Source organism: Crocodylus siamensis, chromosome 3 (assembly GCF_052110815.1).
Source record: "Crocodylus siamensis isolate JL-2025a chromosome 3, ASM5211081v1, whole genome shotgun sequence".
Lineage (NCBI taxonomy): Eukaryota > Metazoa > Chordata > Crocodylia > Crocodylidae > Crocodylus > Crocodylus siamensis.
Window position 1 is genome coordinate 180,613,425 of NC_143397.1, and position 144,179 is coordinate 180,757,603.

The 144,179-nt window shown below is 43.0% G+C and overlaps 2 protein-coding genes across 2 annotated transcripts; one reads left to right on the plus strand and one right to left on the minus strand.

Moving 5' to 3' along the window:
* Window positions 1-15,390: 15,390 nt before the first annotated feature.
* TTR (transthyretin) lies at window positions 15,391-27,034 on the plus strand. Its single transcript, XM_090037314.1, has 4 exons — window positions 15,391-15,482; window positions 16,272-16,411; window positions 25,540-25,675; window positions 26,807-27,034. The coding sequence occupies exons 1-4, from the start codon at window positions 15,414-15,416 to the stop codon at window positions 26,912-26,914; spliced, it is 453 nt and encodes a 150-aa protein (XP_089893440.1). The 5' UTR covers window positions 15,391-15,413; the 3' UTR covers window positions 26,915-27,034.
* A 20,959-nt stretch (window positions 27,035-47,993) lies between these two features.
* B4GALT6 (beta-1,4-galactosyltransferase 6) lies at window positions 47,994-94,902 on the minus strand. The gene is made up of 9 exons (XM_090039875.1): window positions 94,539-94,902; window positions 70,959-71,075; window positions 70,432-70,545; window positions 59,478-59,602; window positions 58,292-58,408; window positions 56,618-56,805; window positions 55,600-55,722; window positions 54,520-54,621; window positions 47,994-51,830 (listed from the first exon to the last, which is right to left on the minus strand). The coding sequence occupies exons 1-9, from the start codon at window positions 94,651-94,653 to the stop codon at window positions 51,683-51,685; spliced, it is 1,149 nt and encodes a 382-aa protein (XP_089896001.1). The 5' UTR covers window positions 94,654-94,902; the 3' UTR covers window positions 47,994-51,682.
* Window positions 94,903-144,179: the final 49,277 nt, after the last annotated feature.

Consider the following 144,179-nt stretch of genomic DNA (forward strand, 5'->3'; position numbering starts at 1 on the left):
ATAAGGCAGAAGCACAGTTTCCTCCATTTCATTTTGTTTGGAGTACTCATCAACTGACTGTTCACTTGGCATTTTCCTAAAACTGGAGCGCCAATTGATATTCTGACAGTGTTTTATTTTCCCTCTAGGATCTGAGCAACATGGGATGAAGGGAAGCGCTGGTTCTAATCAGAATTGTTTACCCACTTCTAATCATAGCAAACATATGAGGAAATGAATGCAATTATGTGGTCAGGGTCACATAAGTTACACAGTCATAGCTGTGATATTTTCCCAATAGCCATGTTTCCATGACCCTAACACCTAGCTTTAATAAAGTTAGCATATTGAGACTTCTGGCTGCTCCAGCAAAAGATAGAACTTAGTCCTCATGGTGCAATTATATGTAGGAGTGTAAGAAAGGCAAAGGGAAGTAGTTAGTTTTCAAAGACTCCATTTCTTCTCTGGTGGATAATGCTGCACCAGACTGCCAAAGACAGCACCATAATGTAAGCAGACAAATGGCTGTATCAGAAGTGAGGCAGCAATCATCAGGCAGTGACACTAAATAGCACCAGTTAAAGGGAGAAACGGAGCTCTTTACAGCTCTCAGTGTTTCAGACCCTCAAGGAGCCATCTGATTTTTGCAACACCTGATTCTGCTCTTCTGCAGGATTCTCTGGGAGATTTGTCTTATTGCCATGATATCTGCTCAGACCAAAGGTCCAGAAGGATATGTTCTCAAAGCCAGATGCTATGGGAGATGGAAAAGGAGCCTCCTCTTCGGGCTCCATTGTGGGGCATGGTGGCAGCAATGGACAAGCAAGGAGTCACTGCAGGGTAAGAGTCTCAGTGAGTTTGCTTGCCAGTGTTTAGTCAGGTGTGTACTAGGTGTACTATCTCCTTAGCGCCTGTTTTCACTAGTCTCATCTAAGTTGTTCTAGACAATAGCTGTTGCAACTATCTGAAGCCATAGTGATTCAGTGTGTTGAAACAGTATCTTCAACCCCACTTAAGTGTCTGATCATGTCTAAACTACTTCTACAGCACCCTCAAGACTGTCACAAAATCTTCACTGAGGCTATGAGGATGCTACAGGAATGTAGCTGCACCGCTAAGACAGACATCTCAACAGCAGCAGCAGGGTAGGGTGCAGTGACTTCATCTTATCTTCATCATCTCAGTCCCAGGTTTGGAGCAGAAGTGAACAGGTAGGCCTTAGACTTCAGGAGAAGATTTGAGAGCACTGTAAAGTCAATTTAGACATACTGTTTCACTAGGATCATAGAGCTAGAAGGAAGCTTAAGGCCTACCTAGTCCAACACCCTGCATAGAGGCAGGAGATGCTATTTCAAACCATCCCACATATATTTCTCTTATCTAGCATCTGTTGATAAACCTCCAATAAAAGAGATCCCAAAACTTCCCTTGGTAGTTTGTTCCACTGTCCTCCTACTCCCTGTGAAGTTTAGAATTTTTTTCCTGGAATTTGATGTAAAACTATTTTATCTTGCCCTCTCTAGCCAGGGGAAAACAGTGTTTCTCCATCTTTTTTATGGCTACCCTTTTATTGCTATCTTCCTCTGCCTGCTCATTTGTTTCACACTGATGCTATACTTCACCTGAGTTACAGCCAGTTTGAATGACCTGAGCACAATCTCACAGTTCCTCTACTTTCCTTCTACCATCACTTTTGCTATTCCCTCTCTTTCATACATCCTACTGCTTCTCTCACTGCTCCCCTCCCTTCTCCTGCAGCTCTTTCTTTCCCACAATCCATCGCCCTGTTCCATTCACACAAATTTATTCTGCTCTTCCTTTCCCTGCCCTTACTAAGTCATCTGCTCAATTCTTCCTCCTTCCCTTCCACCTGGTGATACATTCCCCAAAGTAGTCCTGCTTTTTTTCTGATTTATTATCCACCTGGATGCTGCATGTCTTCCCTGAACCTACTAACCTCATTTCTACCTGCTGTTATATGCTATCCTCCCTTGCCCTCTGCTTTTTGAAGCTTGGACTACCTAGCCAACAAAGAGTGTATATGAGCTATCACTGTCATACTCCATGCTCATGCTTGTCATGCTTAGACCTCTAAGATAACCCTTTCTTTACATAGTTAACTATATGCACCTGAATATTCCTTAGGCTATTGCGTTGCTGTGCTGTTTCTCCCCTACCTTTCCATACCATTCACCTGTTCCTGTTTTTTTCCAGAGAATCATAGAAAATTAGGGCTGAAAGAGACCTCAGAGGTCATCTAGTCCAGCCCCATGCTCAAAGTAGAAACATCCCCAACTATATCATCCCAGCCAAGGCTTTGTCTAACTGGGTCCTAAACTCCTCCAAGGATGGCAAGTCCATCACCTCTCTGGGTAAACTGCTCCAGGGTTTTACTACCTCACCTAATGAGAGAGTTTTTCCTTATGTCTAACCTAAACTTTCCTTGCTGCAACTTGAAATTATTGTTCCTTGGTCTGTTATATGCCACCACTGAGAACAGTCTAGTTTCATCCTCTTTGGAACCATCCTTTGGGTAGGTAAAGGCTGCTATTAAATACCTCCTCAGTCTCCTTTTCTCCAAACTAAATAAGCCCAGTTCCTTCAGCCTCTCCTCAGAAGGGGGAAGCAGCCCCCTGCTCCCTATCCATTTTCATTTCCAATTTGTCCACATCCTTTCTGTAGTGGGGGGGCCACATCTGGACACAGTAGTCCAGATGTGGCCTCACCGGTGCCTAATAGAGAAGAAGAACCACTTCCCTTGATCTGCTGGCAATGCTTCCACTAAAGCAGCCCATTTGCTGTTAGCCTTCTTTACAAGGGCACACTGTCAGCTCATATTCAGCTTAGCGTCCACTGTAACCCCCAGGTCCTTTTCTACAGAGCTGCTGCTTAGCCAGTTGGTCCCTAGCCTGTAGCAGTGCATGGCATTGTTCTGCGCTAAGCACAGGAATTTGTACTTCTTATTGAACCTCATAAGACTTCTTTTGGGATAGTCCTTCAATTTCTTGAGATCTTTCTGAAACCTACCCACCAGTGTACCTACTATTCACCCCAGCTTGGTGTCACCTGCAAACTTGCTGAGGGCGCACTCCATCCCATCTTCCAGGCTCCTGATGAAGATACTGAACAAAACCAGCCCCAAGACCAACCCCTGGGGCATTATACTTGATACCAGCTGCCAGCTAGACATCAAGTCATTGATTACAACCCTTTAAGCCCCATGATCCAGCCAATTTTCTATCCACCTTATGGACCACTCATCTAACCCATACATCCTTAGTGTGCTTGCAGAAATGTTGTGGCAGACTGTATCAAAAGCTTTGCTAAAGTCAAGGTATATCATGTCCATTGCTCTTCTTGCATCTGCAGAGCCAGTCATCTCATCATAGAAGACAATCAGTTTGGTCAGGCATGGCTTGCCCCGGTGAATCCATGCTGACTGTTTCTAATCAACTTCTCTTCCAAGTGCTTAAATATACATTCCGTGAGGACCTGCCCCATGATTTTTCCAGGGACTGAGTAAGACTGACCAGTCTGTAGTTCCCTGAATACTCCTTTTTCCCTTTCTTAAAAATGGGCACTAGATTTGCCCTTTTCCAATCATCCAGGACCTATCCCATCCTCCACAAGTTTTCAAAAATGATAGCCAGTGGCTCTGCAATCACATTGGCCAACTCCTTCATCACCCTTGGGTGCATTGCATCTGGCCCCATGGACTTGAGCATGTCCAGGTTTTCTAAGTAGTCCCTAACCTCCTCTTTTGCCACTGTTAGCTGCTCACCCTCCTCCCCAAACTGTACAGCCTGGTATAGTAGTCTGGGAGCTGACTTTGCTTGTGAAGACTGAGATAAACGGGGCATTATTTCAGCCTATTCTGCCGCATCTGTAATTAGGTTGCCTCTCTCATTCAGTAAGGGACCCACACTTTCCCTGATCTTCCTCTTGTTGCTGACATACTTGTAGGAACCCTTCATGTTTCTTGCTAGCCGTAACTCCATTTGCACTTTGGTCTTCCTGATTTCATCCCTACATGCCCAAGCAATATACTCCTCCCTAGTCATTTGTACAATATTCCATTTCTTGTAAATTTTCTTTTTATGTTTTAGCTCACTGAAGAGTTCCCTGCTAAGCCCTGGTAAGCCAAGGTGACCTTCTGCCATACTTGCTAGTCTTCTTCCACACTGGGATGATTCATTCCTGCACCCTCAGTAAGATTTCTTTAAAATTCAACCAGTCCTCTGGGACTCCTTTCCCTCTCAGATTGTCCTCCCAGAGGATCCTGTCCATCAGTTTCCTGAGTGAGGTGAAGTCTGCTTTTCTGAAGTCCAGGGTCCTTAATCTGCTACTATTCTTCCTTCCTTTCCTCAAGATCCTGAACTCTATTATCTTGTGGTCACTGCTGACCATGTTGCCATCCACTACTACATTCCCCACTAACTCTCCCCAGCTTGTGAGCAGCAAGTGAAGCACAGCCTGGGCCCTAGTTGGCTTCTCCAACACTTGTACCAGAAAGTTGTCCCCAACACTCTCCAAAAACTTCCTAGATTTCCTATGTGCTGCTGTATTACCCTCTCACCGGATGTGAGGGTAATTGATGGCCCCCTTGAAAACCAGGGAAGTTTCTTGATCACAGGCCACTAGCTGTTTGAAGAAAGCCTCATCCTTCTGGTCTGGTGGTCTATAGAAAATATCCACCATGACATCATCCTTGTTGCTCTGACCCTAACCCAGAGACTTTCAACAGGCCTATCTTTCATACTGGGGCTCTGAGTAAACATACAACTCTTTTATTACATAAAGTGCAACTCCTCCTGCTCTTCTTTTCCCTGACTGTCCTTCCTGAACAGTTTATACCCATCCATGACAGAAATCCAGTCATGCCAGCTATCACACCAAATATCTGTTATTCCAATCATGTAACCATCTCGTCCACATGACCCTCATATATTTTGAAATCTACTCTAACCAACTGTTGTCTAGGACTTGACAATTTGACCTTTAATGTTCCCTGGTTTTCCTAGAAATCATAATTGGTTTCTTCATCCATTTCCTGAGTCTATCCTTGCACTGTTGCTTGAGGCAACTTGACTTGCACCTCTGGAGACAGAGAACACCGAGGAGGAGAGAAGCCCTTTAGAACCTCAGAAGAACTGAACGTGCCATTTCATTTTCTCCAAGGTGTTATCATTCTCATGAAATAAACCTCACAAGAGACCTATAGCTGACCAAACATTGAGCTCCAGAGCCCACTGTATTTAGGCTTTCATAAAAAAGAATTGTAGTTGGAGTTCAGGGGTGACAGTGAGCAGGAAAGGTTGTAAGAGTGTAAAGTGGTTAGGAACACTAATCAATTCTAATAGATGACAGATATTTAAACTGGGGTTGGAGGGTACTGCAAGCAGAAATCATTTTCCAAACAAAGTAAATGAAATTTTTAATTACATAAAAGCACTGAATGGAGTTTTCCATTAATCTGTGACCTGTTAATCTTCTTTGGGTGCTGCATAGCAACAGAATTACAGATTGAGGACAACAAGACAGAATAACTTAAAATGTCCTTGTATGGGGGAGAAAGAAGGCATTCAATTTGTGGTTTTATTTGATTGCTGAATTGGCATTGGCATTGTCTTTGGCAGTCCCTTGATATGAGGATGATGTCTTCCATTAGACAAAGTCTTTCAGTGACAAAGTAGTCATTGGTGTGGCTGGAGATGACTGAAGAGACCAATCTGAGATATCCATGATCAACTGCAAACATGGTAAACAGTTAGTTATAGGAGGAAGAAATGGATTCTGGTCATGTCAGGTCACAACTCTATCCCCAAACTGTAGCCAACCAGTCTGCTGAATGCCTGTTGATGGTAGGGCAGACTTGAAAAACACTGCAACTAAAGAGCAATTTCATGAAAAAAAATCTCTGTAGTTAATACAGTACACTATACTCTGGCTATAGAAATCCATGTTAAAAATTGACACCAATTTAAACAAATATAATTGTATTACTTAGACCAGGTAGTAAAACATTCTCATTATAGGCCACTATTGTGTCAACTTCAGCTGTTACATAAAATTGTTTGTAAAAGTCTGTAAAAGTTAAAACTTATTTAGACCAAAGAAGAATGCCTACTAATAGCATTCAACAACTGTACTAGGATCATGTCTAGGAATGTAAGACCAGAAATCTGGGGTGAGGCCAGAAATCAATGGATCAAAAAACTTATACTGGAAATCAGATCTAATTGATGGGAAAAAAATAAAAGTTTCTATTCAAAACCCTTCATTTGATAATGATGTGAAGAGAATAGGTTGGTTGCAAGGAATGAATTTTTCCATTTGCCTGCCAATCCATGACTTCCCAGGGCCCCCCCAGGATGCCATGACACTATGGAACCTTCTTCACCCTGTTTCTAACATTTCTTTTTTCTCTTCAGCAATACTTCGCAGTCAAGGATGATTGTCTTCTGTGACTGTCTTATCTGTGTGTCCAGATGGCTGATGAGACCTGCCCAGGATTGACAAACTCTACTGCAGCTCAGACCTGTGTTTCCATGTGGAGTGGGTAGCGCTGGATTCTTGATTTGGTCCATGACACACGGTTTCTAGTGTTCCCACTTCTCCATCTCCTGTTGATGTTGTGAGGTTCCAAAGTACTGAGATCCCTGCAGCAGACTCTTCCTCCATTTGGGGTGGTCCTGGGCAATAGTCTTCAATGAGTTGACATCAATGTTGCATTTTTTTAAGTTGGGCTTGAGGATATTCCTAAAGCACTTTCTCTGCCCTCCTCTTGAGCATACACCTTGACTGAGCTGGGAGAAATAAACTTGCTTTGGGAGTCCGGAGTTAGACATATGGATGACATGGCTGGTCCAACAAAATTGATGTCTTTATGGTTATCACCTCAGTACTCATGGTGCTTGTTTGCAAAAGGATGCTAACATTGGTGCATCTATCTGTCTTCTCACTGGATTCGAAGGATCTTTTGCAGGCAGCATTGATGGTACTTCAACAATTTTAGATGTTTTCTGTATGTTATCCATGCCTCAGCTCCATACAGCAAGGTGGGGATCATGACTACTTGATAATCATAAGCTTAGTTTCAGATCTGATATCACGATCTTTGAACACCTGTTTATTCAAGCATCCAAAAGCTGCACTTGCACATTTGAGGTGATGTTGGATTTCTTTATCGATGTTAGTCTTCTGTGAGAGATGACTTTCGAGGTATGGTGAATGCTGAACATTCTCCAGAATCTCACCATGGATCTGGATTACTGGAGCTGGGAACTGTTCATTAGGAGCTTGTTAACGAAGGACCTTAGTCTTCTGAATGTTACGCGTCAGTCCCATTTTCCTGTATTCCTTGGTATAGATGTTGGTGATTGCTTGAAGACCTGCTTCCAAATAAGCACACAGCATACTGGAGCTCAATGATTGAGTTTGGGGTAGTCTTTGTTTTGGCTTTGAGTTGGCTGAGACCAACAGTTTACCATCCATTCAGTAGCTTAGTTCCACTCTGGCTGGAAGTTTGTTGGTGGTCAGATGTAACATCACATTGGGCATGATAAAATATGTCCTGAATGCAGGGAAGTGCTAATCCTTTAATATTTATTTTGCAGGATCACTCAGAGACCCATAAGGTTGGGGAAGGCATATATGCTTAGTGCTGTACTATAGTGTATCCACACTTAGAAGAGAGCAAGAAGGAAATGAATAATCGCTAGCACAAAAACACATTGTGCATACAGTGACATTGGTATCTGTATTGTACAGATCTATTACAGAAGCATAAGCCCCCACATTTAAGGCAAAGCTGAACTTTTCATTTAAAACAGGGTTTATATATTTTTCTACAGAGTAAGCTAGCTAGTAATGAAAATGCTATTTTTATCCCTGGAAAATGCCACACTGCACTCTTTAGCAAATCTGCACTCACAAACCTTGAAAGTGCCTCTGTCACATGCATTAGAATCCAGTCTCCTAATCTTAGCGGGGGTAAAAGTATTATAAGCAAAGGGGATTAATTAAAAAAATAGCCCTTGTTTGGCTACTTAGAGCAGCAATTTTTGTTTGTAATTACGTGCATTGCTGTAGGCAGAGAGTGTATTAGCAAAGATTTTTCATGTGTGTGCAAACAATATATTTGACTTTACTCTCACAGTCACAACAGTACTTGAAGCCATGATTGCCAATTAAGCTCCCTGCTAGCTCAGTTCATTTTGCTCTGGGCATTTCAAATTGTACAAATGACATTTGCCCCAGTTGGCTTCCCTGTGAAACAAGGAGCTTCCATTTCCCCACTGACAGAAAATCCAATCTGAGTTTCAAAGCTTTGGACTCTGACACCCAGCCATGTAATATTGCAAGTGAGGGGGTTCCTTGTTCCTTGACCATGTATTTTCTACCTTTAGTTACAGAATTGGGAATATTGCTGGCCGAAATGTTTCATGACAGGTTCTCTGGAATCTATTACAGACTGATGAAACCATTGGTTTTCACATCTGCTTTGGCAGGCCTGATGGCGCTCTAGTAAGGATCGTTCAATTCACTCAGCTGACCTAAGCAAAGAAACATGACTGATCTATATTGATCTATATTTTCCCTTCCTTTTCATCCATTTCTTGCTCTGTAGCCTATTATATTCATCTTTAAACTTCTCAATTGTACGTACAAGCTGAGCAGAGTGAAAATACAGGACAGGAAAAATCTTGAAGGTTTCTATTAATTTATTATCCCTTTGTTTACTTATACAAGCAAGGAAGATTTTGTTAAGACTCATAACACTTGTTGCGGTGAATTAATGTATTTGGGGCCTGATCCAAAGTCCAGTGAAATCAAGGAAACGTTGCACATGAGATAGGATGGGGTTAGCACAGCATTTCATCAGCATCATTGGCCAGAAGCCGGCAGGAGGTTAATTAATAAAACTAGAGGAAAATGTGAATGTAGTGCTCCCAGATGGTACCACCATGTATACAAATTACCATGCTGTGTGACAGTGCCCATGATGATTGGAAGTGGGTGAAGGAAAGTGAGGATCACTTAATTCAAACTCTGCACTTAGACAGCCTCAGGACATATTCCTATATAGAGAGGGCCCCTCTACTTATTAACACAGCAGTAGGAGTGTTCCAGAAAAAAATCCTTAGCCAAAATCAATGAGGCAAACAACAGTCTAAAGTGCAGCATTGCAACTTAGAGCAAGTTATATACAACTTGTACACAATTACTGCACAGCTGGTATTGACTGATATATGACTGGCAAAAAGGCCACTAAACATCCTCAGAGAGGTGAAGTTCCTGAGCACAGTGATCCTTTACATTCATGAAAATCATTTCCCTCTTGGAGTGATAGGCTATTAAAAAAGGTTCACCACCATGCCAGAATGGGAAATTGTGGTTCCTGCATCATCTTTCAGGAAGTATAAATCTGACCAAATGTAAAGAGTCATCTTCATTCATCCACTCACAATTCCCACTTGGTAGGTGAGACTCAGAGTATGATTATATATACTGTGTTGAACCAAAAACACCTGCAATATTTTAAGCACGTGATTCTGATACAGGCTATAAATCCCAAGAACAGGTGCAAGAATTATCATTGACTGAAAAAGCAACTGAAAATACTGAGGACTTCAGCACTATGCCCACCAACGAGACAAAAATCTAATACAGTAGCATGGGATGGAGATGACTGAAGTTCCCAAACTAAACTTTACTCCAGGACTCACAGGTCAAAAGTGAATGTTCAGATGAACCCAAATACTGACAATACAATGCAATGAACCCCATTAAACCGAGAGTTGTAAATATCATTATGTGACAATTATTCAACAACTTTAACTATGTGCAAGATTAAAAGACTTCCAAAGAAAATACAGAAGTTGGACTTGAGTACTAAGAAAAGATAGGAACACCTCCATATGTCTATTTGCCTTACATACCAGAATGAAGCACTTGGGGGTAGATGCTTTGACTAAGCATTTTGCAAGCTTAAACAGCAAGGTACTGAGCAAAGTACACCTCTCTGTTAGCTGACACAGGTTTCACACAGCAAACAGATGAATTACTTGCAAATTCATGATTTGGACCTACTGATAATACTGCTTAGGAGTCAGTATTCAGTGACACCGGTATCAGTAAATGTCATCCTAATACTATATTTAGTCAAACATGGAAATAAACACTTTCCCATGAAAACAGACTACAATGTATACAAACTATGGCACATTCAGGTATCTTTTTAATAAAATGGTTCATTGTCTCTAAAGAGTATAACTGAATCTCCACAGCTTGTGAGGTCTGCATTTTTTTTGCTCCCTAATGCAAATCTTTGTTTTGTGCTGAAGAATACATGGAGCCTTCAGCCACAGGAAGAAAACACAACTTCATAGCTCGAACCCTCTATTCATCTCCCTAAGAAAAAATAATCTTTAGAAACACTAATCGTGGCAACTCGCAAGCTGTTCTCAGCAACATGGAAAGGTTAAGATGTCAGCTCTGGTTCTGTGGGATTCAATTAACATTGTGTATAAATTGATTTTTGTTTTTTTGCCATCATTTGTTGAGACTGATGGATTAGTCTATTGGCTTGAATATGTATTAAAGTAAAAGAACAGACAGTTTGTTCTAAGGGGACTGCAAAGACGGTACAGGCAGCTAATGAAATATTACCTCTCAGAAACAATCAGTGCTCATTTGCCCAGTGACCTTGGAGTTTAAACTTTTCAAAGTGAGAACTTACTCAGATGAATGGGCACCGAGTGGATTCATAAATTACAAAAGCACCAAAGCAACAATTTCACATCTGAATGTTCCTTTTTTGGTGTTGGTCTTGGATACAATGCCACAGTGTAGACCAAACTCCACAATGAACAAATAATGCATGTTTGCTGACAGAAAAACAATGTGGATCTTTTTATTGTTGTAAATCCTTCCATTAATACTTTTTAACCCTCTGGCTTTTTCAAGTTGACTTCATTAGATATACTACTCAAGATAGATAGCTATTTGTTATTACCATATTGACACACAAGAAATCCTTCAAATAATCAAAGTGTTAGTTAAAGAGATGATACAATTCCTGAAAGATCATTAAAAGGCTCAATAGAGTTGTGCTCATTACTTTGGATCTAAATGGCCTGTCGTTAGATACACACTTATACACATAGGATCGTGGATGCACATTGAACGAATGAAAATGATGCCCTACATTTGGTCAGCTTATTACTTCCTGAAAGGTGAGGCAGGGACCACAATTATCAATAAGACCTTATAAGGTCATATAGCCCAGCCTGCCCTGCTCAAGGCAAGATCATCCCTGACAAAACCATCCCAGACAAGTGTCTAACTTGCTTTTGAAAACTTCTGGAGATGGAGTTTCCACGATCTTTCTAGGTAGCCTGTTCTAATACTCATGTACTAGGATCTTAATATCCTACCTAAATTTCCTCTGTTGCAATTTGATGTCATTGCTCCTAGTCCAGTCTCCTACTACCACAGAGAATAGTCTATCTCCATCCTCTCTATAATCACCCTTTGAAGACTGTTAACAAATTTCCCCTTGGTCTCCTCTTCTCCAACGTCACTCAACAGTACTAATTACCCCACTCATCGCACCACACAGACACAGCCATATTATTTCTAATTCGGAAGTAACAAATGAGCAGTACAGTATGTCTGAGAGCACAAAAAGTGTGCAGTGCCAATATAGCAACCTGGCACCCCAGAGACAGTACTGTACTTAGAACTCCAGAGGTCTTGTCTCCCAATGCACTCTCCAGGCTCATTTATCTAGATATCAAATGAAATAAAACATTGCCCTCCTCGGGCCAGGGGCTGAACGTGATGATCTTCCAAGGTCCTTTCCAGCCCTAATGTCTATGAAGTCTATGAGATCTATGAAATTTATTCCTGAAGGTTCAAGTACAATTCTCTGGGAAATACACCCCAGATTATTTCCCGACAGGCCACTAGATGTTACTCCAGAACAACAAAAACCGAATGTTTTCACCCAAGATGATTTTCAAGACACACAAATGATCTGCATGTTCAGAAGAATGTAATTCTTTGGGAAACTCATTGAGTAAAGTTATTACTGCATGACAACCTCTAACAGCCATTTTCCTTCTGCTGATGAACCCCACTACCGGTAGTTTACAATTTTGTGATGGTATTCCCACCTTTTTCGGGGCATATCGACAAAGTTTTCATGAAAAGGATTTGGCTTCTTCATTCAAGACTGAGAAACGGGAATAAAACAGAAAACAAGGAAGCTATGGGGAAAGATGAATGTCAGGAGGCATGAGTGAAAAAGCAAAACATATAGGCTGTGAGGCTGGAAAACAGCTCTGATGCAAACAAGAACAGGACATGTTTGTTCTTGACTTAAACCCTACAAAGCTTCAAAATAGGTAACATACTTTCATTAATGACATGTATTAATTCTAACTAGTAACTGGCAAACTTCAAATGATTTGGAATTTAGCTAAGCCCTGAAAAGCTTGCATATTTGAGGATTATCCAACGGTTTCCACAACTAGGGGGTTGTGTACCTCATAGTTCTGCAAGACTGAGCTTATTACACTCACCAGGGGCTTCTTGCACTCCTCCCCTCAAGCTTGCTGTGTGCCACTCTCTTAGTTCCCTCCTTTTCACAGACTCCCAAAAGCCTCCTCAGTCTCACACCTGCTATTGTGTTTGTGCACCTCATCCCTCCTTCTCCCAAGCCTTACAGTCTCCTCCCACGTCAGGAGCTCTATTTACTCCCCACTCCCCGTTATGCCTCCCCCCAGCACCAGGATCCCTGACTCTCCCTCCCTCCATGAGCGATGTATGCTCCCCTTTGCTGTAAAACGGTCCCCATTCACCCCCAGGCAAGGGGGATCCATGTGTACCCCTTTCCTCAAGCCACATATCATCATCTGCCCCTCCTAGAGGTTCTGTGTTCTCCATTCTCACCCCATGTACCCCATTTTCTTGCTATGCCAGAGGCTGTCTACCCAATTTCTCCTTTTCCTTAGGTTTCCTTTCCTACCCATATAATTTCTTTGTGTAGGAAATAAATCATTTCGGGCACCAGAAGGTCATCGTGTTAAACTCTGCTGGGAGGAGGAGTAGGGGGTATGGCTGTGCAGGATGGTGTTAATGGGTGCCAACCACCCACTGTTTGATTTATATTCTCATAGAAGATCTTGAAGCAGCAGACAGGGAAACTCAGGTTTCTATTTTGCTGCCATTTTCCCCCTGTAATTTTCTTGTCCTACAAATCAATAGATTTCTGCCCACCAATGCCTAAAATATTCCCCAAAATTTTGGAATTGATGAGATAGCACATTCAAAGGCTCTTGTGTTCCACACATAATACAGACAAATACAAATGCCAAAGTACTGAACATACTGACTTAGCACATTTAACCAACTTTCTATATATGGCACATCCTTATCTCTTTCTGATCTACCACATCTCCCTCTCTTATCTTAATTTCCTCAGATCTTCTGACTCCAAGATGTACTTTTTTTAAAGCTGCCTTGTTCTCCAATTCTAGCAATCCCCCTAAATCACTTACTCTTCTTTCCTTGATCCATACCATAATTTTTACTTTTGGTGGTATCAGATTGGAAGAGGTAGGTGACTCTCCCCTGGTAATGTCCTTAGAAGCATATGGCTGGCTGTTCTATTTAAATTCCCCAGGTTTTTCTGATCAAAGGAACTCAGAATCTATCGTCTATCCACTGGCTCCAGAGATGTTGTAGGCTGCAGAGATTTGAAGTAGCAATCTAGTCTGTCTACAAAATATATCAATACCCTCCAACATGTTGGGCCACTTGGTAGTCAGGAGATGAATACTGGTTCAGATTGTGCAGCACAGTGAGAGACAAGACAGAGAAAAATATTTGACATTTTAAATGAGATAGAATATTTTCATAACTTTTTGTCCATTTCTAGTTCAAAAAGGTTAATGTTAAGGGAAAAAGGAAAACATAATGCAGATGAAATCTGATATTCATATAGAGAGGTTTCCTGAAGACAGGAATAGGCATCTTTCAAATACAGTATCCCTCCAGGGAGACGTTTCATGTGGAGATAAAAGAAATATATTCCAGCAGTTGCCAGTGTGAGCCAATGCTAAATCCAGATTGGTATTTTGGTAAAAATGAGAACATTTCCTGTTTTACCCACTAACATCCTTATAAAGAGCCTGGTAAGAATAAGGTGTCCATATTTCTGTAGTCTCAAAACAGGAAAAATGTTTTACAAGCCCCCTTCCCCATGTACCATTTCAGGAGTGGAGTTTTTTGGAAATAGGATAAAAGCATTCCTTTGATCACACTGACAGGTTTTTAAAACAGGACATGCGGTCATCCTAGCATAGAGAAACCAGCAGCATTCTGCCTGCCCATGAGTCTGGCAGCTCACAGATATTCTACTTCCCTACCACGAGCAGGAACTCCATGGATGGGCAAGGAACCTGCATGTGCGGGGAGAAGAAAATATCAAAGCAAAGACTGGCCACATTGATCTGAGAGTAGACTTTTTACCTGACAAGATCCATCACTCCACGTAAACTAAACCTGACTCCCAGCTGGCTAATGCCTTATGCAGTCCTGTTGCACAGGAGAAAAGTGAATAGAGAATGCAACCATTTCACATTTCATGAGCAGAGCCCTTTCTGTACCTCAGTGCTTGACCAGCACTTAATATAAAAGGGACTTGATCCTGATTTTTATTACCATAAAAACCACTCATATATTGAGATGAAAAATAAAGAGTGACAGATACAAAAACTGAAACAAAAAAGAAGCCATTATTTTGATTTAGGTCACACCAACTTGCCATCAAATAAACTGTGAGTTAAACCACCATGAAGTTTGTGAAAGCTTTGCCATTGTTTTAATTGGACTAGGGTTTCACCCACACTATTTTTTGTGCAACAGTGTATCATATTTTATCTAAATTGTGTCAAAAAAGAAAATGTCAGTTTTACTTGCAACCAGTCATCAAGAACATCAGTATGGAAAGGGAATGTAAAAGCAAATATATGAGAAATTCTCTTGCACACATGAAGGCAATGAAAATAGATTCTTGTATAACCAGCAACATAGCTAGACAGGCAGAGGTTGCTTTTATGATTTCATGAAGGGTATGCTAACAGCCTAATTTCCCCAGGCAAGGTTCATGTTTGTGTGGGTTACTTATTCTCTTAACTCTAATGATCCTAGTTTTACATGCAAACCCCCCATTGACTTGAATGGCAACCCTATGCATAGAACAACTATAGGATTGGATTGTTGACTAAGCAAATAATCAGAATCAGCAGATTTGGAGTCATATGGGCACCTGACAAGCAGCCTGTTTTGTTGTAGGATTGGGTATAAAATCCCAAATCTCATTAGCTTCTAGCTGCTGGCACCAAGGCAAATTAAAAGCAAGAAGAATGGCTTTTCATTCTTTGCTTCTCGTTTTCTTAGCTGGACTGGTATTTCTGACTGAAGCTGCCCCACTGGTAAGTGTTTCTGCATTTAGGGGGTAGAATTTGAAGGACTGTAAAATATAATAAAAGTAAGTATAAATTGATGCACAGACATTATATATTTTATTATATGAATATTATATTACTAAACTAAAACTCAAAACAAATTCCTTCATCCATAACAATGCTACAATGCTTTTTGCTACTGCCATTTTCTCATGTAATTTCTTTACAATCTTTATTTAAAATGATGAAGTCCCTTTTAAGATTATCCGAAGTCATCCGCTTAAGGCAAGGGGATGGGATCTAGGTGACTGTTGTCCATTTTGGTATTGTCTTGAGACAAGTCACTTAATTTTGACTCAGTTTCCATATCTGTCTAATGGGGATAATTTTTACTTGCCTCTCCAGGACACCTGTGCTACTTATGAAGCATGTGCTCCTCAGATCAGACATTTTATTAAAGAATTACTGATAATTAATCACAGAATAACAAAGCTGGAGAAGCCAATATTTTCCCAGAATGTTAATTAACATAACATTTTCCAGAACTATATATCGTCTTAAGCACATTTGTGTATTTATTATGCAAAACTTCCATGAAGTGGCAGAATGCACCTATTCTTAGGTTATCCAGGTATAAGAAACACCTATTCATGAACTCCATGGAGCATAAAATATAATTAGGCTTAGAATATGCCCTGCTATGGATGCTATTTTGCAATAAGAACTCTTTTGCTCTTTGGAGGAGGAATTTTAGTAGATGTGGTGAATAACCCCAACACGTTTACTGCATTAGACATATTTTTTCTGCTTTCCAAGGTTTCCCATGGTTCTATTGATTCCAAATGCCCACTTATGGTGAAGGTTCTGGATGCGGTTAGAGGAAGTCCAGCTGCCAATGTAGCAATTAAAGTGTTTAAAAAGACTTCAGATGGAGACTGGCAAGAATTTGCTGCTGGGTAAGTGATGATGTACCCTGAAACAGTTTTCAGTGTCTTAAAGAATAGGATGGGATACAAAGAGAAGACTCTGTTTGAAGAGCAACTTCTTTTTTGGCATTAATTCAAAGATTATCATAATTTCATTAATCCCTTTTCTACCATTAATATTTAGCATATTGGGCCTAATCCAAAGCACACTGAATAAGTGGGATCAGGCCTATGTTGGGAGACAGTTCACATCACTGAGATTTTCATTTTACTTTAGTAGGGGTATATTTAATACTGTTCTTCTTGATTCCACAACTTATTGCTCTACCTGTGTTTAAAAAGGTAGCAACCTGTTTGCCGGTATTTATATATACTCCAGACGAACCGTATTATTATACGGAGGGACCACGGCTTTATTGTAAAGGAAAAGCAAGGGAAATGCCCTCTTGTAAATTTTGTTACCAGGCCCTAAACATCCTGACACTCAGTGTACCTGCCATCTCCACCACTGCTGTCACTTAGGAAAGGGTCAGACAGGAGCAACTCCTTAATTAGTGTGTTCAGGGTTACACTGAGCCAAGAATAGAATCAGGTCCACAGTATTTCCTTGTGGCTCTGTTCACAGCACTCTCATGGCTCCTATTTTTGTGATTACTGAGAACTTTACCATCTTGCAATATATGCATTGTCACAAACAAAATTGGGAACAGAAGTGAATGAGTGAATTAGGTCTGAGATCCACAAAGGTCATTCCCAAGGAAATGCCTTTGTGGATCTGACCCAAAATGATTTGTCCAAGAGGTCATGTAAAAATATGGAGTGGAGCAGGAAACTGAACCACAGGAATCCAAAATCCCAAGTATGTACCCAAATCATGAAGCCATCCTGCTGAGAGAGGGTTTTAGTTATTTGTTTGTTTGTTTTGCCGGACTCTAGGTATCTTACAAACTTCCTTCGCTCCCCTATTCAAGCAATACAACATAGCTGGCAGACCTGGAAAAACAAAACATTTGGTAGTAATATGGGAGAAGCAGAATTCAGACTTGATTTAAATATTTTAAAGACGACAAATCCCATGTCAAATTTAATATTCCTGCCAATTTCCTTATGAGGGAAATGGAATGGTTCAAATGGTCTCTAAAACCACAGCATCCTTTCCCATCATCACTAGAAAATCTATATTATTTTATAGAATATAAGAAGCAGCTTTAAAAGTATACATAAAATGTCGCTCGGTACAATCTGCCTAGGGAAAAGATGCAGCAGTGTCACTGTTAAACAGGCTTATCTTTGTGATATAACAATACAGTTTACTTAGCAACATTGTTCCTAATTAGCATTTGCCTTGTGTTTATGAAATCAATGGGAGCTGCAGGAATCCTTTTTTCCTTTAGGAACCTAAATATGAGTTTAGAAGACCAGGATATAAAAAAAGAAAATAAATAAATAAATACTGTTAGGCTACCAGGATTGGGCATTTTTCCCTGAGGAAATAAGAGGAAGGAATATAATCTAGTATTTTTATAAATAGACTATTCTGTTATATTCCTTCTTGTGTGGCTGCATATTCATTCTTCCCTAGGTGTACATCTCATGCCATGCTTTCATACATGCTGTTGACTTCAGGTGCAAACAAGCTTTCACAGGACCCAGTTTACTTTACTGTGCGGGCAACCCAAAGTAACTCGGGGAAGGGGGCAGAGGGACTGGTGGGTCCATGAGGAGTGGGTAGTTTGGGGGCTAAAAGTAGTTCAGTCAGGGTTGGGGATTTGGGATTAGGAAAAGTGTAGCCCTGGGGCCGTGGCAAATGGGCTTCTCATCCTTGGAGCTGTTCACCCAAAGAACCTTGTCTACGAACATGTTCAGGCATCCACAAGGCTGGGATAACCCATTTCAGATCAGGTTAGCCCCATGAGGTGAACTAACTTTAGATAGGGCATGCCATTTTTCAGTGACCTAAACTCTAAAAACACCTGCATGCCTGGCCATTTAAATCAACCCAACCTTGGTTAGGCTGATCTAGATGTAATGCTTGTACATAACCTTAGAAGATGACAAAAATTGTGGACCTAGACATTTACAAAAAAACCCAGGCTTTCAGTAATGTTTGGTCATTTTCTACTTTAAAAAGGTAGAACAACGCAGAATGATAAAGTTACAGGTCTTACCTGGGCTACAAGACCTGATAAATAGCAGTTTTAGACCCAAACATTTTGTGCAATACAGAGAGTACAATAATAACTTGAGCCAAACCTAAATCAGGGAATTTGGTATTATTCTCTGTCACCTACATTGATTCAAAATCAGTTTGGGGATTTTAAGTATTTTTGTTTGCTTGCAATTACCCATTGGCCCAGTGATTACAAGTGGGAATTGAGCATTGACAGAAGGAGAAAAACTACTAATAGATTTTTCTTTTGCTTTATTTGGTAGATGAAACAGGAACATCTAGAGAAAACTAGGCAGTGAGAAACTGAAGGGAATAGCTGATTTGTCTGACAATTATACTTTCCCCCTAGGAGTCCAATCCTGAAAACACTTAAGCTCAGGTGTATGGCCTGAATCACAGCCCTTTCCAATCAAAAAAAAAGACCCCCATTGACTTCAATAAGCTTTAGAGCAGTCCCTTTGTGCTTACGGCAGCAGGTGGGTCCATTTATTTCAATGTAACTACTTATGCTAGTAAGCATTAGTCCCTGCAGTAGGCATTTCCCACATGTCTTATATTTGATATATTTCAGAGACTAAGTTATTACAAATTGCCAGGCTGGGCACAACAGTTCCAGTAAATAACATTTTCCTCAGAAATGAGTAAAACAAAAAAACATGAAAAATTTGGACAGCAAAACCTGGTGGAGGTTTTTTATTGAGGGAGATGGGGAGTCTTTTCTATTTCAACATATATGAACAATAATCCAACAAAGTCTGCTCATCCCTGATGCCATTTACTTCTTGGCAAAGAGATATTCAAAGTTAGTCCATGCCATGAAATTTTGGAGGTCTGTCTGCCTAGGAGCTCATGGATGAATCAGCTGGACCTGAATGAAGGCTTTTGCTTGCATGCTGGGAAGTTTGGCTCCATGCCATGTTTGAATAGGCAAGTACAGAACAAAGACCGAGAGGCGGTTGAGGAAGGAAATCACCAAATCTGCTCTCACAGAAATCTAGCAGCTGAAAAAACACTAGGTAAAGAGTATAGAGGGACACCAGTTGCTATTCAGGACCCCAGGATACAGCAATATATCTAAGGCCTGCCTTCAAGTGGTGGGTCCACGTATTCGATTCCTCCAGAAACCCATTTACTCCAGCTTCCTCAGGAAAGACTTTCATTGTGTTTTCCTGCCTAATAATTTAAAATCAGGTTAATGCTTGGATCCCTTCTCCCTTATTACGGTGTATGTAAGAAATATTCATATAATCATAGGAAAGCAGAGCTGGAAAAGACTTCTGGAGGTCATCTAGTGCAACCCCCTGCCTGAGGCAGCCTTATCCCTATCAATGCCACCCCAAGCACATTTTTTCCTAATCTATTACTCAAACTACACAGGCAATCCTGCCACACAACCACAAAGCATAGCACCCTAATTTGCCACAAGTAAAGTAGGGGAACAATGATTCTGCTGCAAGTGCTGTCAAGATATGCTTGAGAGAGCTACGGAAGAGGTCCACACATCCGGCTACAGAAGAAAGCAACCCCCACCCTGGTCTGTGCCGGTATGACCATGGGATAAAATTCCTTCCTGATCCCAAATGTGGTGATGAGTCTGACCCTAAATAGAGAGACAAGATCCTCTAGTCAGGAACCTCTAGGTTTTAGTCCCAGCAGAAGCACTGGCATAGGCTAATTAAAATCCCCAGGTTTGGCTACAGCTAACACCCCGTGCTTTGGAGGAAGATGAAAAAATTGCCCTGATGTGTAGGAACAGGAGAGGGGAAAAATTTCTTCCTGGCCCATGTGGCAACAGCAAATCTCAGAAGCATGGGAAAGACCCATAGTATAGCATAGGCATAACTACTTCTAGATCAGTCCTGGCCAACACTCACCCAACCTCTTCTTGCTCATCACCTCCAGTGATTCCATAGGCAGTATAGGGGTGAAATCACTGCTTCACTGTAGTAACAGTGAAAAAGGGGGTTTTTTTTCCCCCTGATAATGAATCCAAACCTACTTTGCTTCAATCTCAAACCTACTCCCTGCAGCAAGAGAGAAAAGATGTTCTCTCTCATCTTTGTGGCAGCCCTTCGGATATTTGAAGACTGTTATCATGTCCCATCTTAAGCACCTTTTCCATAAGCTGAACATGCCTAGTTCCTCATGTGGCTTCTGTTTCAAGCCTTTTATCATTTTTGCCACCTGCCTTTCAACTCTATCTTGTCCATGTCTCTCTTAAAATGTGGAGCCCGAAACTGTACCCAATACTCTATATGAGGCCTACCTAGTGCTATTACCTTTTGTGTCTTGTACTTAATGATTCTATCAATGCAGACCAAAATCATACTTGCCCTTTGTGTGGCTTCATTTCACTGAAGACTCCCTAGAGTCTGCGATCCACCAAGACTCCTAGATATTTTTCCATATTGCTGCCACCTAGCCAGTTATCACTCATCTTGTATTTGTGGCTTTGATTATTCTTCCTGAGGTGTAACACCTTGCATTTGTCAGTGTTGAACTTAATTCCGCTAGCTTTAGCCCAACTTTCCAATCTGTCAAGGTCCTTCTGAATTGCACTCCTGTCCTCCATGGAGGTTATAGTCCTTTCCAATTTTGGGTCATCTCCAAACTTGCTCAAGAAGCTGTCTGTTCCAGCATCCAAATAATTAATAAACATATTGAATAATACTGGGCCCAGGATATACCCCTGGGGAACTCCACTCAAAATCTTCTGACTTTCCAACATGGATCCACCATAATTACCCTTTGTTTATGGGTATTATGGCAGGTCAACTCAAAATATATTATGATCAGGTGAGAAGGAAATTGGTGGCTTGGGAACTTGTTAAGCAGCAGAACTAACTAAAAGCATGGATTTTCTTGGTGTTAAGAGTACATGAAGGTGCAGTTTATCACAGAACTAGGGACAGAACAACAGACCATTTCTAGGCTGTGTCAAATCAGGGAATAATCTTTGCCATGGCTATTTAAAGTTTAGCACCCATACGTTATTAAAGTTACTGAAAAACTAAACTTCTAAGTATGCAAAGATAAATGGACTAATTAGAGCACAGATTTTGAAGAATACTATAAGGCCATGGAGTTCCAGTCTCACTCTGCTTGTGCTTTTCTGTCCTATATGTAAACCAAAAGCCAATGCAAGTAAAGAATGAATGGTGTGACAACTTGAGAGATCTTAGATAAACTCATGCTCAATAATGTCTAAAAAATGGGTAGGTTAAATTAAAAAGAGACTAAAATAAGGCATGGCTACTCACGCGTGTTTGCCATGAAAAAAGGAACCCTGATGTTAGAAGGCAGTATCTCAGGGTGACTCATGACTGTTCATGACTGAATAGTTATTCTGCAAAGACATGATCTTCCCCTGGGCAGAAATTATCCTAGATTTGTTTTGGTTCAAAATATTGTGTTATATGGTCACAACTCTTTTTTTTTGGCGGGGTGGGAGAGTTTTTTCTTTTAGGATATTAAAAGAAAATATAGGAATGTTTTCTTCTAGGAAAATATCCTATTTTCTTCTAGGATGCCCCATTCACATGTCCACAGTAGAAGAGAGAAATTGATAAATGAACCTTTGGATCAATTTTGAATTGAATGGAGCTTAGTACCTCCACATAATTAAGCTGTACATTTTATAAGGGGTGGAGGTTGCACAGATCCATGCTGATAAAATATTCTTAGTTAACTGTAAGAATCCACTATTAACATTGTTGTCCTGTGCTGGAAGTTTTGATGCCATATATTGAATGTCACCTTGAAAGTCAAAACTTTAAACGTTCTGCTTACCTAAAGTTCTAAGGCTATTTTTTTAATGGAGAGGTGCCTTTTTTGGTTATATGTTAATACAATCACTGTTATTTTTAATCTTATTCCTACGTCTTAGTACCTTAAAGCTGTTGGGTTTGGAATAACAGTATTAGAAGAAAGACAGATCATTAGAAAACCAGAGAGCTACTTTATAAGAAATTTAATAGAAACACAGTTTACAAAAAAGTATGCAGGGAAAGCTAATTCCAGTTGAGAAGTGCAGAGAAAGGTACAGGATCTAGTCACTGAGCAAAAGCAGAGAGAGATTAAATGTGACTTACACAATGAGACAATACCCAGAAATTTATGTGGGTTACCAAATTGGAAGTTAGCCACTCTAGATCTGCCATGGCAAGTGGACAAATGAGGTCCAAAAGCAAGAGCATTTGGCAGTTTTAACATTCAAGGAGTGGATGAGGGAATGTATGCACCTTGCTGGGTCTAAAACTTTCTGAAGATTCAGAATGAAGGAAATGCCACTGAGTGCTGTGGAACATTTGACCATTCTACCTGTGATATCAATGCAAATGTTGAGCTGTAGCTCTTTCCAAAGAATATAATCATCTCAACTTCTAAAGTGGTTTATAGGAAACCTTAGTAACAGCTTACTGTTCCTAACAAAGCAGCTTACTCAGGTGCTATTAAAAGTTTGAAAAGTAAGAGAGAGACTGCTTCATGTAGGTTAACCTTCTTCCACCATCAGCACAGGAATGTAAGGAAAAACATACAATTTCCTAATAAGAGACTTCTGCTACTGGGTTCATTGCTGCTTTTTGCAACAAACCCAATTTTTTGCAATATACTTCTAAAAGCTACTGTAGCTTTCTGTTCACTCCTCAGCCACCCCCAGCTGTCTCTTGCCCAGTGCACTCTCAATTGGTATTAGGCCACCATTCATATTTTGCATCTATATACCCATGGAGTGATTTAGACCTGGATACAACTCCTGCTAAATCAGACAAAACCTAGAACAGGGTTAAGCCATGTGGTCTAAATCTGGACTGCATCGTTCCCTAAAATTCTTATCGTTCACAACTTGGACTCTATTATAAAAGATATATACTATAAAAATATAGCTGAACTGGAAAATTAAATTTGGATTCAAACTTTCCCCAAATTTAGTGCTAATTCTGATAAAAGATTTTGATTCAGAATCAATTTTTACTTGCAACTGGGCCATAGCTAGACTGTGGGTGCATTTACACATGTGCTTCAGTGAATATTGGCTTATTTAAGGAGCATTAAAACATCACCAAAAAAGTGCCCTTTAGCTAATGGGCATTAAAGTAGGTTAATGCACATTTTTGTAGTACTTCACATTGGAGGGCACTTTAACATGTGCTTGAGGGGTGGAGGCAGCAGTGCTTTAAAGTGGCTCTGATAGCCACTCTAATTAAAATGCCGCAGCATCTCAAAAGATTTCAGCATGTCAGAGCAGCCTCTGCACTTGTGTTGAGGCACCTGGAGGTACTAGATTTAATGTGCATTACGTAAAGTGAATTAATGAATGTGTAGACATGCTCATGTAGGTTATATATAGGTTTATGTGATTCAACATTTTAATGAATTATTCAGAGTGTGTGTGTGTGTGTGTGTGTGTGTGTGCGTGTGAGAGAGAGAGAGAGACAGACAGACAGACTAAGTTAACCAGAGGAACTAGTAATTTTTTTAAGCAAACACATTTTTGGAGGAACTGCTTATAAAATCTGGCACTCTCATAAGAAGTCCCATTTTAAATAATAGACTTGGATAGGTTTAAGCTCATATTAGATACAGTATGTTTTATTCATGCTCAATCAAACCGTGGTCCTACTGGGAATTTTTCATACTTCAAGGGAGTAGGATTTAATCTAAGGGAAATTAAAAATAAGTACACAATCAGTTTACATTTTAATTAGCGTAAACCCTCCTTCATTCATACTTTTTCTCCACTGTATGGATATATATGGTATAGTATCCGTTCATCAGTGAGTGATGGTGGATAATGTCCATTACAATAATTAATTTTGAGTCTAAGACAAGTGAAGAAAATTAGATGGTGAGGGTCAGAAAGAAAAAGGAAGCAGAAACAATACAATGGATTCCATCTTCACTGGCACCAGAAAAATGATGCATTAACTAATGTGCTGGAGTGGACATGGAAACCCTGACTGGGAGCAATATGCACCCAGTAAAGCCCAGGCAACAAGAGGCCACTGCTGCCTGGCTAAGCCTCTATCTGCACAGGGTAGAGGGAGCTGTCCCAGCTGCAGGGCAACTATCTCTCAGCCCACATGGAGATCAGGACTTGTCCCGGTCTCCATAGGGCAGGGAGAGCTGTCCCGGCTCTGGGTGCACATGGCTGGGAGGCAGCTGCCCCCAGAGCCAGGTCAGCTCTTTCTGCTCTGCAGAGATCAGGAACAGCCCCCATGCCCCTTGCCAGCCTGGGACTGGCACCTAAGGCTCCCTCTGGCTGCTGCAGGTGGACAGAGAAGGGCAGGAGCAGCCCTGGACTTTACTGCTCCTGTTGCTTCTGATGGGCACATGTTCAGATGTGTGCCTGAGAGCACTTTAATGAACCTGAATTTTCCATGCAGAGTTCAGGCGTATTATTTGCACATGTAAATGGCTAAGTCCTGCTCCTATTTCCTTCTGCTTTTTGGTTTCATTACCTGCTATGCTTGGTTCTTAATTTAGGCTGCAAACACTCTGGTATGGGGATTCTTGTTATTAATCATGTATATGGCACTTAGCACGGTGGATCTCTGACCATCACATAGGTTCCTTGATGTTTTTATTACACGCTAATAATATCTTGTGATACTAAACTATAGGAAATACCATTCAGAGACTCCTTAAATTTCAGTAGTTCTTACATTTAAAAGCATTTACCTTTTGTTCTAATAGTTAATAAACAAGTCTTATTTAAAAATATTTCCCTTTTTCTGCTCAGCTCTAATGTGCCAATTGGCAGAGCTCATTTTATCACAACAATATTTTTTCTAAGTATCTGTTTCATGGGACTCTCAATATCTTCTAAAGTAAACACCAAAGACCATGCTGGTAGCAAGGATCAGGTTTAGTATATTCCTAACAACTTGGCATATACCATCTAGCTTATTCAAAAGTCCATACTGACTGCTTCTGTTATGCATCTGAATTGTAAGCTAAGTTCTCACGTGAACATTTCTTACCACAGGAAAACCACAGAATTTGGGGAAGTCCATGAGCTCACATCAGATGAAAAATTTGTAGAAGGAATATACAGGGTTGAGTTTGACACCAGCTCATACTGGAAGGCACTTGGCCTTTCCCCATTCCATGAATATGCTGATGTGAGTATTTATGAATATATCTATCTAATGTCTTTGGATATTGTGTAGAGCAGCAACTAGGGAAAACAAAAGAACTGTCCGTTTAATGTGAAAAGAACAGTATTAGGAATTTAAATGTTACAATGATTGCAATCCAAAAGAAATAAAGCCACTGTTTTTTCATGTTAATGGTCACGTACTCCGCTAGTATGAATGGGCTTACCCTCATGGAAATCAATGGAGCTGGACCCATTTAACCAGCAGACATTTAGACCCTGTACTTAAAACAATGCATAACTAAAAAATGTTAAAACTACAATGTCCTGCAGCGTGGAAATACTTTTATCTTTACTGCAAGGAATGCAGGGCTTTAGAAACCTCTAGTTAACAAATAGTGAATAAATACTGTAAAGGGGAGAAAGGGTCCTTTCTTGGTTTGAATAGAAACCTCAGGTTCAGTGATTTGAAAACAAATTCATTCTTTCTTATGATGCGTCTCTTCAGAAAAGGCAACCATAATGTTCTGCATGCACACCATTTTTTAGTAAAGCTCAGAGTGGATTTTTCCTGGACTACTTCTAAATGATGTGATAGAAAAAATTGCAGCAAATGGCATTTTGTAAGGGAAAGGAAAATTAGCCAAGGGTTTTAAAGGTGGTTCTATCTAAATTTCTTGAGAGTTAAGTAATACTAGAGAAAGCTTAGTATGATTCTTCCTTCTGGGTTTCTTGGCTTGTGGCCCCATGCTTAGAATGATAGGCATATAAATATTATTATTATATTTAAGAAGCACACACTATTTTTCTTGTATACATCTTGCTGTTATTTAAGCTGCTAATTTTACCTTATATTAATTTATGCAATCCTAATGGATGAGACACAAGATAAATAGATTTATATTAGAGGGCTTGGAGCCTGAGTCAAAACCTACTGAGGTCAGTTGAAAAAATCTTTAGATTTCTTCAAAGCTTTGCTAGTGTATCTTGTATCTTATTTATCAGGGTGCATTATTAATGAAAGGCAAACTTGGTAACTGAAATATTGACCCATCTGCAAAAGATACATATGGAAAATAAAGAATAACTCAGAACACTGAGTTTGTTTCAGAGTACATATGTTGTTCTTCAAGTTTACAAATATTTTCTTTTCCAGGTGGTTTTCACTGCTAATGATTCCGGTCACCGTCATTATACCATTGCTGCTCTTTTAAGTCCTTTCTCTTATTCAACCACTGCTGTTGTCAGTGATCCACAAGAATAAATACGGCGTCATCATCCAGAATATCCACCACTGATAGAATTACTGTAGGATTTTAGGAGGAGGTGATTTTCTATTGATAATGACATGTCTTTTTGCAATAGTAGTTTTTAGCATTTTGTAACCCGACTAAAATCTCAAGCAAGTCAATAAATGTTTCCTCTTTAAAACAATTTTTATTCTAAATGTAGTATTTTACTTTGCTCAGAAGAAGGATGGCATGTGTTGAAGTATGAAAGGAATTTTGGAAAACCACTAATAGGAGGCAAATGAACACTTGGCTTATTACAGTAACCTAATCTGGTGCCTTTTCCCCCATTCCAAAGAAAATGATCCATCCATTATCTTAATGTATAAGGCCTGGCATTTTAAAAGAAGTCATGTTTTGCCTGGTGCTCTGCAAAAAGCTATATTTTCTTTCTAATACACAGGAATAGAAATTATTTTAATGAAATAACTCATTTTTAATTCATTATTTAGACTATGATGATGGCAAAAGCTCAAATGAGAAAGACACACCATTTTCATAAAACATATACGAGGCAATCCCAGCAGCAAACAGGACATTTGAAGCATAGAGGAAAAGAAATATACAAGTAGAATGAAGAGGGTGATAGTTTTCAGCATGAGGTTGCAATTAAAATGCTAAGCATATTCAAACACTTGAAGAATTCATGAAATTTATATAGGCTTTAAGACCTCTCATAAATCTCTGCACTTGCTAGTTTGAATTAATGGAAGAAAAGTAGTTCCTGCCCGAAACCAATACATAATTATCTTATATGCTGTTATGTCCCTTAAATATTTCCATGAAATCTTACATGAGCTCATTCAAGACTGTAAGAAAAAGACACTGCAGGAGTTACCTTCACTTACAACACCAAATAGGCCCAAAATTATATAGATCAAATCCTATTTGTCCTGAATCTGAATTATTCACGGAAATCATAAAAGATCATAAAAAAGGAGAGGTCAAGATGTAGGCTGGCTAGTGGCTAACTATGCCTGTGATTCAATTCAAATTAAAGATAATTGATAAAAGAGTTCTAGTTGGAAATCCTTTTTCTAAACTGATGAATTAACCTGTTTTCTTGAATATGAATTAAGGTAAAAGAAGCTTTGTTCTACTGGACTGCAGGGACTATAAAGGCAGCTAATAAAACGACACCTCTCAGAAACAATCTGTGCCCACTTGCCAATGTCTTCTGACTTTTACACTCTGCAAAGCAAAAACTTGCTCAGATGAAGAAGTTTCAAGTGAATTCAGAAGTTAAATAACTCCTCCAAAATATTTAAATGTTCCATTACCTCATTTCTGGGCTCTACCCTTGTTACACAACTCTAATAAATTGCAAGCGGACAGGTCCAATAGTGGCCCAAGGCATCTAGTTTTTGCAAAGCTTTCTATTTCTGAAGCATGAAAACAATAGGTTTGACTTGCACTTGCCATTGCCAAGCTTTATGAATATGACATCTGTTCACTGTGTATAGAAAACACTATATTTGCTAAAAATATTCTAAAATAAAAATATTAACGTGATAACTACATATATATTATCCACCTAAATCTAATATAAATTGGAGCAGGCATATTGTATGTGTGTGAAAAATTAAGCTCTCATTTTAGGGTTCTATAACTTCTTAAAATAACCTCTGTCCAGGACTTTCAAAATCCTTCACATTTGCTTGGCTTGGCACCACTCATGCAAACTTTTGTAGCCACATCCTTTGAGATTAGGAGGGCAAGACATTTCTGGTGTGTTTAGGTTCTCCTCAGTGATGATACATCAGCTGTAAAAGGTACAAGTGGAAGATGATCTGAAAGGTTGTTTCAGATCATGGTTGGGGGAATCTGTAGAGCTCAAAGACTTGGTAGAGCCAAAGATATCTGGACACCTCAGGGCTCAGGTGGGGGTAGTTTAGCAAACACATTTAACAAAAGGAAGGAAATCAGAAGGAAGAAAGCTTTCATCAGATACAAGAATGCTGAATGCATGGCTGAGAATGTTTCCCATGATATGCAAAATCCTTACTGACATCAAGAAAGTACATTTTTATAAGAGCAATGAGAAAAAGTATTTTCTGACACAGTGAACAAGATCACATACCATACAAGATCAACAACAGAATAAAAATCAGGGGAATAGGCTATACAGAATAAAATATTAGAAATCATTGGTGCAGATAGGTGAAAGAGCCCTCTGCATTATTTCACAGGAGATGACACAGACTAATCTCCACAGACAAGGTTCGTGTTTGTGTGGGTTACTTATTGTCTTATTATTTACTAAGCAAATAATCAGAATCAGCAGGTTTGAAGCTATTTGATAAGCCTAATTTGAGGAGATTGAATATAAAATCACAAATCCTGTAAGTTTCTAGTTGCTGACATGGAAGCTCATTGATTGCAAACAGAATGGCCCTTTGTCCTGTACTTGTGCTTTTCTTAGCTGGACTGGTATTTCTTTCTGAAGAAGTGCCCCTGGTAAGTGCTTAGGCATAGAAGAGGGCTTTCAAATATGGCTAATATAACTTATCCCCTTTTTTAAAGGATGAGACATAGAGTAAGTGAAAAGCAAATCATTGTATTTTACCAGTATTACATTTACTTTTAATGAACAGTGTGCCGACCCTGACACACTCCCACTCCATTTTCCTGTTTCTACAAAGAAACTCCTCCTCTACTCTGGCTACAGATCTTCCCATGCTGAATGCAACAGGTAGGTTGTAATTGGAGTTGGCACCGCTGATCACGACTGACTCAGCATTTGTATGAGAAGCATTTGTGTTCCCACTGCCCACACAAATATCAGTTTTGGAGGCTGTGGAGAAGCAACCCCACAAAGGACCGTGACCACTGGCAGGGAGGGATCTCAGGAAGAGTGCGCAGTGGTGGGGTGGTGATAATATATTCTGTTGACAACCCCTCTCCCTTCAGACTTGCCTGTCTGGTGATTCACCCACTACATCCTTCCATAATGGTTCTTGCTGAAGACATCAGGAAAGAAGGGGGATGAAGTGGTGCCCTGCCTCTTCTCTAACTTTATTACTTTTGCTCCTCATGTCTCTATTCTGCACACCTGAGAGATTTAAGACCCAGATTACCAACCTGCTTTTCTTCTCCTCACTCCCGGCTGCACTCAGGGGCTCTGTAAAAGGAAGTGAAAAACCCAGAACCCAGCAGTAACTTTACCTCTATTGTTTTATTCTGAATCTCCCCGCAGCAAGCTCTGATGTTTAGTCTTTTGGAAGCATGGGAAGAAATAAAATAGGCTGGACATGGCTGGATATTAATAGCTCCTCTGAAGTGGCTCCAGAGATTCCTTTATTCACAGCAGCGACTTTTATCATGCATGATCTTCCCAGCTGATTTAGTAAGATAGCTCAGCAGCTAGGAAGCTGTTCATCTGAAAAATGGGCATAAGACAGGGGAGTAAGTCAGAGGCCACACACACTTGGTTCAGCTTTTCCTGCATACAAGGGGAGAGCTCCTAAAGGTACGGTGGATTGTGGTGAGGACCTAAGAAGGGATTCAAGATGAGCACATGGGGGTAACAGCAATAAAATTACTATGATTTTAAATGAAAACTTTTCAATGTTTATTACAAACAGAAACAGAGTTGATGGAACTCAGTGGTGGCCATTCAGAAACTGTCACTAACCAACAGCTTCTGTGAAGCTCTAGTGGGGGCGGGGGGTTATCCTCTCTCTTTTTCTCTAGGAGGTTGGGTACTGAGAGGGCTCACCTTGAGGGTGGCTAACACAACAGAGCATAATCATTGTCCTAAAGTGCAAGCAAGGTGTGTAATCTTTGAGGGCCCACATGTAGAAAGGCTTTTTATACCCTACTTCCTCCTCTTTCCCACATACATCTGCCAGGAGCTGACCAGTCAGGGTCCTAGTGGAATTACAATAACAAGAGGATGCAAGCCTAGTTTTCAAGATGGCTTATTGGCATGGTAACCATCATGAGGGCCCTATGGTTAAGTACTGACAGTCAAAAAGCCCAAGGCTGAATCAATTCAATCTTCACAGGTTAGTCTAAGCTGCATAGATTAAACCAATAAGCAAGTGAACAGACATTCACTTTTGATTCTGGAAACGTAGCCACATGGCTGCAGTGGGCCAGGCCAGAAGCTGTGGGGCACTAAAGCACACCTCCCTGCTGGGCTGAAGCAGCAGCTTGGCCCAAGGCTAGCCCACCCACCCTGGGAGTGGAGGTTTGCAGGGGAGGTGCAAAGTATCTTGGACTGCTGGGGGACTGTGAGTTAACTTGAATCAGGAAGGGAGCTGGGATAGAAGTTCAATAAACTGATTTAACCTAAATCAGTTAATTCTGATACTACATCTATTCAGCTTTGTCTTAAATCAATTTCAGCCATTTTGAAAGCGGTTTATATGATTTCATAGATTTCATAGACATTTGGGCTGGAAGGGACCCTGGAGGATCATCAGGTCCAGCCCCCTGCCCCAGGGCAGGAAGTCAGCAGGGATCATAGGATCCCAGCAAGGTAAGCATCCAAATGCGTCTTGAAGGCGTTCATAGTGGGTGCTTGAACCACCTTCCTCAGCAGTCTGATCCAAACCTTGGGGGCTCGGACAGTGAAGAAGTTCTTTCTTATGTCCAGCCTGAATTGGTCACAGTGGAGTTTGCGACTGTTCGATCTTGCCATCCCTTGGGGGCCTCTGGTGAACAGATGTTCCCCCAGATCCTAATGACCACCCCGATAAACTTATAGGTGGCTACCAGATCACCCCTGAGCCTGCACTGAACTGAACTTCTGTTGTGTTACAGATTTGAACTGGTTTCCAATCACATATACCAGTTTGGGTGTAAGTTCTGACCCTTGCTTATAAGCCAGAGAGGTTGTTTGTAGCCACCACCCTAAATGAGAGCATAAGGCTGCTCCAGGATTTGTCTTTTATATTGTTTATTTTGGGCTTAGTCATGCCATTTAACAGCAACTCTGCACAGGAGATATGAATGCACCATTCTAGATGGCAACCATAGAGTCATTCTAACCCAGAGGGTCATAATACTTCCCACAGCACCCCAAGGCACATGTGCACAGCATCTTGGTGGGTCCCAGTATACCCTCCTGAAAAACATCAGGATGAATTTTTTCAATATATCTTATGTACCTACAGGCAGAACTAATGTGACATCCTCCAGTTTCAAAGGAGGTTTCTATGTGATATACTCTCATAACGCCCCATAGATCCTATATGGTTTAGCACACAAGAATGATGTCCCTTTACCTTATACGCAGGGCTCTTCTGATTCCAAACATCCCCTTATCATGAAAATTTTGGATGCAGTCAGAGGAAGTCCAGCTTCCAATATATCAATTAAATTGCATAAGGCAGCTGAGGATGGGACCTTTTAAATTCAAGGTAAGTTGCATCAAAATTATGAGGGGGAAGAAGCACTAAAAGAGGCTAATAATTAGAAAATCCATCTTATACATGGACTATCAGAGGTGCGTTAATATAATAGGTACCTGTATCAAATTTTTACTCCATGTAGGACTGCCTCTTCTAACAAAGTTATAGCTGCAGAGATATCAGAATGGTTCCAGAATAGTCACCGAGAGAAAAAAGATTATTTAGAGGTGGTATCAATTAGGGGATATTTAATACCAAGATAAGTATCTTTGGCTTTGCCCCTTCAAGACACTTCACAGGTTGCAGAAGAACATCAATTCTAAGTGTTCATCAGTGTACTAAATCCTATCTCTGATCTATGACATATAATTAGAAAATACTGTAGTTAAGACTCCTACTCGTACTGAGTAGGAGTATTTCATCATGATAGTTTGTTTAGGGGGGAGAAATATCTACCTTTCTCAAAGTGACATCCAAAAGAAGATATGTTATGTTGGTAGTCACATATTACAGATCTTAAAATTTAGATATGAAGCATAAATAAACTACTGTAGGCAAAAGGTGACAGGGTATTACTACCCTTATCTGCTTCATGGCAACCCCCCACATGCAAGGTCATCCTATACACAGGAGTTTTTAACTGGGGGTATGCGTGCCCCTGGGGTTACTTTGGAAGCCCTCAGGGGGTAGGCAGCAGAGGCATGGTGAGGCTGGCAGCACTTCTGGTTTTGCGTGGGGGCACTTTCCATGTGCTGCGAGGGGGACCTCTCCTCCTCCGCTCATCGACTGGCCACTGAGGAGTCACTTCTTGACTGGCCGCTGGGAGTACCCCAACCAAAAAAGGTTGAAGACCCCTGCTGTACTGCATATGAAAGCTAACCCACAGTAGCTAAATCTAAGGTATCATGGGTTATTATGGGTTACTTATAAATTACTGTAGGGTGAGAGCAAGCATATGGACAGTTACTACAGCTGCTCTTACCTTACAGTAATTGATAACTAGCCCATGAGAACTTAGGACATAACTTAGGACATGAGATATAGAATGAAGCCCAACTTCCTTTGCCTCATAACCTATATAATGTGCCCATGTCCTCACTTTATGGGCATTTTTGGCATCAGGAGCAGGAAACCACTATCAGGGAAAAGTTTTAACATAGCTGTTACATTTTAGCAGCAAACTGCTCTGGCTTCTTGGGGCCTGGCAATGGATCCCTGCTGCCACTGTGGGGAGCTCTAGGCTCCCCCTGTGTGATAGCCCAGGGGCTGGCAGGGAGCATTAGGCCAGGAGATAGACTTTGCTCCCTGCCCTTGGGGACTGCCTGCTGACGGGGCGGGGACAATGTACCCCTGCCCCTGCAGCAGGGAGCTTGAGCCTCAGCTCCCTGATCAGGACAGGGGACTTGGGAAGAGCTTCAGGGGAGGGGCAGGTCCCAGCCCCCTGCCACAATCTGCTACTAGCTGCCTCACTAGCAGATTGGGGCAAGGGGCTGGGCCCTGCCCCAGCCCTGTAGCTCTTTCCAAACCCCGTAACCTCAGTCATTCAATCAGGGCCTGGGACCTGCCTGTAATCAGGACAATTTCCAGCCCCTGCTCCATGATAGTTGAGTGGGGCCCAGAGAGCCTGTTCCTTGCTTAGCTCCATGATCACAGCAGACCTAAGCAAGGAACAGGCTGGAGAGCGTGTGATCATGAAGCTGGTTGCTGGGCCAGCATTGGGAGATCCTCCCAGGATCTCAGCCTACTGCTCCCCAATCATGATGGCAATGCAGGGACTGGGAAATAAAGATCTTCCAGTCGCAATCTTGAAGTAGGGGTGCTTGAAGCTCCCTGCTGCCAGGGCAGGGAGATGTAGTCCCCACCTGGGCTCTGGTGGCAGAGCAGCAAGCAGCTCCTGGGGGCAGGGAGCAATATCCCACCCTCTGGTAGCCAGCTGACCAGAAACAGATTTGCTCCAAGTCTGGTGTCTATATTAGCACTATTGCTTAGCTGGTAATTGCAAGTCAATTTGCTATTTGCATTTGCAGGTAGCAAATTTACTCTTGATTAGTGATGTTTACTGCCCAGTAAGCATATGCAAGTGTAGATGTACATGCTTAATGCACAGTAAACTACACTACTTCATAGTACAGTGTCTTGTGTAGACCCACCCACTGCAACAGTTGAGAAACCTTCAATTTGCAATGACCCAAAATAAACACTACTTTTAGATGTTTTCTCTTGGGCCAGAGAATGAAGAAAATATGTTAGATGTATAGCTCCAGCTAGTTCACTGTCTTTCAAGGAGTCTACAACAACCTGTTTCATCTCAGAAAATGGATAATACAGGGAAAAAGGCTGCAGCCTCAGATCAGCCACTAGTAAGCCTACAACACTACAACAAAACCATACTGAAGTTCTCTGATATAATGGCACAATGGTATTCCCAGTGCTATGTACCAAAATCACCGTTCAGAGGAAATAAGATTAGCCTGTATATGCCTGCAGCAAAGAGAGCCAAGAAAACTGAAAATATATTTACATTTTCTCCTTTTTTTAAATGGACATATTCTCAAACAGGGAAGCAAAGCCATGTGGTACAGTTTGCGGCAGGTACTATTGCTCAAAATGTGTATAACTGATCCTGAAAGGTACAGTATACTGAGTATATTGGCAATTAATATATTGAGCATTCAATTTACATAAATTAAAATGAAACTGAAAAAGTATACATGAAAACATTGTACTAAGTGGTGATTTAAATGTTAAAAAACAGAAATGAACTTCAGTACTGAACATCCTTGTCTTGTATTTGGACAGAGGAGGGACTTGAATAATGAGAGAGGCAAAGATTTCTTAGGAAGTTATCTTTTATTGGACCGACTGCATAGTTGGAAGAGTTAGACAAGCTTTCAAATGTATCACTCCTGAATAATGATCTCACATAGTTTTTATTTGCCTTTGCATTTCTTAAAGGAAATATTTTCAGAAAAATTATCAGGAGTTGTCACTTAAGATCAATGATGGGAATTACTGAAACATTGGTCAAAATGTCCAATATCTGATGAATAGTTCTGATAACATAGGACTGTTTAGGTGGAAACAAAGTCTTTCTATGGAAAACTGTTAACAAGAGGACAAAACTCAAAGGCCCCAGTGTCCGACTCAGTGCTTTGCATTTTCTAGCCAATACTTACAGCCTAGATAGGTATCATTAAAAAAGCTCATTGGCTTGCAAAGGATAGAACACTGAATAGACCAAGAATTCAGAATCTAAGGTGCTACATAAGGCTGCAGGCTTCATCAGAGCCATGACAACATACATGTACTTCTTATCATTGCGAACAAAGTTTACTCTGGTGGATACACCAAGACAAAATACTCAATTAATAAAATAATAGGACAACCAAAGTATAACAAACAAGAGAAGAGGGTACCTAGTTTTAATAAAATTGTTTAAGCATGTATTAAGAGTGGGTGAAAAGCACCTTGTTCAAATTCATGGATGACACTAAGATATGGGGAGAGGTGAGCATGCTAGAAGGGACAGGCTAGGAGGGACAGGCTACAACTAGATCTGGACAGGCTACAGGGGTGGGTGGCTGAGAATAGGATGGGATTCAATAGTGACAAGTGCAAGGTGCTGCACCTAGGGAGAAAGAACCAGCACCATACCTACAGGCTGAGGAACTCCCTTCTCATCAGCACAGGGGCAGAAAAGGATCTTAGAGTCATTATTGACTCCAAGATGAACATGAGCCGCCAATGTGGGAACGTGGTCAGTAAAGCTAACCGCTCCTTGTCGTGCATCCACAGATGCATCACAAGCAGGTCCAAGGAGGTGATCCTCCCCCTCCATATGACACCGGTCAGGCCGCAGTTGGAGTACTGAGTCCAGTTCTGGGCACCGTGCTTCAGGAGAGATGTGGACAACATGGAGAGGGTCCAAAGCAGGGCCATTCGCATGATCAGGGAAGCAGGGCAGGCCCTACAAGGGGAGGCTATGGGACCTGAACAAGAGAAGGCTGAGAGGGGATTTGGTGGCCATCTATAAACTTACCAAGGGGGACCAGAGGGGAACGGGAGAGTCCCTGTTCCCCTGAGCACTACCAAGAGTATCTAGGAATAATGGCCACAAGTTGATTAAGAGTAGATTCAGATTAGACAACAGGAGGCACAACTTCACAGTCAGGGCAGCTAGGATCTGGAACCAACTTCCAAGGGAAGTGGTGCTGGCTCCTACCCTGGGGGTCTTCAAAAAGAGGCTAGATAGACACCTCACGAGGGTCATTTGACCCCAGTACTCTTTCCTGCCATGGCAGGGGGTCAGATTTGATGATCTGCTCAGGTCCCTTCCAATCCTAACAACTATGAAACTATGAAACTAAGATGTATCAGGAAATTGTGTACTGCTTCTGCCGGTGGAATTTTTTTTCCTCTCATGTGCCCCCTGCTGGATCTGTGGCAACATTTATTCAACTCTGGGTGCAGTCCTCCAGGTAGTGAGTAGTGTGACTTGCATCTAATTCTTGTAGCTCAGTCATATGCTGTGGTGAATGCAGAAATTTTGCAAGCCAGGATAGGCTCTGTGAGGTGTCCATGGCACAAAAGGCACAAAACATTTCAGGTCATCAGAGCCAATCAGCCAGGACCCTTCAAACTTAACTACATGTTGCCTTTTTCTAGGCAGGTGAAAACAAAAATAAATGCCTTTTATTCTGCTATCACACAGAAAAGCTGATGAAAGGGACCTCATCCCTGAAGAACAATTTGTAACAGGGTTACACTAGGTTCAATTTAATACATGCACTTATTGGAAGGGACTTGGCCTTCAACCATCCATGAAAATTTTGACGTGAGTATTCATTTTTCTTTCTTTTGTATTTTTGAAAAGCTAAATGCAAAGAACCCTGTCCTTGCCTCCAGTGCTGATTCTGCATTTTATCAAATCACTAATTTCATGCGAGATGCAGAAACACGATCAGGAGTAGAAGCCCAAGACCAGATCCTCATCTCATTAAGGCAAAGAACCAGGCTTCCTCTGGGCCCATCTTCTAGGCAGAATAGGATTTGACCTTTATACAAAGCTGTAGTACTAGGGGGCAGGAGGCTCTCCTAGGTGCAAGACAACAGTAAAACTACATACTTTGCAGTTCATAACACGGTCACTTAGGAATTACTCATTTAAAAAAAAAAACTTCCAAAAAGGGTTTATTTTTGGTACAGAGATATGCACAGTACTGTAGCCTCATAACTACATGACTACTGTAGTAGTTAGTTGTTATTATAGACTCATGAGACCCATGAAGAGAATAAATGAGAACTGGGATTATTCCCAGCAAAATGTCATTATTCCCATTTTAAAGATTTGTAAACCAAGACAGAGGGGCAAGTGACTTACCCAATACAGAGCCAAGAAAACAACCCAGGTCTCCCACATGTCAGTCCAATTACATAGACTTGGCCACATTGCCTTCCGGGCAGTGCTAGATGGAGTTGTTTGGGGTCTAGAGAATATGCAGTGCTGAAGAGCAGAAGACCCAAGGTGGCTGGAGAGCTTCAGGGCTGTGAACTCCATCCACATGTATTTTCCATTATCTGTGGAACAGCAGGAACTTTGCAGAAATCAGGAAATCAGCTATTCATACCAATATAAGTAGAATTTAAGAGTTTGCAAGAGAGGTAGTGGAGATTAGCCAGAAAAAACCTTCAATAATTATAATTCATTCTATCCAAGCATTTCAAAGTAGTGTATGAAAATAGCCAGGTAAAGGAAGGTAGATATTTAAATACATTCAGAGATGTGGATGTTACAAGCCAATGAGACTTGCACCAAATTAATTGGGGGCTTTTGAAAACCCAAACTCCACATTATATAGTTGATTAAGTTAATGTACACATGATAAATGTAACCCAGTCATGAAGAACGGCTCTTCTCAATTCAGAATAAATAAGATAGAGGTATCAGATCTTCACCTAGAAGAATGTATCTGATGCATAGCATGAGGGTAAATGTTAAATAGCAGGGGAAGTTTAATAACATTTTATATGCTACGGGAGGGATGTGTAAGTTAAGATAGATTTTCTATTTCACTGTGGAGTAGTGGAGAGGGCATTGTTCTCCTGGATTACACGTATTGAAGAATGAAAGTTATGAATCTCTTTACCATAGCACAGCGGTGGGAAAAATATGGCCCGTGGGCTGTATCCGGCCCACCAGGCCATTCTATCCAGACCATGGAGACCCTAAAATATTTAGAAAATTAATATTTATCTGCCCCTGACTGCCTGTCAAAGATGACAGGAGCCAGCGGGAGTAGGACCCACTGCAGTGTGCCTCCTTCACCGTCACCTCTGGGCTGTCCAGCATGGCAGCAGTGACAACGTGGAGCAGCTGCAGCGCAGCTGACAGGTGGCAATGAGGGAGTCGCACCACAGCCTGGCGCGGCATGGGCTCTGAGTGGCCACAGCTAAAACTGCCTGGCAATGGCAAGGAGGAGAGGCCGTCTTCCCCTGCACCGAGCAGCGGTTTCTACCCAGCTGCTGCTGGTGCTGCTCAGCCCCAACAGGCAAGCCTGGAGCTGGTGCGGGGCTCCCAGGGTCGTGACTGCATGCAGTAAAGTCCCCACTGCTACTGCTGCATGTGGGCAGGTGGTGCAGAGTGGGCATGGGGTGTGTGGAGCTGTGTGCTGGTGGTGGTGGCAAGGAGGCGCCACAGGGCACTCAGGCTCTGGGCTGATGCAGGGTGTGGATGGGTGTTGACCAGCTCAGGGGGGCATGTGGGGGGCACTCCCATGTACATCCTGCATACCCTCAAAACCTTCCCGCAAACCCCACAGCCACACCATCCCACACCCCACAAATACTGGACCCACAGACACATCCACACCCACCCACAGCTGCCTGCAAACCCCACACCCACCCACCCACACCCCTGCACACCCCACACACCATACAAGAATAAGACTGCATTTTGAGTTATTATGCAATCACTTCTACATAAGAGCACAAACACACACAGATAAGGACAAAAATATTTTTAAAATTAAATTAAAATATACTATTATGGGTGTTTGATTTTTAGTATATAATTTGGGGGGGGGGGTTCTGTTCTAAGATGGCAAACCCTCTAAAGAAGTACTTGTGAGGGCAAGGGGAGGGACTTCTGGTGGTAAAGGTCAGAGGTTATGGGGAGGGACTTCTGGTCCCAAGATGGTAATCCGGGGGTGGGGCACCTGTCAAGGGGTGAGGCTACCCATGAAACCCTCGACAGCTTGCCAAAACTCGGTAAGTGGCCCTTTGCCAGAAATAATTGCTCACCCCTGACATAGCAGTTTCTAAAATAAAGGATCATTGAGTTTCTGATCAATGTTTGGAGGGTAGACTGCAAGAGACTTGCATCTGGCTTAAACTGGGTAGGTGAATTGTTAACATTCAGAGAGGATGATGATATAAAAGACCAGAATGCACTAGAAGTGAATAGGTTAGTGCACATGGATGAAAGTTTCTGATCTACAAAGTCTGGGAAGAGATACAAGAAACAGCAAAGATTGTTTTTAGGAGATCTCACAAGTGTACATTCCTTTAAGAGCTCACGCATGATCTGTCAGTGTATTAGAATATTTATCCATAAATTCTTTTCTCATTTTCATATACCTAAATGCTTAGGTGCATTTTTAAACAATGTTGAAATTCACTGCACATCACTGAAAGCAAACTAAGTTGTGTTCGTTTTAAACAGAATCTGCTTCCTGAGGCTCAACACAGAAAATAAACCATCTTAACCATTGCATATATCTAGTAATCCAGAAGCACCTACAGCTCTAGTACTATTACATTTTGAAATTTAAATAATAAGCGGTAGAAGAAAAAAAAAAGATGCAGAAAGAACCTCTGCTATTTTCTCAATGGAGAAACAATCTACTATCATTACCTATTTCTTACATGGGTTAAGCTTCTGCTGACTTTCTGTAGTTAAACTTTTTCTTAGACATAAACTGAGGAAAAGCCAAATAGCTACAAGGTCTAAGCATGAAGAAATTGATGTACAGATGAATGTGATTTGCATTGTGATAGCACAGCAGTTCAGACTTCAGACTTTTTCCCAAAAGTGCTTATTGTATGTTGAGGGAATCCTGACCAAAAGTGAACCCTTAATACAGTAAAGCAAGTATCCCATATTGCTTAATGTGTTCCATAATGGGTGTACCTTCCCGGTATTCATTCTCATTTCCTTTTTTGGTGTGTAGCCTTGATAGATGGACAATCTGTTATTTAGCCATCCAACCAAATATCAGGAAAAAAACTCCTTTTTATGAAAGAAACACAAGAACAGACCATAGCAATACACCCATTACTGCAGCCTTCGAAGGCTGACAGACTTTAACAGCTATCTCTGTTTTGAAATCTGTTACTCAGATAACAAAGTGCCCATATAGAGTGGTGGTGGACAATTTCTTTGCCTGGGGCCACCATTACAATGCCTCTCCCTTCTCTGGAAGTCTTATCATGGGAATCCTGAACAAACATAGGTGTTCAGTCAGGAACAATCCTTACTTTTGCTCAGATCCTCAGATCTTCCCTCTCCTTTCCACGGCGACACTTGCCTACATCCACCTTCCTTTAGGTTCTTACCATGAACAGAAGTCTATAGACATCACCATTCTTCTGAGAGCCCAGAGGACCACCACAAAAGTGCAATTGTCCACTCCTATTAGGCCACCTAGCTCTGCTCTGCTAGGTTAGTTGGTAGAACTCAGGACTCTTAGGTTGGGGACAGACATTCAAAACCCCAGAGCCTGAATTGATTCAGTCTTTGCAGGTTAGTCTAAGCTGTATACATTGAACGAATTTGAAAGTGAATAAACATTCACTTTTGACTCTGGAAATGCAGGCGCATGCCTGCAAGGGCTCAGGCCAGAAGCTGGGGGGTGCTAGAGAGAGCCCTTGGCTGGAGGGACACTAAGCTTGGGGGGGGAGGCGTGGTCAGACCTAAGTATGACAGGGGACGGGTTTAAACACCCACCCTGGCCTCCAAGGAGGCCAGCCCCTAAAGGGAGAAGCAGCCCTTGTCAGGGATCCCCAGCTGCCCCCCACCCCATCTCACTTGCTTGCTGGTGGCAGGGGCTGGGCCGGACCACGGTAGCCTGGGGGGAAACGGGGGCTTAATCCTCCACATTGTGGGAGTGGGGGGCCGCATGGGCACCAATAGGCTCCACTCATGTACCCAAGGCTGCAGGGGCCAGACACCAATAGCCTAAAGGGAAGGGTGGTTTAATCCCTTCATTACAGCCAGTAGCGGCAGGGCAGGCACTGACACGGTACTTGGGGCTGAGGCTCTTCAAGGAGCAATCAGCTGCTCACGAGGAGGGGGCAGAGAGTGGGGAGCTGAGGCTAGGTATGGAGCCCACTCACTACTGTCTCCTGCTGTGGCAATGCGGCAGGCTGGGGTGGTCCCAAGGGGTGGGGGTCAGCGCCTGCCGCTTCCTGCCTCCAGCCCTGTGCAGGGGCCACAGTTTACAGGCAGGATGCAGTTACAGCACAGCTCTCTCCATCTCCTGGCAGAGGCAAAAGAACAAGCATCACAGTGGGCACAGGTAAAGCAACTGTCACCTGCTGCCTGCTTGCAGTAGCACCAGGCACTTAGGGCGAGAGACATGGGTAGTGGCAGGGTGAGGCAATGGACCACCACAGCCTGGTCCAGCCCAGCTCCCTTGCCCAGGAGTGGAGCCCAGTCCAGCTCAGTCCTGCAGCCCAGGACCCTAGGCGGTGACTAGCCCACACCAGCCCACCTTGAGCACCCAGCACAGCAGCGAGTGACAGGTGCCTTAACCTCCTCCTACTGCTATCGTTCCCTCTACCACCGTGAGGAGGAGTGGGCTGCCATAGTCCACTGCCTCCCCTCACTGCTGCTCTTACCCCTGGCCCACAGCAACGCACCCCAAGCACCCAGCGCCATTGCAAACAGACAGCCGGTGACAGGCGCTTAACCTATGCATGCTGCAATAGCTAGCTCTGCTACCGGTGGTGGGAGAGGGTGGGGGCGAGGATCCACACTGCAGCCCGCCTGTAAACCACAGACCCTGTAGAGCTGGAGATGAGAGGTGGTGAGCGCTGACCCCCACCCCTTGGTGCCACCTGTCCGGGCTATGCTGGTGCAGTGGGAGGCAGTGGTGAGTTGGGCTTTGTACCTAGCCTCAGCTCCACCCCCCCACACACTGCCAAGTCACGTCCCCCCTCTGTGCCCCCTCCCTATGGGCCCCTCCAACCCCTTTAGGTTACTAGCATCTGGCCCCTGCAACCCTAGGTGCATGAGTACAGCCTACTGGTGCCCTCACCATCCCCTACCCCTACAATGGGGGAATTAAACCCCTGCTTCCCCTCAAGCTACTGAGGTCTGGACCTGGCCATGCTCCTGCTGCTGCAGCAGTGAGGAGGGTAGGGGGCTGTGGATACCTGGCAAGGGCTGCTACCCCCTTGACAGGCAGACTCAGCAGCACTCCAGAGCAGGGTTTCCCATTTGCAACCTTTTCTCACCCATCTGGAGCAGTGATAAAGCTCTGGCTAGGGAGGAGAGTGGCAGGGCCAACCCTGCTTGGCTGAAACAGACAGTTCAGCCCAGCCCAGGGCTGCAGAGCATGCCGAGATGCTGGAGGACTCTGATTTAACTTAAGCCAGGACGGGGTCTGGATCAGAAGCTGCATAAACCAGTTTGATCTAAATCAGTTAAGTCTGATACTATAATCAATCAGATCTTAAACCAGTTTTGGCCATTCTGAAACTGGTTTATGTGTACTGAACTTCTGTTCTGTTACAGGTTTAAACCGGTTTCTGATCACTTAAACCAGTTTGTGTGCAACTGCTGTCCCTAGCCCTAATTTCAGGCTTATAGGTTCAAGCACCCTATTAGATGCACACCTTGCTTTCACTGCTGTGTTGTCTGCTGCCCATTCCTTCTGTTTGGGCAGTGGCCCTACTTGCTGATGTAGCTTAGCTTTTCCACTTCACTTTCCTATGCTCCTGTGACCAAGATAGACTGACACTTGGCTAGGATGGTTTAGTCGAGGATAAGCCTGCCTTGAGTATGGAGCTGGACTACATGTGAGGTCCCTTCCAGCCTTACTTTCGTATGACCCCATGTCAACAATATCAAAAACATGTCATCACATTTCAAGTGCCTCAGCCAACAAGATCTGCAAATTAACAACACTAATTTTAAGCACTTAAAAATTATTTATTAGTGCAAGATAAAACCAATGAAATAAACAAGTATCACAAAATACTTAAATAGCAAATGTGCATGCCTCTCAAATCCAACGCAGGTTTAAATATTTATAATAGTTGGGAGGCAAAGTTTGTTATTTGGGGAGTAGTAAGTAATAAAAGGACATCACTGATACAAAGCAATCTGTATAATTTGTTATCTGGGTGTAAGGGTGTGATAGGCATTTCAGCATGGCTGTATGAGAGGTCAAGCATCTAAAAAAACCCAATACCTACAGGATGGGCAACTACTGGAGGAAGCAATGACTCTGAAAATGATGTCGAGGTCATGGAGGATAATCAGCTGATGTAGCTTAGCTTTTCCACCAGATCTCCCAGTGAGAGGCTGCCACCAGAGGCTAATGTGACTTTAGATGCATAGTTATAGAAATAACAGGTAGGAGTAGAGAGCTCTATTACCTTTGGTTTTGACACTTCTGTGATAGCTACTGCAGTATCACATCCAGTTCTGATGTACACAATTCAAGAGGATTGTGGAACTACAGAGGGTTCAGAGAAGAGGAGGATTAAAAGACTGGAAAATGTGTTATACAGTGAGAGACTTTTTAGCTTATCAAAGACAAATAAAAGGGTGACTATCACAGGACACAGACAAAAGTACATTTTAGCCACTTGAAAAGGGGTAGGGGGGAGCTGCTGCTGTTCAGCACGTAGTTGTTAACCCATGTCTGCAAAACCCTATATGGATACAATTTAGCTAAAACACCCTAACTTTGAACGAAGCAGGGTGAACAGTTGGAGTTCTGCTATACTTGAATTACTCTGGGAACACGCAGGTGTAACGGTTGCATGGAAACAACTTATCATGGTACCCTTCGATAACAATACCCTCAGAGCCTTTACCTAAACCCAACCAAATAAAAAACTATATTGACAAAAGAGCTTTTCAGTATAGCAAGATGCAATATCTATACTCTGAAGCTAAACATTTCAGTCTAAAAAGAAAAGCCAAAAGGGGAGCTGCCTTTGGAACAGCATACCACAGCAGCAGATTTTCTGTTACTGTAAATCACGGAGATTTTCTGTTACTGTAAATCACGACTGGATTTTTCTAAAAGACGTGCTCTACTCTATTTCAAACACCGTTACGGGACCTGCAAGAATTCAGGGAAATCCCATGGTCTAAGATTTGTGGGTCATCACAAAGATCACCTCTCAATTTACAGTCTGGGGATCTGTGTTTTAAAAACATGTTGTTTTCTTCCCCCGCCTTGACAGGTCATGTTCACTGCTAATGATTTTGCTCCTCAGTATTATACCATCGCTGCTTTCGTTAGTCCCTTTTCTTACTCAACTACAGCAGTAGTTAGTGAACGAAAGAATTAGAAACTGCATAGTAACCACGAAGATTGTACTCACTCTGGTTGGTTTGGACTTCTGGATGGATATTACCTAGTATGAAGGATGTTGCCCTCTGGCTGCATAAATAAAATGCTTAGAACTTGTATTGCACTCGTCCTATTCAAGCACTAACTTGTTAGCCAACTACTGAGAAGTTTTTGTTTGTTTACTTTTACTGAATCAGTTGCCTTGGGTGAAATCAATACATATTTCTTCCTAAAAAGTTTTTTCTTCTTCTTAAAAATAAAAGGAGTCCTAAAAACACTGGCGTAAGCTTCTAAAAAGTAACATAGTAACTTCAGTCCTGGGATTTTGAGAACATCTTCCTTAAAGCCAATACCTCACATTCTTGCTCACAAAGTGTGAATTAAATATATTTGAACCCTAAAAGCCCCCAAAATACATTCAGTGTGACATGCTAACTGTTAAATCCCATTTATCAATACATTGTTTGAGGCATATCCTGGCAATCATTCAATACCATGGAACTGCAGAGTTCCATTATTTCAAATATGGTGTCACTATGCTATTTTTTTTGTAGGCATGGAAAATGTCAGGCAAGAAACAGGTATCTTCAATGAAGCACACATCAGCCATTCCACCACATGTAGCAGCACAGTTGACTATGCTCCAGAGATGTCTACAGACTTGGGGCACATCTCCAAGCAGCAGAAAACCCCCTCTTGCAGATGCCCCACTCCCATGTCAGGAAGCAGAATTCCCTGCAGATTTCCCCATGCAAGTCTGCAAGTGCAGGGATGCGAGAGGATGGTTTGAATAAGCCCCCTCCCTATACCATTTGCAGATGTCCATGGTAAAATCCATGTGCAAGGGATTTCTTCCATGTCTGCAAATGTAGGGAGTGGGAGACCTAGGAACATAAGAATTGCCATTTACTGGGTCAGACCATAGAACCATTGTTTCCCCCTGTCCCCCTCTCACTTGCAGCCTTCAGTATTTGAGGTCTAGGAAGTTCTGATTCAGAGGGTATACCCCTAACTTCTGAGCTCAATAACTAGATGCCCCTTTCCTCCAAAAGTGTATCCAATCCTTTTCTTCAATCTAGCTAAACTGTCAGCTTCACAGCATCTTGTGGCAATGAATTCCATACTTCAACTGTGTGAACAATAACTTGTTTTTGTTAGTTTTCAATGTACTACCTACTAGTTTCATTTCATGACCTTTAGTTCTTTTATTGCAAGGGAGTACGTTTACTATTTTGTAAACCCTTGTATCCCATTGAGCATCTTTTCGAAACCGAATAGGCCTAGCTTCTTTAATCTGTCCTCATACAGAAGCCCCTCTGTATTACTACTCATCCTTTTTATACTTCTCTGTACCTTCTCCAGTTCCTCTATATCCTTTTTGAGGTGTGGGGACTTGCACTTCCCCCTCCAAGCACACACCACAGTTGCGAAGAATTGCTCTGTAAGGTCAGCCTGAGCCAGGGAGAGCAAGGTTTTCTTCTGCCAGCCTGACCAACCCACCTGGCTGAGCACAGAAACATTTTTCCCCCTTTAGCAGACTCAGGGCAGGGTCTGGCTGAGTGGGAAAGCAGGCAGAAGGAACAGATGGCTGGCAGGATAAAGTGGCAAGTCTATTATCACCTTTTGTTGTGCCCGATTTTCCTTTCATGTGGCATAACAAAGGGTACAGACATCTATTTGCTCAGCATTTGTGCTCCCCTGAGAAAATTTAAGGTGGCACAAATGAGATATTAGGTAATGTCCATTTGCACCCTCATTCTACAGTTGGAAGGTTAGCACTTACCTACTGATGCAATTAAGTCACAAATGCATGTCTGTAAAAAATCTGTGTATTTATTTTGATACACCTTTTTTCTCTCCTCTTTTATGTTGCTTGTCATGTAAGACTGCAAGTTCTGAGATGCATCATATCTGTCCATCTCTGGTGCATAGTATTACTGGGCTTATACATGATGGGTTCAGGTGGGTTAAACATTTTGAAGGTCTGCCTCAAAGCTAGTTTTTTTAACAAAGAAATCTATTTGCAACTTTAGGCTGAGTTTGACACCCAGTGTCAGCCACTGAATCTCTAAATCAGGTGTCTACACAGTGGTCACCATGAAGCCTGTATTCACTACGAGAAGAGAAGAGGCTTCCATAAAGAAATTGCTGCAAATTTAATAATGGCAACAGAACTGTGGGTGAACTGGGATATTTCTATGCTGTTTATAAATTTTTCACCCGTGCACTTACAAAGAGTTAAAAATGTAACAGGGGCAGAGGTTACTAGAATAATGAGGGGAATAGAGAGCCTCTCTTCTGGGATTAAAAGAGTTTGGCTTGTTAAACAAGGCAGTAAATGTCAAATCAGGAAAACAAAATGTGTACACATGCACTCACAATACCCCAAGAAAAGTCCTATTTCTAGGATAGAGGATGATGAGTTTATGAAACAGATATCTGACATGACTGTCTGCAACAACAGGCCACTGGACTCCAGAGGTTACTTACAGACCTATATTCTTATTCAGCATATTTCAAAGAAAGCTGTACTGTCTCATGCTTAGGCAATAAGATTTGTTAGCACCCACGAAACACAGTATCTTTAGAGAATGCTGCTTCCATTCTCCCGTTAAAGCCCTTGAAGATCTAACAGATGAGGAGTATTACATGATTATATTACATTTCCAACACTTCAATAGAAGTAATTTGTTAATTTATGAACAGTTTAATGATACACAGGTGCTGCATTATAATAGGAGTTAGACACCCGAAGTCAGGGTCAGGGGCTAGTATGTTTTACCTTGTACAGAATTAATAGTCTCAACCATAAAGATCTTATCAAATGTCACTGTAAAATTAAGAAGCTTCATTTTAGGGGGTTTTTTGTATTGAAAAATAGAATAAAACAAAAAACGGGCCTTAACATGTTCCTGAAATGTATTAACATTTTTATCTGGAAAGGGTTTTATCTGGAAACATTTTCGGGTGGAAAGGGTTTCTACTAGTGTCAAGTTTATTTTGATGCATCCCATCAGCACTAAAGAATCATTACAGGCCTCACACTGTACTACAAACTAGGAAAAAAACAAAACATGAGACTAATCCTGCCCGAATACAGAGTCTGAAAAAGACAAGACCACCACACAATATTTAGAACATTATATTTCATAAAAGACAATGATAAAAAAGTACAAACATTTTCATGAACAAAACAAAAATTTTAAGTATGATAGTACACAGGAAATTCCCAGCATTTGTTTCAGTGCATTTTTCAATAAGCCTGTCTCAGACACCTCTACTAATTAAATAATCTTAAGTACACTTCCTCTTGCTGATATGCAATGTGTCCTTTAATTTTTTTTAATAACTGGCTTGCTTTAATTTACAAGACCAGTATTTTATATTAACCAGAAGAATATAAAAATAGACCTGAAAGATTTAAGGACAAATATTTTGCATTCATTTCTCATTAGAGCTTTTATTTCAAAAAAGGATTATTATATTGTATATTTTTCTATTTTCATTTAAAATATGGCAAGTGGGAAGAATTTTTTAATGAAAAATGTCTTTTAGCATACTGACTGCATTTTTTAAAAAAAAAAATCCCACCAGTTTTTTGTTGCATTTTTACTTCTTACTTTGCAAGATCCTCTCAGAATCTTGCAAATACCTTTCCTCTCATATTAGTCCATTAAAGAGAGGAGGACACACATTTGATTTGCTGTTTGTCAGGAACTGAACAGCCAGTACATTTGGCTTCTCTATGTTTTACTGTAAATCTGAAAATATCAAAGGAATATGCATGACTGAGCTCTGCACTTCCATTTTTTTTGTTTGAAGGCACCATGTATGTTAAAGTTTGCAACAGAACAGTAGAATTCAGCAGGTAGTTATACTTACTAAGTTTGTTTAACATCAATAAGATGAGAGCTTTTTAAGATTTCCTGACAGTGACATTAAAAAGATACCTGAAGAATGTTGGTAAACCTCTTTCAAAGTTTAATGTGTGTTAGTTTTGGGCATAAAGAGTTCGTGTAAGTTCAAATTAAGTTACAATTATGCCTTTAGACCCCCCCTTTAAATACAATTTCAACTGCATTACATTTTCCTAAAATCATTCATAATTAACTCAATCTAACTTCGTAAAGTTTCACGTCTTCAGCTGAAGCATATTCACATGTATTTTTATTTTTTTTAAATGCACTAGGAGAATTTAAAAAAAAATTGCACATTCATTTCACAGGATGCTTTCCCACATACATGGGTGTGTCAATAAACGCATGCTTCAGAAACAAGGCACAAACCTATACTACCAAAAATGCGTCATAATGAAAGGGTGCTACATTCTGGGGACAGAAGCCAGAAAATACTTCAAAATAAGGAGTCAGGCATTCAAAAATTATTCCGGTTAGCAATCCTGTAGGAAATAAGTTCTGCTGATGTGACATATGCAAACAAGACAATTTTTTCTTTGAGAATATAGATGCTTATACGATATACTAGTTACTTAATTCACAACTATCCATGTGCCCCTCAAAATATTCTATATACTCAGTTATAGAAAAATATATCAAGAGGTAATAAAAGCACTCAAGCATGCATACTTTAAGTGTGTTGTGTTCAACAGCTTTCACGTATGTCAAGTCATTGCTATAGTATATGATGATGACTAGTAAATTTCAAGATCATTCCAACACAATCACGCCTACAGCTTGTTCTCAGCTACATCAAATCAAATCCCTACATTTCAGCAAATTATTTGGAATGTCTCTAAGTGTGCTCATAACTTTCATTAACAAATGGCTAAGAGAGAAACCTGCTACTGGGACTGCCACAGAAGAAAGGGTGCTAATGGTGAATTGATCCTGTGAGGTTCTGCACCATACCATCTGTGATTGTAACTCAAGAAACAAATGTGTATACACAGATTAGTATTTCTTTTTAGGACTCCTATAGAACACCATACTGATTAAGAGTTTATTTTATAGAAATGTCTTTCATTCTTCATGGGAGTGGCAGTCTTTGGTTCCTAAAAGACTAAATGGCTGAGTAAATTGGTAGACCTTGGTTGGTAGCTAACTAATCCATTTTGAATTAAAATAGAAATTAATACAATAGAAATTTAGAATAAAGAAATTCCTAGGTAAATATAGTGCTTCTGAAAGGTATGCCCTTTGGTAGCATAACATTACAGGCAAACCCAGAACAAAGATATTTAACATTATTAAAAAAAACCAAACAAGAAAGCCGTACAATAGGCCTCACACACTTAACACTGCAAAAAAAGAGAATTACAGAACATGGTGCTCAACCTCTGGCCTGCGGGACCACATCATCCAGCCCATGGGACTCCTCCCAGCTCTGGAAATTTGGCAACAGGGAAGCAGTGGCAGCATTAATTGCCAAGACTCCAGAGCTGGTCCATTGCCAGATCCATGGTTAAACCCAGTGTATACGGCTGAGCTAGTGCACCGCATTACACCAAGGACTGCCCCTGCACACCAACTCACCCCACCATCTGGCTGAGCATCATTGATGGGAAATCTATACTTGGCAGAGCTAAGCACCCTCAACCACACTGGGTTAAGGATACCTAACACAATGTGAGAAGTGCTCAGCACTTCACAGAATTATGCTCTTAAACGATAAAGTATTTAATATACTATTCATGGATTTTTTTCAAAAGTAGTAGGCTCTGGCTTAACTCTGGTCCCAGTGATCTCATCATAGCCAGCGCAATATGGACAGGCTAATACTGTCTAATTTTGAAAAATCTCACCCTGCATGCATTACAAATGTATTTTATTAGTTTAAAATGTAACTTTAATATTTGTCTTCTAATGAAGATACATTTTTGGTTCTTCTGATTCTGGAGGAATAAGTCTTATTCACTAGGTTTGGAAAAAAAAAAAAAAAAAGGACACTACCAAAATACATATACACCAGAATACATTGTTTTGGGCATTAATATCCCTGACATTGACACTAGTGGCACACGTGGAGACTTAAAGTAGAAATTCCTGTATATCATGATATGCAACACCCTTAAGATTTGTTCATAATATACATGCAATATGCATAAAATCTTGTTTAGATGGCAAGCGGGGAATCATAAGATTTTACTAGCAATTAGTAAATAAGAGCTGTTTTTTCTAGTAAGTTTACATATGACGTTTGATTCTTCTATATAGATATGCAGGAGGCCTAAAGCTCAAAACTAGTATAACAGTTTACAGTCATAGCTGGCCATCGATTGGTAAGTCCTTCATTTCACACAAGGTATAACCTTTGTTTAAACATACTTACATTTACACTTGTTCTTTCATGCTAATGAAAACATTCCTACTGAATTTGAACAAGAACACAACCAAGTACATACCGAAGCAGAAAATATTACCATATTTACAAGCAATGTAAGCACATTAATTTACATCACATATTTACAAAACACATTTTTAAAAAGGAAACAAGCATTCAGTTAAATTACATTTGTTGTATAAAAATTACTTGGAAGAGGAGGCTCTCTCAACTTTCAAACACATTACAGATCTGTTTTCTGCAGTACATATAGTACGAGTAGTTAAGATATGGAGCATGGTGAAACAAGGCTTCAATATTTAGTAGTCCCATGCTGTAAACATCTGAGTAATAGCTGCTGGATTTCTTTTTGCAGAACTATTGTTTAACTCTCCTCCCATCTATCCATCAGCCAAAGTTCAGAAAGACCTCATGTCAGGTCTTTGTAATACAGTGTCTTTGTATTTTCCAGTGTTATACATTTACTCCCATAGCACTGTTTGCCACTTTGCTTCCATCAATAGTCTCTAACTGGAGCAAGTTCTGGTAACAGATTTACAGTTATATTTTTATATAATCTACTAACAAGTATTTTGGGAGTATATACTAAATTGTTCAGCCCATCAATGTACTGGCGTTCTCTGGAATATCTTAGGAGTTTATACCTGTAGAAAGAGGTAAAGGGAGAGAATACAGAAAGGGTTTTTTAAAAGAAACATAAAATAGTTTTGCACCATAGAAATTAAATGAAAGTCATGTAGTTCTCAAGCCACTCTTTTCATTGTTTGTAAACATTTATGATCTCATTCTGGGAGCATCTGGAATTTGTCAAATCAGCTATAATAAGCTTGATTTTATTTTCATTTTTACATATTATATCATTAGTCTCCAACTTTTAAGTAGGAAATCACCTTTTGCATTTAAAAGCAACTCAACATCTACCGTGCGTGCTGCCACCCTCTTCCCCCCACCCAGCGAGTAAGTCTGTGAGGGGGTAGATTGAGGCAGAGGGAAGAAAATTATTTAGGGTGCGCCTCCCCAGTAGGTAAGTCCCACCTGGCCAGGGCCCCACTCAGCTTACCCCTTCTCCTGCCTCTGAGACACTGTCCCTCACCATGGGATCCTTGATTTAGCCCTCGCCCCTTCCCTCCCCCATGGATTGATCTGCTGGGCTGCAGCACGTGCATGCAAGCAGGCACTCAGCCCCCTACCCGAGCCTCAGACTGGCTCCAAAAGGCTCTGAGATCTACTGGTGGATCGAGATCCACTGGTTGGTGACCACTGTATTAGATGCTTGTTGGAGTACATTTCATATTCCTAGGAACAAACTACATTAAGATTAACTGCACATATCAGTATCATGATTGTGATGAGTGCTTCTGATCTCTAATCATTAGACTAAACTAATTTTTAAAAGATTCTAGTTTCTTCACATTTTTCCCTTCACCATCTCAGAGCATTTGCACATACGCTTGCGCCTCAGCACCAGGTGCTTTTAAAAGCACCCAGTACTGTGTCACATGCATTCATATAAATAAATGACGAAATGCATGTCAGCCCTGAGAAAATGGCAGCAGCATGCTTTCGAACTGAAACGCATGAAAAGCTTTTAAGTTCAAAAGTGCACCACCGCCATTTTCTCATCACTGACATGCATTTTGCCATTTATACAAATGCATGTAATGTAGCACCAGGCGTGTCAGCTCATGTGCAGAGCAGACTCAATTAATTGAGTATGCTCTAATGTGCCAGATCTCCAGTATGTCAGGGCAGACAAATGTATGTGTATAAATGCCCTCGGAGTTAAGGTTGTTCAGAGTTAAGATTATTCACATGCCTGCACGGTACATTCCCATATTTCAAAGGTTACCACAGTTACTTGACTCCAAGATGAGGTCTCCCCCCCCCCACCAAGTCAGCATGGGGAGAAAAGCCTCTGGTCTTAGATTCAAATACAAAGTGGGGGGGGGGGGGGGGACCAGGCAGCTGCTGCAGCTTTGACTCTGCCCTGGAGCCTGAGTCGCGGTCAGAGTCAGACCCGCTACAACTGCCTGCCCCCGTCTGCTTGCCTTCTACAGCTTCTGCTCCCCTCCTCGCCCCCCATCTGTTCCCCCACCTTACTGTCAGGCACAGTTCAGCTCTAGCCCAGGCTGGGTTCCCTCCCAGACATGAAACGCATGGAACTCTGGCCCCTGCCGGGCCAATCAGTAGCACCAATGCTAGTGTGCTCCGCTGCCATGTGCTGCACTCCAACCAGGGAATAGAGCCCAAGCAATGTCTGGCAGTACGGGGTGTGCAGGGAAGAGGCAGAGGTTGGGGAGTTGTGGGGGGGTGGGAGGGAAAGAGGCAGAGGCTATGGGAGCTGAAGTGGGAGGCTGCAGGTGGTGGGGGGAGCAGAAAGGTTAGAGGGGGAAGAAGTAGAGGGGGTAGAGGGCAAAGAGTAGCAGTAGGGGAATGTGTGTGTATTTAAAAGACAATCCTCCTATAACTAGACTCTATATCTGAGACATTCTAACCTATTTATAAACTTTCTATATATAAAATCTAATTATCAGGAAGTCCTCTTAAATTCAGGGTCATCTTAGATTTGAGGAACTGTGGTAAGTTTAGCCTCAAGTTAAAACTTCCTGGGTTTACACCACTTACTTTCATGATAATTACATCATCAGTGTTTTACATTTTAAATGACTAGTATGTTCTTCACTTTACTTCTGCTTTAATATAATTTGTCCCTTGGGATTTCATTTTTTAACTTTAATTTTTAAACTAATAATTTAATTCATGAAACAAACAATACACCCAAAAAACAATGTTCCCAAGTACTACTACAAATTGTCTGACAATAACTTTTGGGCCAGATTACTGATCCTTTGATCATTTCTCATCACTGTGCAGCAACAAATAGTACAGCTCATTTACACTGAATTTACCACTGTTTTGCATGTCTGAAGCAGAACAGAGGATATTAGAGAGTGAAAGAGATGAGAATGAAACAGGGATCTGCATAGGCCAACCACCAGCATGGGAAGGGGAGAGGCAGCAAAGCATTAGATAGGGCTGGAAGCAGAAAGCAGAGCAGGAGACCAGACATGGAGCACAGACTGGGGAGCAGAAAGCAGTGTGCACATTAGAAGGGGGTCAGTGTGGCACTTGGGAAGGGCAGTGGGCTCATTTGTAACCCTGCCAAAAAGGTTTGTCCCCATTGAGCTAGGGGAAGACGTATAGGTACATCTTTGAAAAAGAAGGGGACTAGGGTTAACAGAATGAAATGCCAAGGGGAAGCCAAATGTATTTAAGACATTTTTCTTCCTTAGCTTTTAATCTTATAACATAACATGTTTCCAGTTTTCTTACCTCCCTAAAAACTGGACTTCGCCTCTGTGATGATGAGGAATGGATTTGTACTTTCCCAGATCTCCCTCTGGTCTTGTTACATTGTATCCAGCATAACGAACCCTAGAATACAACAGATAAAGATGTGTATAAAAGAGAAATTTGTAAAAGAAATTAATGTTTTATAGTTTAAGAGAAAAAAATGCATTTGTATCAAAATAAGTGAATTCTTATCTTTACATTTTTCTCAAGCAAATATTGTAATCCTGCCCCAACTACTTTTTATTTAAACTGCAAAAAAGTGCACTACAGTCTGCAATTTTTCTTAGTTTGTTTACTAGAAATTAGATAGTTTCACTCTCCTATAGATGGTCAACTGAACTTTTATTTTATAGAACAGCATGATATCACTTGAACACTGAGCCTGTGACACGGAAGCAACATATGTTCTAGCTTTTACCCAGATTCTAGAAGAAGGTACTTAACAGTAATAGAAGCAACAAAGGAGGAACTGAAAAACAAAAAGTGGCAAGCCGGTATGTGCACAAAAGAAAAAAGGGGGGAAAAAAAGGGAAGATACCTAATATTCCTGGTACTGTCATCAATGCCATTTCTAAGGAGCATTTTAACATACCAGCACCCCAAAGATAAATGTTTCATACCTATTCTTTAAATTCTATGCTCTGATATTTCTAAAGGGACCCTAGCAGAGAACAAATTTTGAAAAATAATTTAAAAAATTAAATTAGCATCCCTTTTAATTAGTTAGCACTATTCAGTTCCCCCAGGAAATGTCACGTGAGAAGAGATGATCCAATGCAGGAAGTGCAGGCAAGCAACAAATTTCCACTGAAAAAAAATCAACAGGAGTTGAGCCCTAATTTCATTAGGTACTTTGTAAAGTCCAGTGCTCATGCAGTCCCATTTTAAAAAAAAAAAAAAAAAGAATAGCACTAGCTAAGTCAATATGTACTTATCTATCCAAGGACACCTCTGCAAATACTTTTCTTAACTTTAGTCATGTAAACAGTGAAAAAAAACCTGACAGTACTGCATGGATTAAGGAGTTCATGTCTTCCATCTTGTTTTATCAACACTCACCTATTCCAAAGATCATCATCTTCTCCACCCCATCCCCAGAAAGCATTTGGAAATCCATTGATCTTTTTGAATTGTTCTACTGTCAGTCCACTTACACCACCAAAGAATTCATTGTACGGAAGGCTGGAAGTGACATGAGGCAAATTATATTGTATTAGTTGAATTTAAGTAAAATCATTTGTACAATGGGGTGGTGGGGAGAGGCGACAAGTATCTAGAATTAACAAACAGGAACAGGGAAACTGTATTAATTTAAAATGGTACGGGGAAGCAGCAGCACCCATGCCATTACAGCTATACGCTGTCTGAACAGATATGTAGTCTGGAGAGGTTAAGGAATCCAGTTTTAGTCGTATGCAAAATTTCTGCATTAATACATACACTCATGAAAAGATGAGCTGCGTAACATTTTCCCTGGAATTTCTATTACTCTCTCTCCTATTCATACACTAATATTACAAACGATGAGACAACATCTCGGGAGGCACGTACCAGATGAGAACAGAAAAGAGCTAAGACACCAATCCCATTAAAAATTTAGGATGAATGAATCAGATGAATATAAAAGCTGTTTTAGGAGTCATGTCAAAGACTTAAAAAAAAGCAATAGACATTTCTGAGACCTGTATAATTTAAATATCACAAACAGGCAGTGAACACAGAAATGTGCATCCAGAATTATCCTACAACTGGATTTTGCAGAAGTTAGTAAGCACAAATTTGCCTTCAATGCTGTCTATACTATTCAACTCTGCCATAACTTAAAGAGTATTAAAAGGACGCTGTTTTTCAGCTGACAGTCTCACAAATACTAAGATGGGATTCTTCTGTTCTTCTTTTCATGATATCATCAGTTACCAGTTTGTACAAATCTTTATGGTGAGAAACTGATTTCTCCATTGATTTAAAAATCTCACATTTTTTTACATGGTGCATTACTTTTTGCCATAGATATTCCTGTGTACATTAAAATACATTTATGGGTTTTAAAACAGGATGAACAAGCTGTGTTGCTTACATGTACATGTACTTGTCCAGTTTTGCTGCAAAATGACGTGGCATCTCTCCACATCCATAGTAATTTCGGTCATTTTCAGGTAAATGATCCACGTCATGGAAAATTATACAGTCCCAGACAACATCCTTCATGGCCTCTTTGAAGCCAACATTAAAGAGCATTGCACGATTAAAAGGCTGTGTACCCGTCTTAAACAGGAAAACAAAGGAGGAATTATAAGGGGAAAAAACATTTAGATAGTACTTTATAGATAAACTGGTCCATCTTCTTAAAAATATATTGATACAAAGTGTTTTTCCTCCATCTGATCAGAACACCAGAAAGGGAAGTAGTTATACTAAGTAAAAGAGTCAGTCGGGAAGCTGTGCCCTTAAAAAAGAAAAATGAATTAACTTACATTTTTTAATTAATTTTCTACGCAATATTGCTGAATGTGTACATTACAAGCACTTATACTACAAGGACCATCTACACTTGCCTTCAAACAAAAAAATTACAATCGAGATTTATGTATAAATATGCTGGAGTAATGAGTTTAAGTTAATTGCTAAGGACATTTCTTAAGTTTCAAAACAAAATGTCACTAATCAAAAATCTAACACAAAAGTACAAAGTATTTATGAACGTCAAATAATTAGAAAAAACATATATTGCTACATGTTCACAGTAAGTTAAACTTGAGAGAACACAAGTCCAATCTGACAGAAGCGTATCAATATTTATATTAAAACCTTTATTATTATTATTGTTATTATTTTCAACTTAATCTGTTTAAAAAACTCAAAATATGAAGATCAGATCTCTAAAGGCAGAAATATAATCTAGCTTACAATACTTGTTGGTATCTATAAAAGGAAATAATCAAATCAGATCTTTTAAATACCTTTTAAGAGAACCCATTCCCTCACCCTCCTTAATTCCTTTTATTTTGTAGCATGGAAGAACTGAGTATGGCTGCCTTAATAACCAAAGTATCTCATTTTATCAACCAGCCACATAACATGGCTAGTTCTAGCACAAATTTTTCATACTGCTTGACCAAGGTGTCTCAATTCCATTTTAAAGGGCCATCATTATACCCTTAAGGGTTTGCTGTTCATTCCAATTCACTTCTGATTTCTGATGTGACTCCTACTTTATTGTACTAAAAACAACCATTTGTACCATGACTTCTTCCTGAATTTACAAATTCATACGAATGTATGAATTCACTTCATACATTCCAAACTGATAGCCTTTAAACCACAACTATTTTTGGAAATCACTGACTTTGGAAGAACGAACAACAGAAGTGTAAATCACAGAGCTCTTTTTAGCCCATAAGTTTGAAAACCTTTGCAAAATGGGTTTTTGATTTTATAAATGGAAATATATTGTTCTTACCAAGACTGTTTCTCTTAATTATCGACTCAGAGGCAATACTAACAACTAGAAACATATCAGTGTATATTTGAAAAATACTGTTGAAAAATGTTGAATGATAGGTTTTAAATAGAAGCTGAGTTGGTTTTTTTTCCTTTCACTCAATGGACTGTAAAAATAACAGGTAATTATTTAGCTTCAGAAGTTGAGATTTCCTCTTTTAACTGTGTATTTGTAATACTGGGTCCCTATCAGTGAGAGGATTTCAAAGACCTAACAAGGAATTACAGTTCCAATTAAACAAAATTTCACCTGCTCAACCACATAGAAGGCAAATTCAAGCCGCTGCTTCTGTAACATAGGTATTAAGTGCCGGAAAAAAATTGGAAGATGCTCATGACGATTGCGAAAAGGTATAAGGATTGCCACCTTAAAAAAAAACAAAACCCAAAGTGCAGTGTAAATATTAAGAAGCTTTACAGTTTTTAAAAACTTATTGTAAGATTAAATCTCTTGCAGCTGGCATGGATTTTTCAGTGTTTACTCTTAAAATTATCTCGACTCTTCTACAATATTTTCAATCCTACCAGGGAAACAGCAAAGCAAGCAACTCTCTGCAAGGAAGAATAATTCTCAAGCAAGGAAAATACATAACACCACCATGTATTTTCCTAGTGAACAAAACAACAAATGCATTCACAGTCACAGAAGTTGAGCTCAAGCAATTGGACTGAAGAGTCACCACTGATTAGGAGAATACCTTTTTGTTCTTATGAATGAATTAGTTCCATCAAATATAAAGAAAACTCACGGATCCGAATACAAAAAATGATAGGTTTGTGTTTGCATAGCTCAATGAGTCGACAAATACCAAAGCTTTTTAACTCCTCTGAAGACATGCTTCAGGAGCTAGAATTTTGTGAAAGTTTTTAACTAGGTTGTCCAACTGGCAGCTTGCATGCAGCCTTCAAGAGATTAAATTACGCCCCCTAGGCTCCCATCCAGTTGCTACTCCCTCCACTACTCTGGTTGCAGCAGGAGTTGGGGACTCTAGGCTCCCTCTCCCTGATTTCCCCTTCCTGCCCATGCCCCAGAGGATGTGGTGGTGTGGCACAGCCTGAAGTGCCAAGGAAGCCCACAATTCAGGGTGCCCAAGTAGCATGCTGCAGTGGGGGGAGCCTGTGGCCAGGGAGCTAAGGCCAACACAGTGCAGCGGGGTAGGAGACAGGGAGCTGCAGTGTACAATGCAGCAGAGAGCTGCCCTGCACATACAGTGCAGTGGGGCAGCATAGGATAAAGTTGGGGGTATAAGAGGGGGCACATGGCTCCTGCTAGTACAGCCCCTGGTCATTGAGAAGTTGGACAGCATTGCTTTAATAACAATCATTGAAGCTTCAATTCTAAACTAATAAAAGAATAGATATTTGTAGTTTTCATATATTCTTACTAAGAGGAATACAATTAGTAGAAAGAAGATCAGTAAGGAATTTTGTTTTACCTTCCATCGTGGTTTACAGTCTTTTGGTTTCCAGTGACCACCAGGTTTAATGTCTAAATCCTTTGAAAACCCTTGCTGAATTTCATCAAAACTAATTTCGCTCATATTGACATTGATAAAGCCTCCTAATGTAGCAAGAAATGAAAGATTTTTTTTTAGTTAAGATTCAACTCTGTAAAATTCACTATAACTGTTTCCTAAATGATTTGGTTATTTTTGTTATGAATTAGTAATAAACCCTAGTTTTCTACCATTTCTTAAAAATAGCAAATATTCAGAAAGAACGGATTTTAATCTTTCCCATAAAAATATAAAAAAAAGTTATCTGATAAAGCATGTTAAAAATCTTGTGGCTTCATTTTCAAAGAATACCAAATTATAAAAACACAAATTAAAGCTGCTCGTCCATTCTTTATATTTTCTCATCTATTCTTTCTACTCAAAGGGTGAGAGTCATTTAAACTGGTTGTGAATGTCTCCTCAAAAATCAAACCAAATCAGTTGCAAATGATTGCTTAACCTAATATATGTCATCAAAATGACTGAACTGACACCTTTCAGGTGCCTTTTTTGCTCCCTTAATAGTTATTCCAGGTGTAAAAATGTGTTAAAAAGATAACCAAATGTTCCAAGTACAGAAGGATAGATAAGAAGAAATCCGCTTAATTTACAGCAAAAAGATTTAGTTTGGGGATCTTTTCAACTGTTAGGGTGATGAAACACTGGAACAAATTCTAGGGAAGTAGTAAGTCTAAGTCATGGAATGTTTATAATAACGTGTTGGACAAACATCTGCAGGGGATGGTCTAGATCAGGGGAGGCCAAGATGGGGAACACCTGCTGCAATTAACCTGGACAACTTCCATGTGTGGCACACAGCAGATACGAGAAGGAACAGGCACAACAGGAAATAGGGTAGGAGTGGGAAAAACAACAGCAGATCAGGCAAAGAAAGGGGTACAGAATCGCACTCAGCAAGGGTGAAGAACTAATTTGTGGCACTCCTGTCAAAATGGTTGGCAGCCCCCATCTATCTAGATATATTTGGGGCTGCCCCAGTTCAGGACTCTGTCAAATGATCTTTTAAGGCAGGGAAAAGTGGGGGGGTGGGGGGGGTGTTAGCCTCTCGGCAGACTTGCCACAAATTAGCCCTGTACCCCTTCAAGTGCTAGTAGCTGAGGTCTGCAAATTTCCATGAGTTTTAAAGGAGCACATAGGTGGTGCATCTGTCATGGGCTACACATTCTCAGATTAAAATCATGTAAGTCAAGAAACGGGGAACTCCAATAAAAAGGCATCACAAGATTCTTGATTCAAAGAAAATAGCTCCATTCACTGGCTCCATCAAAAATATTTACATCTTATCACCTCACAATCAACTGCAAAAGTAGTTTGGTTTAAAAGCAACATAAGAGATGATACACATCAAAATGGAATAACTGAAAATCAAAAAACCAGATTCTGGAATTCTTATGTTGAAAAGCAACTTATTTCATGAATAATCTCACTGAAATCAGTAGGGCTATTTAATGGGCTCACTTGCAGGCCAATGGCTTAGCCAAAACAAAACACTGCAAACACAATGCATAATACTCTTACTATTGATGTTGTCTTACCCAACAGTTATTCTATATGGTATGGTATTCTATATCCCATATGGTATTGCATCCCACTCCCAATGTGTCAGTCCTGGCTGGGCAAGGTGCACCCCCTAAAGCTGGAAGCTCCATCACCCAATGGTTCCCAGCCACAGGAGAGACCCTACTACATGTGCATCTTAAAGCTGGATAGCAGCCACCTATAAAGTCTGTACACATTTTCAAAGTCTAGCTGTAGAGTTGGTTGGACCTATCCATGGCATGATAGGTACTTTGTACGTGTAGATTTGTTTTAGTTAACTGCACAATACCTGTAACATGTAGACAGGGCCCAAGCTATCTACAACATCATTGCTATCAAGATGACTATCCATGTGTGAGAGGTATAGCTGTGCTGGTCCAACATAAAGAACCTCAGGTAATGGTATAAACAAACCAGAGATACTAGCCAGTAATTGTATACTGGCCATGCCAGAGCTCTTTATAATGGAGTGCTAGGTAGGATTTTGTTTGCAGATATCAGCACTGAGCTGTATTTCATGGCCAACTCCCACACTGTCCCAAATGAGACCTGTATCAGTTGTGCAGAGGACTCTGAAGGATGGCAAGTTCCAAAAAATCGGGACCTGTCTGATAGCCACAAGGCATTTGCATCTGCATTACAAAAAAAGATATGGAGGCCCCTCAGACGTCGTATACTACCTACCTTAGGCCAATCTCTCCTGTCCTGAAATAAGTTCCATCAGTAGTGGAGATGTAAGTGTGGTAAGTACATACACTTCTTGGATCTACTTGTGTTTTGCTACTGTGCCAGGGTGCCACTCTTGAGTGAATATTAGCAAATATTTCTTCCATGAGCCCCACTATCCCTTTTCCCCCTGAACAGGACAACTGCCAAACTTTGCATGTAAAGTCCCGTTCCCCCATGCATTCTATAAAGACACATCCTGGAAACAAACCATGGTGCATGCAACTCCCCCTTTTCAAGGTTCAAACTCAGAGACAAATTTCACGTGGCAATTGACTTTGCTATTGAAAACTTATAAGACTCCAAGCACAATAAAGAACAGCAAAATACAGCATTCCCCTTTGTTCCAGTAAATACAAAAGAAACAAATGCTGAATTGTGCTTGAATGCAACACTGCCAACCCTTCACCTTAACAAGCTCCAAAAATAGTTATTTCAAACTATACTATACTTTAAGCTGGGGTCAGCACCATTTTGTAGTTGGGGAAGCTTAATACTGCTTAGCTTTGCAGCAGCCTCAGTCACTGCCCTGGCATCTGACCTTTCCCCGTACTGTGAAAAGTTTCCCCCCAGCCTATTCTATGTGACAGATGCATTTGCTGAACATAATGCACCCACTGGAGAATGCACCATTCTAGGATTAACAGCATGCAAAATACTAGAATTTTTTGCCACGTCAATTATATCTGTATAAATAGGGAATGATGATGATGTAGCCCAGCTCTGGAGCAGGCAGAAAACTTGAACCCAATCATACATTAAAAAAAATTCTTTATTTTGCATTTACACAACATCTGAAAATGATCTCCAACTATTTTCTGAGGAAGTAGTTGAAAGGTAGATTCTGTGAACTTTATGACAAAAATTCAGCAAGCTACCCCTGTTCTGCAAAACAGATCAACAAATGCCTAACTTTAACCATCAACTTAAGACCACCTTATTTGTCTACTTATACTCTTAAGTTGTCCTGGATCCTGACTCCTGACATCAGGCAGGACAAATTGTCCCCAGCTGGTCCTAGTTACCCAAGTGGGCCTGAGTGCCAGTGGCCTCACTACTCCAACGAAGCTAGCCCCAGTTGCCTGCATGAATGTCTGCTACTCATAAGCACCAGCCCTTTTGCTACATCAGTAGTGGAGATGTAAGTGTGGTAAGCAGCAGTTCCCAAACTGTCGGTTGTGACCCCAAATGGGGGCGCCACATCAGCAGAAGGGGTTGTGGAAGTGGGAGGCTGCAGATTAGGTGTGAGAAGCATGCTGAGGAAATGGGACCGGGCTGATCTATAGCCTTGGGCTTCTAACTCCATGTTTTTAGTATCCAACCCCTACCTTTGATCCCCAGTTTCCCAGTCCCTAGATCATACTTGTTAGCTTCCTGATTTCATCCTTGTTCCTTTCACCTGCCTGTCTGTTCCTGACTCAAGACTCCCACCCAAACTGCTTTGCTTCCAGATTGTCTTGAGGGGTTCTTGAACCCTTTTGCTTCCAGACTCGAGCCTAGACCCCTGTCCTGACAGGAAGCGCCTAGCTTCACATGGCAATTGCCCATGTCCCTGTCCTATACAACTACAGCTGCCTGTTCTAGACCAGATCCCTGCTTCTTGTCCCTAACCCCTTTTGGATCATGGCTCTACCCAGGCTGACTGCCTACCATCCTCATCTTGTACAAAACTCAGCCTCCTGACCCCCTGTTCCCTGATCCCTTAACTCTAGTTGGGATCCTTGCTTCCCTGACCTTGTCTGCTCCTGATCCCTTGGGTTGTGACCTTCTAGGATTGAGCCCTGACTGCCCACATAGTGGCTGTACCCCTGACAGAAGTGAACAGCAAGCCACCTTGACATTTTTTTTGAGGAAATTCTTTAAAAAAAATGGGACCAATTTCTGTATTCTGGTGATCATCTATTAAAAATATAATCTCACTTTGCATTTTGGAATTGCTGGACTTGGTACACAAGTTATTCTATGAAAATTATGATGTTCTAAAAATGTAAAACTGGAAAAACATAAGAAAAGATAACAGTAATATTTTAACAAGCTACAGAACAACTGTTATGAGTCGCTGAAAGTCTGTGTACCTCTATGAATTTAAATTAGTTAAAATAATTAAAGGAAATCAACTTTAACAGTAACTTAAATTAAAATGCATTTGTAATACCGACAGAGCAAGTCAAAACTAAATTAATGAAATTAAAAAAAAAGGGGGGGGAATTTTTTCCACCATGCCTGAACCAATCAAAGCAAGCTCTGACTTGCTAAACTTGTCACCTTCTCTACTTGTATAAATTAGTCCTATAATACACAATTATATAAAAAAAAATTCTGCCCCCCCACAAATAGTTAACTATCTAGTATTGTGATTGCCTGTCAGATGCTCCATTTGATATTGTACAGATATAAAGGAATTTAATATACTACTACATAATTATCAGGGATCTGGATTTTCCATTTGCTGCAGAAAAATGTAGATGTTTTCATTTAAAGGAGAAAATGGCAGGAAACCACACATTTCCCCTTGCAGGCTGGCAGCCTTCCAGCCTTCAAGGTGATGCTTGGGGCTGGGGAGAAACAACTGGAGGAAGGGGGTGCTACATGCATGTGTGGCCATGCACACATGACCAGCATATGTCCAGGCAGGGTGGCGGGAGCAGCCGCAGCAGCTGGAGACAGGCCAGTCTATGGGGGGCAAGGGCTGGAGGACCAGACCCTGGGGACTGGTCTGGAGAGCTGTGGGACACGAGTGTGCGTGTGTGTACGTGTGTGGGTGGAGGGGATGGGGGGGACAGGCACAGCTGGACCCATCTTGGTGAACAAAGAGGGCAGGAGGAGCTCTGATTTTCCAAAAGAAAAAAAAAAGAAAAAAAAGAAAAGAAAACTGCAAAATATATAGGTATTTCAAATTTATTTCATTACAGTGATTGAGGCACTGGTAGGCTTCCAAACTGTTTTAACATTATAAATACATCAATAAGGCATTGTGTTCACTAGATACCAATATATATCATGGCATTTCATTTTAATGGCAGAAAAATGTGGCTTTTGCAGTTTTTAATCAGAGAATCTAGGATTTTTAAATAGAGAAAACCAGGATCCCTGACAATTATTTAATGGAACAGTTGCTCACTTTGAATGCAAGGCTGTATATAACAAGAGTTATTAAAAAAAAAGGTAAGGTTTTAGTTTGGGAGACAAATTGGGAATTGTGTAAGGTAGCTTCTGTTCTTACAGACCATAGAGATCTCTCTTGTAAACTATAATTTTAATTAAAACGGACAAATTTTAAGTAGCGGCAACATGACTGAAAACCACAGTACTTTTCTATGGTATAGCAGCTGACTGCATTGACAAACAGCATACTGCCTCTTTTAGAAACATTCTACTGTGCAGCTGAATTACAGTTAATAGTCAACTGCATGTAACAAGTTAGAACATTTTAAAATTAAAAGGAAGCATTTAAGTGACATATCCATCTTGATACCTGTACTATTCTTGCTGGGTAATCATTTTTCAATTATAGGAGCCTTAGAAGGATAGCAATTAGAAGTTTTGTTTCGTTTTTTAACCACATGCCACAACTTTATGAAAAATGCAATGTAAAATCTTCCCTAAAACCAAACTATCCTGGTGGCTCTGAAAGGCAGTGCAAAGCCAACCACTCCAAGGAGTCATTTTTACTTCCCCAATTTCTAATGTTTAAATCCAAAGAATCCTAAAGCTTCCTGGTCTTTCTGCATTTTTTACATGCCCAAGGAAGGTCAGAGCCCTGTACAGAAGCACCAGGCCCTGTATAAGTGCCAAAGCCTCCAAACAAATTGAACTTCCTTCTCTTGAAGATGGCCTGATGCCAAATTTTCTGGAGAGCTGCATTGCTGTAATTCTAGAGAAGAAGACTGAACTACAATTCCAATTATGTTTTCATTCTTGAGAAGTCTCAAACACTCGATAAATAATAATTTTAGGACTGTATACAACTATACTTTATAGACTACTTTGAGTCCAGGATGTGGTAGCTAGTCATATCACACTGTGCCAACAAATCCTGTTTCCCACAAGTAAGGTTAAGTGTGTTGAATTAGAAATGCTCTGAGTTAGAAAGGTTTGGATTTTTAAGAAAAGCCAAAAGCTGCAAAGAAGATTATGGAGACCTTAAAGGGTATTTACAGGTCACAGACTCCAGAGTGGTGAAAAAACGCAGAAAGGGCGGCCCAGATTTTTGTCTAGATAGCTCTACATCTCTTGTAATACTGAATAATAATGTCTTAGACTCTTCTATTAAGACTGTGTCCGTTTTACTGTTGTATACCTCTAACGTGGTAACCATAAGACCCAGACCTAACTTAACACTCAAGTTCTGAGAGGTGTGTTTAGACAGTAACAGATTTGAAAGGTCTGCATTAATGCTCATGGCAGAAGGGAGTCTAGACACCTAAGGGGTAGTGCCTGGTTCAGACTCTAGAGGATCAAAGCACTTAGGGTCAAGTGAAATTAACAGCTGTGTCTGGCCAGAACTATTTGCAATATCATCAAAACCAGAATCTACACTACATCTCTGCAGTATCAGAAGATAATTTCCATTTTCCTCTAAACCACATGTAGTTTCATATATATATTCTGAGAATTAACTCCTTTTCCCTTCTTAGATTACTGGCAGATAGTTTCCTACTGTCATAAATCTTGTTTTATGATGTGCCAAAGAATTTTAGAATGAAGGAATCTGCAGCCTACCAAGACTGGGATTATAGCAGCAGCATTCAAAGGGATAATACAATTTGTTTTGGCAAATTAGGTTCTTGCCAAAAAATCTAGTTTTAGTGCATTTGACTTCTATTCCATTCAACTCTGTCAGCCCTGCATCAAGTCCAAAGGTGAAGGGAGGGAGGCATAGTCTGACATTTTCTTCCTGTTCTCAGTTGACATGTTACAATCTTGTTTGATTACATATAGTTTAAACAGAAGTAGTTTTAAACAAAAACTGAAAAATGTGAGTCACAAATTCAGTTTATAAAAGCTGCTATGAGGGAAACATGAGACTAACAAAGAAATAACAAGATTGAGAAATATTTAGGATTTCTAAAAACACATTTCAAAAAACAGGGCCATGAAAAATTTCAGAAGCCTTGCAGTAAGTTCTGTATAAAGTCTGATAAGGCTCGGACTTTGGCCTAACAATAAAAGTGAATAAGATTCAGGCTCTGCAGACATTATGGTACTGATCACATAATTAACAATCTTGAATTATACATATGCCCTCAAAGTGGCAGGATGAAGATTATGCATACGTTTTCTCAGATTCCTCAAACATATATTTCATACCGCAACCTGAAATCCTTCTGTAAAGTAACTTTTCACATGGAATACATTTTAGCAATGATTTAATATGTGCTATATCCAGAATGATACTGGCAACCAAAAGAGGGAGGAGAAGAATACACTTCTTTCAGCCTAGGATGTCAAGGGGAATCCACTGGAAAGGAAGGCAGCCTATTGAAATACTAGTAACTTGAACTTTGAAAGTAGCAGCTATTACCTCAAGGTGGAAATAATTTTGGGATTGGAAAGGCCTCTCATGAACTGGACAGCAAAAGCTGGGGAAAAAACAGAGAAAAGCTTTGGAGCCAAAAGTACGACAACCTAGAGGTATGTCCCACACAGGCTGAATTTCTTCTTCTTCCAAGTAACTTGCCCTCCATCCATCACAGTAATCAACACTAGACAAACAGGGAAAAGACAGGAACTTTGTTTGCAAGTTGTCAAAAAGCTAGCATCCAGAGAATGAGTTGTGGGCAAGAAAGAAATACCAACACCGAGACTGGAACCAGCCATTTGAAGCAGATGGTGGCCTAATAAGTAATGCTGATGTGATCTACAGCCTGGCTCAGTAACTCTCTCCCTTCCATGTGGAGTCTATGTACACCTTTTATGTACACCTGAAATGGCAGAGTGGTATGCCACCATTCAAAAAGAAATAGCAGAGAAAACCACTAGTTTTTCTAAACCTGGCAGGATTGGATTCTAATAAACTGAAAAAGAAGCCATGCCAACACAAACAAGGGCTGTCCTAAAAGACACAAGAAAGAGGCAGGAGAGTTTGGGCTCCCCTTTCTTAGGGATGCATTTTAAAGTCAAATTAGACCAGAATGGATTTCGCTTCTAAATGCCAAGTTTAAGCGATCATGATTTGGGAATGAAAGGAGATAGGACCATGCAATTCCCCTGCACAGAATCACAACAGAAATGCTCCTAAGTCAAACAGGCAAGACTGCTTTTTTACTTGACATTACTGTGTTTTGATGAAAAAAAAAAAAACCCTTGTTTCAAGCAAACTCGGCCAACTACTTTGCTGAAGACTGCCTGAAACTGACCTGGAAATGATCCTGGATACCTTAGCTGCTCAAGGAGTCAAGCACCAAAGGTTTGAGTGCAAAGCTAAATTCCAACAAAGTTTTCAAGAGCTAAATACCAGTTTAAAGTGTTTCTGAATTGTCTTCCAAACCAGCAGAAATATTTTAAATTTCTATTATTTAAACATTAAACACTTGGCTACTAAGAATTCCTCAAAGCATCCAATTCAGTATAGACATCATTCAGAAAGTTACTACGTCTAGAGATATGCTCCCTTACTCTAGGCATTGTTTCTATTTGTGGGTACAAAAGCAAAAAAACATTTCACACAGAACATTTGTATCAAACATTAGGTATTGAAAATGAAGTTAAAGAGCTACAATCTTAGAAAGCCGGGGCGTAAAACTCACCCAAGGCACTGGGCTGGACCTGGACTGCAGGGACTTTCTCTGGCCAAATCTGTGGGGCCAGCAGTTACAGCACTGGGGCTGCATCTGGGTGGCAGCATGGGGCTGGGGCTGGGTGGTAGTGTAGGCCTGGGGACAAGCAGCAATGGGGTGCTGCATTTAGGCAGCAGCATAGGTCTCTGGCCAGGCATGACAGTGGACTCAGGGGCATGTGATGGCATGAAGCTCTGACTGGACAACAGGTGTAGTCAGGGATGTGCAGCAGCATGAGGCTCTGGAAGCACAGCAGTGTGGAGATGAGGGCATGATGTGGCTCAGGGTAGGTGGCATGCAGCTATGTGGGGCTTTCCCTGGAAAACAGCACAGAGCAGGAAGTGTGGCAGTGCAGGGCTGCATCCAAGCAGCAGCACAGGTCTGACTGCATGTAGCAATAGCAGGCTATGTTCAGGCAGCAGGCAGAGCTCGGTGGTTGCCAATGAACCCCAAGAACCCCAAGTTCTGCAATAGGCTATGTTCCCAAACTTCCAGTAGTCCACCAGACAACCAGCACACCGCATGAAATAAATCTGGAGGCTGGATCTGGCCTGCAGGCCATATATTTGATGCCTCTGAAAAAGTTTTGGGTTATCATGATGGCTAGAAAATGATATTTAGAAATCCACTTTTAGAAATTGGCTTGCATTAGTACAATGGTCCTTGCAAACTGCAAAGGTTAATTGGTTTCTAAAGTCTGTTTGTGGCAAAGATTCATGTTCTCAGCCTTTAAAGCAGAAAGTGGGTATATCTACATGAGACACTGACTGCACAGTAGCACATCACAGCACGAACAGTGCTAATATGCTACTGCCCAGCTCTATTCAACTACTATGCAGTAGCATTCCCTAAAAGAATTACTGAGCAGTAGCAGTAGCAGTAGCATTACTGAGCAGTAAATATGGTCAATACAAGTAGTAAATAAATGTGTAGTAACGACTGCAGTAGCAGCTGCAGTAACAACTGTGCACTAGAGTCTCGTAGCCCACCGTGTCCAAAGCTAGCCAAAAAACAGGCATATACATCCTGGGAAATTGAAAACATGGCACAGCACAGTGTTCCCTGAAAACTCATAACAATATAGGAAATTGCAGATTTAGCATCAGGTCACAGTGACCAATTGTAAAGCCCCTGGGATTTCCAATTCTTGTGGGCTGACCAAATTAGGAGGCCAGAAATGACCAAATTAAGATGTATGCATGCAGTATGTTTGAGAAACAAAGAATCATATTCACAACACAGAACACGGACAGTATGACAACCATAGGGCAACCAATCAATGGTACCCAGAAATGAAGAGTCATCAGGAGAAAAAACACAAAAGGGATTTTCAGAACAGCAAGGGTATCCCAAGGCCACTGTAGACAGAGGGAGCACTACTGGCCTGTCTCGCCCACCCTGCTGGGCGGCCCTCAGACTTCAAGAATGGTGGTGTTCAAGCAAGAATCACAGGGTGGTGCTCAGCCGTAGACGTACCAGCCGGACATACCATCTCCCTTCCATCTCCCTGCAATGCCCTAAAACTGGTAAATAAAGGGTATTGTATTGGGTGATCATTTTGTTTTGCCTGCATTACTCTTATGTTCTGTCACTGTGCATCAATAAAATTTGCCTATTATCAAATGGAAGGAGTTTTGATTAACTGTGCTTGCCAAAACAAGGTAACAGGACCAGGTTGTAAATCTAGTGCCAACATACTACACTAGGTATCACTAACTGCATCCAGGTTTGTTTGATCACTAAGTTTGATTTAATTTTTTCTGTTCTGGTTTAAAGAAAACATAATTTAATAGTTGAGGGCATGAATTAGGTTGACATTAAAAACTTACTCATATAAGGCAGCTTTTCTGGACAAGGCTGGTAAGGGGAATATGTGAAGTTTTCTGGAAGGTACACTGTTGTTTGAGCAAGGTAATCACTGGAATTGTTGCCTTCAGGATAATCTTAAAAAGAAAAAAAAAGTTATACTTGTAAAAGTCAGTTGCCCAATTCTATCTTTCTATCCCTCCATCCACCCATCCATTGGCAACTCTTATTTTGCTGTAACTGCATATATTTTATGTATATAAAAGCTGGAAGTAATCAAAGGATATTCGTGTAGCATAATAAGAACGATCTTCAAATTCAGATCTACTTGCCACAGCTATTGACAGATATATTTATTTAAAAAAAAAAAAAAAAAGTGTAGTAGAACGGCCCTTTGTAAACAATGACAATTTTCCCCTACCCAATACCCAACTGAAGATGGGGGGGAAAAGAGATGGCCTTGAAACCAGAATTTGTAAATGCATTTATAAACAAATTCTGTTATTTTTATTAATGGCATATGATTTTTTCTAGAAAAATAAATTCTTACCTGTGCCATTCAGCGTAGTATTTTTATTAGTGTACAATCTTATCATATGTCCTATTGTTTTCACATTCTCTCTCAGCATTATACCTCGGGCTTGTACCATAAAGAGATAGGTATTTGCTGTTAAAAGAAAATGAATTTCAAACTGAAAATTATTTAACTACTTTAATCTTTTTTAATATTTATCAAGTTCTGTTTTCTAATATTGATTTAATTACAACTGACTTCAAAGTTAGTTTACAAAAACCAGCGATTAGATTCACAAAGAGAATAAAGATGAAAGGAAAACATCTGGATTCAAATTTCAAAGTTTACCTGAAGGGCAAAATATATTTTGAATTCTTAACTTAATAAATTAGATTGGCACCATTTCTTTGCCCACCACCCTTCTACAAAACCTAAGATATACCATTAATACTCCAAATAACTCATTAAGTTGTATGTATACACATATGTAGCCATACACTACTCTCTATATATTAAAACCAATCAATGCAAATACATATATCCATCTACATACACGGCCAGAAGAAAGGACTGTTTAGCAATCCTCAAAGCATTGGCACTCAATAAGCGTGAAAGGGCTTAAGAGGAATTATGACAGAGTAAAATAACATGCTACACTCAGTATTAAGTGATAGCATAAAAAATTGTTTCAATTCAATACTCAAAAGCCTAAACCAGTCCTGTTAATAACAGAGGGTATGGACAGGCATTATATTTCTAATGTCACCTTTCTCACTAGAAACTGCAAGAGTACAGGTGTTCTTGCAATTTCTCCCGCAGGAAACTTGTTGCATCTGAGAGAAAGATCTTCCTCTTTCAACAGGAAAGATATTGCCTACGCAGGAGTTTCTTGCTCAACCAGAGACTGTTTGCTTCCATGGCACCTGACTCATCTCAGGGACCAGAAGGCCCAGGCTGGGGAACACACAAGAAGCGACAGCAGTTTGATTTGTCCCATGAAGCAGCAGGGAAAGACTACCTTTGTTTTCCTCAGACCAGGTTGACCCAGTCAAGTGCTCTGTGCCCCCAGTAGAGACAGAGCCAGAGCAGCTTCAAAGGCAAGCATGTGTGGGGAGAGGGAAAGGACCAGGAGGAGGACAAGTGGTAGCAGTGGGAAGGCACTAGGGCAGGGGTGGGCAAAATGCAGACTGCCAGGCCATTCTATCCGGTCCACAGGGCCCCTAAAAAATTTAGTAAATTAATATATATCTGCCCCTGGCTGCTGTCATACGGCCTTCAATGGCTTGCCAAAACTCAGTAAGTGGCCCTCCACCCAAAATAATTGCCCGCCCCTGCACTAAGGAGAGGTGAGACAAAGCAGGCAGCAGCAGTTGTGGGGGGAGGAAGGAAAGACAACAGGAATGTCCACCAGCCACTGCTTTCCCTGTGGCAGTAGCAGGGGGAAGGAATTCAAGAGAACCCTGCAATAACTAGATTCTAGACATGGGAAGTTAAAACAAATTTGTAATTTTCCACGTCTTAAACTAATAATTGGGAGGTCGTCTTAACTTAGTAGTCACCTTGGATTCCGGTAAATATGGTATCATCTCTTTTCACATTCTAATGAAGACCAAATTTTAAAATCTAAAGGCTATAACCCTGAGCATCCTGAACACATCCTGAACATTAACATACACAACTTTTACTGATTTTCCCAAACCTGAAAACTGACTCTCATACGTATTTTGTTTCTTGTCAAATATTTTACCATCAATTTACTATCTAAATTCACATTTACCATCCACAGCTTAGCACTAACAAAAATTAAAGCCATGTTTTATGGACTGACCAATAAAAACACGAGGCCACACCCACATCCCATCTGTGTATCATATCATGTTGCATCTTGAAAAGGTGGATATTTAAGTTTTTAAATTGCCACTCTGACCATACAACTGCATTCCAGAAGAAAAGGTTTCAAATATTTTAAATTCTATCCCCTTTTAAGCCTTATTATTTCATCCACACTTTCTCCTTGAAGCCAAACTTCCATCCCAAAGATAGCTGAGAGCATCTTGTGTCATTTTTTCTCAAAGATGCTGCACTACAAAGCAAGTAGTCTCCCTTTGAAAGAATAAAATCCTGCAGTGATGGTAGAGTTGTTCAAGAAACATCTTAAATCAAATGAAATCAATAATACATATTGCATCAAGCAGCACTGGAAGTGTAGGTTACCACTAAATGTTTCTATTTTGTAACTTAATAAATGGAAAGGATTTGGTGTCTGCAAGCCACACAGTACTAAGTCTTAAAAATGCATTAAAAATGTAGCCATATAACAAAAAACATAGATCCAAAATGAAGGACTCTGACTCATATTAGGGAAGAAGTGTTGAAAGCTGGAGACTAATGCTGCTCAGGAATTCCTCTTTGGAAAACTGCTTCAATTTCAGATTCTATGAAACTTAAATAGTTCCCAGCAAGACATTTTGATTAAGTTTTAAATTTAAAGTGAGAAAAATTAAAAGCTATTCAAACTATTTTGAGATTTTTTTAAATCTGGATTCTCTTAGTGAAAAATACTGTTTTCAAGTTAAGGCAACTTAATTTATAATAAAAATGTTATAAATTTTTAAGAGGTCTATACCAAAGAATTTTGACTGGAAAAATATAGTTTTCAGCTGGATCATTTTGTGAACACTCCTGATTGACATTCTACCCCAATCAAGAAACAAAAAAGTCCTCACTCATCCAGCTCCTTCTGAAAGATCAAAGGAAGCTTCAACCCTAAACAGGTATAATACAAATATTGCTTTCTGAACATATGTCAAGAGGATTTGTACCTGCAACAGGCCAGGATTAAAATATCCGTGAAGTTCACAGATGAAATTGTGGATTGGGTATGGCATGATCCTTTTCATAAAGGTTTTTCCCACTGCACTAGCATGAAATAGGAATGTTATCTCTGGAAGTGGGTCCCCCCCACACCAACTCCCTGCTAACAAAACCAAAGGAATCAGTGTCAAAACCACCAAAGTTCGTCAGATCTTTATGTCATTAGTTTGCACATTGGCAAAACCTCGGTGAAGAATTTAATATCAAGATTGAGGGAAAGAACTTTATTAACATGACCAGACAAACACTAACAGAGAAACCCTAGTGCAGCCAGTGGAATATGAAGGCCATTTGTAGCAGACTAAAGCTACTGTCATCAGGAAATTACTTTCTGTGAATAAATTAAAGGAAAAACAAAGTAAATAGGCATTAATATTGGTCTCAAACACAAAACAGAAAATATTTCCTGTGATGATAGAACAATTTTTATCCACACATGCTTCAAGATACAAAATAGCAGTTATCAAATCTAGCTCAGGACAACTGCTTCCTATCTGATCTTTGCAGATACTAATGCACCCAAAAAGCAGGAAACATCCATTTCAAATGTGATGATGACACTTTGCTGGCAACCGAACAGTATAGGAATAAAACTTCTGGAGTCTATCCTACAACAAAAAAAATGAAGTACTGGATAGCAAAATCCATAAGCTGCCATTACCAAGGGCACGGTCCCTTCCAAAGAAAGTATAGTGACAGACAAAAGGTGATGCCCTCCCCACAACACATAGCCACATCCCCCTACTAGCAACAGCATAGCCTTTATAAGAAGCTTACAGAGTTTATAAATATACATTTATAATATACTTATAATATTTTAATGAAGATTCTGAAGAAATCTTAGAACTGAAAAAAAATCTACCCTAAAAACTACTTACTTGCAAAGACAATTAGAGAACCTCTTGAATTAGCAGTTAAAAGGAATATCCTCATAAGGAAGGACCTACCGAAGTCATGGCAGAAGTAGAGCGCACAGCAGCTCCTTTAATCCTGCATGTTCCCCCTCCTCTGCTAATCAGCACCTCGCCCCTTACCCCACCCCTCGCTGATGATTAGCACAGGATCCTGCGACTTCCTCCTGATCAGCAGGGAAGCTAAAACCACGGTTTTAAACATGGTGCCATTTTGGCCCCCCTGCCAGTCAGGAGAAAACAGCAGGGCCGTTCAGGGCTCCTCAGCCAATCAGTGGCAGGAGGCAAAAACAGTGCCATATTTAAAACTGCAGTTTTTGCCTCCCCAATCAGGAGTGAGCTGCCCCTCCACCAATTAGCAGGGGTGGGGGGAGAGGGCACAGGGAACCCTACAAGATTAAAAGAGCCACAACAGACCCTGCTTCTGCCATGAATTTGGTACTACTCATAAGTAACCTTAGTTGTCACTGCCATTCAAATGACGTTCTAATGCTTCACAAATCACGGATGAGACAGGTCAATGTTGAGTTAGATTTTCAGATCTGGCTAGTGGTTTGTTCCATCTAATTTCAGGTAGTTTAAAGGGATGGGTATAGTTTGCTGATTCTCAACCAGGGGTGCCACAAGGTGTGAGAAGATTAGTGCAGGATCATGCTCAACCCTGCCCTTCTGCAAGGAGGTAAGCACTACAATGAATAAATTAGTTTTTGAAATGGGGTGCTCAACTCACAGAAGTTATGGGAGAATACCTCAAGTCTGAAAAGTGGGTACAGATGTTCAGCTTTCTGAAAAGACAAGCTATTTAAAAGTTATTTCTAGCTAATTAAAAAACCTACTCATCGCATTTCAAAATTCGAACCTTAAAGTTTGGAGTTTCTCGGTAGTCTCAGGACAACAAACTGAGATCCCAGAATGATCTAATTCCTGGCATCTTTGAAGCAGTTAAAATTTAGCATTAAAAAAGCCCTAATCATAAGCAAAGTATTTTTAACTGATTAGCCATAATATACTGTCTTTTTGCTTTCCAAAAGTTAACTCAAACTGGTACTCTTCCTTTTAGCTTCTTGTTTGAAGCTACTGCCTCCTAGCTCTTAGAAAATCTCCATAGACTATAAAATCCCAGAACTCATATTATAAGATTGCCCAGCTGAAGACATCTTTTCCCTAAGAAACTACTGTGAAATCAATTAGATGAATTAATACTTCAAGGACAACTCTTTACCCTTACACAAACGACTTGTTTTTAAATCAAACTTTCCCTTGGGATTCTGTCCCTTAAATTAAGTGTTTCAAAGGGGATGCTTTAAATCTGGCCTTATAAAAACAATAAAAACATTATTTTTCTTGTTAGTATAGTATATTATAAAAATCTCAAGGTAGTTTTTTCTAAGCTATATCATTTCTCCAACCTCTGCCCTATTTCCTGTCTCCCACCCATGATCTCAAAGCTTTTACCCTTCATGCCTTAATGTTTTCCAAGAGAAAAAGAAAAAAAAAATACAGTGAGTTTTGGTTTTTAGATTCCTTGCACTGGATATGCACAATAACTGGTTATTTACTATTTCCCATTTTTTACTGACATTTAAAACTTAAACCAAGTCACAATCAATATTAAAGAAACCAAGCATTCTGGAATAACAGTCTGCAGAACATGAGATTCATACAAAGTAACTTGGAGCACATCACTTTCTTCTCTGCACAGGCTTCTCAATGAATAACCTAATTCAAGTTATTGGCCCACTATACAAAATCCTCCATGGGATTTGACTTTTCTATTTGAAACATCACTCCTAGCCCCAGGACAACTACTTTTCACTGGAACCAAGAAACTGTCAGCCTATTGGAAAAAAGTCCAAATCAGGCCTGTTCAACTTCTAAATGGGTGAGAGTCACATGTCATGCGGGCCCTCCTGCTGCACAGACTCCCTGCCACACCACTGCCCCTCCACCCCGGGCTGCACAGACTCCTGAAGGGCAGAGGCAGAAAGGGAAAGCCAGAAGAGGGAATGAAGGGGAGCCCCAAGACTTCAGCAGCAGCAGGAGGATTGGTGGAAGGAGCAGTGACTGGATAGAAGCCCAGCAGGCCACAAATTAACTGCTTGGGGGCTTCCAATTGGACCGCCCTGGTCTAAATGAAACAGAAATTTTGCATAGAAGCTTGATCCAAATTATGAGACGCTCTACTAAAAAAGGTGTGGGGAGGGAGGGGAACCTATATGCAGCTTCACATTCATAAATACAATTAAAACTCATTTTCTTGAGTTCACTTTCCCTCACTCAGGTATACCCAGAGATGACCTCACCCAAAGTCAAACCATTTCCTCGACAAGACAGGAAGAGAAACATGCATGCCTTTCATGACTTTGAAGCAAGATGGGTCTCTCTACAGTGGGAGGCAAATAGTTATGGAGCCACAAAAGTACTTGGGATTACAGGCCTAAGAGGCTCCATTTTTTGTTCCATTTGGAAAAAGGCTGCACAAAGCACTTTAGACTGCTACAGGAAATTATCCTACAGTGATAGATGGAACCAAAAAAATTAGCTAGTGGTTCTTCTTCCTCTCCAGTATCTACAGACCTGTAGAATCAGCTCAATGAGGTCAGCTGATGAGAAGATAGCTTCTCTCCCTTTCCTTTCAACAATATAGTCATCAGACCACAATCCGCTGAAGACCATTCACAACTTATAAAAGCGAAAAGCAGCATTTGGTTCACGGTTTCTTGAATCTCTATGAATGAAACACAGCATCTTCCAGTAATATATGAAGTGACACATCTGACATATGTCAAGTGGCTTAGTGCACTCATCCTCTCAGAGGGGAGGTGTAGACTTTCATTTTATACACAAAACCTACAGTGCACACCATGCTATATATGTATATTAGCAAAAGAAAAGTCAAAGTAGCACGTCTTGCATATAGAAGTACAAGAACATAGCAGCAGCATATAAAAAAGGCACAGCTCCTTAATAATTAGTTTGCCTTAGTTTTCCTGAAATCAGGTGAGAACTGGTCACCAGAGCAGAGGCGCAGGGAATACAGCAATGACAGCGGTCCTCATAAAATCAGTCCAGATACTCTTAGATCATTTGGACATTTTAAGTGGGCTGGTCCAGATGACCTTCACCCAAGAGAGCTGAAAGAGCTGGCTGAGCTCATAGCGGTGCCTCTGGCAAGGCTGTTCAAGGAGACATGAAACTTAGAGGTCCCTAATAACTGGAAAAAAGCAAATGTGGTTCCCATCTTTAAGAAGGGAAAGAAGAACGACCCTGCCAACTACAGACTGGTCAGTCTGACTTTGGTTCTTGGGAAGACCTTTTAAAACAATTGTCAAGGAGGCCATCAACCACAAGCTTGCATCTGGTGGGGTACTGAAAAACAACCAGCATGGCTTTGTAGAGGGGAGGTCATGCCCAATACATCTGGTGTCCTTTTATGACCAAGTAACTAACCACCTGGACATGGGACAGGAGGTGGATGTCATCTACCTAGACTTCAGAAAGGCCTTTGATACTGTTTCCCATTAAATCATCTCATATAAATTGGGGAGTACTGGCCTAGACTAGGCTACAGTGAGGCAGACTGGGAACTGGATCAGTGGCCGATCCCAACAAGCCATAATTGATGGGATGGCCTTTTCCTGAAAAGTTGTCTCCAGCGGTATACCCCAGGGGTCAGTGCTCAGGCACATTTTTAACAACTTTATTAATGACCTGGATGAGGGAGTGAAAAGTACAATGATTAAGTTTGCAGATAATACCAAGCTGTGGGGACAAGCAGGTACATCAAAGGACAGGTCAAGGATTCAGGAAGACCTTGACAGGCTGGTCCTATGGGCTGAACAAAACCATATGAGGTTCAACAGGAACAAATGCTGGGTCCTTCATCTGCATAGGAATAACCCTCACCATATCTATACAATGGGTGGTGGTCCACTGGCTGTCACTGCACCTGAAAGTGACCTGGAGGTGTCAACTGACCAGAGGACGAATATGAGCCACCAGTGTGACAAAGTTGCCAAAGAGCAAATAGAACTCCAGCGTGCATCAGCAAGTGCGTTGCCAGCAGATCCAGAGAGGTGCTCCTCCCCTCTATTCAGTGTTGGTGAGGCCACAGCTGGAGTACTGTGTCCACTTCTGGGCATCCCACTTCAAGAAGGATGTGGACAAGGTTGAAAGAGTGCAGAGAAGGGTCACCCAAATGATCAAGGGCCTGGGGGACAGGCCCTATGTAAAGAGATTTCGGATCCGGGTTTGTTCAGCCTGAGGAAAAGAAGGCTGAGAGGTGACTTGATAGCCGCCTACAAATATGTCAAGGGAGAACACCAGGATCTAGGAGAACAATTTTTCAGAAAAGTGCCGCCCGCCCCAGGAACACATGGACCAATAGACACAAGCTAGTTGAGAAAAGGTTTCGCTGAACATAAGGAAAAATTTCTTTTCTGTATGGGTAACTAGAATCTGCAACGGGGTGTAAGGTTGTAGCCGTGTTGGTCTAAGGACATAGGCAGACAAGGTTCTTTGGGTGAATCCAATATCTTTATTAGACCACCTTAAATGGTTGGAAAACAATTATTAAGCAAGCTTTCAGGTTCAAAAACCCTTTCTTAGCCTGACGAAGGGTTTTTGAACCCAAAAGTTTGCTCAATTGTTTTCCAACCATTTAAGTTGGTCTAATAAAAGATATCAGATTCACCCAAAGAACCTTGTCTGCCTAGAATCTGCAACACACTTCCAGAGGTGGTGCAGTTGCCATCTCTGGAAGTCTTTAAGAGAAGGCTGGACAAATACCTTGTTAAGTTCATCTGAGCCCAATGACTTCCTACCCATGGCAGGGGACCAGACCTGATGATCTTACAGCTAATCAAGGCAACCGCCCCGGGCCCCGCACTTTGAGGGCCCCTGTGGAGCCCCAGTGGCACACAGCTGGATGGAGCAGCAGCTCTGCGCTCAACCACTTGCTACCCCCCTGCCACCAATGGTGGCGGCAGCTTCTTTGGGTCCAGGGCCCTGCATGGGCTGAGGTGCCCCACGCCCCACACCCTGCTCGTGTTGCCTCTGCAAATGGTAAACCATTAAGATGTTAAGATGGCAAAGATAAACCGACTTAGGTAAAACTTACTGCCTGCTCAGTTTGCTCAAAACTGTTGCTTTCAGTACATAAAAACAAAAACAATTATGGTCCTAAAATGTATAGCAATAAGCAGCTAACAAAGATGTCTGTACTGCAGCCACAGGAGGGGGGGGGGAAGCTTGTGTCCAATACTTGCAAAGGGTAAATGATCCTGTTAATCTCAGACAATTAAATTTGACAGGGAAATCATTAGAGAGCTGATGGACAATCACCCCGATGATGATCTGGAGGACCTACATGGATGTCAGCTGAGGATCAGAGGCATAAGAACATGTATATAAATAAACCATTTTACATGTTCCATCCAATTCCAATTTGCAGAAAACTTGAAACTTTCCCAACAAAATCTCAGACACAAGACAAAACTAAATATTAGAATGCATGTAGGCTAATGGCACCCTGCCACCTAGTCCAAAGATATTATAGCTTTTTTTTAGCTTGATGTGCCAATATAAAACAAAGAAATTAAATTACTTATTTGTGTTTTAATATTGCTAAAAGCTATGTAAATACTGTACAGGAATGAAATTCAACTCTGAGTTAAAAAAAGAAAAAGAGAACATTTGTATTGTAAATAATTTACAATTCAACTAAAGCCATATTATCCTAGTAAATGAGAGAAAAAAGCCTTTCCTAATTTGAAGTAGGACATCTTGTGAGAAGATGGAAGAGAGGTAGCCCATAAAACTGGCTACCTCTATGGATACTGACCTCTAGCAACAGAAAAATGGGTTATACAAGCAACTGGTGCTGAAATCAGACTGTCTACCCAGAATTATCCTGGTTCTCAACACACAAGAACTCCTATTTTTTCCACATTCTTGTAGTTGAACATACAGAAACTTTTCCCAGTCACATCTAATGGACTTGGTTAGCTCCAAATTCCACCTTCTTGCAAACTGCAAGGGAATCACCAGAACTGTCTCCCACACTTCCATTACACCTATAACTAGTGCAGATGAGAGAGTGCAACAGCAATTTTTGCTCTTCAGGATGCTGCCACTGTAAACATGGATTTCCTGCAAGTGTAGGGCCCAGTAGGATCATGCAGAAGCCCTGATGTGTGATTACTGAACGGGGGTCAGTCTTTGTAATGACATGGTAGAACTTTAAAGCAATCACCTATTGCCACAAACAGATATGAGACAATCCAAAAAAAGCCTTGTCAATGCAATACCATGATCTGTGACATGTCTGCAGTATACAGTTTCTCCTCTCCTTAGACAAGAATAAAGGTAAGATTATACCTCACACGAAGCATCTCATTACACAAAGAAAATTATACATGGAGATGAACCTCACATGAAGTATCTCATTACACAAAGACAATTATACATGGAGTCATAGGATTTTCCATGAATATCTACATGACCTCTGACTAAGGTGAAAGCAACTAGGAAGATGTAAGGGTCAGATAATGAAAGCAAAACTGTGGGACACTAGAAAAAGGAGTGGAAGGGAAATTCTATGAGGCAATTTAAATACCGTGAGACTGGAAAAAACTGGAAAACCAAACACATCAGAAGGAAGTAAATTGACATTATAGAACAGGGTTGCATCAGACCTCAAGGATCATTTAGTGCAGGGGTGGGCAATTATTTTGGGTAGAGGGCTGCTTACTGAGTTTTGGCAAGCCATCGAGGGCCACATGACAGGCAGCCAGGGGCAGGTAAATATTAATTTTCTAAATTTTTTTTAGGGGCCCCGCAAGCTGGATAGTATGGCCTGGTGGGCCACATCCAGCCTGCAGGCTGTATTTTGCCCACCACTGATCTAGTGATTCTAGTCCAAGCCACTGCAAAAAGTGCAAGATGTCATATTTCTATGCCATCCCATGTAGAATGCTTATCCAAAGTTTTAAAAACCTTCAGTATAGGTTTTGTTCCCTGGCAACATCTTCCATTGTCCTACTTTTCAGCAGTAAATTTCAGGAATTTTTTTTCTAAGATTTAATCTAACTTTATCATCACTGTCAGATAACTCTGGCAAAACTGGAGTTAGGAATGTTTCAATTCCAGGAAATAATGTAGTATTTCAAATGATCTGTCTGTATTGCACAAGTCAGTAATGCATCTAGCTCAGGCACCGCATTGGCACAGCATTCCACATAACCCAATTAGTTCTGCTTCTGGACCCTAATTTCTTTTCCAAAAACATGGAATATGAAATAATTTGTTTTCTGCAGTGACCACTCATGGCTGGTGACTAACTGCCTGCTCAGGAAACTACCCAAGTCACTTCTGGCTCTTGATAAATGCAGCATATCAAGATGGTATCACGTAGGTTGCATCAATTCCACAGCTTGAGTGCAGGGAATGGGGAGAACAAGCATAAACGGTATAAAATGAAATCAGGAGTTAGCAAGGTGACACTTCTTGGGGATAAGAATGACCCGAGTCAGTGTTGAACAGCCTTCAGCTGAATTTGACAAGCATTTCCATACATGTACACACAGACATATGACCCACTGAGGCCAGTTTCATCACAGCTAGGAGCGCAGCTTATTCTATTTTTCAGGGACAGAATCAACAAGAGAAACCGGACCCCAGGCATGTGTATGTCCCTACTTCCAAAAAGCCTATCATATATACCAGGGCCAGGAACTGATGCTCATTGGTCACTAAGAGGTCTGGACAGGCAAACAGGATCAACTCAGCAGTTTTCAGAGGAATATTTCCTCTCTTCTGCCCTTTATCTAAGGTACACAATGAAAGGCCCGTTAGTAGTAGAATCAAGTCAAACCACACATAAGCCCTCAAGCCATCTGCAAGCAGGGAAACTGGACTGCCCATACAGACACATGAACAGACTAACAACTGCTGCACATCAACTCACCGTTTTGCTTCTCAAAATCCTTTTATGTCTAATAAAGTGGTTTACCTGAAATTTATGGCAGGTCACTTCCAAAATAAGAAATCAGGCTGCGAAGTCTGTGAGCAAGATGGCATTCTTTGTCTGTGGGGTCCAATACTAGAGCAGCTTCCAGCACAGCACCAGAGGGACCTCAGCAGGGCCCCAGACTCCTTCATGCAAGATAAGGCCTTCTAGGTCTCAGAGCAAAGTAACCATCCTCCCAACTGGCAAATCTTCAGTAGTTTAATGAAACTTCCTAAGGAGTCTAGACACCTGAACCTATGAAGGTCAGAACGTTCTCTTTCCTTCATAGGTCTCCTACATATTTGGCTGTTGAAGTAAACAAGGCTGGAATAAATTAATAGACCTTGGCAGAGCTTAGTACCCCTTAATTTGTTGGCAGGAGAATCCTGGACAGGACTAAGTAGCTCAATGTCAAATTGGTATTTTCCTGCACTTCAATTGTTTCAATATTCAATGCATGTACAGTCTTCAACAAGAGTTCCCAGAAACCTGGAAATTATCCATAGCTATGCCTGAGCTGGAATGAGAACACTGTCACAGGAGAATGAAAACTTTTTAACAAGGAGTCTCCCGTGACTCTTCTTTTTCACTTTGGGGCTTCTCTGAATCATTCTGGCTCCTCATAGCAGAAATAACTTAGAATCATAGAAAATTAGGGTTAGAAAGGACCTCAGTAGGTCATCTAGGCCATCCGCTTGCTCATAGTAGAACCATCCCCAACTAGATCATTCTAGTCAAAGCTTTGTCTAGCCGGGTTCTAAAAACCTTCAAGGATGGAGAGTCCACAACATCTCTGGGTAACTTGTTCCAGTGTTTTATTACCCTCCTCATGAGAAAGTTCTTCTTAATATCTAACTTAAACTTCCTTTGCTTAAGACCATTGCTCCTTGTTCTGTCATGTGCCACCACTGAGAACAGTCCAGCTCCATCCTCTTTTAAACCCCCCTTCAGGTAGTTGAAGGCTACTATTAAGTCCCCTCTCAGGCTTCTCTAGACCAGTGGTTCCCAGCCTTCTTAGACAGCAGACTGGAGGTGACCATGGACCAGCAAACTGCAGACTGGCATACTGCAGTCCAGAAGTGACCAGCATACTGCAAATCAGCAGTCAACCCTTTTTTGCTCTCTATCATTTTGTGGCCATTGTTCCTGGTTATTCCAAAGGGTGCCCTGGTAAACAGAGAATCTCCTAATTCCCTGCTGTCCCCCCGCAGTGAATTTGTATACTGCCACAAGATCCCCCCTCAGCCTTCTCTTGCGGAGGCTAAAAAGTTCCAGGTCCCTCTGCCTTTCCTCATAGGGCCTTCCCTGCAGGCCTCTAACCATGCGAGTGGCCCTCCTCTGGACCCTCTCAAGGTTGTCCACATCCCTCTTGAATTGTGGCACCCAGAATTGGACGCAGTACTCCAGCTGTGGCCTGATCAGTGCCACAGAGAGGGGAAGCATCACTGCCCTGGACCTGTTCATGATGCACCTACTAACACATGACAAAGTGCTCTGCTAATTGCTTCATCACATTGACAACTCATATTCATCTTGGAGTCAACAATGTCTCCAAGATCTCTTTCCGCTGCTGTGCTGCTGAGGTCATCCCCCAGCCTACAGGTGTGCTGATGATTCCCTCTCCCTAGGAGCAGCACCTTGCACTTGTCCTTGTTAAACTGCATCCTATTGTTCTCTACCCACTTTTCTAACCTGTCCAGGTCCACCTGGATTCAGTTTCTTTCTATCAGTGTGTTTACATCACCCCATAGTCTTGTGTCATCTGCAAATTTTGACAGAGTACTTTTCAAGCTGATGAAGATATTGAACAGCACTGGCCCAAGGACCGAGCCTTGGGGGACACCACTGCCCACATCTTTCCAGGTCAATACCGACTTATCCACCACCACCCTCTTGGTACAGCCCTCAAGCCAATTTGCCACCCACATTACTGTGTGATCATCTATAACACAGCCATTCAATTTGTTTATGAAAATAGGATGAGATACTATAATCGAAGGCCTTCTTAAAATCCAGGTAGATGACATCTACCTCATCCCCTGCATCCAAGTATTTTGTGACCTGGTCATAAAAAGAAACAAGGTTAGTCAGGCAGGATCTACCTATGAACCCAAGCTGTTACCTGTCAGCATTGTATTACCCACTGGACTCCTACAAATGTGATCTTTGATAATTTTATCAAGGGTTTTCCCAAAAACAGAGGTGAAACTAACCACTCTATAGTTACCTGGATCCTCCTTCCTCCCCTTCTTGAAAATAAGGACCACACTGGCCCTTTTCCAGTCCTCTGGGACCTTGCCTGAGCACCACAAGTGCTCAAACACCCATGCAGTGGTGCTATGAAACTGGTTAATTCTTTTAGCACCCTTGGATGGAGCTCATCCAATCCCACTGATTTAAACACATCCAGCCCCTCCAAGTGTCTCTTTACTAGGTCAGCGCTGACAGTAGGTGGGCTGGTGTTCCTCCTGCTTCTATCTGTAATGCATTTAGGAGATTTGTCTAGATTCAAGCTCAAGAATATAGAGGCAAAATAACTCATTGAAGAGTTCTGCTTTGTCCCTCCTGTCACCAACTGCCCTAGTCTATCCTGTAGGTATCCCATGCTGCCATGTGTCTTCTTTTTGCTCCCTATATACAACTTTTTGTTGTCCTTAATTTTTGTTGCCAGCTTAATTGAACCTCATGAGTTTTCTTTTGGTCCAATCCTCCAATTTGTCTAGGTCTCTCTGAATCCTAGCCCTACCCCTCCAGCATTACTACTCCGCTGCCCCAGCTTGGTGTTATCTCCAAACTTGCTGCAGGTACACTCTGACATCTTCCAGGTCACTGATGAAGATACTGAACAAATCAAACTTGATCCTTTCTCTTAATAAAGATATGACAGATGGGACCAATGGGATCTCTCATAAAGCCTATGGGGTCAAGGTAGAATGTTGTACTGATACTGACTCAGCTAAAGATCTAATCTATTCCAGAAACAGTGCTCAAACTACTTTACAATTCTGACTGAAAGCTCAATGTGCTGTTCTAGCCAGGGCACACCAGGCTAGCTGCTTAGAAGAGGTGAGGAGTGACCCAAAAAAAGGAGAGTAAAAATCTCTCTCTCTCTCTGGGAACAGCTGTCCTGTTCAACCCAGTGCTAGCACTGTTAGCAACACTGCTGCAGACAATGGTGGAAGAAAGAGTAAAGGTGGATCCTCAGAAGTCACATGAGAAATTTTCATTTGGTGCCAGGGTTGCTCAGGGTATTGATGTTGGCACTAATCCTGTGGACTCCTGTTTTTTAGCTGCTGGAACATTGCTGTCATTCTTTGAATCACAGGACTTCAATTTTCTGTCCCATTACTCAGAGCTCTCCCTGAAGGCAGCACAGTTGCTTGAAAAAACAGTGCTTTGCCCAAGAAGCTGAGAGTTCAGAGTCTCTGCTAGCAAGGATGTCAGGGCCAATTCTTGCACTTGTGAAAAACGACCTGGCAGCACGTGTTTCTTCTGAAGAAGGCAGAGGTGTGGCAGTAACTAGGACACTCATAATGGGTAGCATTCTTAGTTCAAGCCTGGACCTCTTACATAAGGGTGGAGCAATACACAAAGGTGTACTTTCCAAGATGTACTTTGAACCTTGCAACTCTCGATTTTTGGGTACAAGGAGGAAAGAGCAGCATCTAGAACATCTGCCAGTGGTAAGTCCTTCACCTGAACAGAAGAGGAGTAGAACTGGGGGGACGAGGGGGGAAAAAAAAAAAAATCAGACTGCTGCATAAAAGACAGAGTTCAAAGCCTATAATTTCTCAAATCATATCATTATACCTGGCTCTACAGAGGGGCATAAGGAGAGCAATTAGGTGAATATCTGTTTAGACAAGGACAACAACTAGAGAAAAATGTGAATAGCTGTTCAGACAAATGTCATAGCAGGTCATATACTGCAGGTTTTGCATCTCACTTCCACATGCAACTGAAGAATTATGAAGAGAACTAAAGGATGGTTGCAGATGCTCTACTGAATATGCCTACCCTAAAAATTCTGAGCTTGCATCGTCTCCTCTCGTATACTTCCTTTCCCCCTCTACATATCATTAACATGGCAGAGCCACACAACTGCTTTATCATTGACAGGACACAGGTCTTCACCTGGCATCCCCTGGTAGCAGCTACGTAAGCAAACCAACTGTGTCAAACTACTTTCAGCCTACCTATCTACCATTGTAAAACTGCCATTGGGAGTTTGCATGAATGAGGTCTGCACGCAGCATGGGATCCACACCATTACCCCCCCAAAAAAAAATAAAAAAAAAATAAAAAAGAATACTCTTTCTGCATGAAATTCTAAAAAGTTGTTCTGAATTACAATAGAAAGCAAAAATTTCAAGTTTCCTGAGGATTGACAATTCTGAAAAATTTTAATAAAATTCTCAAAATGAAGCATGAAGATAAATACCTCAAATATTAAATGTGTAAAACTATCAAAGTATTTTGATACAGCAGTAAAACCAAAAAAATCAAATATCATAAAAAAGTGATTTCAATTTTTCTGTCAAAATGTCATCAGGATAAGCCCATTCCTATGAAACATTTGTATTTAAATAAAACTACATTTTCTGAACAGAAAATTCTTCTATCGGAATTATTTTTACCATCTCTACTACTAAAGGGGCAGAGAGAAGGGAAAGAGATCTTTACTGTGCTAGCAGGTTTGTGTGCGACGGCATCTTCTCCCTACATGAAACATGAAATCCTTAGTATAGAAAAATTCCATTATAATGACCTGAGTGAGTCTGTTAGATTTTAAATCCTGATGAGTTAGATATGCCAGGGAAGCTGGTACAGCACAAGTCCCATCCTTCATTTTTCCCCATGACCATAGCTAAACAGAGTCAAAAAGCCCAAGGCTGAATCAATTGAACCTTTGCAGATTAGTCTAAAATGTGTCAGACTGAACCAATAAGCAACTGTACAGACATTCAATTCCAGAAATGCAGCTACATGCCTGCAGTGGCTCAAGCCAGAAGCCAGGGGGTTCTAGAGCACACCTCCCTGCTCAGCTGGAGCAGACAGTTTGGGAAAAGGCTACCTGCCCACTCTGTGAGGTGGGGTTTGCAAGACAGGTGCAAAGCATCCTGGGATGCTGGAGGCCTGTGAGTTGAATCTGGAGGGGATCTGGGACAGAAGTTCAATAAACCAATTTAACCTAAATCAGTTAAAAGTCTGATACTACATCCATTCTGTGCTTATCTTAAATTGGTTTTGGCCATTTTGCAAGTAGTTTGTACACTCTGAACTTCTGTTGTGTTACAGATTTGAAGCGGTTTCCAATCAATTATACCAGTTTATGTGTAATTTCTACCCCTACCCAGATCACATAGACCAACTTCTTCCTTTACCACCAACCTCAGCAGTCTTTCCTGCCTTGATCATCAGGTCCGGTCCCCCTGCTCTCTGAAGTCCCTTCTAGGCCCAACTTTTATGAATCTATGAACCCCTTCAGATCTCCTTGGCCTCAGAAAAACAAAGAGGTGAGCTACTTTCTGGCTTGTTTATGACAGTTTTCTTAGCCAAACTGGCACTGACCAAGAAGAAATGCTGCTGGTTAGTTGATGAAAAAAGCTTCGTTCTAGTAAACCAGAGAAGACTAGCAAGAGCAAAGCTCCATTTTAAAGAACTACGTATATATTATTTATTATTGCAATAGGGTAGAGGTATTACAAAATTATCATAGATTCATAGACATTAGGGCTGGAAGGCACCTCAGAAGATCAGAGTCCAGCCCCCTGCCCCAGGGGCAGGAAGTCAGCAGGGATCATAAGATCCCAGCAAGATAAACATCCAAATGTCTCTTGAAGGGGTTCAAAGTAGGTGCTTGAACCACCAGCAGCAGTCTATTCCAGACCTTGGGGGCTCGGAAAGTAAAGAAGTTCTTCCTCATGACCAGCCTGAAATGGTCACGGAGGAGTCTGTGACTGTGAGGCCTTGTCATCCCTTGGGGCGCTCTGGTGAAAAGACGTTCCCCCAGATCCTGGTGAGCACCCCTGATAAACTTATATGTGGCCACCACATCACTCCTGAGCCTGCGCTTTTCCAGGCTGAAGAGTCCCATGGCTCTCATCATAAGGTCTGTTTTCCTGACCTCTGATCATGCACATGGCTCTCCTCTGCACTCTCTCAAGCTTCTCCACATCCTTTTTCAATTGTGGAGCCCAAAACTGGATGCAGTACTCCAGCTGTGGCCTCACCAAGGCCAAGTACAACGAGAGAATGATGTCCTGGGATTTGCTTCAGGGGCATCTATGGATGCAAGCCAGTGTTTTGCTCACTTTACTAGCCGCAGCATCACATCGATGGCCCGTGTTCATCTTGTGGTCAATCTTGACCCCCACGTCCCTTTCTCCATACCATCTGTATATCAAAAATACTGATACAGATCACCCTTTCCCACAGGTTTTTCTAAATATTATACAAAACATCTCAAAGCCACCATTTCTTATCTGACACTTCCATACATCCCAATGTACTTGGGGTTACATTGGACCAAATGCTTGCCTTCAAACCAAGAGAGAAAATGAGGGGGAAAGCCAGCACCGGCAACAACATACTTCTAAAGTTAGTCACCTCAAGGTGGTGCTGTGTTTATAGACCTATCAGCAGTATACAGCACTATCCTTGATCCATGATTCTATGACCCTTTTTGCAAGTAACCCTAGAGTCCTGAAAGATAGTGTCAAGGCCTAGAGGCTTCTGAAAGAGCCTGCTTTTCACTGCTGTTTTTCCAAAAGCAGTAACCTTCAAATAACCTGTTAAGATTGTAAAACAATTTAAGAATAACCATTTATCACAATTAACTGTTAACTATAAGGTAACAGATTTTAAACCACAGTATATTAAAAATAGCTGTATGATACCAATAGAGCTTAAGTTAGCACTGAGTACAAACACAGGCAGGATGATCACATTCCCACATGCAAGGGCATGCATTTGCAGCAATAAAGAAAAAGTAGTGGCATGTGGGATTTGGGCGGGGCAAAATGCCCACTTTGGAGAAACTGCTGTTTCCCTGATCCTCCTGGCTCCCAGGAAGCAAGAAGAGCCAGGGCAGAACCAGAGGACAGGAGATACTCTGGTCAGCAGCAAGAACATCCCCTGGGAAGACTGAGCCTCTGTGTCTACAGGCACATGCTCCTGGTGTGTGCACCATGCCTTTTTTTTTTTTTGCAGCATCTACTTTTTTTGCTACTGGGATTTCCCAGTAATAAAATTTACCCCTGCAAATTTTCAGCACAAGGCATATTTTAACATGTCAGGTGTGCGGTTTGTGGTGTCACAAGGAAGAGAGAGGAAAACAAATATAAAACAATTAAAACACTAAAGTTAATGATCATAGACTAACATGATGTCTGAAGTAGCAGAAGTTAAAGTCATGATAGGGATCATGTGAGTTCTAGGCTGACCACCAAAGAAAGAAATACCTATATTTGAAATGGAACAAGTTTAGGCTGACCACAATGGGCCACCTTTGTGATCTGGAAATAACGTGCATACGATTGTTACAAGCTTGCTGACTATGCATAAGGATGAATGGGCAAGAGGGAAAAAAGCAGACATCTGCAAGACACATGGAAATTGGACACGAACAATGATCAAAAACTGAAGAGGTGGTAGAATTTACTGGATAACAGTAAGCAAAGGAACTGTGAGGTATGAAAGAAGAGATTACATGGGAAGCAAACTGGGTACATAACATCAGACACCATAGCGGGGGTACACAGAAGTTCCCTTGCATGAGGACTTAGGCTGGCCAACGACATCACCAAGAAACAGACTATTCACCCTATATGTAATGTATCTTATCATTTCACTTTGATTTATTGACAGATTAAACAAAGCTTATGACTGGAATGGTCTGAGATCTCACTGTTGCTGCTCCAGCCACCTCAAATCTACCTGCTGTTCAGATGTAACAAGAGTCAACCATAGAAACCTGCTTGCCAAAGTCTACGATATGGCGCACAACTACCACCTAGTGCATTCAATTTCTTTTAGAGAATACACATTTTTATGTAGAACTGTACAAGAAATGGACCTGCTGAAGAAGACAATGCAAGGGCCTCCCACAAGGTAACATGCTAGCACCAAGCCTTTTTAATATATATACCAATGACCAACTCATACAGAGTAATACAAGGAGCTTCATATATGCTGATGATCTATGCATCACGTCACAGGAGAAGGACTCCACCACTGTCAAAAAGAAATTGACATGTGCACTGAACAACCTCTCAGATTACTACGATAAAACCAGCTTTGTGCCAACCCAACCAAAACACAGGCTGCAACTTTTAATCTACACCATAGAGAAGCCAAGCAGAAATTAAACATCACCTGGGATGGAAAAGTGTGTACTTGGTGGTTAAACTGGACCAAACACTTATCTTCAAAGCACAGGTAGAGAAAACGAAAGGGAAAGTCAGTGCCCACAAGAACAGTTGATCACCTCAAAGTGGGGAACCACTGCTATTGTCTTGTGTTGCTCCACTGCAAAAAGATGCATCTCCAGTATGGGAACAATCAGTTCATGCCAAGAAACTACATGCAGCTCTAAACAGCTGCTGTAAAATAACAGGATGTCTAAATCCTACACCAAAGGATAGCCTGTACTTACTGGCTGGTATTGCACCACCTGATATCAGAAGAAAGGTAGTGAACCAAAAAGAAAGATCATGGCAAATGGAAGACACCAGACATGCACTCCATGGTCACATAAAAGTAACTAAGTGGCTTAAAGTGCAAAAGAGTTTTGTGACCAGTGTTGCGCAGCTGACCAGGTAAAACTGAAAAGAAAGACTATACACAAACAGATGCTCTAAAATAGACCAGAAACCTCAGGAGGACCTTTCCAGAGGGACTGATCTAGACTAGCCAACAGGGCAATGCCTGAGTTGCCTGCACATGCAAACTGGAAGATCAAAACCAAACATGACTCAAACTACTCTAATGATACAAATATATGCAAGTGCAGTGAAGTGCAGACTTTGGAGTGCCTGCTTCTTGGTCAGAGCTGTATAAAGGAGGACCTCATTGCAGCAATGGAAAGAGCCACTGCTTGTACATGATTCTGGAAAAAAAATATGAGAAGATACAGAAATATTAAAGTACGTACTCACAAGCATCATGCTAATACTAACAAACATGATGGGATTGAGTAAAAAGGTACTCACTCATTGTGATTTAAGAAAAAATGATTCCCATGGCAAGCAGAAGAGAGAGAGTTTATAGTGAGGGGTGCATTTAAGAGGCACTGAATATAGTGAGAGGTGCATTTAAGAGGCACTGAATAGCTCAGTACAAATTGTATATATCTTTGACTTTTGCTATTTGTTGGTGAGAAAAATCCAAAAAGATTTTACGCTTTTTCCGAGAAATCTGTTAAAACGAGTATCATCCTGCATCCAAAGGTGAGGGATAAGAGTCTATGTTTACTTCAGATTACAGAATCATATTTAGGTCCAAATTCAACTGAGAGAACTATCATCCTTTGTGCAGATTGGAGAAATTAATAATAAGGAATAGGGTAAAAAATGGAAGAAATCAGTGAAAAGGAAAAAATACCATCCAGCTGAACTATAGATCATATAAATAATAATACAGATAATATTTTTAGATCAATCAGATGTGTGATCCAAGTCAGTATTACAATTCATTTCTTATTGTACCACAATCAGCCTTAACTAATACAAATTTACTTAAACCAGATGACCTCCTGAGGTCCTTTCCAACACTGGGGTTCTATGAAATGTCACATTCGTGGGAAGTGCTGAAGAAACTGAATGGCTTCCCAATGCATGAATTTACAAAGTGTAGGAATAAGATTAAAGAAGGTAGTGCTGCCTGTGTTAAATACAGCATTTTAGACTGTGGAAATGTTAAATTAGAACCTTAATTTAAAGAAAGGCATTTGGTAATGGGATAGCCATTCCAGAAAACACTGAATGAAAACAATTCTCAATGGTACAGAAATTATTCTTTAACCTTCTACATTGAGCAAAATTTTGAGTTTCACCTTCAAATGACATACACACATGCACCCCCTCCTCCATGGAAGCAGCAGTTTATCTTCTGAATCATATGCCAACTACTTTACATTTAATGTCTGTGATGAGACATCATACAGATGTTTTCCAGTATCATGTCGTCGCACTATGCATACTCAGAATTTTAAATGGAATAACGGTGCTGCAAAGCCCCATTTTACAAGAGCTTAGTGCGTGTGTATATATATATATATATATAAAAAAAACATTTTGTTATTGAAGACAGCTCCAGCCCTAAATCCTAATCATTCTGGTACATGACATATCCTTTTTACACTTTCTTATTATCTGAACTATGATAATGTTTACAGACCACAGCCACACTGAGCAAGATCCCGTACAAACAAGGATAAGACCATTGCCTTGAAGGGCTTGCAATCTAAGTACAAGACTACAGGCAACAGGTGGCTGAAATAGATGAAGAGAACACAAGGAAAAAATAAGGCAGGGTCAGTGTTAACTATATGGTATGTCTACAAGGTATAATATGGTGTCCCACAGAGATATGCAAGTTAGGTCTGAATAAGGCTGCTCAAACACCACAAGCAGTACAGGTGTTTTTTCTACTCTAAAATACCTTGCCTTAGCTATGCTTTCGAATCAAGGCAGAACACTGCATTAACAGCTATGTTGCTTCTAATACCTAAGCTAGCTTATTCAGATCAGGTACTATGTACTGCATAGAGATACCTACAGTGACTGCAGAAAGCTAGGTGCCCTACTAGCAAGGGTTTTGGGGGCTTATTTTCATAAGCATCACAGGAGAGAAGAGTTTAAAAGAAGAATTTGAAAAAGATCACTTTACAGATATTTTGGGAAAATCCTGTTATACAGAAGAAAGGCCCTCGGAGAGCAGAAAATGTCTGAAACGGACAATAAAAGTCAGCACCATCTGTAGCCAGAAGATGAGAACCAACATCTAAAAAATGATATCTACCTTTACCTCAGAATTAACACAAGTGATACTGCAAAGGGTCAGCCAGTGAGCCTAGCCCGCTACCCAAGGACAAGACAGCATGTAGACAAGAAGGGCATGCCAGCTATCCTCTTTTCTTATCAGTTCACACCAGACTTTATTAGCTTCGTTTCTTCCATCGGCACTTCATTTAAAAAAAAATGGTGAATAACAAAAGCAGGAAGGGAGATTTTGCTGGCAGAAAAGATCTATGGAGGGCAGGGTAGAGATGTACCTTTACAGACTACAATATATCTAGGTGCATAAGATTTAGGTGCATAAATACCCACATATATACACCCTGGTTTCACAGCCCCTGAGGACCTGAACTTGGGTTTACCAAAGCTTGTGCTATAACAATATAGATACCAATGATATAAATATAGATACCGATGCTATATAAAGAGATGATATAGATGATAAGATTCAGGTACAGATGGCATAGGTGGCATACGTATGGATGGCATAGGTGCAGATGATAGAGGTATAGGTAAAGATGATACAGATGGTAAAGGTATAGATACAGGTATATGCACAGACGCTAGATGGTATATATAGATGGTAGAGGCATAAATACAGAGGCAGATACAGATGATACATAGGAACAGGCACACAGAGGGGTGTGGGTGCGGGTATGGACAGATGACACCGATGCAGCTGCTGCAGGCGCAGGTCTAGATGACAGGGGCACCGCCGCCGCTGGTGGCCGGCACAGGTAGGGACACAGGTAGGAGCCGCCCAGCGCCCCCCGCCCGGATGCGGCCCATCCCCCGCTCCGCTCACCGATGCCGGGGGCCACGTAGACGAAGTAGAGGCAGGAGGAGGAGAAGGAGAAGAAGAAGAGGCAGGCGAGGATGGAGCGGTTGGACACGCGCAGCGCCCGCCGCAGCACCGACATCCTCCCCCCGCCCGCGGGCCGCCGCCTCCTAGTGCGGGCCGGCGGCGGCGGCGGCGGGCTGCCGAGCGCCCATGGGGCGGGGCGGGCTCGCGGGGCCGCGGGCGCGGCTGCTAGTGCCGCCGGCCGCCGCCCCTGGCACAGTCTCCCCACTCCCGGGCAGCGCCAGCATCGCCCCGCCCCCTCCAGCCGCCGTCCCCGCCCCCGCGCTCGCGGCGACTGCGGCGGTTGGGAGGTCCCGCGCAAACACTGCAGCACTCAGGCGGTCCGCGCGGGGGGCGGAGCTCCGCGCCGCCTCCCGCCCAATGGGCAGAGGGAGAAAGGCCGAGGGAGGCGGGAACCCGCTCTCCTGATTGGCCGGCCGCGTTGGAACCCGGCGAGGGAGGGGGCGGTTGGGAATGGGGGGAAGGGGGAACTCCTGCCTCAGGGGGGAGTCACGTGCCCCGCGGTAGAGGAGAGGCGCCGCGGGGAGCGGGAGTTGGAGGTGGAGGTGGTCTGGCACGGGCTAGCCCTAGGCGGGGCAGGGAGGCGTGGTGCCCTTGCCCTGTCTGAGCTGGAAGGTGGGCGCGCTGGACAGGCACATGCAGGCCTGCAGCCTCCTGCGTGGGTGCAAAAAAAATAAACAGGCATAAATAAAAGCTCCTGCTGGGCTTGTCAGCAGCACGAATGAGGAGCCAGGAGAGCATCTGGGCCACCTCGATCCCTATTTTCATGCCTAGGAGACGGCTTTGCTCCTGCTCCAATGCCAGCATCACCCCCGTCTCTGTGGCAACCACAGCAGGCACTTGGGCAGGGCATGAATATCAAGCCAGCACATAGTTTAGTTGCTTGTAGCTCAGGAAAGGGACACCTACACAAGCAGCTGGAAATACAGGAGTGGCAGAGCTATTAGGCCTCTGTGAACAGCAGGGCCAGGTAGAGACATGACACTTTTACCAGTATAAGTGATTGGAAACCAGTTTATACCCAGAGCAGAACAGATGTTTGGCCCATGTAGACTGGTTTTAAAATGGGGAGACCAGATCTAAGATTCATAGGCATGTGCCCCCCCCGGAGATTGGCTACCACCAGCTTCTGCAGGCAGCCACACCCACTCCCCCTTGCTGCCAGTGTGGCTGCGGTGATAGTGGGCAGTCGCCACTCACTGCCGTCCCCCACTGCTGCTGGCAACTGCAGGCAGTCTCCACTTGCTGCCGCTGACACTGACACCAGCAGCTGCAAGCAGTCCCCGCTCGCCACTGACTGATGCCGGTGGCAGCAGGTGGTCCCTGCTCACTGCTCGCCACCATGGTGCCCCCCTAGTCTCAGGAAGCACCAGTCATTTGTGCTAAGATTTGTACCCCCCAACACAGTGAAGGGAGAAGGTGTGTTCTGTTCGTTACGGGTCTAAACTACACTGCTTTCAGACAACGGCCTAACTTAGCTCAATTCTGCCTCAGGCTTTTTGAACCTCTTCACCTAGCCCAGTTGTACTTTGGACCACAATTTTGGGATTTAGACATCTTTTAAAGTCTAGTTGATTTCCTGCCAGTTAATTTAAGTTAGATGATACATTTGCACATAATCACCTAGAATAGCGATGCTCAACCAGGGTGCTGTGGCACCCTGGAGTGTTTTGGGATCCTTTCAGGGGTACTGCAAGACACCACACATAACATTAGCACTGGTAACTGGGTAAACATGGTTCACAAGATGAGCCCAGAGTTTTCACATAGGAATCTGTAGCTTTAAAAACATGCTGACCAGTTGCAGTCTTTTCCAGTTCTTTACAACACAAAATTGCTCCATTATTTTTCTGTGATCAAAATAAAAAAGAGTGAAAACCAAGAGCTGGCATTGCCCAAGGTATGTTTCAAGTCTATCGAGCGGTGCCTCAAATCTGTAGAGGGGTGCCTCAAGTCTAAAAAGGTTGAGGACCACTGACCTAGAGGGACTGGTTGCTATTTACACTTCAAAACATACTCTAACAAAGACATACCCTAAAGATGTGCAAAATGAGCTGGTTTGGGCTCCTACTCTCCTTCCTCAGTTGAGGAACCTTGGCTACAACCACTTTATTGGGTCAGGTTAATAACCTAGAGTCTACAGCGGTCAAACATACTTGGTGATGAAAGACAGATCCAGACCCACCTCTAGCAACAGGACAAGTGGTAGTGGAGTTATCGTGCACAGCTGCACCATTCCCCTCACTCCTCATCACTGAAATGAGCCCCAAGCGGGGAGCTGTCACTTGGATTTTGGGGCATCGACACACATACATTGAGGCTGCTCCACACTCTGTCATTACAATGCATCAGAGCAAACTCCAGCATCATGTGTATCAGTGCCCTCACACTGAAAAAAGGCAGTGGGGGTGCTTTAACTACAGCTCATTCAATGAGCTTTGAAGTGCCCCTGCCGCCATTTTTCAGTACAGGGACGCTGATACATGTGACTCTCTGGACACTTTAATTAGAGCAGCTCTCAGAGCCATGATAATTATAGTGCCCCCACCCCACCTCCCGGTGCACATGTATTAAAGCCTTTGGTGACAGGGTAAGCAATGGCACCACCAAAACAAGTTCCCTATGGGCATCTGTACCTAGGATTTCAGTCCCTCTAGGAGCTCAGTGAGTCAGATGAAACAATTTCCCAGGCCACCAGATCCAGCCTTGGTCCATATATTTGACACCTCGGACCCAGAACATTCTTCTCCAAAGTGCTGTAGGAGATAGTTTTGTGCCAGGAGGCTGGCTGCTAACAAATGTATGCGTGGGTGCATCTGAGACATTCATAACATTTAGGTTGCACTGGAACTCAGTTCTTTATAAGTGTGCTGGATTTATTCAGATGGATAGAAGTGATGAAAGGAATAAAGCGGGGGGGGGCGGGGCTTGTTATTTTTTCCCCACTCCTCCACCATGTTCAGTTCAATTTTCCCTCAAACACCCAGCCTCCAATGGGGCTTTGCATAGTGTTTAAACAGTTCTGTAAATGTTTCAGTTCTTCATGTTGTACAGGTAGTTTTCAGAAGCAGTACTTGAACCCTACTGGTCACCTTAAACTCATTTTTAAGCTCATAATTCATTGGAACAAAGCCATTTTGAAGCTGGGGCATCCAATTTGAAGCTACAATGTTAAATGTCCCTGGCTGAGATGTTCTTCCTCATAGCTAGTTTTCCATAGTCTGAGGGATCTGATATCACTTCCTTCAATCACAGGCAAACAGCCTTCTAAATAGATGTCATTTTGTACTATGGTATTTCCAGTGTATAAATAAAAACATAAGGGGGAAAAATTGAGACATAAATGTGGAAAAATGAACAAAATATAGAAGTGTTAGAAACATCATATTTACTTGGTTGATCAGTAGTTTAGTTAAAAAATGACATAAAGGACATAATCAGATCTGTTACTTTATAATTAACATGCCATAATATTGCTATATTTTGAATGAAATATATAAACATATAAATGGATTGTGTCTAAGCAAAGCTGTGCCCATTGAGTCCAGTATTTCAAGAGTCCTGCTAGTAACGTATCATTGAGTCAAAGTTAATGTTTTAGAGCCACACAACGTGGCTCTTTTAGAGCCTTTTAGAGAGATACATGATACTTGTCTGAATTTGAGTATACAAAACTTGCACAGACTGGAGTTACCTGTCCGCAGCCTGATCCCTACCTACCCATAAATGCCTCCTTACCCGTATCTCCATCCTATCTCCATACTTCTGCCATCTCCAGTAGTCTCATAATTCCCATGTGGAATTATATCAAATGCTTGGCTGAAATCTAGATAAATTACCATATTTTCTTTGTCTAGGAAACTAGTCACACATACACACACACACACAGAGAACATATTAAAAAAAGACAGCATGCTAGTCTGGCTCATTTATCTTTTGTAAACACGTGGTGGAATTTATCCCATTTTCTGTTTACTTCTACATCTTTAACTGCTCTTTCTTCTAAAATTTGTTCCAATGCTTTGCATGCCACTGAGGTTAGACTAATGAACCTGTAATTTCCCACATAGTTTCGCTCTTAAAAAAATGAATTTATTGGCCTTCTCCAATTGGAGCCCACGGCGGGGCTGGCATCCCCCAACCCCCTGGCCTGCGGGAACTGCCCAGCAAGGCCTGAGGGGGCAGGGACTGGAGACCCCCACAGCTGTCCTGCAGGCGCCCACCTTAGGGCCCTGGAGGCACAGGTGAGGGAGCTCCAGGAGGAGGTTAGCAGGCTGAGGGGAATCAGGGAGGCAGAGGAGGAAATTGACAGATATTTTCGTTCCTTGCAGGGTTGTACGACCAAGGAAGATGCACCCCAAGATGAGCCCTCCACTGCTAAGTGGCAGACGGTCACCTCCCGTGCCAGGGCTGCTCGAGACACGGCAGCACCAGTTCCTCCAGTCCAGCTGGAGAACAGGTACGAAGTCCTGGCAGCCCTGGAGGGGGAGGAAGGAGAGGACAAAACCAGGGAGGAGGCAACTCCACGCTCACCACGTCCCATGCAAGCTGAAGGAGGCAAGAAGGCCAGGAGGAAGAAGCATCGCGTGATTGTCATTGGTGACTCCATCCTGAGAGGTACGGAGGGCCCCATATGTCGCCGGGACCCCTCGGCACGGGCGTTATACTGCCTACCTGGAGCGAGGATTCAGGACGTGAAAGGGATGCTCCAAACCGTAATCCAGCCCACCGATTATTACCCCAACGTCCTAGTTGGCACTAATGATGCGGCCAGGAGGAGCTCTGATTGCCTGATGGAGGACTACCACACTCTGGGGTGCATGCTGAAGGAGATGGGCACACAGGTGGTTTTCTCTCCTATCCTGCCAGTGAGTGGACGAGGCAGACAGCATGAAACATGCATCGCGGAGACCAACTGGCAGCTGCAGGAATGGTGCTTCGAGGAGGGCTTTGGCTTCCTCAGCCATGACCGGCACATCACGATGAGAGGCATGCTGGGATGGGATGGGCTCCACCTTTCCCCTAAAGGTAAGCATGTGTTCTCTTCTAGGTTGGCGGACCTCCTCTGGCAGGCTTTAAACTAGGCTCGTCGGGGGAAGGGAAAGATGAGGGCGGAGGAAACATCAGACTGCCAGACCAAACAGCACCCACAACTACAGCCCAGACCAGACCAGCGAGCAAAGCGAATAAACAGGTAAGAGATAGGGGCCAGGGTAATGCTGTGACTAGGGGGTCAGTACACACATCCACAGGAGGCCTCAAATGCCTCTACACAAACACTCGTAGTACGGGTAACAAGCAGGAGGAACTTACCCTCCTGCTGGCTGACACCAGCCCGGACATAGTGGGGATTACGGAAACGTGGTGGGACGCAACACATGATTGGGCGGTGAATATCAAGGGCTATAGGCTGCACAGGAGGGACAGGATAGGAAAGAGAGGTGGGGGTGTGGCACTCTATATTAAGGAGGAATACACATCCTTGTCAATTAGCAAGGAGTCAGGGGAGGGGCACTCTGAAGTGCTTTGGGTTAGAATACAAGGCAGTCAAGGGGAAAGGGACTTAACAGTGGGAGTCTACTACAGACCTCCCAACCAGGGAGAGGAGCTTGACCAGGAATTCTTGGGTCAGCTCACAGAGGTAGTGAAGGCTAAGGATGTGGTAGTCATGAGGGACCTGAACTTCCCAGACATCTGCTGGGAAGAACAGTCAGCCAGGTCTGAACGCTCACGTAGGTTCTTGGCCAGAGTGCAGGACCTCCATCTAACCCAGGAGGTGCACAGCCCCACCAGGGGAGACGCCTTGTTGGACCTAGTGCTGGCCATGGGTGATGACCTGGTGAGAAGGCTGCGGGTGCTCGACCACCTGGGCGACAGCGATCATCGCCTGCTGGAATTCACCATCCAGCGCAAGGTGGCAAAAGCATGCAGTAAGGCAGCAGCCCTAGATTTTAGGAGGGCAAACTTCAACGAGCTAAGGAGGATAGTTGGAGAAGTGCTGAGGTCCCAGAGAGGAGGGGAGCCAGGTGTCCAAGGAGAGTGGTCACTCCTTAAGGAGACGATCCTCCAAGCCCAAAGGCAGGTAATCCCAACGAGGATCAAAGGGAGCAGGAGAGCACACAAGCCTCCGTGGCTCACCAAAAGCATCCGTGAGTGTCTCCTTGCTAAAAAGGAGGCTTACACCCAATGGAAAGAAGGGGTCATCACCAGGGAGGACTATTCTGTAGTTGCTCGGGGATGTAGGGGGGTAGTTAGGAAGGCCAAGGCAGAGATGGAACTGGGACTAGCTTCCCAGATTAAGGACAATAAGAAGTCCTTTTTTAAATATGTAGGGGGTAAAAAGAAGGTCCCGGGTAATGTGGGGCCCTTGCAGGACACGTTGGGAAACTTGGTCGTCACACCAGACGGCAAAGCTAACATGTTTAACGATTTCTTTGCCTCCGTCTTCCTAAGTAGGGACCAGAACAGCCACCTCCTTGCTGGGCCCCCCTCGGGCCCCGGGGGAGGCAAACCTGGGCCACGGGTTAGCGAGGATTTAGTTAGGGAGCTTCTGGAGGGGTTGGATGTATTCAAGTCAGCCGGTCCGGATGATCTCCACCCTAGAGTTCTAAAGGAACTGGCCAAGGTCATTGCAAGTCCCCTGGCACATCTTTAAGAGCACTCATGGTGCTCTGGAGTGATGCCAGAGGACTGGAAGAGGGCCAATGTGGTTCACATCTTCAAAAAGAGGAGGAAGGAGGGCCCAGGGAACTATAGGCCTGTTAGTCTTACCTCAATCCTGGGCAACCTTTTTGAGAGAATTATTCTGGCACATGTCCAGCCAGCAGGGGAGGTTATGCTTAGGGGCAACCAACATGGGTTCATTAGAGGCAGGTCCTGTAAAACCAACCTGGTGGCCTTCTATGACCAGGTCACCAAATCCTTAGATGCAGGGGTAGCAGTGGATATAGTCTTCCTGGACTTCCGGAAGGCTTTTGACACTGTCTCTCACCCCGTTCTCATTAAGAAACTGGGGGGCTGTGGTTTAGACACCCACACAGTCAAATGGGTCGCCAACTGGCTAGAGGGCTGCACCCAGAGGGTGGTAGTGGATGGGTCCTTCTCAACCTGGAAGGACGTGGGCAGTGGGGTTCCGCAGGGCTCAGTCCTCGGGCCCACGCTGTTAAACATCTTCATCAGTGATTTGGACGAGGGGGTAAAAAGCACCCTGTTCAGATTTGCTGATGACACTAAGATGTGGGGGGACGTGGGCACACTGGAAGGATGCAACAGGCTACAATCAGACCTAGAGAGGCTACAAGGGTGGGCGGACGAGAATAGGATGGGTTTCAACACAGACAAGTGCAAGGTGATGCACCTTGGGAGGAACAACTGGCACCGTACCTACAGGTTAGGGAACTCCCCTCTTGTCAGCACGGAGGCGAAAGAGGATCCTCCCCCTCTATGCGGCACTGGTCAGGCCGCAGTTAGAGTACTGCGTCCAGTTCTGGGCGCTATGCTTCAGGAGGGATGTGGATAGCATGGAGAGGGTCCAGAGGAGGGCCACTCGTATGATCAGGGGACAACAGGGCAGGCCCTATGAGGAGAGGCTACGGGACCTGAACCTGTTCAGCCTCCAAAAGAGAAGGCTGAGGGGGGATTTTGTGGCCTGTTATAAACTAGTCAGGGAGGATCAACAGGCATTGGGGGAGTCACTGTTCCCCCGAGCACCACCAGGAGTGACCAGGAATAACGGTCACAAGCTGGCAGAGGGTAGGTTTAGGTTAGATATCAGGAGGCGCTACTTCACGGTCAGGGCGGCTAGGGTCTAGAACCAGCTTCCAAGAGAAGTGGTGCAGGCTCCTACCCTGAGGGTGTTTAAGAGGAGGTTAGATGAACATCTTGCTGGGGTCGTTTGACCCCAGTACTCTTTCCTGCCATGGCAGGGGGTCGGACTAGATGATCTGCTCAGGTCCCTTCCGACCCTAGAAACTATGAAACTATTATATTCCTGACTTGATATATTGGCTAAAAACCCTTGCTACTGTCCTACCACTTCATGCCCCTGGTTCTTTAATAATTCTAGGATAGAAATTATTCAGTACCTCATTTGAAAGCATTCTGAGTTATGCTTCCACCTCAGCTGCAGTAATTTTGATTACCGTATCTTCATTGTTATTTGCCATCCTGCCTTTGCCCTCTTGCTCAACATAATTATTCTTACTGAAAACCAAGGAAAAATATTTGTTTAGTTCTTGGATCGTAATTAGATTAGCTATAATCTATACCCTGTTTTCAGTGCCTAGAGGCTCCACTTCTTTTCTTATTATTTTATACAGCTGAGGAATCCTTAGCTATTTGTTTTATTGTATTTACTCAATTAAAATATGAGGTTGTTTTCCCCCACTTAACATGATGGGGGAGAAGCCCCTCATCTTATAATCAAGTACAAGATGACATGGGGCAGGCAGCTGCTGCCTGCCCCCTCATCTCTGTACTCCCTGGCTGCTACTACCCTGTTGTCCCATCCTGTACCTCCCACTGCATCCCTCCTTATCTTTGCTCTAGTGCTGGCAGGCTCCATTTCTGATTCAGACTGGAGCAGAGGCATGGCCCCAGCCTGGCCCTGTAGCAGGGGTGCCAGCTTCACACTGCTGCTATGGGGCAGGGCTGGGGTCATGCTCTGTGCCCCAGGCTTCACTGGAGGAGACAGCGCCTGTCAGTACCAGACTAAAGGTAAGAGGGAGGTGGAGGGACAGGTGAGGTGGCCAGGTGGGGAAGGACAAGGAGAAGGAGGAACAGGGACCCAATGCTGCAGGGGGCAGAAGTGGCATGGAGGGGGGAAGGGGAGGCAGACACATGGCAGGAGGCAAGCTGCATGCCTCCCCCACTGCCTGTTCTATTTCTGCCTCTCCTACCACCATTACTGCCCCGCTCATTGCTTGCAATAGTAGCAGGGGATGAATTAAAGACCATCCTCCAATAATTAGATTCTATACAGGGAAAAATATAACAAATGTATCAATTTTCCAAGAACAAAATCTAATTATTGGGGGGTTGTCTTAAATTCAGATCTGTCTTATATTCAGGTAAATATGGTAATACTGGTATGGTCTATATCAGCATCATTCTCAGCGTGTTTTGGTCATTGTCAGAGCAGGTTAAGACTTTGTGTAGTAACTAATTTATAATCCCTCCTACAAGGTCAACAGTTAATTATATATAGACACACCCACACCCACCACAAACATGGATTTAAATAACATGAGGACAATTTCCTTTTAATGGCAATATGAAATAAGTTCCAAAAATGCACAGTATATACGATACATTGATAATTAAGGTGCTTAGAGATATAAATCAGGTTATTTCAGTAGTTGTCTAGAGGTTTAGGTTTATCCAGTAATGTATGTTCTTAAAGAACTTTGAAAATCAGGTTAAGAACCTTATAAAGTAAATACAAACTCCGACTAAGAATTAGTATAACTTAGCCAAGATGGAGGTCAAGCGATCAAACTATATAACACCAATCCCAGTATTTATCCTAAAAGGCAAATTGCCAGGATTATAGGGATGATCAAGATCTTTGTGTGCAATTGCGCAGTGGTTGGAGAACAGAATGGCTGGATGTGTTTCCTCTGACATCTCTAAACCTACAACAGTGGGTGCTATGCAGGGTAGTGAATAGAGGAAAGTTTAGATTTATCCTCTAAAGCATCCACTCCTGCAACTTGCAGAGACCAGATAATGGGCTAGATGGACCATTCTTATGTGACTCAGTATGGCACTTCATATGTACATCCTTGGATCTGGAATACATTTTCTATAATTTTCCATCTACCTCCTCCATTATCTGCCTTTTTTAAAAGTAGGTCAATATATAGTAAATATAATACCTTAAGAGGAATATTATATGGACAGGCTGATTTCATGGTTATGTTTTCAATACAATGATATAGAGAATTACAAAGTTTATTACTGTCTCATAAAACCTGTATTTCTTAAGTCTATATGTGATGCTTCTCAGTTCCATTACCCTTGCACTGCTATATTCTCCTAATCATTCCTTACTGTGCACAATCTAAGAATCTCATAGTGACCATGTCCAAGCTTCACTGTTACTCAATTTTTTCTGAGGGTATGGACACATTGGCCTGAATGTTTTGCCCAACTTAAACGTTTCTGATGACATTTTCTCTGCACACTTTTAGTGACTTTATGGTTAGCATTAGGAACTTGAAATGTGTCTTTAAGTCCAATATTTGCCTTTTGTTTTCTCTGTATTGTTCCATACCAACTCGGCCACATCTCTGAAGTTTCAGTTTACATATACTCTGTAGAAATATCTTAGAATTCAGCCATTAAAATCTCTTTACATTTCTGTCCTTATATATGCTGCTGTTGGCCAAATGGAGTTGCAGGCAGGATTGGCGGGTGGGGGGGCAGGGAGAGGGGGGAGTGTTGGGGGCAGGTCAGAAAAGGATAGGAGAAATGAGAGGAAGGAGTTTGTCTCCTTTGCTCTCAATGACAGGAGAGCATGCAATGCCCTCCCATTACAACCTAGGCCAGTAATATAAATAGGAAGGAGAGGGGTACCAGCCACAGACACCAACCTAGGAAGAGGTGCAAAAATAGCAGCTGCTACGCTGCTGGCCTGAGTGCTGTCACAGCCAGCCCAGCTACAGCAATTGCCTCATGCTGCCACCCCCCTAGGGCACAGAACTACCCAGTTATGCCTCTGGCCCAGGCAGTGTGGAGGTAGAGGCTGCCTGCCTCAAATGCCAATGGGACAAGAGCCGGGAAAACAGACTGAGAAAAGAAACCTGGTGAGACTAGAACTACTGGATGTGCAGTGACAAGAGCCAGTAATGATAGAAGTTGTAATTTAGAGATGCTCCTTAACTGAGGAGATTGGGGAAGTTGGTAGTTGAGAGACAGTCAGTCAGAGGGGTAGTTAGAGATGTGCAGGAGCTGGTCTGCTGTTTCACAATAAAAAGTTGTGCAATTCTTCTTGAACGCTTGATTATACTGAACCTTCTGATCCCTACACTGGTGAGACTAGAACTGGGTAAAAACAGTACTGATAGCTGAGAGAAAGAGGCTGGAACAGAGGCTGGGCAAGTAGTCTAGGTGTGGATCTGGAAATAGGGAATGATTTGGTGGAGAGGAGAATGGGGCTGGGATGAGCTACCAAGGGTGGAGTATTAAAAGGACTGAGAGAGACTGGAGGGGGCAGAGGTGATGGGAAAAAACTTAGGGATGAGATGAAGCCAAAAAGTATGTGTTTACTGCATCGCAGTTCCTTCCAGAGCTTGAAATTAGAAAGGGTTGTATTGTGAGAGTACTTAGGAGCTCAAGTTATATACGAAGTCCCAATGGATTAGAAGCTAGATACTGTATAAACACATAACAACAATGCAGTCCCTGTCCCAAAGACATTATGCTTGACCCACCCTTTCTTTTAAATTGTCAGTATTGGCTGCATTTTCCAAAAACAGTAATTTTTCTCTTTATAATCAAAGTACTATTTTTTAAGTATTCCTTCTACATATGCCCAGATGTAGGCTAAGTAAATGACAACCTATAAAAAGATGTCCTAGTTAGGCTTTTCCCCTGTTTCACAGCAGGCCTTGTTTCTCACTTTCAGATGCACTGAACAAAGTAAAGTTAGTATAGGTTTGTCCTGCTACTACTAGTCACATACTGCAATAGAAATCATTTTCTCAATAAATTCACACTGCAGGGACCAGTGCTTTATGAAAGACTCTGTCACAAGTGAAAGGTTGGCAAGACTAACGTCCTAAGGTGCTGGTAGTAAAAAAAATGATCATTTCTTTGCTACCGGAGGTGGTTCAAGCACCTACTTTGAACGCCTTCAAGAGAAATTTGGATGTTTATCTTGCTGGGATCCTATGACCCTAGCTGACTTCCTGCCCCTGGGGCAAGGGGCTGGACTCGATGATCTTCCGAGGTCCCTTCCAGCCCTAATGTCTATGACATCTATGACATCTATGACCTCTGTTTACATACACTTCAGTTCTAAGCACATGGTTTGATATTGTAAATTTAGAATTTTAATTGCAACGCCATTTAAAAGGCTATTACAATTTGTTTTTGGCAACTTTCCTTACCAAACACTATAGATAAAAGTTTTGCTTTGATTCATGTTACAAAAAATGTTATGTACCACTTGAGGGGAACCTCTTGCTACAAGCTATTTGTTTGGTTAACAGAATCTTCTCTTTTTCCATGTTGTCTGCATGAGACCAAAGTTTAAGATTATTCTCAGGTTGTCCTACACAATGGGCTACAGCAGGGGGTGAGGGAGAAGGTGTCTTCCAGGGAGCAAGCAATCTCTGATCTGTAACAGACCTGCTATAGTTTAAAAATATAAGGGAACACACAGATGTTCCACTGGGTGGGGTCAATCTAAGTATTCATCTGTGCAGACATTTGGGGAGGTTAAAAAGGACAAAAAAAAGCTGGCCTGATGTAAATTAGTTCACCTCAGGAGGTGAGCTAAGTTAGATCCGGAACAGGTTAGCCTGATCTACTGAATGTCTGCACACATTTGGAGTGCAGCCCAGGGCTGGGAAAGCACAACCACTCATGCCAGGCCCAGGGCTGCATTTTTTCTACCCATCTCCCTCCCCACCCAGACCATTTTTAGCTCCCTGACCTCCCCTCCCCACAAACAACTCCCACTACAGACCCATGAATACCATCCCCCCCCAGACGCACCAGCACCCTCAAATCCCACCCCCCACCCCCAATTACTTAGATTGGGTTCCAAGTTCAGCTCTTATAAACTGTGTGATCAGAATGTGTGCAGCAAACATCTGCATGTACCCTAAGTGGTGACTCAAATACTAGCCCCAGACATTTTTGTAGCAGCATGGATGTTACATGTGCACAGAAAGAAAGGCTATTAGAATACTAGGGAAAAGTCCTTGCTTTTCCTTCTCTCAAATGTTTAAAAGGCATGAAATGCTCATCTGCTATTTAAGTATTATGCATATTGACATAATAGACACAAAATATCCCTATCCATCCAAAGGCCTGTTTGAAAAGCTAATTTGATCTAGAGCCATCTCTTATTGTATTTTTGAGGTGTTTTGTAAAACAGACAGAACTAGACAGAGCTAAGCAAGCTTAGGCAGGCTTGCAAGGCATTTATTTGCTTTGCTTTCTCCATCCAAAGTAAAAAAAAAAATGCTGCACAACCATGATCAGAACACCTTAATATGTAGTGGAGAGTTAGTGAGATGCTTCTTTAGAATACACCCCAAATTTAACAGACACATTTTACAACCAGTGAACAATGTTTAATTCATCCTCCAGCTTTCATTAAAAAAGAAATAAAATAGCAGCTCTTGCTGTTAGTCTTTCCTTTCAATCAAATTATTATTTTATATTTTCAAGACTCTTTTGCAAAGAGGATAGCTAAAAATGTTTCTAAAAACAAGAATAAAAGCAATTTCTCATTCCACACAAAATCAATCGCATGCCTGTAGATTGGTGGGACATAACAAGTGAGTCTAGATACAGAAAATAATAAAAGGACAGAAAATGGCAATTGCTCCATCTTGCATTTTTAAATATAAAATATTGCATTCTTACATATTAAAATTTGGAAGTACCTTAATTTAAAAAATGCAGATGTGTACATATTTACAAATGGCACAAGTGCATGATAATTTACATGGTTGGCACCTGTGTAATAGCAGTAATTTAAGTGTTTTGCTATATCTTCAAGGTTATACATGATTATCAGGAATCCAGGTTTCCCATTTCCCACAGGAAAATGGAAAAAAATGTTTCCTCCTCTACCTGAGGAAACCACGGATTTCTTATTTTAATGGAGAAACCCACAGATCTTACAGTTTTGCAAACAGCTCTCTGGAAACTGGCAGAGTTCCAGCCTGCAAGAGCCTGGGGTGGAGCAGGAGGAGGGTGGTCATGCCTGTTTTATGCACATGGCCACCAGCTTGGAGAATAGCTTCCACATGTGAGGGCCCCATCAGGAAGAAGGGAGGGAGTTGGGCAGGGCTGAGGCTGCTGCCCGGCTGGGTTGTGCATGGGGCCACAATGCACGGCTGCAGGGCTCCGGTGGGGAGCAGGACAGGGCCATGGATGGCTCATCGAGGAAGCGGTGGGGTGGGGCTGACTCCTGGCACTGTATGCACTTGCGGGGAGCAGGGGTCACCTGTGCTCCCCAGATCTGTGCATGGGGCAGGAGTGGGCATGGGCTGCCAGCTGTGGGCTCAGGCTCCCTGCCCTGCTTCTCTCCTCTAGGGTCTCTGCAGCCCAGCGGGTGCCACCTAGCGTGGCAGGGCAGAGTAGGGACCGTGTGGGGAACCTTGTTGCTGCTGCGAGGACCACGCTGCCCTGGCGAGGTGTCCCCTGTGCGGCTGCAACAAGAGACACAGCCCTGCACTGCCACCCCTGCTGCTGCCACATGTGCAGGGGACACATCACCAGGGCAGCACAGAGCTCACAGTAGCAACAAGCTTCCCTGCATGACCCCACCGTGCCTTGCCACTCTAGGTCGCACCTGCAGGGCTATGGAGGCCCCATGGGAGGGCAGCAGGACAGGGAGCCCTGAGCTCAGAGCCCATGCCCACCCTTGCCCCCTCTGGAGTGCATGCAGCAGTGAGGAGCCAGTCCACCCCACCTGAGCCTGCAGCAGACAGGCAGCAGGAGGTGAGCCGGGCTCCGCTCTGCTGCAGCAGCCACTGCCTCCTGCCAGGGGCAGGGGGCTGTGGACCCAGGTCCCTGGCTCTGTGGCCCTGGAAGCTGAGGGCCCCCTCCAGCAGGGTGGGGGCAGGGGGTGAGAATCATCAGCAGAGCTGGGAGGGCTGAGAGAGGGGAGTAAGGGGCACCAGCAGGGCCATGGGGCTGGACCTGCACTCTGTGAGCTAACGGGCAGGGGGGGCTCTGATTCTCCACAATAAAAACCCCAAAATCAAAAGCCCAAATTTATAGGTATTTAGAATTTATTTTATTACAGTGATTGAGGCACTGGTATGCTTCCAAATTGCTTTAAAACTGTAAATATATCAAGAAAACATTGTATTCAACTGATACCTATGTATATAGGCCTTTCATTTTAATCACGGATTTGGGGGGTTTTAATCAGAGACTTTGCAATTATTTTATCAGAGAATTTGTGATTTTTTTTATCGGGTAAAACCAGGATCCCTGATGATTATAAATAATAATATTTTTGTCTTTAAGCATATTATGGTCCCTATGAAGAGGTAGTTTACTCTTTACAGGATATTAGAACTATTTAAGCAGGAACATTTGTCTCATTTCAAAACAGAAAGAAATCTGTTCTGTGTGTCACTCTGTATGAAGAATTCCAGCTGGCAATTTGGCATGCTAGCTAGAGAAAGGAGAAAGTCACCTGCTCCTCCTATCATTAAGCTGAATATCTATTGAGTAGGTAGCTTTTATAATCTGAATCCTGGAAAGGGCTGCTCCATTAAGACATGCTGTTACTGAGCACAGCTCTACCTCATCCTTCTCATCCCATTACTTTAAACATTTTCAAGTTCTTCAGAAGGTTTTGTATCCATACATTCAGTTTATGAAAGCCTTAGTCCCTCAGAAAGAATGTAACAGTTCAAAAGACCAAAAGGAAAACGTTACATATTTTCAAATCCCAATTACTGCTTCTTATTCAGATTATGGCAGTATGTAATAACAGCATTGATAGCATAGTAACACCCATCCAGGGGCCCCCATCAAAAATTATGTACTGTCTATTGAGCTGTGTGCCTGTACACAGGAAGATATCATACTTGTCCTCTACAGGAAAAAAGTATACAATTCATTGAATAGAATGGATCTGCTTGCATAGTCTTACTGATGTCACCATGGCTCCATATGGGTTTTGAGATGAGCCCATATGGATCTGCTGAAAGAATCCATCCTTAAGGCCTTAGTCACATAATAGGACACATCCACTGCAGCTCTCCATTGCAGTACTGAAAACAGTATTTTGTATGTGTTAATCTTTGTCATTTGTATTCAGGCAAAAGACAGAAAGTGTCTTCTTTTTTAGGGAGAGAGTGGCAAAGTGTACTAGTGGTACCCATAGAGTTTATTTTGGTACCTTACTGTAGTGTTGTAAATGAGTCTTTAGTAGCTGATTTAGTAAATGGGACCCTATAAAATAAAAATGAAGGTCCTAATCACATTCAGATTTGTGTGAGTGGACTTTTCCTGTCTGTGAAAAACCTCACTAACTTCAAATGGCTGCAAATATCTACCCAACTTTAGTTCTTGTTTTTGAGACTGTTTATCAGAAGAGAAGTTTCCAGAAATTTATATTACACAAACCATTAGCCTAGTGTGGCACTGAGATACTTCAGTTTCCTACCAAAAATTTTATAACCAAAATTTTTTATAACTTTGTTATTTCTCATGAATCAAAGTGAGAGTAAAAAACAAACAGGAGCCAGATAAAAATTAATCTATCACAAGTCTTGCATAATTTTTTTTAGACTAATGAATCTTTGCTGTTTTAGGCACAAATACAAAATAAAGGATTGTAGGCAGGAAGCATGGCTGTTGTCTTGCAGAAGACAGTGACTGTAAGGACGGATGATTAGAGGGGAGGCAGGGGAAGTGCAGAAATGTAGTGATCCATTGCACCCCTCTTTGATCTCTCCTCCACCCAAACTTTAAAACAGACCTTACGATGACAGGCTGAGAGCCATGGGGCTCTTTAGCCTGGAAAAGCGCAGGCTCAGGGGTGATCTGCTGGCCACCTATAAGTTTATCGGGGTGACCACCAGGATCTGGGGGAACGTCTGTTCACCAGAGCGCCCCAAGGGATGACGAGGTCGAACGGTTATAAACTACAAGACTGTTTCAGGCTGGACATAAGGAAGAATTTCTTTACTGTCCAAGCCCCCAAGGTCTGGAACAGCCTGCCAGTGGAGGTGGTTCAAGCACCTACATTGAACACCTTCAAGAGCAAATTGGATGCTTATCTTGCTGGGATCCTATGACCCCAGCTGACTTCCTGTCTTTCAGGCAGGGGGCTGGACTCAATCTTCCGAGGTCCCTTCCAGCCTTAATGTCTATGAAATCTATGAATGCCTGGAAGGGCAACAGTATTTCTATTCAGTCAATTGACTTCATGGACTTGATTCCTGCAAATCTTTCTTCACTCCACATGTGTTAATAACCCTTTCTCCTTTTTAATAGTTTTGATCTTCCATTAAATCAAGTTACTGTTTCTGCAGTTTTGGTGTCACTATCACACCACTTGCAAAAACCAGGCCAGCGAAAGTTTCCTCAGTGGACCTAATAGTCAAATCTCCTTTGACTCCTCCACACCAACAAATTCAGTAAATGCCCAGCCCCACCCAATCAATTTCCTAAACATGTCACCATCTCTGTCTTTGAAACAACTCTCTTGTAAATACAAACCAAAGCCCTCCCAAAAGTTAACCTGTATTTGAGTTTTTTTAGTGACATTGATTTCTTCATCAAGGCATTTCATACCTTTTACAAAAATAATTTCAGATGGCATTTAAAAAAAGAAAAGGTAAAAAATTGAATTTAGTTTCAGAAAATAGTTTGTCACTAAGACTTTGCCCAAAAATATGTGGATTTCTTTTTGAGTTAAGAGTGATCAAAATACTCAAGACCATTAAAAAGGAGAGAGGGTCATGAACACGTGGAGTGAAGCGAGATTTGCAGACACCAAGGTGGATTTTCTTTAAATCAAATCAATTTAGATCACTGGACAGGAAGCCTCATTTAAATCGCTGTTTTCTACAACAAGCGCATTCTTGTTGTCTGATATCCTTTATTCATTTAACTTCTTGAAACTTTGCACTTTTAGAGAGAGGTAAGGGCTTGACTTTGTGTACACAAACTTGCAGAGAGACAAGAGAGCTGATGGGTAGGTAATCAGTAGGCCTGTGCAAATAGGGAAGTATTTGATTTGGATTAGGACTTGGCAGATTCGGAGTACAGTGATTTAACATCCTGCACACCAGAGCGCATTTGCATGGGTATTCCCCAGGGAAAAGTAGCAGCTGCATATATTCTGCTACTGCTATTTGTCCCCACGGAAATGTATGTTCCTGCTTATGGGAACAACCCCATTGAGCAGGGGTGGGCAAAATATGGCCTGCAGGCCAGATCTGGCCCACCAGGTCATTCTGTCTGGCCCACGGGGCACCTATAAAATTTTGAAAATTAATATTTATCTGCCCCTGGCTGCATGTCAAAGATGACAGGAGCCAGGAACAGTAGGACCCAGGGGGGAAGCTGCTGGCAGGAACCAGCAGCAACAGTAGCAAGGCCCACTGGCCCTGCCCCTCATCCCCCCAGTCGCCAGCTGGAAGCCCCTGCCTTAGCAGAAGCTTCTGACCTGGGAGCCTGGGGCTGCTCCTCACCTCCCTCTGCTGGAGAGGGAAATTCAGGTAAGAATGGGCAAAGGGAGCGGACAATTGCTGGCACAGGAAGAGCTGGCAACCACATAGTGCTCCTCCTGTGTCACGTGGTCCCAGCCCTGCAGCCAGAACCCCATAGTGCCAGAGCTGCAGGTGGGGAGCAGCAGGCGGGGGGGGGAAGTAGCAGCAGGAGCAGGTGTGGGGGAGTGGCACTGGGGGCAGGCGTGGCAGAGCGGAGTGGCACCGTGTGAGAGTGCGGGGCTCTAGGGGTCAGGGTCAGTGACAGCAGGAGCAAGCTGGGAGCTGTGAGGCTGGGCTGGCTCCTGCTTCATTCTGTGTTTCCAGCATTGCAGGCAGAAACAGTGCACTGCCAAAACATGCCCACCCATTTGGTGCCACCCCGTTTGGTTCCTGGCTGCAATGCCCGGATCACAGAACACAGCAAAAACCAGCCTGGTCCCGTGGCTCCCAGCTTGCTCCTGCTGCCACCTGTACCACAGTACACCTGAAGCTCCTGCACTCACAGTGGGGGAAGGCCACTGCCTCCCCCACCCTGTGCTGTGCAGGGCCCCAGACTCCACGTGAAGTGGAGGGTGCCCTAACCTCTGCTTCCCTGCACAGTCCAGCGGGGGCTTCCCCCATGGGAATGCAGGAGCTGCAGGCATGTGGTGTGAAACCACCATGGTAGAGGCGACCAGGCAGGCTCTGCTCCTCACCCCCACATGCAGCACTGCCCAAAGCCACGCCCCACTGGGCACCAGTGCCTGCACCAAGCATAAGCTCCCAAAGCCCCCCAACTACTGCTGCTACCAGCATCAGGGGCTGCATGCCATGTGGGGGAGTGTGGGGAGTCCCTGCACCACACAAACCTCACATACCCACACCCTGCCCCTACAGCCCCCACCAACATATACACACACCCCAACATACCCTATGCCCCCCACACATCCCACAGACTCCCCACACAATATAAGTGAGAATATTTTTCAGTTATTATGCAATACCTTCTATATACAGTACACAAACACAAATCATGACAAATATTTTTGTAATAAAATTAAAATATGTTATAGGAGGTGTTTGACTTCTAGTGTATGATTTGTTTTTTTCTGGTTCAAAGTTGGCAATCCCCCTCTTAAAAAGAGTATTTCTGGGGGTAAGGTGAGGGACTTCTGGTGTCAAAGGTCAGGGGTTAGGGGGTGGGACTTTTGGTCCAATATGGCTACTAGGGGGCAAGGCAACTGTCAAGGGGTGGGGCTATCTATGCGGACCCTGATAGCTCGCCCAAACTTGTGAAATGGTCCTCTGCCCAAAATAATTGCCTGTCCCTGCCATAGAAGATACCCTTAGACAATGGAACCCAGATACTTCAGTTCCAAAACACTACTCCTTACCAGTTTAGCCAAATGAATATCTGTTAGTAACAGAAGAACACTTGCATTCCTTGGAATTGACAAACCACCAACAGAAATTTGTATTCCACCTCCTTCCCCCAGCTGCAATGTTCAACTTTGCCCAGGTAGTAAATCTACTTCTTTTCTGGATAAGTTTTCAAAGATAAAGCTATAGAATTTTATACTGGAAGCTGACTGCAAACTTAACGGTGGAGAAAATACTGCCTTATTATCATGCAAAACTTTTACTGAACCCCTTCTATACCATACAGTATCCCACCCCGTTCCCCCATATTGGTGAACAAATTAAGAGGCTGTGACTTGAATGATTACACAGTCCAGTGGGTGGCAAATTGGCTAAAGGGTCGTACTCAGAGAGTGGTGGTGGACAGGTAGGTATTGACCTGGAAGGACATGGGCAGTGGGGTCCCATAGGACTTAGTCCTTGGACTGATACTCTTCAATGTCTTCATCAGTGACTTGGATGAGGGAGTGAAGTGTACTCTGTCCAAGTTTGCAAATGATACAAAACTGTGGGGAGAAGTGGACACACCGGAGGGCAGGGAACAACTACAGGCAAACCTGGACAAGTTGGACAAATGGGCAGAAAACAATAGAATGCAATTTAACAAGGAAAAATGCAAAGTGGTGCACCTAGGGAGGAAAAATATCCAGCACTCCTACTGCATAGGAAATGACCTGCTCAGCAGCATGGAAGCAGAAAGGGATCTAGGAGTTCTAGTGGACTCCAAGATGGAGTCTTGGCACTGTGGGGCAGTGTGGGGATGCAGTCAGGAAGGCCAACTGCACTTTGTCATGCATCCACAGATGCACCTCAAGCAGGTCCAAGGAGATGATACTTTTCCTCTATGCGGCACTGGTCAGGCCACAGCTAGAGTACTGTGTCCAGTTCTGGGCGCTACACTTCAAGAGGGATGTGGACAACATGGAGAGGGTCCAGAGGAGGGCCATTTGCATGATCAGGGGGCAGCAGGGCAGGCCCTACGAGGAGAGGCTGCGAGACCTGAACCCATTCAGCCTCCACAAGAGAAGGCTAAGGGGGGGATCTTGTGGCCTGTTACAAACTAGTCAGAGGGGACTAGCAGGCACTGGGGGAGTCCCTGTTCCCCCGAGCACTACCAGGAGTGACTAGAAATAACAGTCACAAGCTGGCAAAGGGTAAATTCAGATTAGACATCAGGAGGCGCTACTTCACTGTCAGGGCGGCTAGGATCTGGAACCAACTTCCAAGCGACATGGACTTGATGATCTGGTCAGGTCCCTTCTGACCCTACTAACTATGAAACTATGAAGATGAACGTGAGTCATCAGTGTGATGATGTCAATAGCAAAGCTAATGCCACTTTATCATGCATCAGCAGATGCATGACAAACAGAACCAAGGTGATACTTCCCCTCTATCAGACGCTGGTCAGACTGCAGTTGGAATACTGCGTGCAGTTTTGGGTGCCACACTTCAAGAGGGATGTGGATAACCTGGAGAGGGTCCAGAGAAGGGCCACGCGTATGATTAAGGGCTTGCAGGCCAAGCCCTACGAGAAGATACTAGGGCACATGGACCTCTTCAGCCTCCGCAAGAGAAGGTTGAGAGGCGACCTTGTGGCTGTCTATAAATTCATCATGGGGGCGCAGAAGGGAATTGGTGATGCTCTACTCACCAAGGTGCCCCTGGGGGTCACAAGAAATAATGCCCATAAGCTAGCAGAGAGCAGATTTAGACTGGACATTAAGAAGAACTTCTTCACAGTTAGAGTGGCCAAAATCTGAAATGGGCTCCCAAGGGAGGTGGTGCTCTTCTCTACCCTGGTGGTCTTCAAGATAAGGTTAGATAGGCATCTGGCTGGGGTCATCTGAACCCAGCACTCTTTCCTGCCTATGCAGGGGGTTGGACTCGATGATCTATTGAGGTCCCTTCTGACCCTAACATCTACAAATCAACACTGATAGCTCACCTCCTCAGTTCGTGGCCTTTTCCAAAATTGAAATGTTGGAAAAGCTTAACTCCTGACATTAATGTCCAGTTGGAGGCAGTGGTGGACCAAAGTTGTGTTACCAGGGTGCTGGAAATCCTTTACACTTACAGAAAAGTAGGGACAGATTTTGCTTGATTTTTGTGGATTAGTCTAATAAAAGAGCAGAGGCAACTGGAAAGGAGTCATGTTAAAACAGATCAACTGCTAAGGAGAGGTGATAGAGCTAGAATTCACCAACTCTGAACTTCATATTTAAGCTTCACAGAAGTGGCATTCCCAGGAATTAGTGGCAACTGTCTTTCATCCTTGACAATTTGTGATTTGAATCTGAAATTAAGGACATACAGGGCTTAATTCATTATTGGTATTTACTAACAGATTAGAAGAAAAGTTCACTCATTGTGTCTGCTTGACACTTATTCATTTCAGCTCATAGGGATATAGGGCTGGCCCCCAACAACAATCCTGCGAAATCAGTGTCTTGGTTCCCTGGGAGGGGGGTTGCTGGGACTAAGAATAGCCCCTGGTTCCAGGGGGTAGGGAAAGAGAGCCCTTCCATTCCCCACCAGCCCATCTGCAGACCCCACAAGCCCCACTGATCCCAAATTCTCATAGACCCCAGTAACCCTCCCACCACCACAGACCCTGCTTACCTCCCAGTCCCTACCTACCGTAGCTGGGACGCCACTTTTAACTCAATCTATACTACCTGAATGTCTGCACGCAAGCTTAGATATAGAACACACTGGCCCACCTAATCCCTAGTGGCAAGGTCTATCCCACAGGTGGCCAGCTTCTTGACAAGTCCTCTTGTGGGTGGAAATCTGAGCAGCCACAGAATTTGTCTCCTGCTTACTCTCAGTGTGTTCTCCACCACAATTTCCAAAAGACAAAGAAAGACTGTCAGCTTGGGTTTGAAGCAGTGATCCATATTTATACAGACTCAGTGTCCCACTTATCCCACTGCGTCATACAACCAGCATGATGGTGCTGCAGGTTCTACTCCAGCTCACTGACTATAGTAGTGGCCAAGAAAAAGGGTGAACTGAAGAGTAAATTTAATTCCCTCAACTTCTCTCCACTCCATCCACAAACAACTGGAATATTCAGGGTTTATGCAAATAGGTTGGAGACGCACAGCATGGAAAGCTCTAACAATATCTTAACAAAAGGAACAAAGATAAATAATTTTAACAGAAAATTGAATGTTACCATTTATATTGCTGAGCAGAGTAATGGTTTGCAATTCTTCTGCTAGCAGTCAGTTCATCAGTAAGTAAGAGAGATTTTAGAAAGGACTAAATGCAGTCAGCAGAAATTTAAACACAAAGCTGCCATTCAAAATGGAACAGGAGCCACTAGTTTCAAAGCAGAAACAATGTGAACTATTTAAAAGCTGTGAACATTGCTGAAAGTTCCTGTATCCTCATTTGGAACAAAGGCAGATCCATAGCAGGTGTAAATTGTCACAGTTGATATTAGCTGGTGATATCAAGTAGGAAGCCTGAAATGATGCAGGATTGTTTTCCTTCACCTTTATAATGTTTTCCACAGACTCAGTTGTATGCTTTAGAATATCTGATGTCATTTACAGGAACAAACAATAAGGACAGGGGCATGCATTAGCCATGACACAAATAGCAGTGACATATATTTGTGCCACTACTTTGTTCCCCAGGGACCACCCCTACACGCAAACTCCAGTGCACACCAAATTGTCCTGGGTGTGGTAGGCTGGGGCCAGCACCTGTGCCATCCCCAACAGCCTTACCACCTGCCTAAAGGACTCTCCCTCTGTACTTAAACAGGACACAGGTTTTGAGGTTAAATGGTAAAGAGGACACAAGAAAGGTGTGCACTGTGCTGGGATTTTAGGGGGGGGTTTGGCGGGGGGGAGGGTTTATCCCAATATCAAATTTTGGCACCTCATTGAAAATTAGCAGCATGGTAAACAGGTGCATGTTCACTGCGTGTGGTTTGCAGTGCCTTGAACAGCTCTGAAGTGCCGCAAACTGCATGTGTGCGCTCATCTGGACATGCCCTAAGAGGCCATTAGATCAAGATGGGATGGAACTGACTCGAAAAAGAAAAAGAAATTAAAAATTAACCTCCGGGTTATTAGATGAATGCAAATGGGAGAATGAGAAAAGAAAACAGTCTGGTAACAGGTATGTTATAAAAACCTAAATAGGCTAGAAGGAATATACTGAAAGACCAAAGGAGAATGAAAAGCTAAACACTCCATGGTACTTAGAATAAAACATTTAATTTACTCACAAAACAACTTGTCCAACATGTAGAAACAGAACAGAAAGTTACTAGGTTCTTTTTAATGTTTACAAATGATGTTTTAATTTTTTTACAAATGATGTCCATATAGATAAATCATTCTCTAATTCCTGTGAATTTTATTGAGCAGAATTCTATTAAGTGTGGAGTTGTGAGTGGGACATAGGAAATTAAAAGCTTGAGACTCTCTTCTTCAGTAACATGTAGTCACTGTTTTGCATTGATATACATCATGTTAAGTGTAAAAATAGTGAAGACTCAGACCCTAGAATTTTTACATCTGCCATATTAAGGGTTTTCTACTGTAGTGTCCACTAACACTGCCTCCCTCTTGCAGAAGAGTGTAAAAGTGAAGAGAGAAAAGCACGGAAGGAAGTTCCAGAGTGAGTGTGATCCTGGCACTAGATTCAATTTGAGTGTTTATTGATAGAGCAAAACTGCAGCAGATGGTCTGATATGGGAACTTCAGAAGGTCCAGATGACTGAGGCAAACGCTGCAGACTCCTCTACTCATCTTTACTTCTCAAAAGATAGATTTCAAATGGCCTTCCCCCTGTATTAATAAAGGATTAGTACTACTGCTGTAAGTACATTTTATCTGCTGCCTATGCTTTGCTTCACTTCACTTCAATACTTCACAATTCTTTTGAAGAACATTGATTTCATGGTCACAGGACATACTGTAATAATTACAGGACACTCTTTAATAGACTACAAGATGACTATAGCATAAGAGATATTCTAAAGCACTTTACTGGAGTTATTTGGAGGAAGCACCAGTTCTTAATGACCCAAGACACAAATCTAGTCTAGATTCCACATGTTAATGACCCCTTATAAACCAGATAATTCATTTTAATTAGATTTGCAAGAACAGAAATGCCAAGTCTTTACAATGAACCAGAAAGTTCTACTCCTCAAATAAACCAGTCTGACATTTAATCATAACCTTTTCTACAGAAAAAAAGCCACCTGAAAGTTTGAGGCACAGGTTGTGGGTGTCTGGTAGAGCTGTGCGAAGCTTCGGTCGCTGATTTGATTTCGAGGAGATTCAACCACCAAATAGGGCTGAATCCTAATTGAGTCAGGAGACCAATAAAAAGGTCCAAATTGATTCAGAGAAAAATTCAGAGATTTGGCAATTTGGGCAGTCCCTGCTCACTGCTGCAGGGAGCTGAACGCGGGTTCCATGCCGGTAAGTAGGAGGCGGGGGAAGGGGGGCTGAAGGAAGGGGGAGGGGACCATTGAGGGAACCCTGCCAGGCCCCATCTCCTGCCTGCTCCCCTAGTCCTCCTGAGAGCCCCCCGACTCCCTCCCACTCTCCCAGCCCCATCAATAACAGTCCTGCCCAGCCCCAGAGTCTGGGCTCTTTAAAAAAAAAAAAGCCCCACGCTCACCAGCTGCTTCCAGGAAAGGGGGGTGATCCCTGCTGTCCCCTACTATGTGGGGGGGGCTCTGCCATTAGCCCCTATCGCCCACCCACTCCCCCATCCCCATCAATGGTTGCCCCGCCTGTCCTCAGTGTCCTGGCACTTTAAAAAAAAGCCCTGCACTCACTGGCTTCTGCACCGGCCATCAGAGCTTCTAGGGGTTCATAGCAGAGCCCCCCCACATAGCATGAGGCAGTGTGGTGCAGCAGGGATCACCCCCCTCCCCCTCCGCCTGGGAGGACCAAGTGAGTGCAGGGTTTTTTTTTTTTTTAATTCAAGAGCTGACAACGCTATTGACAGGAATGGGAGAGTGGGTGGGGATGGTGGCTCGTGGCAGACCCCACTGGCAGCGTGGATCAGTGGGGTGCAGTGGGGATCAACCCCTCCCTGCTCCCCCCGCCTGGCAGGAGCAGGTGAGTGTGAGGTGGTTTTCTGGGTTTTTTTGAGGCACTGGGATGCTGGGGATGGGTGGGGTAACCATTGACAGAGCTGGGAGAGCGGGTGGAGGATGGGGCCTGTTTGATTTGGCAATTCAGCCGATTCAGCGGTGGCTGAATCTCTGAATCAGATTTGGCTGAATCGATTCAGGACAGTGAGTCGAATCAGCAAATAGAATCACTGTCCCCCAAATTGGCTGAATCCAAAGCAAATACTAGCCACTTTGCACAGGCCTAGTGTTTATCACCCCATCAGGAAAATAGCCTCTCTCAAGCTCTTCTTAAACAGCTTTTTCCAAGGAAGGAAAGTAATATATAGGCTCTCTGCCCTTCAATACAAACGTGACAGGTGGGCAGGACCAGAAGTCCCACCCCCCTTAGCTCCACCCCCTTTCCCCATGTATGGTGTGTGGCGTCACCAGTCCCACCCCTGACCCCAGTCACGTGATGCGTGACATCACCAGCCCTGCCCCTGACCTCAGTCACATGGTATGTGACATCAGCAACTCCACCCCCACCTCCAGTCACATGTTGTGTGACATCAACAACCCCGCCCCAACCCCCAGTCACACGGTGTGTGACACCAGCACTACATGGTCCATGACATCAGAAGGACAGCCCATGCAGACCCCCGCAAAGCCCAACCCCTCAGGCTGCAAGTACTGCCCTAGATCACGTGGTGTAGTTATGGCCTATCAGGTCCCAGACTGATCTAGCCCCCCTGCTGGAGCACAGGCATGGTCTATGGGGTGGCAGGGTGGTGGTGTGACCCCTCTAACAACCTGCCCAACCACCCCCAACCAATTGGCAGAGGTTTCAGAGGCCTCAGACCTCCCAAGAACGACGCTGAACCAATTGGAATGAGCAGAGGGAGTGGGATTTGGGCGGCAACCCTACCAGGTCTATCTGCTTTCCCAAACGACCACTCTGTTTATCTAAAGCAAGCAGGGGCAGATATGGATTCTTTCACAACGCCTGTAGGCCCACTCAGTACAATCCCGAGATGGCTTTATAGAAAGCGTTACCGTAGAAATAGTTTTGAGGAGGAAACACGCCCCCTTGCCCAAAGACTCTTTGAGATGCTTGACCCTGCTCGAGAAGATCCAATGAACAGGCAAATGGAGAAGGCCCAGACCCTCGAAGCAGACATTGAGAATTTGGAAGAGGGTATCTTTGTGCCATGGTTTAAATTTGTCCTCAAGCGTTTGAATGCAACACAAAGGTGTTAGCGTGGGGGTGGGAGTTGGGGGAAGCGGTTACCAGACATGTCTACACAGGAGGCTATGTTAAAGGAAGTTTATTACTCTCCTGGTGAAGCTGGCAGTTTTGGCGGGGTGAACACGCTTTTTGAATCCACCAAAAGACAGAATAAGGTTCTGAACAGAAGTGGGGTGGCCGCTTGGCTTTCAGATCAGGATGCTTACACCCTACACAAACTGGCAAGAAGATGCTTTAAAAGAAACAAGACAGTTGTTTCAGATATTGATGCGCAATGGCAGGCAGATTTGGTAGATATGCAGCAGTTTTCCAAGCACAACGGTGGGATACATTTCATCTTAACAGAGATAGACATATTATAAAAGTATGCCTGGGCCGTGGGTCTAAAAGACAAGTCAGGTGGTGAAATAGCTCGGGCCTTTAAAACCATTTTTACAGAGGGCTGTGTACCTCAAAAATTAGACTGATCTGGGAAAAGAATTTTTAAATAAGTCTTTAAGCAAGCTGTTAAAACAGTATAATACTCACCATTTCATGATGAATAATGAAGTGAAAGTGGTGGTGGTAGAGAGGTTTAACAGAACATTAAAATCAAAGATGTGAAAGTATTTTACAGCCCGCAACACCTTTCGCTACATTGATGTGTTACCAGAGTTTATAAAGAGCTACAACCACAGTTTTCACAGAACTAACCGCACCAGGCCTGTTGACGTGAACTTCTCAAACTCTCAAAGGGTGTGGAAAACCATGTATGGGGAGTTTTCAGTACCTTTGCTACATTGCGTCGCTATCCATGAGAGCAACAACGAGTTTGTCACCATCACATATGACAACCCCATTATGTCCCCATCAGCCAGCACCACATCGACACAATCAGCATTGAAATAAAGATGGACCAGAACAAACACATCTCATTTCACTTTGGTAAGGTGATCATTAAGCTTCCACCTCTGCCCCTGGAAGACTTTGAGATTTTAAAATAAGTAAAAGCACAATGGTGATGGTAAAAAACTATGGGTACCCTAATTTGTACAGAAATTATTATAAAGCTCAGGCTGGGTATGGTCTTCCCAGATATCAGGGGGTGCCCATGATGTACAGGGCTGGAGTGGGAGGCATATTTCACAGCCTCTTTAGAAAAGCCGTTCCGCTTTTGAGAAGGGGTCTGGAGATTATTAAGTCCCACGCTAAAAATGCAGTGCAAAACATAGCCAAAGATGTGATTGGTCATGTCTCCCGAGCTGTCCTAGATAAGGTGGTCAAGTCAGCAAAGCAGAAGGGGTCTGGTCTCATGTATATTCAAAGAAAGAGCCTTAAAAGAAAGAGAAACGCAACAGACTCTGGATGTGCAGGACCTCCTCAACCCCTTAAAAAGAAGAGGGTAAGTCGACAGGGCAGCCAGACACAAAAAACCAAGAAGCAGCCTGGGAGAAAGAAGGGGCGCTCTCCTGGAGGAAACAGAAATATATTTTAACAGCCGTGGCCTTTGTTCACTGCGGGTCTGAAGAATGTGCCAAACCTGAACTGGATGTGTTTCAAATAGCCCCTATGCAGACCTGCATTGAGAAAAACCTGTATGTTGAGATCCCCCCGCTCTCAGCTATTACTGAGTCCAGCCCCCTTGACTTTTTCATAGCGAGGAATGGCGAAGATTACATGGATTTGAACAATACGCTGCTGTAACTTTGCTGCAAGATTGTAAAAGGCGATGAAACTGATCTTGATGCCGGGGCAGCGGTGGGTTTGGTGAATTATCTGCTAACCTCTGTCTTCAGTCAGCTGGATGTCACTCTGGGAGACTGTCTGATAAGTCAGAGCAACAACTGTTACCCCTACCAAGCTTTCATCGAATTGGTTCTCAACTACAGCGATGACACCCTCGCCACACAATTTTCTACCAGTCTGTTTTACAAAGATACCCCCGGCCATCATGAAACAGTTGCGCGGGATGGTGATAATCAGGGGTTTCGGAGACAGGCAAACCTGACAGACAGGAGCAAAAAGATAGAGCTGCTTGGTCATCTCCACAGTGATTTATCTTTTCAAGAAAAACTGTTGCTGAGCGGCGTGGATGTGAAAATTAAGCTGACACACAGTAAAGATGCCTTCTGCTTGATGGGTACCTCAGCAGCTGGCCCCTGTAAACTAAAAATCACATCTGCCTCACTTTTTGTGAAAAAAGTGAAAGTAGCACCGGGTGTCTGATTGGGCCATGCGGAGGCCTTGCTTATGGCCAGTGCTTAATACCCCGTAGACCACATGGGTATGAAAGTGTTTAACATTCCTGCTGGCAGCCGCATCAGCAACCAGGAGAATCTGTTTCTGGAGCAGTTGCCCAAACTCATCATCATCAGGTTTGTGGATAACAATGCCTTTAGCGGGAGTTATGCTAAGAACCCCTTTAACTTTAAACAATACAATATTAATTTTGTGGCCCTCTACATCGATGGAGAACACACCCCGACAAAGCCCCTACAACCAGATTTTGAGAACGGTAACTGTGTGAGAGAATACATGCAGCTGGTACAGACAGCTGGTAAACATATGAAAGACCGGGCTCTGATAATCAACTGTGAGGAGGTTGCTTTGGGGTACACCCTATTTTCCTTTGACCTGTCCCCTGACCAGAAGTGTGCTGATCATTATTCGCTGATTAAAACTGGGAACTTGAGAGCAGAAATACGCTTTGCTGCAGCTTTGCACAGTTCACAGTTAACATGATCACAATTAACATGATCGTGTATGGGGTCTTTGACAACGTCATAGAAATAAATCAGAGGAGAAATGTCCTGTTTGACTATATGTGAAGATGGACACCGAACAGCTCGTCAGGGTTTTATCCTCAGACCCTTATGCCAAAGAAACTTTCTTAGACGTTTTCTCCAGTGACTGGCTTCCTAAGACTCGACGGTCTAAAAGGCCCCTGAGCTTGGTGGTCAACATGCACCCGCATAATCAACCCGGAGAACACTGGCTGGCTGTTTACTTGGAGGATCGGAACCGCAGAGAATTTTTCGACTCGTATGGTCACCCCCCAAACAGCGCTCTCTTTCCTCAAAGCAATATGTTGTTTCTAAACAAGAACACTACCGACACTGTTTTCCAGATGAAACAGTTACAAGACTCCCAGTCTGTCACCTGTGGATACCATTGTGTGTTTTTCCTGTACCACCGTAGCAAGGGGCTATCATTTGAACAGATTATAAATTTGTATTATTCCGATGATTTAGCACAAAATGATAGGGTGGTGATGCATTTTGTAAAAAGTAAATATAAAAATTTCCGTGTCACCAGGCCTGCTCAAAACATGTTTCGACATGCCCAGACATGTACTTCTTGCTATAACTTTCACGAATGCTTTGTCTAAATAGAACTCAGCTGATGTTGTGTAAATAAAGCTGTTGTTATTTAAATGTGTGTATGTAAGTGTTTTCATTCAAAAAATCCCCTGTAGACAAAAACTTTATAGCAGTATAGAATAGTTTATTTCAAAGCGTAAAACTTTACATGGAGAGCCAATGGCTTTTAGAGACAGTTTTTGGCTTCTTAGGCAGTGTTGTTGGTGTTTCTTGGTCTGAGTCAGATCCTTCCAAGCGTTCCAAATGATCACGATTCATGACGCTGCCCATAACAGAAGATGGTACGTTCAGCTCGGCCATGGCTTTCATAAAGATGTCCCAGCCTTTAAGCAGGCGTTTAGTAGTCCCAGCATGAGTCTGAAGGGTTCTCCGCACCAAGTCGAGCATGTTAGACCCCTTGACAAGCACTCCTTTGTAGACAAGACCCACCCTGTACAGCATGTTGAATTTGAATATTTTTCTTTCTCCAAAATGTACATTACCCACTGAATAGATGGGGTTGAAAACCTCTTTTTCTGTCTGTGATAGTTGTGATAGGAAGAACCGCTACGGTCTGCAGTTCCAAAAACATAAACCTGTACATGGCCAGCGTGATGTATTGGAAAGGATCTATGCAGCGTACTACATTTTGGAGTTCACCATCTACTTTCACTCGGTCTACCCGCCATGTCATTTTCATAATCTCATCCCTGTACAGGCAGCAGGCCTCTTTCAAAATTTTTACGTTCCTTCAATAACTGGCTGACAACAAAGTAACCATCATAGCCTTTGGCATTGTAAGTAGTCCTTGAACAAGGTGTAGTCCTTGAACAAGTAAGTCCTCTGTATTAAAAATTAAAGAATAGATTAAGGAAAATAGTTTATGTATAAAGTAAAATATAACTGTATTAAAATAGTCACCACTGAAAGACAACTCCACCCCTTTAGTCTTAAAATATGTGGAGATCTGGACACACTGATCAGCTTTTATTTATTTGGATCTGGTTTATCTTTATGATACATACCCGCCACTCCATACCATACACAATCTGTGAGAATATATATTTTTAAATTCTGTCTTTATTTCCAGCAAAAACTTTTATAATATTTAGTGATTTCTTTTGTTAAACCTTCTTCTAAGAAGTGTTTTTCATTTCCTGTGACCATTAAGCCTTGTTGGCCTTATCTTTACAGCTGGCCTTTTGGTAAAAGATAACTACTTTAATCTTAAAACAAGAAGAGCTCTGAACACCATGGTCATTTTTTTTTTTTTTATGCAGTCTGGTTTATCTTTATAACACACACCTCTACCATACAAAAAGCTGTGAGAATATATATTTTTAAATTCAGTCTTTATTTCCAGCAACACTTTTACAATATTTACTAGTTTATTTTGCTACCCCTTCTCCTAAGAATTTTTTTTTTTTTTTACATCAGCTCTAGAAAACTGTTGATGTGCATTACAACCTCACACCCCCCATCCTCCCACCAAGATCAGGAAAAGATATAACCCCACCAACCCCCATTTTAAACAGCTTTTGCTAAGCCCTTCTCTTAAGCAGGGTTTTATAAACTCTATTACCAATTAAGCATTCAATATGGGGTATGAGTTGTTTTATCTTCCTCAGTGATCAAATCATGAAGGGCAGCATTAGGATCTTCTGCAGAATACACAGCACCTAGAAGCTCTCTAACCTGAATTAAATGTTTCACAGTAATTCTGAGAATGTTCCTGGGAAACCAAATGGTTATAACAGCATTGAAAATGCTATCAAGACATATTTCCTGGCAAAGTTCCTGAATTCTTTTGTTTATATCTTCATCTAACCAAGTAAGACATTCGTGGGCTTCTTGACCCCCCTGGTCAAATATGCACCCCCGGCATAGGTCAAAAAGTCTCTTCCTTAAGCAGTATTTCATTATGCCATAAACAGAAACACGAACAAGAGACTTCATAAAGACTTTACGTTCATGTGATGTAATAGTTTGTGTTGATTGAATGGCTAGATGTCTTCTGAACTCTTCAGGCTCATCTGGTCTTTGTTTTCTGCAAAAGCATACACCACCTACTTGTGTACTGGTGAGTAGGTTTTTCTGGAGTCATTAAAAAGGCTTCATCTAACTGCAAAGGAGTTCAAATAAAGGACTTGGTTAGTTAGCCGCTGTTTAATCAGTCCTTAGATACTTCCAAACACACACGTGCCATGGAGTGAACCCACACTGAAAACCCAAGTGCCCCCCACCAACATGCTCCAAGTCTCTTACCGGTCTCTGCTCTGCAATGACCTCTACTTTGCATGCAGGCTCTGGCACAAAGATACCCTCTTCCAAATTCTCAACGTCTGCTTTGAGGGTCTGGGCCTCCTCCATTTGCCTGCTCATTGGATCTTCTCCAACAGGGTCAGGCATCTCAAAGAGTCTTTGGGCAAGGGGCCGTGTCTCCTCCTCAAAACTATTTCTACGGTAACGCTTTCTATAAAGACATCTCGGGGTTGTAGTGAATGGACCTACAGGCATTGTGAAAGAATCCATATTCACCCATGCTTGCCTTAGCACAGTCTCAGATAAACAGAGTGGTTGTTTGGGAAAGTAGATGGGCCTGGTGGGGTTGCCGCCCAAATCCCACTCCCTCTACTCATTCCAATTGGTTCAGCATCCTTCTTGGGAGGTCTGAGGCCTCTGAAATCTCTGCCAATTGGTTGGGCAGGTTGTTAGAGGGGTCACACCACCATCCTGCCACCCCATAGACCATGTCTGTGCTCCAGCAGGGGGGCTAGATCAGTCTGGGACATGATAGGCCATAACTATACTACATGATCTATAGGGCAGTACTTGCAGCCTGAGGGGTTGGGCTTTGGGGGTCTGCATGGGCTGTCCTTCTGATGTCATGAACCATGTGGTGCTAGTGTCACACACCATGTGACTGGGGGTTGGGGCGGGGTTGTTGATGTCACACAACATGCGACTGGAGGCGGGGGTAGTGTTGCTGATGTCACATACTATGTGATTGGGGTCAGGGGTCAGGGCTGGTGATGTCACGCATCATGTGACTGGGGTCAGGGGTGGGACTGGTGACATCACACACCCTACATGGGGAAAGGGGGCAGGGGTAAGGGGGCAGGACTTCCGGTCCTGCCCACCTGTCACATTTGCATTGAAAGGCGGAGAGCCTATATACTACTAAGGAAGGAAGGACCTTACCCACTGACCTGTTGATTATCTCCAAAATGCCCTAAACAGACATTGGCCTGTCTGCCTGTCCCAGTGAAATTGGTGACAGACACCTCTCAACATTAGCTATCATACCAGGTGCCTAGGGTCTGTGGGGCTGGGGTCTGTGCTGTGGGAGATGGGTGGGGGAGATCCCTGCTTGGAGCAATGAGGTAGGGTGGGGCAGGCAGAAACCAGACAGACCCTGCTGTGTCTGCAGTCTCTGCCAAGCTCCAGCCAGGAAGCAGAGGGGAGGGATCATCTCTGCTGTGGAACAGAGAGCCCTGCCCAGCCCAGAGACTATGCTGGGATGCTGATGGAGTCTGGTTTAACTTAAACCAGCAAGGGGTCTGGGACAGATATTGCATAAACTAATTTGACCTAAATCAGTTAAGTCCGATGCTACATTCAACCAGGTTTATCTGAAACTGGTTTCAGCCACTTTCAAACTGGTTTATGTGCACTGAACATTTTCTCTGTTATGGGTTTAAACCAGTTTCTGATCACTTAAACTGGTTTATGCATAATGCCTATCCCTAGCCAAAAAGCCGGAGGCTGAATCGATGCAGTTCAGACTAACCTGCGAAGACTGAAGAGATTAAATTGAGGAACAACTGGACATACATTCACTTTTGATTCAGGAAATGCAGCCACATGCCTGCAGTGACTTAGGCTAGAAGCTGGGGAGTGCTAGAGCACAGCTCTCTGGAAAGAAGCCATCATACGCTGTGTGTTTGCTTCCTCTTCCTGCTGTCCCCGAGTTCTCCAGAATTTGCAATCCAGAATCACAGAAGCAGGACTCTGGAGGGTTACTCATCACTTCCTCTTCCTTCTTCCAGGTGACTCTGGGATTTGTGGTCTACAGATGCAGCCAGCAGTAGGTTTCAGTAAGTTTAAAAGGGCAGGGAAGCTGTAGTAATGCCAACTCTCATGAAACCATCACAAGACTCCCAATTTCCAAATCAAATGAACTCTAACTCATGATCTCGGGATATAACCCTCAAATCTTGGGACTTTTCCTGCCGGCCCATGTAGAGAGCATCCAGCTGGTAAGTCTGTGGAGGGGAAAGGGCTGGGGGGAGAGGGAAGGGGTAGAGGGGGCTGATTGAGGCCCCTAAGTGGGGCAGGGTTTGGGTTAAACGGGGCCCCGGGGCCAGAGCAGGTCACACGGTAATCCATCCAGACTGTTGGGAGGGCATGGCTCCCCACCACAGTGCACACCCACAGGAGAGGCATGGGGGTCACATGCCCCCCTGGATTTGTGCACAAGACAGAGGTGGGGCTCACTGCACCCTTTTCCCCAGGAGCCACACGATGCCAGTGTGCCATCTGCTGCTTGCCAGGCAGCCCTTTACCTGCATCCCCTGCTTGCCCAGTGGGCAGCAGGAGGCATACTGTCATTGCACAGCTCTTGGGGCAAAGGCAGCACTGAGAGATCCCCAGTCCCTGCCCCTTCACTCAGCTGCTGGGTGTCGTGTGTGTGTGTGTGTGTGTGCGCGTGCGTGTGTGCGCATGCATGTGTGTGTGTGCATGCGTGTGTGCTTGTCTGTCTCTGCCCCTCCCAAGCCATAGCCCCCCACAGCTCTTCTGCTGTCCCTCACTCCTGACCCACGGTACCCTGCATCCTGCCAGGGTGTGCAGGGGGAACCCCTCAGGCTCCAACCCCCTCCCCCACCCACAGCTCCCCACACCTTCACAAATAACCCTCTCCCCCATACACACACTTCAAAAATAGCATCTAATGTTTTACATTTCAAATCTCTTGATTTTTAAGTTTGTTTCATGATTTTTGACATTTCATAGATTTCACAGATTTCATAGACATTAGGGCTGGAAGGGACCTCAGAAGATCATCAAGTCCAGCCCCTGCCCCAGGGGCAGGAAATCAGCTGGGGTCATAGGATCCAAGCAAGAAAAACATCCATGTTTCCCTTGAAGGCATTCAAAGTAGGTGCTTGAACCACCTCTGGCAGCAGACCATTCCAGACCTTGGGGGCTCAGACAGTAAAGAAGTTCTTCCTTATGTCTAGCCTGAAACGGTCTTGCAGGAGTTTACAACCATTCAACCTTGTCATCCCTTGGGGCACTCTGGTGAACAAACATTTCCTCTGATCCTGGTGAACACCCCTTATAAAACTTATGGGTGGCCATCAGAACACCCCTGAGCTTACACTTTTCTAGGCTGAAGAGTCCCATGGCTGGGGCTGGTGATACTGCAGCTGTATACTCAGAGAAAGTGGGGTTTAACTCCCCTCCCTGTTCCCAGACCCCAGCCAGTGTCTGCCTGGGGTGGGGGCAGTCTCTGCCTCCTCCCCTCCCCCCGCCCCCAATACGCTTTTGTGCTGGATCAGACAGCACAGCACAGCCCAGGGTTAGAAAACATGCTGAGGAGCTCTGATTTAACTTAGACAAGGAAGGGGTCTGGGACAGAAGTTTCATAAACTGGTTTGACCCAAATCAGTTAAGTTTGATACTACATTCAACCAGAGTTATCTTAAACCAGTTTCAGCCATTTGGAAACTGGTTTATGTGCACCGAACTTCTGTTCTGTGACAGGTGTAAACCAGTTTCTGATTACTTAAACCAGTTTACATGTAACTTCTGTCCCTAGCCTGAAGGTCCCTTCTAGCCCTACTCCTCTACTATTGTTTTTTAAAAATATACTCGGAGACACTGCTGAAGGAATATTACAGTGGGCTCCAATCAGTGGCGATACATAGGGGATGCACCCACTGAGAGGGCTGGTGCACCCCCTGACAGCAGCATTCCCCGCTTAGGTGATGGGCAGGGAGGGCAGGTGAAAGCACTGGTGCCTTCGCCAACAGTACCAGCCTGGGAGTGGGGGCACCAGGAGAAACGATCCCCATGGTCCACCCACGACCAATCGCCCTGACCGGAGGCAGGGGTGGGGAGGGTTCTCCCATAGCAGATCACACCGACCTGGAAGTGCTGCACAACCCTTGTTAGTCAGCGTGATCAGCCGCAGGGGGACCCCCCCAGTTGCTAACCTGGGCCACCAGGGGCACCAGTCACCCATGCCTCCAACCTCAAAACACAGGAGACCAGGATATCTGAATTGGAATATAAAAAAAAAAAAAAAAAAGTAGTGTAACAGGTCTTTCCACCATTCAGCCATCTCTGTCCACATTTACCATGATACAACTCATTTTCCTAGTTCTAGAGATCTTTAAACTTTTGGAATAATTAATCATCATTGGTTGACCAGATAACATATGGATTTATAAAATTATCAGAAATTCTCTACACTATGCATGGTAAATAAACTGTTTTTCACTTGTGATTTGGGTCTTTTATACTATACATTTTTAAATAATACAATAATTTAGCAAGAGATAAGGGTTTGATATCCTTTATAAAACCAACTGCATATGCACCCTAGGAAATCCTTGCCTCTCATATAATTCCTGGACCATGACAGCAACAACAGCTTTCTAACACTACCATTATAATTTAGAAAATTAATTTGTGTAGTATAGTAGTAGCTGGGAGACCTGTCTGAAATGGGTTCCACCATTGGTACTTGCACATAAACCATGAAAGAAAGAACTTGCCCTAAAGAGTTTGAAGTCTAACAGACAAGACCAAAGCTTAAAAAAAAGCATGAGTGTAATAAAACAAAACAGTGTTTTTTGTTTTGTCTTGTTTTTCTAACTCTCCCTTTCCACTTCTACTGCCTTTACTGAAAGCACGGTTAGTACTCAGTTCTCCCAATATCTTTTGATTAATACAAAGTTACCCATGCAGCAAGAGCTCTCATAATCTTCCCAAGGCTGTAGAGCTCTCAACTCCACTCCCACCCCACTCACCCACACAAGTAGGGCAGGCACCCATATAGAAAGAAAAGAAAAGGATTTGTCCCTGTTAAGTCTTACATTTCTGAAAAGGATGAAGCTTCTCAAAGCATTGTTGAAATAAAATTACTTGCAAGGAGGTCACAAGAGCTGCTAACAGTGTAAAAAAAGACAAAGGAACAGTATCCTTTTGTTATACATGGTAAAGCCAAAGCAAAAACTGTAACTTGTCTATGGTAGAGCCAGGTCCTAAAAACAACTCCCCCAAACCTTAGTTCAAATTACTTGTGATTCAGGCGTTGTTTTCCTTCTTGAAGGAAGTAACCAGCCCCACATGCTGTGGAATTCCATTGCTGAGACCACTGTCTTTCAAACAAAAAAGAAAGAGAGCAAACAAATCTGAAGCTTACAGTGAACTAATATATTAAAGGAAATTAAGTAACACTTATTAAATGTACATTAATAAGTTTGTGGAATTGTAATGTTTTCCTTTCCCATGTGATTTGTTTAATGTGGAATACAGGTGTAACAGAAACAATTCACTTATTTTTCGCATATTGGCATTTTGTACATGGTTTTGTAAAAAGATAAGACTTTTTTTCTCAAAAAAAGTTGGTGTGTGATTGGGCGTGATTTGACGGAGCATGCATGATATAGGGCATATGTATTATATTAAATGAAAAAACTTGAATACCTTTCATTCTCAGTGCTGTGGATGGTGAAAATCTTTAGGAAGGTTCATAGCATTATTATCCTGACTAGTGAAGGAACAAAGCAATTATTAAATAAGCAAATAGTCCTGAAGGATTTTTGCAGAATTGTATTGCTAAATACATTGTTTATAAGATCTAGGTAAAAAAATAGTGCTTAAACTAAGTCCTTTCATTTTTAGATAGTATAGATGAAAGGAATAAGCAAGTAAGGTGGTACAAATGATAGCAGAAGTCAGCGAACAGGACAGACACTGAATTATTATATGAAAATAAAACATACAGGAAAGTACTTAAAATAGCTACTTACAAAATTGCGGCCACAGAACAATTTGACTAGTTAAAGAAATCCTTGTGCATGGTGCCAAATTGTATAATAGTGTGTGGCTCCCTTATAGAAAAGGTTACCACTCAAGTAAGAACTCAGGTTGTCTCTAACCTGGTACCATCCACACAGAGACACCTCTGACCTGAATTTATGCAGAATTCTCAACTCAAGTTAACTACCTTTCCTGGGGCTATAAAAGATCCAAGACCCACACTCAGGCTTGTAACACATTTTGCATTGAAAATGCAGGCAAAACCACGTAAAGGCTGACTGTCCTCCAACAATTCTCCCATATGCTCAGAAAGATAAATATGCTCTCATACAATTTACTATGAAATAATTAGGCTAAAATAAATTTCTCTTGGGACAAAGCCTTTTATTCTAGAATCCCACAGAGGTACATGTCTGTTGTCCCACTTAAAATATGTGTAAACTACCAAAATGACACATCTTCCTTCCCTCCTCTTCAGACTTGGGACTAATTTGAGTTAATCGCCATTCAAGCTGCCTGTGTACCTTTTCTGGTGTGAGTCAAAGCCCTCAGCAATCAGTCTAGGATAAATCCAGTATCTGTTTTTACCCCCAGAGTGGCCTAGCTAACTGGAATAGTAAGAACAATGGGACATGGATCGTGGTGTGGTACTCCTGTAGAACCAATAATTTGGAACGGTTTTCCAGTATGACCACTCTGTCCCAGATGAGGCTTAATTAAGTGCTCAGACACAGGTACCAAAATAGAAATTTCCAATAATGCCCTTCCACTCATCAGGAAATGCCAGTTTGTCAAAACTTAAGCTGCTCCTGAAAAAGGAAAAGTTCCAGTGGGTTTTTTACTTGGAAAACTTCTGAAAAAAGTTGTGAAACTATCAAAACATTGAATTAGTATTTTCTAAAATAAAATAATAGCCAATTTTCCAGTTAAAAACTCATTTTCATTTAGAACTTTAAGTTGAATTATAAAAGAAGTTTTTTTCAAAAATAAAATCAAAATGAAATTTCATAGTTTTCAGAATTCAATGTTTCATTTAACCCAAGCAGGTTTTTTTCCTGTTTGCGAAAAAGATTTCAACTTTTGGTCTGGAATCAAGAAAGGAAACATGTTGGATAATTCTGTTAGATGGGAAAACTGGTTTTCCACCCACCTCAACTGATTTCCCAAAGATAACTCTGTAGGATAGGACTCAGATATTTCTTTCCTCGAAGCATTTTCCTAAGCACTGAGAATCTTAAGACCTTCTGTTTCACAACCACATGCCTTTTCACCTGCACTAAGAGAAAGATAGTAAAATGAAAAGCAAATGGTTCTGTCTGTTCTGTCTGTTAAGATTAAATGCTAATTCTCTAGGACCCTACCAACCAGGGCTTAACACACACTGTATTAATAAGCTGATTTCAGATAGTAGAAGTGGTATTGTTTCTAGACAGTAGTAGGAATACTTGAATCTTCTTGATACGTTTTTAGTGCATTTTTTCTAATTTCCACTAAGCAGACATACCTCTATTTTTCTAGACCCTAGGTCCAGATCCAGACACGCAAGCATATGTGGTTTGTGGTGCCGCAAACCTCTTGCCAGCATGGCAAACCACATGTCTTGCAAGTTAAATATACAGTGCTGCGGCAAAATTTGCTACCAGGATTTCCCAATAGCAAAAAAGACCCTGAAGAAAAAAGTAGCACAAAGCCCACCAAAGCGTCATGTGCTGGGACAAATGTAGAGACCCCATGCTAAGGCACACTGTGCCTTGAGATGGGGGAGCAGGCAGCCCTGGGTAAGGCATGCTGCACCCCAGCCAGCCAGGGAGTAGGTAGCTGGGGTGCAGGGTACCTTACTGTGGGGGCTGCTCAGTGCATAGATTTAGGGGAGAGGCTGTCCTGGGCTGCCTGCTCCCCAGTCTTCACATGCCATTTCCCGGCTGGATAGGGCACAGTGTGCTTCAGTGTGGGAGCAGCCTGCTGGCTAGCCCTGTGCTGAGGCACCCTGTGCCCCAGTCAGCACCCGCCACCCTGCAGTCCATGGAGCAGTGGGACAATGTATCCTGCTGCAAGACATACGAGCAGGGGGGTGCACTGTGGCACAAAGTAGCAGCACAAATTTGTGCTGTGACTATTTGTGCTGCTGCAAATTCACTCCCCTACTCATGTGGACATGGCCTAGGAGTTACTAAGGAGTAATACAAAATCATAGTTTTGTAGTTAGTAGGGTCTGAAGGGACTTGAGCAGATCATCAAGTCTGACCTCCTGCCATGGCAGGAAAGTATTGGGGTCAAACGACCCCAGCAAGGTGATTGTCTTGATGAGGAAATTTAGACAGGGTCACTGTTTGGCTGTCAGAAGCTCTTTATTTTGCATGGCCACAGGAGAACAGCAAGGGGCAGCAAACAAAAGCAAAGTACAGACTTCTTTATATACTGATAAATCACATACAGATCAGCCCGCTTTGTAACATACTCTTGGCAGTCTGACAGCGACTCATCCTGGTGTCTTGCTGAACCAGGTGTGTTTTCTCAAGCTGTCTCCTGATAAGCTTATCCTGAAGGCCGTTGTGTTGTTCTTGCTCAGCCTTCACCAATATCTCCCACCCTGTCTCGACACGTATACACTCCTTTCAGTATTTTTCCATTCCTCATCAGTCTAGCCTTGTCTTAAAGACCCCCAGGGTAGGAGCCAGCACCACTTCGCTTGGAAGTTGGTTCCAGATCCTAGCCGCCCTGAGAGTAAATTAGCGCCTCCTGATGTCTAATCTGAATTTACCCTCTGCCAGCTTGTGATTATTATTTCTAGTCACTCCCGGTAGTGCTCAGGGGAACAGGGACTCCCCCAATGCCTGCTGGTCCCCTCTGACTAGTTTGTAACAGGCCACTAGATCCCCCCTCAGCCTTCTCTTGTGGAGGCTAAATAGGTGCAGGTTCCACAGCCTCTCCTTGTACGGCCTGCCCTGCTGTCCCTTGATCATGCGAATGGCCCTCCTCTGGACCCTCTCCATGTTGTCCACATCCCTCTTGAAGTGCGGCGCCCAGAACTGGACGCAGTACTCTTAGCTGTGGTCTGACCAATGCCACATAGAGGGGGAGGATCACCTCCTTGGACCTGCTTGAGATGCATCTGTGGATGCATGACAAGGTGCAGTTGGCCTTTCTGACTGCATCCCCACACTGCCGGCCCATGTTCATCTTGGCATCAATGACGACTCCAAGATCCTTTTCTGCCTCTGCACTGACGAGAAGGGAGTTCCCCAGGCTGTAGGTATGGTGCTGGTTCTTCCTCCCCAGGTGCATCACCTTGCACTTGAGAATAGGATGAGATCCAACACTGACATCTGCCCACCCCTGTAACCTGTCTAGGTCCAATTGTAGCCTATTCCTTCCTTCTAGTGTGCCCACATCCCCCCACAATCAAAGCTTTTTGTCTATTAAAAGACATGTGCAGATCTAGGATTTTGAAAAGAGGATGAGGGTTGTAGATGGTGTGGTGCATCATTGCATATCACATGAAACATTTTTCTCTAATTAAAAAGAAACTAGAACCTTTACTAATATGATAAAGGCTAAAAGCTATATTATTCTGTTCATGACTGAAGCAAAAAACAAATATAAAACTTTATGGGAATATGCACTGATTTTCTATATTAAGTATAAAAACAGAACAAACGAGGCAAGTGATAATCAAGTTATTAGAATTAAATTACATCTCATTCAGATTCATTAAACAAAAATTAGCTTTCTTGAGCATCTTAACAGTGTATCTAACATTTCACTAGCCATTATTTTCACATTTGAGTCAATATTCTACATGGCCAGACCACTGAGACACTCTTTACCCAGTGTTGAATGAAGCCAAGTTTTAAGTCTTAGAAAAGGATTTTTTCTGATATTGTTTATTGGACCAGCTATATAATTAGGAGAGCTGTTGGACGAGGTGGCTTGAGGAAAGGCACCTGATACCTAGATGTCTGTCCAACAGTTCTTCCAACTATACAGCTGGTCCAATAAACAATATCACAAAAAGAGCTCTAAGGTGTGGGACTGCAGTTTGCACTGCTAGAGCTAGGGACAGACATTAAAAAGCCTGAGCCTGAATTGATTCAGTCTTTGCAGGAAGTTGAGCTGAGGGGGGGCAAGGGCAGGGTCACAGGCCTGCCCCAGCAGCTCCTTGAGAGTCAGGATTCATAGATGCTAGAGTTGGAAGGGACCTCAACAGATCTTTGAGTCCAACCCCTTGCCTAGGCAGGAAAGAGTGCTAGGGTCAGATAAGCCCAGCCAGATGTCTATCTAGCCTTCTCTTAAAGACCCCCAAGGTAGGGTAGAGCAGCACCTCTCTTGGAAGCCCATTCCAAATTTTGGCCGCCCTTACTGTAAACAAGTTTTTCCTGATATCTAGCCAAAATCTGCTCTCTGACAGCTTGTGACCATTGCTTCTTGTTACCACAAGAGGCACCCTGGTAAACAGAGCATCTCCGATCCCTTGCTGTGTCCCCCTAATGAAATTGTAGGTGACCACAAGATCACCTCTCAGCCTTCTCTTGTGGAGGCTGAAGAGGTCAAGATCCCTCAGTCTCTCCTTATAGGCTTGCCCTGTAAGCCCCTGACCATACGAATAGCCCTTCTCTGGACCCTCTCGAATCTATCAACATCCTTCTTGAGGTATGGCTCCCAAAACAGCATGATGCATGATAAAGTGCAGTTAGCTTTGCTAATTATTTCGTCACACTGATGACTCATGTTCATCTTGGAGTCTGCTATGACTCCGAGATCCCTTTCCATTTCTGTGCTGCCGAGAGGGTCACTTCCCAGCCAGTAGCTGTGCTGGATATTTTTGTGTCCTAGGTGCAACACTCTGCACTTGTCCTTGTCCTTGTTGTATTCCTTGATTCCTGGCACATAGGGCTGCCCAGCCCCAGAGGAGAACTCTTCCCCCTCCTCCAGGGCAGGAGAGGGGGACTTGTTTGGTGCTGAGGGACTCTTCTCCCTCCTTCTCCCCCATTACAGTGGGGTGGGGTAGGGAGGGGAGCTCTACGAGGCTGCCTGGCCCCAGGTGGGGACTCTACCCCCTGCTTCTTCCCCATTGCTGGGGTGGGGATGCTCTATGGGATGCTACCCAGGCCCAGAGGGGGACTCTTCCCCCACTCCTCCCTCCAGGGCAAGGAGAGGCTCTGTTCCATGCTGGGGGGAACTCTTCCCTCTCCTCCTTCTTCCCCGGGCATGGGTGTATGGGGTGTGACAGAGGGTAGGGATCCTCACACACTCCCCCCATGGCATGCAGCCCTGACTGCTTGGCAGCAGCAGCCCGCAAGGAGATCGGGGTGCTCATGCCTGGTGTAGGCACAGCTCCAGCCAGCACTATGCAGGGGAAGCTGGCAGACTCCAGATGCAGGGAAGAGAGTGGAGCCTGCCTTATCCCTATGGCTCTGCTTCCTGAGCCTGCAGCTCCAGCACTCACAGCAGGGGAAGCCCTGCACTGAAGCCAACTGCTTCCCCTGCTCCCTCCTGCGCAGTCCCTGCACTCTGCCAGAAGTGGAGGGAGCACCCCCTGCTTACTCACAGAGTCCAGTGTGGGGCTTCCCCTCTGTGAGTGTGGAGCTGCAGACATGTGGCAGAGCTGCAGGGATAGAAGTGGCTGGTCAGGCTGCACAGGGCTGTATTCCTCAGCGCTGGTTGCCTCTATCATGGCTCCACCCCACATCTGCAGCTCTGCACTTGCAGAGGGGAAGCCCCATGCTGGACTCTGCAGGGAAGCAGGAGGTGGGACTCTCTCCACTCCCAGCACAGTGTGAGGACTGTGTAGGAGGAAGCAGGGAAAGCATCTGGCTCTAGTATGGGACTTCCTCCACTGCAAGTGCCAGAGCTCCAGGCTCAGGGGGCAGAACCATGGGGATAAGGCAGGCTCCGCTCCTTCCCCCCATGCAACACTGGCTGGAGCCGCACTTGCACCGGGCATGAGCACCCTGTCCTCCACACTTGCTCCTACTGCTGCCAGGCAGTGGGGGCTGCATGCCATGAGGGGGGTGTAGGGACCCCCACATACTCCTCACCCTCCCCCCACACCCACACCCTGCCCAGCTGAGCTCCATACTTCTGCTGCCCCTCTGGGGGGAAGAGGAGGCAGGTAAGCATTCCCCCCAGCATGGAACAAAGCTTCCCCCTACCCCCCCACACCTACTCTGGGCCAGGCAGGAGCCCCACCCTCCAGCACTGCAGCGGCAGGGGGGAGGCGGGGGAGGAAGAGTCCCCATCCAGCACCTCACCGAGTCCCCCTCACCACCCTGGGAGGAGGAGGAGGGAGAAGAGTTCACCCTAGCATGGAATGGAGGCCCCCTCCCAACCCTGCAGAACAACCTACCTAGCATGGCCCCATTAAGATGAAGGGACAGAGATAAACCAGTTTTTGCTATTTTGAAACTGGTTTATGTGCACCAAATGTCTTTTCTGTTACAGTTTTAAACCAGCGTCTTCACTTAACCTGGTTTATGCGTAATGTCTGTCCCTAGCCTAGGAGTGCAGTAAAGAAGGCTGCAGAGAGACGTGGTTCTGAGATACCTTAAAGTGCTGCCTGTAAAGGCAATCCAGGGCTTTCACTGCTGCTGTTTTCTGTGCAGCTGCAGGGAATTGAGATACAGAGCTCAGGTGGCTATGCACATGAAGGAGCTGCACTATGAAGAACAGGCAGTTTGCTCCTTCACTGAAGCAGCAGCAATGCTGGCAACATGGATAGGAGGAGGGAGAATAGGGGATGGGACTTTCCCCAGCAGTTGCATCTAACCTGGTTCCCAGGAGCCTGGCTTAGTGCTTATCCCATTCCCTAATGGCTTCAATATCAGTGGATCGCTTCCAGGTAGCCGTGCTGGCCGCCTGGCAGATAAAGCAAGCAAAATGCTGGCTTGCATCTGTAGATGCTTCTCAAGCAAATCCCAGGACGTCATTCTCCCCTTGTACTCGGCCTTGGTGAGGCTGCAACTGGAGTACTGTGTCCAGTTTTGGGCTCCACAATTCAAAAAGGATATGGAAAAGATTGAGAGAGTTCAGAGGAGAGCCACGTGCATGATCAGAGGTCAGGAAAACAGACCTTATGATGAGAGGCTAAGAGCCATGGGACCCTTCAGCCTGGAAAAGCGCAGGCTTAGGGGTGATCTGGTGGCTACCTATAAGTTTATCAGGGTGCTCACCAGGATCTGGGGGGAACATCTGTTCACCAGAGCACCCCAGGAGATGACAAGGTCAAATGGTCACAAACTCCTTTATGACCGTTTCAGGAAGGAAGAACTTCTTTAATGTCCGAGCCCCCAAGGTCTGAAATAGACTGGAGCCAGAGGTGGTCTAAGTACCTACTTTGAATGCCTTCAGGAGAAATTTGGATGTTTATCTTGCTGGGATCCTATGACCCCTGCCGACTTCCTACCCCTGGGGCAAGGGGCTGGACTCAATGATCTTCCAAGGTCCCTTCCAGCCCTAATGTCTATGAAATCTGGAAGGGAGTGGGGATGGGTATGGGTACATTCATCACATCCACTTCCTTTGGCCAGAAAAGGACATACCTTAAACCAAGCAAACAGCTTAACTTGAGTGTTCTGTAGCCTTCGACCCTCTTACATTTCAGATATACATGCATCCATCTGGACCAAAACATCTCTTTCAGTGTTCTATACACATTCTTCTTCTAATGGCCATCTGTTTTATCTCATGCTAAAAGCATGTCACACAAGAAGCATAACCACCTTGTAAATGTGGAAGACAATGCATGACTTCAGGCATACATGATGTGTTGGGGGAGGCATGGGGTGGGGCATATGCTCACCCAGATCTCTGCACCGACAGCAGGGCATGGGGCTGCAGCCTGGACAGAGCCAGAGCCCAGCAGCAGTAGAATGGTGGTGGCAGCATGATTTCTGCACCAACAGTGGGGTGTGGGGCTGCAGCCCAGCTGGACCCGACGCCCGGCAGCAGTGGGTGTGGTAGCAGTGGCATGAAGTTGTGTCACCCCATTGTCAGCACTTAAGCGTTGCCTATGACTTCAGGTACAGGTATATTTTAAAAAAAAAAAAAAGTGTCATGTGAGACAACTCACTCACTCCTCTTAAGAAAGGAGTTCATTGCAAAAACAAAATCTTGAACACAACGCATTTCAGCTATGCTACTTTTCTTATTTTCTACATTCTGCTGCATCTGGGATTCTGTGACATCTATTATTACTATTCCTGAGCATTAATCCATCCTTTATATTGGCACAGGACATTTCTTTTATGGTATGGAGAAAGGTGATGGCAATAAGAAAGCATTGTTTTCTAAGGATAACAGCATTTGCTTTGCCAGTGTCCTCTTTCCCCAACCTTCAACTGTTCCTTTGTTCTCCTCATCCTTCTATCTTTTCCACTTTTTGATGTTTCCATGCTGATGGGGGAGTGGGTGATTTGGTCTATTTTTAGAGCAGTGATTCACACAAGTCTTTTCCACCTCTGCTCCTGCTAAGTCTGAGACTGGACACATCCTTAACTACTAGTATTACATCAGGTGGGATATTTTACACAACATAATTACAGCTTAACCCATGATTCACTTACTAATTTACAAACAAAGAACCATTTTATCAAGCTGTGGCAGGACGGGCCTCCAGGGGTGCCGTGACCTCCCCCAGTGGCCTACCTACCCGTGCCAACTCGGGTCCTGAATGCACCCTCCATCTCGCCCGCCACGTCTCTGATCGTATATTATTAATGGGAAGCTGCCTTCCTGCCCACTGTGGCACAGAGCCCGCCTTACGATGCCGGGACTATACTTGACACCCTATACTCCACCTCTCCCGGGGCTACTCTATATGCGCTCCCTGCCCGCACCTCTCGCGATCCTCTGAATTGGGGCTCAGGCGGCCTCAGCCTTATCTGGCCCCCGGATCCCTTTTGGGATCCCGCGCCTGACTCGGGCTTCTCAGGATTGGGGCTCAGGCGACCTTAGCCTCACCTGGCCCCCAGACCCACCTCTTCAGGCCTATGCCCCACTGGGGCTTCTGCCTACACCGAGCTCTTCCTGAAGCTGCCTACACTGGGCTGGGGTCAGGACACCCCCAAAACGCAGCACCCCCTGTGGTGCCAGGAACACCCCCACTTTACTGGGGAGCTCCTAATGAGGCTGCCTCCACACCTACAGCCTCGCCCGGTCCCCCAGTCACAACAATAACCCAGAACCAAAATCTCCCTCTCCTGGGTTACAATACAACTTCCAACCACAACAGAAAACTCCCCCTTCTGGATTCCAACACAACTTCCACGAACCACGGAAAACCCCCTCCCTCCAGGGTTCCAACATCAGTTCCAGGCAAAACCTGGCTCACACTCTCACATATCTCCTTATCAGGGTCTCTTCCACCCAGTACTGCCAAGCCGCTGCTCTCCAGCCACCAAACTTCTCTAATGTTCTGCTCAGCTTGCTCACACAGAGCTCCCTCCTTCTCTCAGGCTACCAGCAAGGGAACTGACCTCTGGCTTCAGCCTGCTCTGCTTCTAAAGGCCAGGCCCTACTCCCTGGCAGTCAGCTGACCCACTCTGTTGCCATAGCAACTCCCACCTGCTGCCCTGGTGAGTGGCAGCTGAGCCCATTTGCTACTATTCAGTAGCAGGCACCCTAGTGCCCTGCTACACAAGCCCTTGCTGTTTCATGTAGTTTGTAGCTTCCCTTCATTTAGATTATTTTAAGAAGCTATATTAAAATTCAGAGAATATTAGTACTGTACGTGCAATTCACTGTCTACCATAGTGCAGAGATATTACAATTTATGGTTTAAGGTTTTTATTTATTTAAAAACATAAATTATGAAGAAGAGAGTTCACTTTGTCCATAATCCAAGCAATGTGAAATTAGCAAAAAAGGGAAAATAACAGACAGTTATTCTGCAGTGGCAGTGTGTATTATCATTAATTTTTTATCCTTAGCTAATTGGGTAGAATAATTTTTAGTTCATTTTAGCTTCTTATTGCACATCTTCCTCTCTCTTTGAGGATCCCTTTTACTTCTTCTGATGCAGTAGTTTTACAGCAGTTGAACACCATTGTTGACTTCAATGGAATCACTCCCAAATTAAAAGGAGAGAAAATTCAGGACTTCCTTCTCTCCATTTTCATTAGAACAATGCACAAATGGCAGCTCTGTATCTTCTTATGGTCTAGGGGCAGTTTTTAATTTTTGTTTTATTCTAAGATGCTGAATAGGAGGCATTATAAATGGCTCTGCTATTCAGCTTATCTGGGACTTTTGGAAACAAAGAAGTATGCAGAGTTTGTATTAACAATTTTCTTTTCAGCAAGGGAAGACAAAAAACCAAAATAATTCAGCACATTTGCTGGGTCTGAAACTATTTCATCTAGCTATTACCCATACAGTAATGTGTCACAAATAAATACAAATTGAAATACAGTAACTCTTTACAGCAATATGTATAAGTATTGTAGGAGTTAATTCAGACAAAGGCAGAAAGAGAATGAGAAACTTCCATGACAAAACATTTAACTCTCTTTAATCATGATATTAATAAGATGATGACTATATTCCTCCTTAACACAGTAAATGCTACTAGTAGTATAGGGACACTGCCAGGCACCCAGGGCACAGGGGCAAATGGCAACTCCTGTTGCCACTAGCAGTAGCTTCTTTTTTTTTGTGGCTGGCTCCAAGTCAGCATCAAGGATGGTTGTCCTGCTCACTCCACCCTAGTTACACCACTGATTGCTACATTTTTACAACAGAGGTGTATTTTTACATCAACCTCTTATTTATTTTTGGAAGAAAAGGCCACAACTCTGGCTCCTGAGGTTTGAGCATCTGAGCTACAAATCATCTCATTTTATATTTTCTGTTTAGGAATATTCAATCCCCCTTTTTATCCCCAAGACAATGATTTGAGAAGGGATCCAATATTTACACAGAAGTAGTCCAAAAGTACTAAGTAAAATATTTTTCCGTTAGTTATCATTATGAATTTATCACACCTTGGTTACTTCAGAAGACATTGTATTAAGTGCAGACACTAAATGCAGTTTTCAC

Coding starts and splice junctions, on each gene's coding strand:
- TTR (XM_090037314.1), top strand. CDS start 15,414: ATGGCTTTTCATTCTTTGCTTCTCGTTTTCTTAGCTGGACTGGTATTT. Junction 15,483..16,271: donor TGACTGAAGCTGCCCCACTG/GTAAGTGTTTCT, acceptor CTGCTTTCCAAG/GTTTCCCATGGTTCTATTGA. Junction 16,412..25,539: donor TGGCAAGAATTTGCTGCTGG/GTAAGTGATGAT, acceptor TTCTTACCACAG/GAAAACCACAGAATTTGGGG.
- B4GALT6 (XM_090039875.1), bottom strand. CDS start 94,653: ATGTCGGTGCTGCGGCGGGCGCTGCGCGTGTCCAACCGCTCCATCCTC. Junction 70,546..70,958: donor TACTACGCTGAATGGCACAG/GTAAGAATTTAT, acceptor TTTCTTTTTAAG/ATTATCCTGAAGGCAACAAT. Junction 56,806..58,291: donor CCTTCTATGTGGTTGAGCAG/GTGAAATTTTGT, acceptor TTCCTGTTTAAG/ACGGGTACACAGCCTTTTAA.